Genomic DNA, 144179 nt, shown 5'->3' on the forward strand with positions numbered 1-144179 from the left:
ATAACAGGTAATGACCACATCATCAACCCAGCAGCAAACTTTAAGCACGTTACTGGATCATATCTAGAGAGAAGAATTCCAAATAATGAAGTGCCAGCTATCTGCAATTTTGGATGATAATGAATCTCTCATTCAGAAAATTTCTTCCATAACTTGACTGCTAATAACTGCAAGCTTATAAAATTCCCAGCATTTATTTAGGATTCATGCTCTATGTATTACAATTAAACAAAGAACCATGATGGCTTGAACCAACAAGATAACTCCATAGACCAATGTTTCCAAAATATATAAGATCTCAAGGTTATCAAATACCTCGCAGAGCAGGTCTATTCGATTGAGAACAGCATTAGCTTGTGCCAGTGCAATTGGTCTACTAATTCCAGCTAACTGCAAACACAAGAATTCTAGTTTAATCCACAGTCCACTTTCCTAGAGATGGATGATCAATATTTCCTGTGAAGAAAACAACCAAAATGCGCAGAATAGAGTAATACCAGCACAACCCAGTCACGCTCCATAGCAACCCCCAGTGCTACTCCAGATAGCCTCTCAATAGCTCCTGCTAAGACTAGCATAGCAAACCAAGGACGTAGAAGAATAGATGAGGCAGAAGTAGAAGAAACACTATGAGCATGAATTATCATTGCCGCTGACAACAATTGAGCAGAAGCCTGGAAGATGCCAATAAATTTAGAAAACTAATTAGGACTGTTGATTTTACATTGATCTTGAACCACAAAAAATGTTATTTGTAGTACCTGAACAACATTCAAAAAGATATATGAAGGTACTCTTGGAGAATGATCCATAAGTTTTCCAACCAAAGGGCCTCCAATGATGATAATAAACTATTAACATAAATTCTGTTAGAAAATATTCCATTATCCAGTCATGGTAGTGAACTTAAGCTGGTAGTCTCATCTATACCTTAGTGAAGAATCCCATGACGGCCACTGGTAGAAGGCTTGGATGAAGCAACGCAAGAGCAGAAGGCCAAGCAAAATTCCAAAGTTGTTCCACTACATTCCCAGCCAGACAGCTTGCATAAAATGCTGAAATATGAATGTCCTTAAAGTTAGCAGCTGATAATACCACAGCTTAGTAATATGAACGTCTTTAAGATTATTCTACTATGCATTGATAAATTAAAATAGAATGTCTTACCATATAATGCCAGTGGGTGTGCCGGAGTTGCATAAAGAGCCTTCTGCTCCTCCTCTGATAGTACCTAAACAAGAAAACGAATAGAAAAAAAGGAAAATGTTAGAGGATATAAAACCCGAGTCGAGAATAAACTGATATACAAAGTGGAACATACTGGGAGTGCTGTCAAGAGACTATCTACATAAGTATCCCCTGTTAGTATACTCAAAGATTCAGTCGGAAGAACATCAGATGTAAGCTGAAGTATTGGAGTTGTACAAAAACAATCACTATTTTTGGCTGATAAATCCTCATCATCGGTAGCCACATAGTTGAAGTGAACATCAGTATTTATTATCGAACATCTCGATTTAAAGCTGTCAAAACTATGACTAAACAGAAAAAATAAATTGTTAGCTGACTCATTCAGATATCTCCAATACTAAAATTAGTTTTTTCTTCAGAACAAATTGCATACTAATTCAACTTTGAATCACAAGTCCTTAATGCAATAAGACATTGCATATTTGCATTACCAAATTAAACTTAGAGAAACCAACTAAACAGTTACCTATGAGTAGTACTGGGAGGGGAGTTGAGATTCAACCGTCGGCTAGAAGAGAAGCGATGGCGAATTCCACAAGCAGCTTGTCTCGATATAGAGGCTTCTCTTCTGGTAACAGAGAAGTTAAACAAATTGAAAGATAGCTGAGAGTTTGAAACCGCGACCATTGCCATGCTAGCTTTGGCTGTTGCGTATTCAACTTCTTATCAGTCCAGAATTCGAAGCACCAATAATCACTTTTGATTTCTTCTAAACTCATGCAGATTTTAAGAATGCAAATTGAGAATCACAGCAAGTAGCAAATTGTACCACGCTTTTCAGTTAGATAGCAAATGCTATCTGGGTTAGCTTCAAACAAGTCAAAAGAAACAAAAATTGGAACTTTAGTAACTGTTTGAGATACAAAAATGCTATCTGGAATCTGGGTTTATCGCAAATTGTTTGTTTTCCTCAAAGAAAAATGTGGAAGCTTTCGTGTCTGGGATTTAACTGGTTCAGTTTCTAGATGATAAAAACAATCTGGTAATGGTATATAGCCTTCAATTCGAAGGAGTATAAGATGGATCTTTTTTTTCGTTTATTTGTGAGGCAAAAAGGAAGGGTTTGGAGAGGCTGAATTGTTGAACAAAGTGGAGGCTTATCCTATGAGGATATGAATTTGCAGCCGGTGAGCGGAGAGGTCTAAGGGAAGAGGGGGAACAAAGATTGTGTGGCCAATACATTTGATGGGTGGCGCCAAGGTTGTGAATGTGGGTCCATTTCAAAAGCCAAGTTGCCAATTAGCAAGCAAACCTTTTCAACTAGTATCAGTAAAACTCCATTAACTTGAAAAAATATTTTTTTATTAATATAATGATAAAAAAATTAATTTGAATTGGCTCGACTTATACGTCTATATATTTGATTCGATTTTAAAAAAATTAAATTTAAATCAATTTATAAAATATAATTCAAATAACTTAAATAATTTGAAACTATTAATAATTAGTTGATTAATTTTAAATTCGAGTTGAAACTCTCAACTTTGCATGATATATATATATATATATCCGATATGATTTTAAAAAAATCAATTAAATTGAAATCAATTAATATTATAATTTGAGCTTGACTTGTATTAGATAAAATTTTATTATCATGTACGATATGATCCTTCTAATAAACCATACAATATTTAATTTTATTTCAGGTTCTCAATGCTGCTTCGTTGTCTACCCAAAAACCATAGCTTTTCCTAATAAAATCATACAATATTTTATTTCTTTCAATACATTTCAAGAAAAAAAGTTTCATAGTTGGAAGCTGAAATATAATGAAAAGTGGAAGTATTACTTTTTACTAAAAATTTGAAAATTGAGAATCTTAGAGAAAAAAAGTATTATGGGAGCTCTAACAGTAAAACAACCGAAAAAATATATCATTTCTCAAGTTATTCGAAGTATAAATAAATTTATCTTTTAAATTTTAAGACAGTAATACGATAGTAAGGATGTATCTAATAATTTCTTCAAATAATGATATGATTTTTCAAAAGCTATCTAAGATTTAACGCATCAAACTAACAGTATAATACTTTGATAATTTTTAATCTATTCGGATAATGTTTAACTTTTTAAAACAATCGATTTTTCAATTTTATTCAAATAAAGAGGTATATTCTTGAAAATATATTTAAATATATTAAATTCGACAACGTTGATCCTTAGTTGAGCATACCTAAAAATACGAGATCTGTAACACCCTACATCGGTACGACACACAGTCACTGATTTAAGAGGCTACACGAAACCACCGAAATGACAAATCAACTTTAAACTTACTTTCTCATGCTTTAATAACGATTATAAAAAAAATTGAAATATATTAAAAAAATCTTTTCACTGAAGAGATCTAAAATAAAATATTTACACTTCAAAAATATTACAGACCAACTTGACTGGATCTACGACTCAACTGGACAATAATGTTTACAAATATACATGCCCAAATAAAAACGCTGAGACGTACATCCTATTTACACTGGACTGGTCTGAACATTGGTCTATCTACTGCTTCCCAACTGCTTGATCTATTAACCTGCCCATGAAAACATCCCAAGGCTGAGCTAACTAGCTCAGTGACGCACTAACAGCTAAAATATACTAATTGTAATTCATTGAAAGGCTTAAACATTCAAGTCTACTGCTTTTCTATCCGGTATATTGATCTATTTTGTATTGCTTTAGTGAGTATATTTGTATACCCACTCTCTACTCTATGGTAGACATCATGGTGCGGCTGAGGGTTATGCATCTCGGAGCTTACACACCCTCTAGTCTACTGAGAATGTAGCCTCCAGAATCTCTGCATCAGATACCACACTTTCAACTAGCATACTCCTTGAGTGTCGGGCTTTGCACCCAAACTAATCAACTTAAAGTACCTTGCGCACTCCCTAAGGATATATCCGGACTTAATATATACTTTCGACTCTGCTATTTTTTCTAAAGGAACTCGGGTGTCCTGATCGTTTTCCCGAACATCAAACAATGCTAGTTTTATTTGATCTTACTCTATTCTTGTTTATACATTTGAATTAAACTTTCTTATCGTTCTCACTTGTAGTCTTATTTGATGATAAAAGATGTATTGGGGTACCTCGAGTCTAATTCCCTTAAAAACTGTCATTTTGCCCAAAACAGACTGAAAGTATCGATATTAGCCCAAGAGTATCGATACTCCTGTAAAAGTTTCGATACTTTATATAATTACCAATACTTTTAAACATTATGTTCTTTCCAGTTTCGATAATCTTACGCATAAACTCGCGAATTTGCCCAAAACAAAGAACAAGTATCGATATTATCCTTATAGTATCGATACTCTACTTGCAGAAGTCATAAAACAAGTATGAAAAACTCTATTTCTCAATCCCAAAGACTTTAGTGAGGTCCCCAAACATGCTTAAAAGTTTTATTTGATCAACATGGGTCATAATAGAGGCTTATTAACATGGTTATAACATCAAACGAAACAATCTACTATGGAAATTGCTAAACATGCTTTAAATTTAACTTTCTAACACATCTTAACTTCCAATGATCTACACTTGGTATGAGAAAGCTATAAATGTGTTAACCTTATTGCCTTGGCTACTAAAACGCCTATTGAATCAACTAGGAGTCACTCTACCTTCAAGAAAAGCTCATTTTGAAAACAAAATCAAAAACTCACAAAATGGAGCTTGAAATAAAGCTTGAATGATGGAGAAAAACATTCTCACCTTAGCTTAACAACCACACACTTAAAACTCTTAATATATTTACAACTCTTAATATATCAACTTGGAAGGAAGAAGAAAGAAAGGAATTATGGAAGAAAAAAAGATGTATTTGGTGAGGAGGTAATGGGGGTTGTTCACGTATAAGATATAAAAATGAATGGGTTTTCAACTTTTAGTTTTAACTATGGGCAAACTACATTATTAATCCTCCAAATTCTAAATCATAAAACTCTTATCACTTAACCACAATTCCCTTGGGCCTCAACTCAAGTCCACTAACACTAAACTTGGTTCAACTAATTTATAAAGTCTTTTGGGCTCAATTTTGGATCTCGAGTTGACCCGAACTACTAACCCGGGATTCAAGATGTTACAACTCTCCCCTTCTAATAGGAAATTTAGTCCCCGATATTTCGACAAGGCACCTGCTACCAATTTCAACTGTTAAGACTTCTATTCTAAGGGTTGAACTATGGGTCAACTATAACAGTTACTGGAATAGGAATAGGGTAAGTTTACCTGAGATCTCATCAACTGCATCATCCTCTTCACTAGCTTTGATCGCACTGACAGGTTGTAACTCTGGGCTCCCCACTAGTTCTGGCCTGAACGACACCTCTACCAGTCTGACTAGAAGAACTCCCTCCTTTCTGAAACCATCTGCCTCTCTGAATTGGCGGAGCTGACTGCTGGATCAACACTGGAGCTACATCCTGAGCCTTTGAGTAATCTCGGAGAAAATGATCCAGAGACCCACAACGATAACAACCTCTGGGCCCAAATTTACAAACTCCTGAGTGCCTTCTACTAAAGATAGAACAAATAGGTTGAGAAGGCGCTATCCATGATCCTCCAGCACTAGCTACTGGTACGGTAAACAATGGTCTCCTACGCTGACTGGTCCTACTCTCTCCTCTGCTCGCATTCTGAGCTGGTCGGCTAAACTGACCTGTCGGGGCTCTCTCTGGCTCTTGAGATCCTCTCGGCCTTTTGAATGGCTGGGATAGTTCTGCTGACTTGACCACCTCTATATCCTGACATGAAGTGGCACTGGCACATTTCTACCCAAACACCAATATTAATTCATCACTGGACAAATCTTAAGACGCAAATTATGTGTTTAAGAACTAGATTTAGTAAAAACTTACTCTTTTCCAGGGAATCTTCAGGAATCCCACCCTTGAGGGATCACATTTGCGTTTATCATTGTGTCCTGGAATATCACTCTAGCGTAAGGTCCCCAGACTCTTCCTAGATACGCGCGCAGTGTACCGAAGATTACTCCGCCTTTGAATACGTAGCTGCTCGGATCTTCCGGTGATTTTCGGCCCTGTGCTGTTATGTACCCGTACCGAAGTGCCGAAGAAAATTCACCAGCAGTTACGTTGATCGAACAGTCCTATGGAAAAAAAAACATAACGAAACATGTTTTTGATTGCTTGTGTTGCAAATCAACGAGATGATCTTTGTTCTTTCTCATTGGTTACCTCGTAGAAAGGTTGGCCCATACCAAAGATAAAATCCGCTCCACCTTCGATGTAGCACTTGGAGAAGTAGTGGCGGCCTAGCGCGTCCCACAGTGTATCTTGCAACACAAGGAAATCGCACTCAAAAAATGCAGATTTGTCTCCTAAAATTCTTGCTGCAACCGGCGGTAACACGCCAGGAACTTGTCCGTAGCTCAGAGCACGTTTTATCAGCTATGGATGGTTGAAGGAGTTCTGCAATAGAAGCAACAGTTGGTAAACACAAACAGTTACACATATGTTGAATCTGATAACTTGGACATGAAACAAAAAAGGCTTGAAGCTTGACCTTGAAAGTGATACCACTTGCAACTAAATTATCTGCAACGGAGGTGAATGTTGCGCTTTTATCCGTTTGATCGCGTTCGTTAAAGCTATTCGTCGTGACAGAACGACCTTGTCCTTCAAGAACAACACAAGGCTTATCTTTTGGAATAGTTACCTTCTCCCTGAAAGAACCTTGTGTTACTGAACTGATGAAAGATGTACATAGACAAGTAGTATTTAAGAAAAGAAAATTACACATAGACACCAGGATTAATGTGAACTTTGATCCATCGATCATTGTTTGACGGAATCGAATCAATGGCAGATTTAACAGAGGTGAAGTTTCCACCACCGGACTTGTCTACGACTATGGTGTACGCAATTTGAGATCCACCACTTCTGGTGCACTCATCGGCATCGACTATGGAGATCCCCAAAGAAATGGTTAACAACATGAACATGAGTGGTGCTTTATACGGCATCGGAATAGTTTTCATTGTTGCTTACCATCCAAGAATTATTGGCAATAGATAAATAGATTTTACTTAAAAGTGTTACAAGGGTTGAAAAGACTTCAAAACCCAAGTGATAAAGTTTCTAAACTTCTGGATATTTAAATGCTTCTCCAAAGATGCGCTTTAAGTTAGCACTACGGTAGCTCAGTGAGCGACAGTGAATCATTGATTACAGGGTTATTCTGAAAACTTATAACGTACTTGTGTCACACAATTTCAATAATCTGTTAATGTGTTATACTTTTCATCAATTGTGTATCTCAATCAAAGAGTGGATTTGATCATTACAAAGATTATCACTTAATTGAAACATGCTCTGCCTTACAATATATGAATTGATTCCTGGAGTGACAAAGAAATAGAAATAGAGAGAACTCGAAACTACTGTCGATCTCATTGTCATTTTTGAGGGATCTTCCATTCTGAAAATTAAATCTTTACTGTTTATTTGATTCTCATTTCCAAATAATACTCATTTGATAAAGACTTTAATCATAAATCATGTAGCCTTTTACGAATAAGATGATTGTAGTTCAACTTTAATTGGATGTCTGGATTCATGAAAATGCTTAATCAACTGCATGAGCATGACTTTGTCGCATCAAGTTGGATTCAAGGTTTGGAAATAAAATAGCATTATTGTAATTGCGGTTACATGGTTGCAGTAAAATAACTAAATTTCTCATGTTGGTTATAAACAAGAAATGAAGCTAAATATTTTCCCTTTTTTCTCCCTTTCAAGGATCTTGATTATTTAGTGGAAGCAGCTCTTCTTTATTATGGTCAAAAAAGAAGTTGTTGGACAACAAACCACTTCCACTGAACCTGGAAAAGGACAATGATCCTCGCATGCTTACATCTCCTCTAAAGTTTCCCGGCAAACTGGCAATAGATATTCTTAACAACCGCCTCTTCATTTCAGATAGTAACCATAACCGCATAGTAAGTTTTCTCTCTCTCTGACTCACTGGTATTCAAATTGATATGTACTCAGGTTCCTGAAAAGTGTTCATTCACGTGCACACCCATTCACAAGACACCTGTGCACATTTCCGGAAGTAAGAGCCACCTATGAAAAAAGTTCTTGATGTTAGGAAGACTAATATTAGCTGATCTGTATGTTGCAAAGTTTTATTAGTTTCTTCTGACTTCTGTACTCGGTATTGCTAGAGAGAATGTTAGTTGCCGATAAAAATAGCATTATCAGGCTATCCAACTATTTAGAGCCTTTTCTTATCTTATCAAATGGTGGAATCCTAGGTGACACCGCAATGAAGTGACAGCATTTAGTAACACCTATAAACCGTGAGTTCAGGTGGTAACTGTTCTAGATGGTAACTTCATCGTCCAAATTGTAAGCACAGGAGAAGAGGGCATAAGTGATGGTTCCTTTGATGATGCTACATTTGATCGCCTTCAGATGATAAGTTAATATTTACTTCAACAGTTGTTGACAGCCTAGAGCATTGATTTCTTTTTCTTTTTCCTTTTCCTTGATGTTTTATTTCATTGTCTTTGTTAAAATCGTGGCATTGTATTTCTATAGGGCCTGGCTTACAATGCAAAGAAGAATCTTCTTTATGTTGCAGATACTGAAAATCATGCTTTAAGGTGTGTGGCAACTTGCTAAGTTTTAACTGTTTGAAAGCCTGACAAGTTCACATTTTCGTCCGTCGAGATAGTGAAAGAATGACAACTTTACTTTTTTCTAATTGCGTGTGTACAATGTGCATTATTTCATCAAGTCCAGGGCAATTGTGCACAACATATTTAAAAGATCTATTTCTTTACTTTTTCAGGCTTTCTCTTTCCCCAAGATTCCTATCTGTCCACTAATTCATTATTTCCTTTTAATGGATGTTATTGTAGGGAAATTGATTTTGTTAGTGAGAAGGTTCGAACTCTTGCTGGAAATGGAACGAAAGGTTCCGACTACACACGAGGTGGAACAGGAAACTCTCAGGCAAGACTACAATACCTTGACCTTCCGAACTTCAAACTTGATTAATATTTCATTGGCTACTCAATCAATGTCTTCCCTCAAGTTAGATGCATGAAATATTTTTTTATTGTATTATCTAAATAATGCTAATCTTTTCCCTGATGCATATATAAATATTTAACTTTACATTAAATTTCCTGGACTTTCTCCTTCCTTGCAAGTAAACTCTCCCTGGGATGTCTGCTTTGACCCTGTCCATGAGAAGGTCTACATTGAAATGGCTGGCCAGCACCAAATTTGGGAGCATAACATACAAGATGGATCTACTAGAGCATTTAGTGGTAATGGATATGAAAGAAACTTAAATGGATCGAGGTAATGCCAAAATACAAATACTAGGAGCAACTATTACTTCATTTTTCATGTTTTTAGTCTTTATGTATTTATCTACTTTCTTGAATTGCCTGGCTTATAATTAAATTTCGTTCATATTATACATATATGCATATCAAAATCAAATACATTGCAATATGCTACATCCATTTGTCATTGACATTTTTATTTCATGTCAATGAGGTAGCTCTACAACCACTTCTTTTGCACAACCTTCTGGAATATCGTTGTCTCCGGATAATATTTGGAAGAGAAAATAACTTCAGTGACCGAAAATGCCTTATAATATACGATTTTAACCAACTTTTTTTGGATTTGCGAAAATGACCAACAAATTCTCAACGCGAACTCCAATTTCGCAACACTGAATTTCAAATTCGCAACTCGATTTCTGAATTCGCAACTCGATTTTTGAATTCGGAACACGAATTTTAATTTCGCAACAGGTTTTATTTTCGCAACACAAATGTTTTGGGTATATAACTACGCAGCAGCAACAACTCATAACCTAAATCCCTAAATCGCAACTCATTCCATCTCCATCTATCACTCTCTTCGGCGATATCCGTTTCTATATCCAACAACATCCTTTCCCATCTCTAATTTTTTTTACATAATTTTATTTCTATATAATTTTCAATGATTTCTCTACCAAATTATCAACTATCAACTTAATAAAGGTATGTTTTTCTCTAAATTAGTGATGATATGTAGTTTATAGCTCGTTTGTTTAGTAAATTAATTCACAATTTGTAGAATGAAATCATCTAATGTTGATCATGTTTGGATAGATTTGTGTTTTGGAGGGTCATGGGAGAATGTTCATGGTGTTTTACAATATTTTCGCAACACAAATGTTTTGGGTATATAACTACGCAGTAGCAATAACTCATAACCTAAATCCCTAAATCGCAACTCATTCCATCTCCATCTATCACTCTCTCCGGCGATATCCGTTTCTATATCCAACAACATCCTTCCCTATCTCTATTTTTTTACATAATTTTATTTCTATATAATTTTCAATGATTTCTCTCCCAAATTATCAACTTAATAAAGGTATGTTTTTCTCTAAGTTAGTGATGATATGTAGTTTATAGCTCGTTTGTTTAGTAAATTAATTTACAATTTGTAGAATGAAATCATCTAATGTTGATCATGTTTGGATAGATTTGTGTTTTGGAGGGTCATGAGAGAATGTTCATGGTGTTTTACAATATATGCCTTTACCCATGAATCTTCAACTAAAATTGTCATTAAAAAAGTTAACTTATGAAACTCTAATATTACGTGTTGCAAAGAAATTAAATTTAGAGCCTCTAAGTGGATTTAGGCCATCTTATCAGAGAAAATGTAAAGTTTATTTGTTAACCGACAATGAAGATGTAGAACGATTCATTGCTTACATTAGTGTTTCGCAAGAAGATGATGTTACATTATATGTTGTTGAACCTATAATTAGTGAAGTTGGGTCAATAGCGGGTAGTAATCAACTAAGTTCTTCAACCCCAGTTTATGGTGCTCACAATGTACAACGTTGTTATCAACCTCAAAATTTAATGGTTCCACCACAATTTCATCACCAAGAAAAACAAATTTCACCACTTTTCCAATACCAAACACAATATCAAATGCAATCTCAAAACCCACAACATTTTCCTAATCCAAATCCCAATCAACTTTCAGCACCAAATTCTGATTTTCGTATTGACCAGTTAGATGATTATGAGCCAACAGAAAAAATTGTGAGTACTAGTCAGTATTCGAAATTTGATCTTAGTCAATACCCAGACTTTGATCTTGGTCAATACTCGGATTTTGATGATGTTTCAGAAGAAGAAACAGACCATGCGCGTAATGATTTTGATATTGGTCAATACCCGAATTTTGATGATGAAACAGCCGCTGCCGATGAAGATGTTGTTGATAATAATGAGGAGGAAGTTATGATTGTGAATGAACATGTTGAACATCTATTCTTTAATTCATATAACCCTGAAGAAGAAAAAGAAGAAGAAAAAGTCCCCAAAGAAAAGTCCCCGAAGAAAATGTCACGGGAGTATAACTGGAATATGCCATAATTACAACAGAAAAAATTGTGAGTACTAGTCAGTATTCGAAATTTGATCTTAGTCAATACCTGGACTTTGATCTTGGTCAATACTCGGATTTTGATGATGTTTCAGAAAAAAAAACAGACCCTGCACGTAATGATTTTGATATTGGTCAATACCCGAATTTTGATTATGAAATAGCCGCTGCCGAGGAAGATGTTGTTGATAATAATGAGAAGGAAGTTATGACTGTGAATGAACATGTTGAACATCTATTCTTTAATTCATATAACCCTGAAGAAGAAAAAGAAGAAGAAAAAGTCCCCAAAGAAAAGTCCCCGAAAAAAATGCCACGGGAGTATAACTGGAATATGCCAGAATTACTTCAGATATCGAAAGAATAGTTGGTAAAGATAGAAGTTGATTGTTACACAAAAGTTATTCGTATCAAGAAAGATGATTGTTTTGATACAAAGGAAGACTTGAAGATATCATTGTATACGAAATGTGTGGAAGATGGCTATCAACTAAAAGTTAATAAATCAAGCAAAGATCGTTTTGAAACAAAGTGTATGATTGACAAAATTTGTACATGGCGTATGATTGCAAAGAGGATAAAAGATTGTGAAATGTTTCAAGTTAGAACTTCTATTGATAAACATACATGTTCAAGAACCCAAGTTTTTCCTCACCATAGACAGGCAAACAAAAAGGTGTTGGGTGGTTTTCTGGCTGAGTTAATGTTTTTGAATGACAGGGTATATCGGGGACATGAAATTATGACTGACATGAATGCTCGGTTCAAGATTAGTATCTCATATTCTCAAGCTTGGAGAGCCAAATGTTATGCCTTGGAATTGTTGAGGGGGTCTCCAGAAGCATCGTTTGCCCAACTGCCGGCTTATTGTCACAATTTAAAGCTAAAAAATCCTGGGTCGGTAACTCATATCAAAACAGATAGAGATGGACGCTTTGAGTTGCTGCTTATCGCCATTGGTGCTGCGGTTAGTAAATCAATATAATTTTGTTGACTCATTTTTGTTAGTTACATGTATTTCACATTTAAATGATTATATGTATTGTGTATATTATTTTGTAGATTTGTTCGTTTATTACTTGCATGCGCCCAATTATTATAGTTGACGGAGCACATTTGAAAGGTCGATACCTTGGAGTAAACTTATTAGTAGTAGCCGTGGATGCTAACAATGGGATACTACCAATAGCTTACAGGGTTGGCAAATCTGAAACCTCTTATTCATGGACATGGTTTATGGGGCATCTTAGGGATTGCATAGGTCCTATTAGCAATCTGACAATCATATCTGATAGGGCAAACTCAATTGACAACGCTGTTAGAACGTGTTTCCCATATGTTTTTCATGGACTTTGTGGTGTTCATTTGTACAGAAATCTAAAATCAAGGTCTGCTGGTATAAAAAATCACAAATAAACATACTGGAAGGCTGTAAAATCTTATCGGGAAGTGGATTTTAATAAACGATAGGTTAGATGTTAATGCTGCCGCAAAAAGGTATTGCCGAGATATATTCTATTAGCTGAGTCAATAGGATCACTGTTTGGGCTTACGCCAATCGGTTTTGCCAGGGCATCTTTAGTCTGTCGAGTCCCTTACTAGAGATAGCATAGGGCACATCAGTAGACTCTGTCGGGCAGGGTAAGCAGAGAAGAAGCACCATTCAGACAAATAGACTTAAGTTTTCCTTGTGTCTCCCATCACTCATTTCCATTGCTGCTTGTCATGTGAGAAAGCTAAAGTCCTACATATATTAAATCTAGTATTTGTATTTTTATTTTGCCTTGACATTTCCATTTGTTTTCACGTATCACAATTTAATTTGCCACGACATATCCATCTGCTACCACACTATCACCATTCCATTTTGCCACTGCATTCTCATCTGTATATACCATAACTAACTTTACTTAGGTGACAAAGTAAAGTGCCTTGACAAACCTATTTGATTTCCCCAATTCCCTGTGGAGACGATACTCTACTTATCACTTTATTACTTGTTCGATTGTGTATACTTGCACACATATCCGCATCATATTTTAGTACTCACAAATAGCGGACACGATTCTTTCGTTGCGATAGTCAAATTCGTATTGCGATAGTCATTTTCTCATTGCGATAGTCATTTTCGCGTTGCGATTTTGTTGTTGCGATTTTCATTTCGCATTGCGATTCTCTCGTTGCGATAGTTATTTTCGCGTTGCGATAGTCATTTTTGCATTGCGATAGTAAACTATTCTTCTTCTGCAAATTGAAACTTGAATGGATTGCATTACTTCAACCAAAAGACAACCAAAAACAAATTCTAACTTCATAGGGTTAAAGAATAAACAGTTAAACAATATTGGCATCAACCGAATGAATTTACTAAGCAATCTAAGTGAAATTACGAGTAAATTTATCATCAAGTTAAATATGAAAAATATTAAACTTACCTCGTTGCGTAGTCGTTGCGTAGAGTATTAACCTCGTTCTGCAACGATGCTACAATCTCACGTAGAGCTGCTACCTCACCACGTAAAGTAGACACCTCAACACGCCATGCACCATTGTCATCGCGTAAAGTACTGACCTCCTCACACAATGTATTGACCTCATTACGTAACTCCCCTAACTCATCCCGTGGAGGTGGAGGTGGAGAACATGGAGATAAACGTCGTGACATCTTTACCGGTCGCCTATCATGAGGTGATGGTGGAGAAGAGGCTCGATGATGTGACAGAATAGGTGATGACTCTCATTGTGGAGGTGTATATTCGGGTCGATCAGGTGATGGCTCTGGGGTGATGGCTCTCAAAGTGGTGGCTGCTTATCATCCGTGCCATCAAAAAAACACTTACTAGCTTGCCACCAATCAGTGGCAAGCTTAGCTTCCGTGGCTGTCAGCCTCTGTAATGGAGTGTTGGCCTCCTAACAATATAAAAGCTCAAACAAAGTTAAACGTGTACTAGTAATAACTTGTTTATAAACATATGGTAGTATTTGTGTTAACTTACATTATTTATTGTAGTATACGATAGTAAATCTTTCCATTGCTGCAAGGATCGTTTCCTCTTCCAGGAAATAGCCCTAGGAATATCATTAGAAGTTTTTAATGCATATGTCTGCATGGCGGGAAAGGCCTCAAATATCCAAATCTACAAACAATATAATAACAAACATTAGTAATTGTTAAAGAATTAATTATAATTTTGGAAACATTATATAAAAATTATTAACTTAAAAGGCCTAAATAAAGCCTGACAAAGTGTATTTGGAACCATCGCCACGCAAACTTTTCCGATCATCAAAGGCAGACGACAACTTATTCCATGTAGCTCTCCATAGATACGAACCCCACGAAAATAGGTTCCATGCATTTAGGTCCTCTACCAATTTAATTAGATCATTAGGAATAGGTTGTCGGGTCTCTCTGCCTAAAAAGCTGGCTTGCAAAAGTATTAGAAGGCATACTCAGATAACATCGACGTCATCCATCCGAGTAAAACCATCTTTCTTATTCAATAATCTCGTCAAGTCTTCCACGTGTAAATTCGACTTCTCCGTTGACAGCTCAGGAAAAACCCAGGAAAACGATGATAGGCGGGTAATATGTCTAGTGTACCGATCTACATCATCGTGGCCGAAGCGTAGACCGGTGATTAAGCAAAACTCCTCCCGCCCAAAACACGTATACGCCGGTAGAAAATCAAACCATATCTCTTCATCACGACGTTGTATAGTTTCTGGTAGATTGCTAGTCATGGTTTGAAGAAACAGATGGGTCAACATAGCATCTCCACCCGGATGTTGTACTTTCAGCCATGGCCCGAAGCAAGTATCCTCAAATATTTTTCTTTATGCAGGTGAAAGCTTCGACGCAATTGTTTTGGCCAGGCTTACTTTATTTCTTAAGGTCAATTGAGCCGAATAAAAGTTCTGGAAAAACAATAAACATACCAATTTAGATATACCAAAAACTACACTGTGAAGATATAACAAGAACAATAAACATAAAGAGTAGTAGTTTATTCTTCAAACTTAAATTTGCAACACTGTGAATTTAGTATTTGTGTTTTTATTTTTTGGTTGAAGCAATGCAATTCATTCAAGTTTCAATTTGCAGAAGAAGAATAGTTTCTGAAACTTTAAATCGTAACATGAAAATGAAAATCGCAACACGAAAATTACTATCGCAACGCGAATTTGACTATCGCAACGCGAAATGAAAATCGCAACGACAGAATCGCATTGCGATAGTCATTCTCGGTTTCAAATATTAAAATTGAAAGAAACTTGAATGGATTGCATTACTTCAACCAAAAGACAAAACAAAGACAAATACTAACTTCACAGGGTTAAAGACTAAACAGTTTAGCAGTATTGGCAGCAATCGAATGAATATAATAAGCAATCTAAGTGAAATGGTTAATATATTATTGAAAACACCAGTAAACTTATCATCAATTTCAATATGAAAAACTAATAATAATGCAAAAATTTTAAAATAAAAATAATTAAAAAAACTAACCCTCGGTGGTTGATTTGGTTGATTTTCCATTTCTGACCGTGAATGATTTCGTCGGAGATGGAGACTGATATTGTCGGAGATGGGGACTGATTTCGTCGGAGATGGGGACGGATGTCGCCTTAGAGAGTGAGAGATGAAGATGAGACTGAGTTGTGATTTAGGGTTTTAGGTTATAAGTTGCGATTACGGGATATACTGTGGACGGTTCAGTGTTTCGATATATTAATATATTCGTGTTTGGAATTTGAAAAAAAAATACGCGTTGGATACGAATGGCGCTATGTAAATCGCATTGCGATAGTCAGATTCGCGTTGCGATTTACGTATTCGCATTGCGATTTACGTATTCGCATTGCGAATTAGGAAAATCGCAACGCGAATTTGGAAAATCGCAATGCGATAGTCAGAATCGCGTTGCGAATCTGAAAACTGATTTGCGATATCGGAGATCGCGTTGCGAATTATCGATCGCATTGCGATTTAGTTGGTCATTTTGGCAAATCCAAAAAAAAGTTGGTTAAAATCGTATATTATAAGGCATTTTTGGTCACTGAGGTTATTTTCTCTTATCTTAAATCAAACCCTCTAATCATATAATGTGAATTAGAATATTTTAGTTTAAGTTAATAGTTGGAAAATATTTTTTGAAAAATATTTTTTATATTTTTTTGGTGTTTAATAATTGAAAAATATTTTTTGAAAAATATTTTTTATAGTATTTGATATTTGTAATTGGTTTTATGAAAAACATTTTTTAGTATTTGATAGATATAATTGATTTTTCTAATGTAATTCATTTTTCTAGTTACTTTGTATTTTTTGTAAAATATTTTGCTATCTGATTTTTCATAAAACATTTTTCTAACTTTTTCACTTCAATGTATAACCACTCAAAAAATATTATTTTATTTTATTTTATATTATTTTAATATTTTAATATCACTTTAAAAAAATATTAATTATTAAAATGTTTAATATTATTATAATATAATTTTAATAATACTATATTTTTAATATTATATTGATATATGATCAGATATATTATAATAATATATGATATTATATTTTTAATTTACTAATATGTAATAAATTATTAATATAATTAATATTATTTATTATTTTATAAATATATTATTATTAAATTATTAATAATGAGTAATATTAATTTATACATTTAATATTAATATAATAATTTAATATTATATTATATTAATAAAATACTAATAATTAAAATTAAAGGTGTTCAAACTGTTAATTCGGTCACCTATCAAATTGAATTATCATTAATCGAATTAACTAATTTTTTTTCCTTTAATCGTTAATCAAATTAATTTTTTGAAAATATTAATTGAACCTAGCTTTATTCATTTTATGTAAATCATTTTTTATAAAATTAATTATAGTGTATCAAACCATTAGTGAAAATGATTTACACAATATCATCAAAATACTGTAAAATAGTTTCTGAAAAATATTTTCCAAAAATATAATTCATTTTACGTAAAATAATTTTAGTGTAATAATTTATTTATGTAAAATAACATTCAGATAATTCATTTTACGTAAATTATTTTTAAAAAAATAATTACAGTTTATCAAACTGAGTTCTGCATCCCAATTATTGTTGTTGTGCATTATGCATATGAATGCATGAAAAATCTTCACTGTGGCTTGCTCTTTATTTTGTTTTAATTTAACTCACGGTCTGAGGTTTCTCCACCATCCACTGTTATTAATTGTACAACATTTATTGATTTAATAAACCCAAAGCCCATGTTATGTTTAGGGATAAGGATTAAGCGACAAAACCTATCCTCGTGTTGCGTGTTGTCTTAATCACGGGTTTTAAATTAATTAATTTGTTAATGTGCTGGTGGACACTGAAATGTGGCCTAATTGCCTCGTCCCTCATAAATTAAGACGCGATAATGGATAAGGAAGAATCGACATGTGTCTCACTAATTGCAACAACCTTAATTAATCCCTTTCCTCAATTATTATCCAGAGATTAAGGTTTTCACTGTTTGGTTTTAAATTGGAGTAAAATGATTTTGGACTATATTGACCGACTCTACTTTTGCTTTTTATTCTTGAAATTGTTTCACGGTAGTCTGGCAAGTGCTGTAATGGTGGTGCTCCTCTTTCCATTCTATTCAAGGAGGTCAACTAGTTGAGCAGAGTTTGAATATTTTTTTAAGTTAGATTTAGTTCAAAAAATTTTAAATTAATCTCGATAAGAATTTAAAATTATCAAAATCAACTTTTATTTAAAATCAAGAATTGAAACTCGACTTAAACTCAAAGTATTCTCAGATTTAATTCGGTTCAAGTTTAAACTTAAACATAAACCTTAGTATTTGAAAAATTCATGTTGAATTTTATTATATTATATATATATAAATATTATTAATAATTTAATTTAAAAATTTAAAAATGCAATATATATATATATATATATATTTTAATTAACTTGATTTTTGTGTAAAATAAAAATTAAAAAATGCAAAAAATGAAAAGAAAGAAAACATAAACCACATGCCTTCTCTTTTTGTCTATCCTTTTATTTGTTAGTACTATTATATTGGTGCAGCAACCACTAATCATTGCCGGGAATAAAAACAGATTGCATTTGCCAAAAGCCTAAAGCTCAACACTTTGTTATCCGACAAACCATTTCTTTCTTAATTATATTTACCAAATAAAACAAGTATGGCAATTAAGAAGAAAATGTGGGTACTGAATGAATTTAGATGTTCTGCAGAGTTTGGTTATCTGATTAGACAAGAGGCTACCACCCATTTAATCTTCCTCTTAAGGTTTGAAAAGAAAGCTTTCAGCTGCCAATGGCAGTGATGGGTGGCGTACGATTTTATTCATTCAAACATAAATATATTCCAAATGAGATAATATTAAATAATAAACACAAACATAATATTAAAACTTTTAAAAATATATAAATCAAACATAAATATATTCAAAATCTGTCTTTTACTGTGTGAACTGGAAAATATTTTTAATTAAAGAAAATAATTTTAGTGACCGAAAATACCTTATAATATACGATTTTAATTAATTTTTTTTATTTACAAAAATAACTAACAAATTCACAACGCGAATTCCAATTTCGCAACACAATTTTTAAAATCGTAACACGAATCTAAAAATTGCGTTGCGAATATTAGACGAGGTGAAGATTCCAGATTCTATGACTTTGTTCGCAACGCGAATGTTACTGTTCCAACACTTTCGCAACACAATTGAAATACTCTATCTCCTTTCGCAACACAAAATGGAAGCTGATTTTATGTTAACGCGGTAACCAGAGAGAGAAAGATAGAGAAAGGGCCCAAGCTAGAGCCGGCAACAAAGGAAAAACCAAGGACGATGGTTTAATCCCTGAACAACGCCGTGAAGGTTTCCTTTTTCTTTCTTTATTTGGTATTTTATTTTATTGTTATTTCTGATCTTTGCAATCGTGCCTTTTTGGTTGAATGGACAGAGATGGAAAGGCCTTGCAAACTGGTACATAAGAAATCAGTTCCATTCTTTATAAATAAAAACTGGGAATGTAAGGATCAACATCAATGACAATTAAACAAACACATCAAGTGCATATCGTTAGCCTTAAACGAGATAAGCAAAGACACTGAAAACCAAACTGAAAGCACAAACATATGATTCCCCAATCAACCAATAACACTACCTTTACCGTCCACCCTAAATCATCTCCCCGTCGTCACATTATTTCTTGTTTTTACTTCCGGTACCGCCGCCCGAAGTGTTCCCTCCAACCGCCGCCTGCGCCGCCTTCTTTGCCGCCTTTTCTTGCAAGGCCTTTCACGGCGTTGTTCAGGGGTTAAACCATCGTCCTTGGTTTTTCCTTTGTTGTCGGCTCTAGCTTGGGCCCTTTCTTGATCTTTCTCTCTCTGGTTACCGCGTTAACATTAAATCAACTTCCATTTTGTGTTGCGAAAGTGTTGTGAAAGGAGATTAGAGAGAGTATTTTAATTGTGTTGCGAAAGTGTTGTAACAGTAACATTCGCGTTGCGAACAAAGTCATAGAATCTGGAATCTACACCTCGTCCAATATTTGCAACGCGATTTTTAGATTCGCGTTGCGATTTTAAAAATTTACCTTGCGATTTTTAAATTTGTATTGTGATTTTTATATTCGTGTTGCGATTTTAGAAACTGTGTTGCGAAATTGAAGTTCGCGTTGCATATTTGTTGATTATTTTCGTAAATCTAAAAAAAATTGATTAAAATTGTATATTATAAAGCATTTTCGGTTAATGAAGTTATTTTCTCTTTTAATTATAGAATTTATTCCGAGTAAATTATCAAAAAAAAGGTAAATTATTCCAATGGTCACTAATATTTGGATAAGTTTTTGTTTTCACCACTGATGTTTCAAAAGTCATAAATCGGTCACTAACGTTATCGTTTGTTACAAATTGGTTACTTCCCTTTAACATGCGTGACAGAAAACACACGTGGACTGTTAACAACCGTTAACAGCTTACCTGGATGGTATAATTACACAAATAGTCCATGTTATTTATATATTCTTTCAATTTAATACTAATTTTAATAAATTAAAATCACACAATCGAAACACCTTCGGCTAGCTTTCCATCAATCAACTTTAATTTTAGCAATGCACTTAATAGTCCTTGTCCCGTCGATTACCTCGCGTCTATCCACCGTTGTCTACCGTCAAACGACAACGAGTCGGAGTCGACGAGTGAGGATTCAAACTTACCCGTTGATGTATTTTCATGCCAACATTTTTGGATGTACGAGTTCAAGGTGAGAAGGTACGTGCTTAAAAGGTCACAGGATTGAACCGAGTGTCCGTACGCCCACCCTAGTGAGAAGACCCGAAGAAGGGACCCTAGTGAGGAAGGTCTATTACTCCGAAACTGCTTGCCCTGACTTTCGCAAAGGAAATTGTAAAAGAGGCGATTCCTATGAGTTTGCTCACGGCGTTTTCGAGTGTTGGCTCCACCCTGCTCATTATCGTACTCAGCCTTGCAAGGACGGAACCAGTTGTAAAAGAATGGTTTGCTTTTTTGCTCACACGCCGGAACAGCTTCGGGTGTTCCACAGCAGAACCCGATAGGAAATGGATTCAGTTCAGGTAATTTGGATCATGTTGGTTCTCCCATGCGCCACCGTCAGGAGTTTGGTTCTTCACCAACTTCCATTTTGGCTTTGCCTCCTTTATCCCCATCTTCTAAATCACCTGCTACGTCACCCAGTGGCTCATTTAATTCGGTGAATGAACTTGGTGCTTCTATGCGAAGTATGCAGCTTGGTAACATGTTCCCAGGAACTGCAAATGGGATCGGGATTCGGTTCTCCTCGTGGTTCCACACTTCCACCCGGCTTTTGCAGATCTCTTTCAACTCCAACCCGTACACCGACTTAGTCTAGCCTCAGCAAGTGTGACTTCTGGGAATGCAACGCTTTCGAAGAGGAACCTGCGATGGAGAGAGTGGAGTCTGGGAGACTCTTAAGGGCAAGGATGTATGCGATGCTGAGCAAGGAAAATTCTCTTGGACGTTTTCAACCAACATGGTCGGGTCCTGATGTTGGATGGGTATCTAAGTTGGTGAACTGAAGTTGGTTCTTCGGAAAGGATTGGCTACTTGCCATCTGTTTTTATTTTACTATTGAAAGCAAAATGGTAATATATAGCAAAGAGTATGGTGTTTAAAAATACCCTATTTGTTATAATTTGTTTTTATAACTAATTTTAAATTTTTGATTTTTTTTTAAAGTCGTTGGATTTAAACATTTAATTATTTTGTATAAAAATATATCATTATTTATAAGAATTAAAAATAAATATATTTTAATTTATTAAAATTAGGACCAAATTGAAAGAATATATAAATAACATGGATTATTTGTGTAATTATACCATCCAGGTAAGCATGTTAACAGATGTTAACAGTCCACGTGTGTTTTCCGTCACGCATGTTAACGGCGAGTGACCAATTTGTAACAAACGATAACATTAGTGATCGATTTATAACTTTTGAAACATCAGTAAAACTTACCTAAATATTAGTGACTATTGAAGTAGTTTACCCAAAAAAAAAAAAGAAACGGTTGAGGAGTGTTAAAATGAATAGTCACGAGTAAGATAATGTGTTAAATTAAATAATAAAAAAACAGCACAGCACATAACCTGGAACCCGCGTGTTTTTGTTGTTGGGTGAAGTCATTGCAAGCCCCTCCTCCTCTCTCTCAAACTCAAATCCCAAGCCATAACATCAACTTATACAAGTTACTTTTCTTCTTTATTTCCGACTCATTTCATTTCTTCCTGCAATTATTCCCTGCTTTCCATGGCTTCCTTCATACCCAATCTCGATGCCGCCCCCGACACGTGTCCCGCGTTCAAACAGAGGAAACGAAGGATAATCGACAAAAAGCCTGCTTCCTCCCATTCGCATCAACGTAACCAAAGAAATAAGCGATGGCGAACGCAACGCGACCAGCACATCTACTCCTCCAAGCTCATTCAGGCCCTCCGTCGTTCTCGGAGTACCTCTGCCCCCAAGGAAATCCACGACACTGCTGACAGAGTCCTCTCAGTTCTGGCCAGAGGAACCACGCGTTGGAGCAGAGCGATCCTCACCGCTCGCAAGATGTCGAAACATAAGAAGGCCAAGGTCGTCGCCAATACGAGGTTGAAGAAGCCGGCGATTAACAGGGAGAAGAGGAAAACGCCTCTCGTTCAGAAGAAGTTAAAGGTCTTGGGACGTCTCGTTCCCGGTTGCCGGAAACTATCCTTCACGAACCTTCTAGAGGAAACTAGCGATTACATAGCGGCTCTCGAGATGCAAGTTCGGGCCATGACGGCTATCACCGAGTTTCTCGCCGGCGGCTAATCGGTTTTCGTCTAATGTCAACTCTTGAACAGGTGTTTATTATGAAATTTTTTTGGAAACTGTTTTTTGAGTGAGATTTTTAAATTCCTGTAATTTTGTGTATACATGACTTTTTCCTCTTTCTTTTTGAGCTCCAGTCGTGATGTTTATTTTATTTATTATTATTTTGGTCTTTTAAGCTAAGCAAGGCATCATTTAATAATCATATTAATTAATTGATTAATAAAATATAACGTACTAATGCCAGCTAATTTTTGGTTTTGGTGGAATAATAAAGTTTTTGGTTTCTTTATTCCATGGTTTTTGTTTAGTAGTCGTATATTAATTTAATATTAAAAAGAAGGGTAAGATCAAATAACAAAATCGTCATTAAATTTTCAAAAACAAATTGTCACTAAAAAATAATTTTATGATTATGTTGATTAATTTTTTATTTTTTATAACTAGTATATGATTTATTGATCGATTAATCTGTATTAAGTATTGCAGAGGTGAGGATGACCTTACCAATATGTTTTGTTCTATTTGTAAAAGTTAAGATTCGAACATTTGACATTACTTAAAGGATCTAATAAGATTTGATCGATAATTTAATAAGAAACAAATAGTGGTGGTATTAAGAGTGCTATAACATTCTTATAAGATTTAAATATTCATATAAATTAAATATTTTTATTGATGATTTAATTTTATATCTTTAAAATTTTATAATTTTATCTTATTTAAATTTTTATTATAATTTATTAAATTTATATTCATCTATATGAAATCTTATGATTACCTCTAAATTTAACAAAATTTTAAACAATTTGTTATACATCATAATGTTTACAAGATATGAAATAAAAATGAAATAAACCATCCAACAAGCCTAACTAATCACTTGTTTGCCACTCATTTTGTTGGTTCAATTAGTTGGAGTGGAACCAAAGCCCCACCCCTCCAATGGCTTGCATGTGCCCTTCTTCACATTATCAAAATGAGAAAATTTTCAAAACCTTTAACATTATTTTACTATTTTTGAGAAATACCCAAAAGCTAGAAAGGAAGATTAAGCTTTTTTAATTGAAATTTCCAAAATGCCTATAAAACAAAGTTGAATGAAAATTATTTTTTTAATAAAAAATTACCTATTTAATATAATCATTATATGGATGGTTATTTTATTCATAGATTGTAATACCCCAAATTTTGACTACTGGCTAAATTGTAAGTTTTTAAAGTTTGATGGCAAAGTATAAACTTTGTAAAAGTTTAAGGACCAAAATATAATTTTGAAAAGTTATATATTTTAGCCCAAAAGAATAATTTGGCCTAAAACAATATTTTTCGTGGGAATCGGATTTTCGGTATGAGATTTGTGTAAAGCTATAAAGAGATAAAGTTCGGTATAGAAATCGGATAATCAAATCAAATCAAAATTTCACAAAAAATATAAGGATGATAAATAAGGGTTGGAAATATTATTTTCATATTTTAGATCAGATAAATTTAACACATATCAATGCAATTTTTTAGATTTGACTGAACAGTGGAAATTAGTAACCAAAATGCAATTTTTGGAAATTTGCAAGGGCAAAGATGGAAAGTGAATTTTTATTTGTTCATCTTTGACTTTGGAATGTTATAATGAATGATAATGCAATGACAAGTTGAAATTATCGTGTTTCGTTAAGGGTAAAATGCTAATTTCACATTAATTGAATTTTATATTCAATCATATTAATTTATGACATGTGTATTAGTTAATATAGATAGAAAACCTGAAAATTTCTCTCTTCTCCTCCAACAAAACTATGAGGACCATAGCAAAAAGAGGTAATAATTTGCAAGCTTATTTTTAAGCTCATTTGATTGATTTTTGGATTAAGCTATTAGATAGAGAATTAATCTACATGAAATTCTCTATCATTTGGTATAAATATTTCATGGTGATCATGTCTATTTGAAGAGATTGAAAATTAGGGTTTATGTAGGTTTTGTGATTTTGAGGGTTTGATAAAGGATTATTATGTTTTACGTTGTAGATTAATTCTAAAGTATGTGTGATGATTTAAATTATGTGTATAAGCCTAAATGATTTTTGACCTAATTAGGGTTTATGGAGAATTGTTGAATTTTGATGTAATTTGATGTTGTGATGATTAATTTAACATGATATTGAGGTAAGGAAGTTGAATTCATGCTTGAAATTGAATGGAAATCAAGTTCTAGTTGTATAGGTAGGCTTGACCATAAGGGAAAATGTTGAAAATTTTCTTATGGTTTATAATTGATATTAGAAGTGGTCTATGTGATTTGGAGATTAATTTGGAACATTGAGATAGTAAAAGAGCTAATTTACAAGTTTTGAGAATTGTGGGATATTATAGCAAGAATGTGATAATTGGGGTGTTCAATGTTGAATTTTAATTATGCAATGCTGGAATTTTAAGTTGGAAAGTTGTTTGGAACCAAATTGCAAATTTGGTAAATTTCAAGGTGGAATTTGAAAGGTTTTGACACTTTAAGGACTTAGTTGCAAGCTTATTAAATGTGAAAGTATCAATTGGGTAAAATATTACATAGCTGGAAATTTTATTAGTATGCTTATTTTTGAGTTTAAATATTGAGTTGTGACCAAATTGCAAGTTTATAAGGATGAATGATTAAATTTGAAAGTCTAAGAAAGTTTAGGATGAAATTGTAAGTTTTTGAAAGTTAAAGTATGTATTTGATTATTTCATTAAGGTGCTAGAAGTTTTATTAATTAATGTGCGACATTGTTTTGAAAACTGGACCGGACGGTTCAACCGGGAACCGTTGTCTAGTCCGGTTCAATCTAAACCGGTTGAACCGCTACTAATGAACCGGCCAAAACCATTGAACCGTTTGAACCGGACCGGATGAAAATCGGAAAAAACCAGAAATTTTGTTTTTTTTAAAAAAAAATTAAACCAAACATCATTTGTTAAACGAGCCAAGTCGAACTCGAGTATTGCTGAGCTCGACTCGAACTTGAAAACTTTAAAAGTAAGCTCAACTCCACTCAAACTTACAAGTTAAAAATTATCAAGTTCAACTCGAACTCGAAATATAATATTGAAACTTGAACTCAAAAAGGCTTGAACTAAAAAAAATTAGAAGCTCAATTGAAGCCTAAAATTCGAGCTAGATTGAAGTGAAAGAATAATTCACTCAATGCTCACCAAAAGGCTCCATGATTTTGAATGCTAAATTACCTCTATTATTTATAGAAGTTAGTTGTGATGCTCTTCTATGTTTCTTAGCAATGTGGGATTGTTTTGTTCTCATATTTTTACTCTTTAGACTTTTGGGATGATCTTCTATGTTTCTTAGCCATGTGAGATTGTTTTTAAAAAAAAAACTAAACCAAACAATATCATTTTGTTATGATTTTTTTAGCCCTAAATTTTTTTTATTATAGTTATATAATTATATTTATTATTTAATATGTTTTACCTTAAATATTATGTTGTAGTTAATTTGAATCATTTTGTTTCACTTGATTTTATGGTTTTTAATTTATATATGTTATGACTTGCTTTGAATATGACTTGTGATATAAAAAATTATTTTTTATTAAATAATTTTGGTATTTTTATTTAATTTTTTAAATAATTATGATGTCGTCCGGTTCTTCCGACCGGTTGAACCAATGAACATGTAGCATGGCCAGTTCGCTAACCGGTCTGGTTCTGAAAACCATGATGTGCGATGATCATAATGGTGAAGGATCATTATGAATTTAATGGAAAAGTTAAGATGAATTCTAGAAAGAATTCATAATTAGTGTATTGATTGTGTAATTGGCACAAGTTGAGGGGTCGATAGTGGAAATAAATATTTATATAATTTAGTGAATATTTTGAGAAGTTTGAAATTACAATGGAAGTATGATTTAGTTTTATATCAATTTAAGTATCGATTTTATTTCTATCGAATTTTATATTTAAGTTTGGATCATGTTAGTTCGATATTATCATGTAGTTGAATATGTTATGTTATTATGTTACATTGTCATACTACGATTAATCTAGCGTTCCTAATGACTCAAAAGGAAAGGAGAAAGCCCGTGAATAAGAAGTATCATATAAAGTTCGGTAGTATGACAAAGGTGAGTGATTTCATTTGTATTTATGTTATCGAATCAACATTGGCTTGCGATGAGCCAATGTCGGAGTTACTATGGTAAGATGTGACTCCTAATGTTATGTAAATTGTGATTCAAGTCTATATGTTCTTTTGGTATGTAATAGAATTATGGAATAAGTTAAGGATGCTAATTAAGTAAAGCTGTCTAGAAATTATTATTTGAATAGTAAGTTTAGAAAATCACAATAAATTATACAGAAATGATTATAGGATGATCTTTATACTGTTAGATTCGTATGTCAGTCTAGTTTTGTTTAAAATAAATGTCTACTGATTTTGAGTTGTATATAAAAAGATATGAATTTTTAATCGAGTATAGGTCAGAAAACAAGGCAACAGATTCTGCTCAAAACAGTTTTAGTGAGCCAGCTTTGAAAATTCGCTATAAATTTTACAAGATGAACTAGAAGAAATGCCTTATGTGGTTAGATTCATATTCGAGTCTAGTTTCCATTGGTATAAATAGAATAAATTTTAAGTATGTATATTAATACATAATGATACTTCTTTGAAGGTAGTGTAAACTACGAGAGTATGAAATTTCGATAGACTTTGTAGTAGAAACAATAAAAAGTAAAGGATTAAACCTAAAACTTAATGAATATTATATTTTGATTTATAAGTAAAGTGTTGAAATGAGTATATTTTATTTATTAATTTATTTTAAACGAGGACAATTTGTGATAAGCCAACCGCACTTTATTTTTCAAGTATGTTTTATACTTTAACTATGAATTATTTTCATAATGTTTAATGAATATTTTATGAATGATTTAGGGTATAAACTGCTCAAGTTTATGTTTTATGAAAATGACTTAAAAATATTTCTAATTCTGAAAGGTTGATTATTAAATGATAATGATATGATCTAAAAGATCATTGTATGTTGCATTGAGAGTCGTCGTTACATTTGGCATGCCATTAAGTTGAGTACTTTTCATTTCAATTATGATACGTTTGTGTACATTATGATATGCACCGTTAGTGCTCAATGTTATGATTGCACTTGAAATGCATTATATGTTTTAGTATGATTGACACCGTGATGTGCTTAGTGCGCACCTTATGTTCTACTCACGTACATTGTATTTTCTTATATATACATTGGGCTATACAAATAAATATGAAAGTTATTACAGGAATATGAAAGAAAAGAATGTGAAAATGAGATGAAAGTTCTGAAATATGTACGAATGAAAGGAATATGAATTGTTTATGATATTTGATGTTAATTTACATAATTTTTGATAAAATCATAATAGTATGGTTTTTAGGTTTTCAAAGGGAAATAAACTTGAATAGCTCGGTTTAAAAGTTTTAATGTTTTTATTTAAATTATTGTTTCATGTTATAATACTTTACGAAATTTATGTTTAAATGAAACAAAATTTTAAGCATTTATGTACATCAAATGTTTGCTAAGTTGATATGATTTCTTTAGGTCGTATTTCGAGATGTATATGGGTTGTGAGTGTTACATTTATGATGATTTGATTTAATTCGAATAGTTTTTATTTTAAAAAAATTAATTTAGATCGAGTTAGATTCGATTTTAGAGTGAAATAAATATGATTTAACCCGACGTAGCATAAAAATATTGAGATCTAGTTCGAGTGTAGATTTTAATCTAAAAAAATCAGATAAGGTGAAACCCTCCTAATTGTAAATCGAGTGTAGGTGAAAAAAATTATTTTTTGAGTCAGATTTAGGTGACTCAAATACCTTATCAAACCTAGGATCATCCTAATCATTTTTAATACACAAATTGTTTTAAAGTTTACACAATTTTGCCTATTTAAAATTTTAAAACCCTTTTTATTAATCTAAGATGATTACAAGTGGTAATATATGTTCTAAAGGTATTCAATCATTTGATAATGAACGCTCAAATCCCCTGAAGATACTCGAACCCATGACCTCTATGGATAACAATCATCCCTTTATATGCTAAAATAGTTTGATTCGTGCAAAATTTAAAATCATAAATCTAAATTTTACATAGAATATATTATATTAAAATACATTAATGTAAATTAAAGTAACATGTATTAGATTTAATTTTATTAAAAATATAAACCTATAAAGTGATTTGAGCGATTAAGAAAGTGTTATTCTTCTCTGAAATATGAATTCAAACAGTTATGCCAACGCAAATAAAGTATCTTTATTATTCATAATTAAGAAATATTATAAATAAATATTATTTTTATAATCGTCTCAAACCTGAAAAGGAATACTGAAAATATTATATGTTTTAGGGTAGAATTGAATTTGAATAAGATGAAGGTGTTACTATTTTTATATTTCTATGACTACCCCACCAATAGGATCAAAGGGGCAAATAATGATTCAAAGGAGAGGAATCTCTTTTTCACATTTAAGGGCTAACACGTGTGGTAACATGAAAGCCAAGCTGTCTGATTTTGGGATTGGGACATGTGGGATGCTGGTCAGGAGCTGTTTAGACGAAACCCCATTTTGCAAATTTTATAATATACCATTTTACCAATGAAAGGGCCACCACATGCCCCCCCCCTTTTTTGGGGGGTGGTTTTTTTGTATACTTCCTTTGTCCAACAATTCAAATTATTTATTATATTTCGTATGCTTTTCCCCCATAGGCTCATGCATTGTCTAACTCACCATATTTTCACATGCAAGCATGTGCCTTCAATAAACATGCAACCATGAACGCAATCAAACAAAAAAATGCCCCAATCTACTCTTTTTTTTGTACTCCAACCGACACGTGTCTTTGTCTCTTACACAATTTCCTCAAGTAATCGGCGTCCCTGTGACTCGAATCATTATTTATAACAACTCCTAATTTTGGAGGTTTCATTATATCTTCTTAAAATTTAAGAACAAATATGCATTTCGATAACATATTTAACACTAAATATTGTAATCAAACATTAATTATTAACATGCATGGGCTTAATCTTTATTTTAAGATTTAAAATTATCAGACGCTCAAAATTATCCGATTAGCGGTCACTATGACATAAGAACTATCTAAATTATTTCATTATCTGAGCAAATGAACAATTATGTCTATATATTGATATCTATAAACTAAGGTATATTCAAAGGAAAATTTTGATCATAAAAATTATGATACCAGGTGAAAAATTTGTTTATATAAAATCAATTGTGAGAGTAAGTAATTGTGGTAATCTTCGGTACTTGATTAATAAAATTGATAAAATTTGATAAATACTTTTGCCATACCTCTATGTTTATGTTTGATATGTACGCTTATGTTTATGACTTGTATTAAATATAGTAGTATACGGTGTTTACAAAATATTATTTGTTTAAATTTTTTTTAATTTATTGACAATGCATACATATATTGTAGATACAATTGTTCGAACCTAAGACTTAAAGAAATATCATTACTAAGATCACTTAATGAGTTATTACGAGCTTCTATTTTATTACTTTATTGGTGATCAAATTAAATACCAATATTATTTGCCCCATGGTACTATGTATATCGAAATTTAAACCCCATCTTACCGTATTTGACCTTTTAGGTCTCCCCCATCAATGGCCTCTTCCCCCATTGAATTCCAAAACTATTATGTTCCGGTTATTAATCTCGTCAAAACCCTAAATTTTAAACTTTAAATATATTTCTAAAAAGATAAAAAAATTAAAATTGATAATAAATCATTTCACTACTAAAAAATGCTAAGGTTTTGACTTGAATATATATGTTGTATTAGGGTATGCTGAATAATATATTTATGTATGTGTGCGTGTAGATATGGATGGATGGAGCTACAAAAGAAAAAACAAAGGGCAGAAGGAGGTCAAGTGGTGGGCGAAGAAATTTCACTATCATAACTTTGGTTTTCCTTTGATTTAAGTTTGTGACACGTATGTCCTTCCAACGTGGCATTCCACCCCACATTTCGCTATCTTGGTGTGGTACCTTGATGGTGACGTTATACATGTATAGTTGAGCCATGTGTCACCTACTGTCATGTCAGCAAACTGGCTACCTCTTTTCATTGGATCAACCAAAGTATATTCTCCTTCTCCCATTGCATTATTCTACATATCAATGGCTATGGCTGCATAACCACAGCTGCCCATCATAGTTTAAAGACATCTCATGCAATTACTAGCCTTTGAATATAACTTGGTTCATCAAATTTTGGAATCCCTTGCATATATCTTGAGTCTTCACTTAATAGCGGTGGAGGAATAAGGGGTACCTTTTGAGTTGTCAAAGAGGACAACCGCCATAAGGATTAGGGGAGGGGTCCTAAGAAGAGGACAAAATGTATGTGAAACAGGGGGGGGGGGTAACCTGACAGTTTGGGGGCACATGTGGAGTTAAAAGGGGCGGCGGTGCGCTGCGTTTGTTTGGTGCACTAAAAATGAAAATAGTGGTGGACTCATTTCAGGCACACAAACCATGACTCCTTATCTTGTGACAAAACAAAGTTTGACTGTCTCATTGGGGCACCCCATTGGGGACATTTTCCCACAAGTAGATCCTTGGTGGCTTCGATTGTGAACCTTAAACTTTTGCAAACCCTTTCTTCTCGCCTTGACTCTGCCATTTCTTTTTTAATTGCCTTTAGGATAAGAGCTGGCCGATGGGGAAAAAAGGGATTAAGAATGCACAAATTGTAGGCTCTTGTTGGGCCAAGCTTGCGAGTGTAGTCCTAACTTCGGTGGGTTTAGTATATTGGGATCGGAAAAGGCCCATCATATTATCTGGATCATTTAGTTAACTGCTTGAGTTGTATAAAACTTTATATGCAGTTCTGGGAGAGTTAAAATTTTACAGAAATTTAAATCATTGAGTTTTATATTGTTATATGCAGGAAAAGAGATGTGGAAAATATTAATTAGAATTAATTTTAATTAAATTTCGTTGATAGGAGAAATAAGATTGTGACGGTTATAGGTGATTTACCTTTTATGATTTATGATTTAGATTAAGAGTAGCAATTAATGATTTTGATAAGTTAAAGACAACTATATGCAGTATAGAGAAAGAGATTCGGAAAGAAAAAGAGAGTTTAAGTCTTCTCCTCCAATCATATATTGTGATTTATATATTAACCCTTAATGTTGGTATCATGTCTACGGTCATAATGGTTATTCATAGGTTGAGATGACAAATATATGACTTATAAGATAATATATTTGACTATGATAGATCACGTGAATCTGATAATGATTATGTAAAGAGATTGTGACTGGTCAGGATGTTGAAAGTATTAAAATGGTTTTCAAGTTTGGTAACAAACTTTGAAAAAATGATTTTCAAAGTTTGGTAAATGTTTCTTTGAAAATAGTTTTCAAAGTTTGGTAAATGTTTCTTTGAAAAATAGTTTTTCAAAGTTTGGTAGATGTTTGTTGAAAAATGATAATGGGATAATCACAATTAATCCCTAGGTTTTAGGGTATTTACAAGATTAAGTCCTTAAGTTTCAACTATAAATACCCTAGCTCATTTAGCTTCAAAACCATCTCAAAAATCATTTCTTTCTCCCAATACTAGAGAGCTTTCTTGTGAGTAGTGAGTGTTTTGTAAACACCTGTAATTTTTCTCTCTTAGTAAAAACTCTGCAGCAGTCCGGAGACGTAAGCACAATTGGCTGAACTCCGTTATCAATTTCGGGTATTATTTTTCCGCTTTTATTTCGTATTCCCACTAATCTGACTATAGGAAAATTACTTGTACTTGGTTTATTTCCCAACAACTGGTAATCAGAGTTTTTTGGTTGTGAATTTTGTCAATTTTTGCGAGGTTATTATTCACGTGAATAGTAAAATTTTGTCGGCGATACAAATTTATCGACGGAGGTGTTCTAATACATGGTGGTTCGCAAGAATTGTCAGAAACGATCCAAACGAAACCAGATTCGAGTGGGAGCGATGGCTGCAGACGAATGGAATGTGAAAATTGAAAAGTTCGATGGTGCGGACTTTGGATTTTGGAAGATGCAAATTGAAGATTTTCTATATCATAAAAATCTATATCAACCCCTCTCAGGAAAACAACCAGAGGGCATGAAGAATGAAGACTGGGCTCTTCTCGACAGACAAGCCCTCGGAGTTATCCGACTGACGTTATCCCGCAATGTTGCTTTCAACATAGCAAAGGAAAAGACCACGGCGGGTCTTATGACGGCTCTCTACAGTATGTATGAGAAGCCATCGGCCTCAAACAAAGTTCATTTGATGAGGCGATTATTCAATTTGCGGATGACGGAAGGGGCATCGGTGGCACAACACCTAAATGAACTCAACACAATCACAACCCAGTTGAGTTCAGTGGAAATTGAATTTGATGATGAAGTTCGAGCTTTAATTCTCTTATCATCTTTACCAGACAGTTGGAATGCTACTGTTACAGCAGTCAGCAGTTCGCCGGGAAACAACAAATTAAAATTCGACGATGTTCGGGATCTGGTACTGAGCGAAGAAATTCGACGGAGAGAATCGGGTGAAGCATCAACCTCCTCAGCCTTACACACGGAGTCCAGAGGGAGAACTTCAGAAAGAAATTCAAATCGTGGCAGATCGAAATCCAGAAGGGGAAAATCAAGAACAGGAAATAAAGATTTTACCTGTTATAATTGCGGAAAGAAGGGCCACTTCAAAAGAGATTGTCGAGCACCGAAAAAAAATACCGGCGCACAGGAATCTGCTAACATGACGGAGGAGACAGGTGATGCTATGATTTTAAGCTTCAACAGTCCGATTGAATCATGGATTTTGGATTCAGGGGCATCTTTCCACTCCACACCATGCCAAGAAATCATGGAGAACTATGTCAGTGGTGATTTTGGGAAGGTTCATCTTGTTGATGATGAAACCTTGAAGATCGTCGGAAAAGGAGACATCCGACTAAAGCTGCCAAACCAGACCACCTGGAAGCTGACAGGAGTGAGACATATTCATGGTCTCAAAAGAAATTTGATTTCTGTAGGACAGCTTGATGGAGAATGATACAGTACAACCTTTTCAGGCTGTGAATGGAAGATTACCAAAGGAGCACTCGTCATTGCTCGTGGTAAGAAGACTGGTACTCTCTATGTAACCTCAAATTTAGAGAATATCATTGCAGTAGCAGATGTTGATGGAAAATCAAGCCTATGGCACCAAAGGCTTGGCCATATGAGCGAGAAAGGAATGAAGATACTTCTGTCAAAAGGGAAGCTGCCGGATCTAAAGAATGTAGATGTCGGACTATGCGAGGATTGCATCTTTGGCAAACAAAAGAAAGTCAGTTTTGCAAAGATTGGCAGACACCTAAGGCAGAAAGGTTAGAATGGTTCATACTGATGTATGGGACCATCCCCAGTTCCATCTCTTGCAGGCTCACTATATTATGTCACCTTCATCGATGATTCAACAAGGAAGGTGTGGTTTATTTTCTGAAGAAGAAATCAGAAGTCTTCAATACCTTCAGAAAATGGAAGGCCATGGTGGAAAATGAACACCTAAGGCAGAAAGGTTAGAATTGGTTCATACTGATGTATGGGGACCATCCCCAGTTCCATCTCTTGCAGGCTCACTATATTATGTCACCTTCATCGATGATTCAACAAGGAAGGTGTGGGTTTATTTTCTGAAGAAGAAATCAGAAGTCTTCAATACCTTCAGAAAATGGAAGGCCATGGTGGAAAATGAGACTGGTTTAAAAGTCAAGCGGTTGAGGTCTGACAATGGAGGAGAGTACAGAGATAGTAGATTCAGATATTTCTGCGCAAACAATGGGATCAAGATGGAGACAACAATTCCCATAACACCGCAGCAGAATGGCGTATCAGAGCGCATGAACAGAACTCTGAATGAACGTGCCAGAAGCATGAGGATACATGTCGGATTACCCAAATTTCTATGGGCTGAAGCTATCAACACTGCAGCTTACCTGATCAACCGTGGGCCCTCAGTTCCTTTGGATGGCAGAATACCAGAGGAAGTTTGGAGCAAGAAAGAAATAAACCTTTCACACTTAAGAGTGTTTGGTTGTATTTCTTATGTACATATAGACTCTGCTGAAAGAAGTAAACTTGATGCTAAGTCCAACAAATGTGCCTTTGTTGGTTACGGTGGTGATGAGTTTGGTTACCGGTTTTGGGACTACGAAAATCGGAAGATCATTAGAAGCAGAGACGTCATTTTCAATGAAAATGTGATGTACAAAGACAGGTCAACCGCAGAATCAAGTAATGCCGAAGCTGAAACAAAGGAATTTTCTGAGTTCGAGGAGATTTCTGGAAATGATGTTCAGATCAGTCCTGAAGCAGTTCAAGAGGAAGAACCAGGCACACCAGAACTGAGACGCTCATCCAGAATTCCTAAACCAACTCAACGGTATTCTCCTTCTTTGCACTACTTGTTGCTGACTGACAATGGTGAACCAGAGTGCTATGATGAAGCAATGCAAGTGGAGGATTCAGTCAAGTGGGAGTCTTCCATGAAAGATGAGATGGACTCGCTTTTGTCAAATCAGACGTGGGAATTAGCTGAATTACCACCAGGCAAGAAAGCACTTCACAACAAGTAGATTTACAGGATCAAAAAAGAGCACGATGGGAGCAAAAGCTATAAAGCAAGATTGGTTGTCAAAGGTTTTCAGCAAAAAGAAGGTATTGACTACAATGAAATTTTCTCTCCAGTCGTGAAACTGTCTACAATCAGACTGGTGTTGAAAATTGTAGCTGCAGAGAATTTACATCTTGAGCAGTTAGATGTAAAGACAGCTTTCCTTCATGGTGATTTGGAGGAAGAAATCTATATGAGGCAGCCAGAAGGCTTCATAGAGGCAGACAAGAAAAATCTGGTATGCAGGTTGAAGAAGAGCTTGTATGGTTTAAAACAAGCTCCTAGACAGTGGTACAAGAAGTTCGATAGTTTCATGAGTAGTAGTGGTTTTACCAGATGCCAAGCAGATCATTGTTGCTACATTAAGAGGTTCGACAATAGCTTCATTATTTTATTGTTGTACGTTGATGACATGCTCGTTGCAGGCTCAGACATGCAAGAGATTATAAACTTGAAGCAAAAATTATCAAAGTAGTTTGCCATGAAGGATCTGGGCGCTGCAAAACAGATTCTTGGGATGAGGATCAAGAGAGACACAAAGTCAGGGACTTTGATATTATCACAGGCTGAGTACATCAACAAAGTACTCTCCAGGTTCAACATGCAAGATGCTAAACCAGTAAGTACACCTTTAGGTGTTCATTTTAGACTCTCCAAAGAACAGTCACCAAAGACGGAGGAAGAACGTGCACACATGGTGAAGGTGCCGTACGCCTCAACGATTGGAAGTCTGATGTATGCCATGGTTTGTACCAGACCAGATATTGCTCAAGCAGTGGGAGCTGTTAGCAGGTACATGAATAATCCGGGCAAGGTACACTGGGAAGCAGTCAAATGGATCCTCAGATATCTGCGGGGTACCACAAACAAAGCACTTTGTTTCAAAGGTGGAGATACGATACTGACAGGCTATGTAGATGCTGACTTAGCCGGAAATATTGACATCAGAAGGAGCACTACAGGGTATGTCTATACTCTAGGAGGAACCGCAGTGAGTTGGGTTTCTCAACTACAGAAGATAGTTGCTCTCCATACTGAAGCAGAATATGTCGCTGTTACGGAAGCTAGCAAGGAGATGGTTTGGCTCCAAAGTTTCTTGGAAGAGTTAGGCAAGAAACAAGAAAACAATGTCTTGTATTGCGACAGTCAAAGTGCTATACATCTAGCAAAGAATCCATATTTTCATTCCAGGACAAAGCACATACAATTGCGATATCATTTTATTCGGTCTCTTCTGGAAGATGAGATTTTGAAACTTGAAAAGATCAGTAGAGCTCAAAATCCGGCAGATATGTTGACAAAGACGTGTTCAACTTCAGTTGGCATGCTAGAGTAACAAGACTAGAAAAGCTGTTGCATAGATCGAGGTGTGAAGACAGATTAAAATCAGTCTTCAAGTGGGAGATTGTTGAAAGTATTAAAATGGTTTTCAAGTTTGGTAACCAACTTTGAAAAAATGATTTTCAAAGTTTGGTAAATGTTTCTTTGAAAATGGTTTTCAAAGTTTGGTAAATGTTTCTTTGAAAAATAGTTTTTCAAAGTTTGGTAGATGTTTGTTGAAAAATGATAATTAGATAATCACAATTAATCCCTAGGTTTTAGGGTATTTACAAGATTAAGTCCTTAAGTTTCAACTATAAATACCCTAGCTCATTTAGCTTCAAAACCATCCCAAAAATCATTTCTTTCTCCCAATACTAGAGAGCTTTCTTGTGAGTAGTGAGCGTTTTGTAAACACCTGTAATTTTTCTCTCTTAGTAAAAAATCTACAGCAGTCCGGAGACGTAAGCACAATTGGTTGAACTCCGTTATCAATTTCGGGTATTATTTTTCCGCTTTTATTTCGTATTCTCACTAATCTGACTATAGGGAAATTACTTGTACTTGGTTTATTTCCCAACACAGGATATAAAACTTCGGAGGTTTTTCAATGAAGAAATGTTTTTTGAAGAGTTGAATAGATTAAGGAGATATAATAGAAGTGCAGCTTGCGAAAAAAGATTTAAAAGAAATACAATAAATTTATCAATATTTTTTTTATGAATTCTCCCCTAAATGACAATCTGTTGTTGATATAGAATGCGAAGTTAAAGATGAATGATATTTATATATAATCCAACTATAAACTATTTTAGTATATATGCTGTTGAATAAATAAGCGGCCTAACATAATGTGCAACGTATCGTTGATAACTGATGTATGAAATTAAAGTATTGTACAACTCACGTCGGATTCCGGTAAAATCCGAGAGATCATTTGACATTTTTTCTAATATTGGTTGAAAACGTCGAGGGATCAGAGGAAGTTCAAAGAAGCCTCAAAAACCGCCGCTACAGCCCGGTAGCCGCGAAGCTGCTCTCAAATTGGTTAGAGAAGTTTCTCAGCTTTCACGGTTGAGGCATGCAAGGAACCAGAGAATCAATGCATTAAAGAAAAAGGGAGCCGAAAAGGCATCCTCATCACAAGCCAGTGTTTTTGCAATGGTCATCACTATTCTCTTCATCTATGTCGTAATCTTCCATGGTAACCAGGCTTAATTTACACCATTGATTTGCATGTCATAATTTACTTACACGGCATTCAATTAAACTGGTTGATTAGCATCTGTTTTTCTTATAAAACAAACCAGTTAATATACTAATTCACCCCTAAAACAAAAAGAAATTACTTGTCCATTAACCCCCCGAGTTACTTGTTTGATACACAACAAAAGCTTATTTATCCAAAAAAGTTCATATTAATGAACAGTTTGAAGAAGATAATTAACGCCCAGATCCAGTTGATGGAATGTTAGAAAAAGTTACCACACCATTAGTTCTTTCAATTTCACGTTTTGCTGATAGATTTTCTCTCTTAGGAATATTGGGTTCTAACGCATGGTGTGATTGGATTAAAGTTCTTCGAAATTGCACAAAATATGCTAAGGTTTCCAGGTTCCTCCATAACCATTTATGCCTACCAGGGATTGGTTCCAAAACCATTCCAAGAGTTTTTACTTTTCTTCCCACACTTAAGTTACTGGTGTGAGCGCAGTACCAGCTTCCCAGGTATGGTTCCTTGAAGGACTGATGAAGTTGGGTTTGCTTCAACCTCAATCTTGCAACATTTTAACTTGTTTTGTTTTTGCTCTGCTTGTGTAGTATTGTACTGCGACTGGAAGAATCAAATGAAAAAGCTACCGTACATGGTGCACTTTGCAGACGGCCATAGCTACTTCAGCCTAATTATTTGTATTGTTGAGGTATTTTTACTGCCATCGATCGCGACTTACAGTAACCATGCTGTCGATAATGACATTTTCGAAAATTTAGTTATGGAAGGATGAACATATTTGGCAATAGACATACTGGTCCTCGATACCAATATGATCAACTCCATAAAGTTTTCTAATGACAAATGTTGCATACTGCAATTACAGAATCATAAAATTGTTTAGAAATCTAGTTTTTAGTACTCAATATCAAGGCAAAAAAGGGAAAGAAACGGCTGTAACTGTAATATCTTAACACAGCAACCAAAGAATTAGACAGATTGATCAAGCCTTCACGGGTTCAGCCCTCGGCTTCCACAAACCCAACGTATATTTGTGCGTGTATTTCAATATCAGCTTTCTCTGCAAGAAATAAAAAAGCCGTCAGCAACTAACTCGATCCTAGTTGAATCTACAAATACATTTACTTAAATAGCAAATCTTTTTACACCCCAAAAAGCAGAACACTTCCATAGGCTAACAAGATTGTTGAGGCCTTGAGGCCATCAAATTTTGTTCAGCATCAAGGATAACACTACCAGAACACAACAGTTAAATAGCACATCAAGATAATTCACCTAGGTAGATATCAAGAATCTACGCCGGCATCCTACCATTTGTATAACGATAGGATAATTTAGTAATCATTGCTGCACGATCTAACCCATCAACCAGCACATTGCATGCCGTGCATCTAAAGCAAGAAGCATTTTGTCTACAACACAAAAAAATGATTTACCCCTTCGACACATGGACAGATAAGATAGAGAATACACTTTCATGCTTTGCATGGTATGAAGAACGAAAAATTTGCTAATCTAATGGTTAAGCTGCAAACCAGGAAAGTGATTACGAATCTTAACCATTTGATAAATGAATTCCCCCTCCTCACTCATTTCCTTCATACAAAAGCCTAAACTAAAATCATTCTATCAACAATTATAATTCCCATTCTATTCTATCCGGCTCATTCAAACTACTTGTAAGCTACCATACCCAGAAGCTTTAAGCTTTGAAAGATACTAGATGGCACAGGCTGTTGAACTACTCAAACTAGCTTACTATATTAAGCAACAAAACAAATAATAAACACACAGCTTTAGACTAAGGTCATAAAAGAACAGAATAGCGATAGTTTAGCCAGCTGCAATTCCAGTTTGATAAGCAACAAGCTAGGATTTTATATCAAAATTGGGACAACATCATGGGAGCATTAGAAGAAAGTAGCATGCACAAAAAGCATGCAGTTGCTCAACATAGTCATGCATATTAAACAAAATTTGTGTTTTAGAGTTGGGGGAGATTGTTACATGTTTGCAAGGAATTCCAAGTTTCTTGAGCTTAAGAGTGCAGGTGACGAGAAGTTTCTGAAAGTCACCAATCTCAGATTCCAGCTTTGCTACATGAGTTTCAACCCCATTTCCAACTCCATTCAGAAATTCCGGTATTCCAACCTTCGCTGCAAAAATAACAAGATCAATTCTCAAATTCATTTTTCACCTATTCGAGATTACAATTATCCAAAAGGTATGACATTTACAATATAATACCTTTGGGGCAATAAATTCTCCTAATGGTACTAACTTAGCTTGTAGACTGGAAAAAGGACCAACTTCATGTCAAGTCTATGTAGCTATTTTAAAAGATATTTCTCGAGAATCCTAATGATCTAAGAACATGAATAGAAAAGCCCACTCTTTCTTTTTCATCTCTTCATCCCACTTCAATGGATTTTAGGAAAAAAAGAACCAAACTTTTTCCTATAATCCTCATTATTCTGAGCAATACTAGAAGACTGAGAAATATAAACTTCATATGAACAGTTAACCAAATGGCCAACCAAAAAGAGTCTAAAAATCACAAGCAACAGAACTAACACAAATAATATTCTACAAATTTCCCAGAAACCAAAGAGAACTATGGGAATATTTCGTTTTTAATGTTCTTGCTATTGTTTAAGAAGGGCAGAGAAGGCCTTACTAATAAATGAACTTGACTTGGAGAAGAACCTCGAGAACACATATGGATTTGAGAAAGGAATTGCCTTTGTGCTGTTAAGAACTTGCATCAATGCCATGGTTAGATTTTCAGTTTAGCTTTGAACAAATTGTAGGTTTGTTAAGGGAAGATGAAGTTTTGGGTACTTAAAACTCCCCATTTTTACTTGAAAAACCCGGTCCGTTGGCCTTTTTCGAAAAGGAAGAAGAAAAAAAACTGACCCATTGACCATTCGCATTTAGTGAGTCTGCCAAAGTCTATTTACCCTGTAGATCATAAAAGAAAAGAAATAAAATAATAATAGAAACCCATTTATCATTTCATAATCTTACGGCTCATATATAAAATAAGTGTAAACCATACATATATTCATGAATAAATGCATACAATATTTTTTGATCGTGTCTAATATTATAAACGTTGTCAATTTAGGTGTTCAGGCCATCAATGATATTAATTCTCTCCTTAAGTAATATTTTCACAATTGAGTGATTTTGAAATTTTTTTTTAAAATATTGTTATATTTATAAAAAAAATTAATTTCTCTTAAATTATAAAATAACCTTAAATCCCTAATATCTTCAAATCATACCCTTAATCTGATGTCGACATAATTCATGTCATCCTCCTAGTTATATGTCGTCGTATTTATTATCAATTGGTCGTAGGAATCGCGTGGGATTGCGGTTTTCAACCTAGGATTTGAGGGGTATAAAATATTGATTCGTATTTGGTAGGTCATCGATCAATCACGATTTCATAGGAGTTTTGATCACTAGGGGACGTAAGGTCGGATGGAATTTCGTCGACAGGAATGGGTGGAGGCCGACGTGGATTTAAAGGTTGAATGAAGATTTTTAAAATTTTGGGTTTATTTCAAAAATTTTATTTTTTAATTTTAGAAAATATATAATTAAAAATTTTATACAAAAATTTTAAGATTCAGATTATAACATATATCATTTAATAAAAAAATTAATATTATTACAGACTCAAACTCATAAATAAATAAATAACGTTTATAATATTAAACACGTTAATATTATAGGTGAAAAGCTATTCTACACATATAGGTAGTTTGAGCACTTATTTCCTTAACACTGGTTTCTGCCCTCCACGGCTCCACCACTACCCGCCTTCGACGACATCCCTTTCATTTGTTTTACAGTGTCATTTCTACAAACAAAGGTACACAAAGGAAAGTATTCAAAAGAACAGAATGTCGCTTCGAGCAGGTACCCGAACTGAGGTGAGAAAGAAGAGTTACAAAACGGGTGTGGATGCAGAGGAGGCCAGGAGGAGGAGAGAGGACAATTTGGTTGAGATCCGGAAGAACAAGCGTGAAGACAATCTCCTTAAAAAGCGGAGAGAAGGCCTTCTTTTTCAGTCTCAACTGCCCTTGGGCGATACCACCCAAAATGCCGCCGCAATCGAAAAAAGGTACTTTTTTTAGGCTAAATTACTGATACCGTTTGCTTTTAATTTTATTTTTCTGACACCGTTTGACCAATATTTCCAGAAGTAGTACCTTTTCTGCTGAGTTGGCAAAGGCGCGTCCCCGGGGGCGCGCTTTACCCGTGTTTTTCGCTGAGTTGGATGTCACGTGTGGAAGACGCGTCCCGGGGACGCGCCTTTGCCAACTCAGCATTTTGTTTTATAATAAATAGTTTATTTTTATTATTATTATAAATTAATAATATATTATGTAAAATGTTTCGATTATAATGTAAGAATTATCAAGTTTCGAGATTTTTTATTTTGATTATCGATATTAATTTTATCAGTTAATTATTTAAATGTTATCAATCTAGTCATCTCATATCAATATTTAACGAAAATATTGATGCATAAGTTAATAAATTAGTATAATTACATATTTAATCTTCAAGACTTACATATTTTATAAAATTAGTCTTATTGAAAATTTAATTTAATAAATTTAATCCTCCAATCAGAACATGAAATGTGTCATCGTATACATAAATTTTTTAATAACTTTTAATTTGTTTAATTTAATATTTTTCTCTACTTAGAAGGTGAAATTATTATTATATTTTAAAAAAAAATTATAACAATAAATTAATTATTATATTAAATAAATATATTAAATATTTATGTATTTAAAGTTAAAAAAAATTATTTAGGTGTACATACATTGACAAATATATAAGCAATAAACATTAAATTATTAGAAAAAAACATTCATTTAAATACAATATTAATACATAAGAGTTAACGGTTATATGATGATAACAGAGCTGGACATTTTTTCTATTGTGCCCGATGTTTCTACAATGCCCACATCGTTTTGTTCTGTTGACTTCTCCCGAATATCCATATCACAATGTATTCTAATAGATTTTGGACGACCTGAGTCCCTCAATAGCAATGGATCTGGTACAATTGTAAGCCAAGTTTGAATCTCATTTGGGTCTCTTTCGTTTCCTATGGGCGGAAACTCAAATTCATATACCTTGAATACTTGTGAAAGTTGGTATACGGGATCAACATAATTTTTGTAGTCCAAATGCGAATGTGAGCAAGCAGCAATGACATGAGAGCATGGATATTTGAGTGCTTGAAAGAAACCACAATCGCACCACCTCTCTTGCAGAACTCTGAAAGAGTTAGCTTCAATCCCTTGCAGCGGACGTGGCATTTCGGTTACACGAAACAATTCACGGGTGCGAGAAAAATTTGTAACTAACATCCCATTTGATGCAACCACTTTTTTCTGTAATCGGCTACTAGTCTTGGGTGGTAAATATGTCCGTTTTGCATCCAAGTAAGAGCTTGTCCACCGAGTTTTGCAAAGAGTTGACCCAAACGAAAATAAGTCGTTTTGACCAACGCCGTGACTGGTAAATGACGCGCCCCTTTAAGGTTGAATTATTGCTTCAGCCAAGTTTGTTGTCATATGACCATAGCGATACCCCCCGTCATATGCATTTGTCCACATTCTTTGTTGATGTCCATAATGTACTCGCACCCCTCTTATTTTTGCCAAACAGCTCTTGTAGCATCGACTCAAACCTTTGAGGTAAGAGTTCGTAACCTAAGCCATTAGGAATATGTAATAGTTAATATGAAGTATAAATAAGTAATAAGAAATTGATAGAAAAATTGGGAAAAAGTAACATACCCATCCGCACGACTAACTGACGTTCATTTCTTGTTTTCCGTAATATTTGCAGCAATATGACGGACACAATAACGATGTTGAACATGTGGAGGTCTATACATTGTACCCAAAGAGTCCATTGTGCTTTTATCCCGGCTCCTCGGTCTGAAATAATGCATAGTCGTTCCCTGGTGACAACATGTAAACGTAAATTTTTAAGGAAAAAAGCCCAAGACTCAGTGTCTTCTCCTTGAACGGGGCAAACGCAACAGGAAGAATATTGCGGTTTCCATCTTGGACCACAGCCAATAATAAAACTTGCTTGTATTTCCCATACAAGAAAGTACCATCAATTTGGACAATTGGTTTACAGTACTTGACTGCATTAATACACTGAGGGTAAGTCCAAAAGACTCGGTAAAATTGGCAGCGATCGCGAACCATTCGATCATTCACGTAATGATGTTGAGTTTCGAACTCAACAATTGTCCCGGGATTAAGTCTTTGCACAAACATGAAACCAACTGGGCAGCGTTGTAAGAGGAATCTCATTCGCCATGAAGTTTGCAATTGGCATTCTGTTTTGCCAACCACGCTTTTTTTATATGAGACAGTGTACCCATATTGTGACTGTATAGCAGAAATCAACACTGCAACAGCTATATGAGAGCTTTGCTTCACAATGGGCATGATTGCTTGACAAATAATGTTGGAGTCCAAGTTGGGATGATCCTGGTTTATACCTGTTGCACAACATGTATGAGGACCGTTGTATCTGGTTAGTTCCCATAAGTTCTTCCTCTTCCTCTTTGATACACGGACCATCCATTGACATCCGTTGTCACGTTGGACGCAGTAGCAGACATATTTCTCCGTGTTAGATCGATCAACTCGGGACTAAAACTGAGTTACGAATATTGTAACTCTTTATTGCCATCATTGCTTCCTCCTTCGATGCGAACTCCATTCCAATATGTAAATTACCGTCATTGACTGATGATTGAAGTCCATAGTTGCCAACATCAGGAAGATCTGGAAATTCAGGCTCATACATTGCATCATAATCAGCCTCATACATATGTGCAGGAAGTTCGGCTGGTGTTGTATTTATCGGAACGTCATCCTCGTCATCATCAGAATGTACGTTAAACTGTGGTGAGTCAGGTTCAACGAATAATCCCGTTTCAGCACCATCTGCACCTGCTCCCGAAGAGGTTGGTGGAGATGAGGGTTCTCCGATAATCCAATGTTGAGGTCAAATAAGTTCCGCTTGCGTGTCCTCCCTTGAACTTGAGGCCATTGTATCATGTGGGATGTGAATAGACTGTCGTCTCGTTGGCATTTCCATATGTAAGTCGAAAACATTGGCAGATGAATGTCTGCCCCTTGAAGTAGAAGAGATGTTGCCATATGGATTATTGGTGAAGCCACGTGGGTTGAGATCATAAGCAGTTGCAGATGAATGCCTTCCTATTGAACTTGATGGCATGGTATATGGCATTGGATCCGCCATTAATGATGTGAAATCATTACAGATCAGTTGTTTCGGGCTATCAACTTGATCAGTTTGATATGCAATGCCAAAGTGAGAGGAATATGAGACCACGAGTTGCACGAACCTCAATAAGTGGCATACATTTCAATAAGAGATTGTGAACTCCCATATGAGCATTAACCATCATAGAAACATCATCATCGTTTGAAAGCTGAAATGATGTATACGTGAGCGGCAAAGTTCAGTAGGAAATCTGTACTGAAGTGAAGATAGTCTTCTCTGGCCTGCTACGAATCTTTAATGAATTTTTTGTGATTAACTCCTCAATTGTGATGTTTTCTTCAAGGTTAAGGGGATATAATGATCTGACTCAAAAACAACCCCCTCTTCAGCTTCCTTAATTTCTCCATCATACAAAACAACAGCAGAAAGACGACTCATTTTCAGAGAATTTGAGAATTTAGAGTTTGAGAATTTGAGAATTTGAAAGATTGTGAACTGAAGTTTGTTTTGAAAGTTTATAATACGTTGCATATAATAGTGTCTATAATCGGTTCACTATTCACATGAAGGCGCGTTCCCGAGGGCGCGCCTTCCATTATTTCGTCAGAGAATATGTTATCATTGCCCTATTATGTCATTCATGTCCCTCGGGGACATAGATATATCAGTACCTATTATTTCACTATTCACATGAAGGCGCGTTCCCGGGGGGCGCCTTCCATTATTTCGTCAGAGAATATGTTATCATTGCCCTATTATGTCATTCATGTCCCTCGGGGACACTAGATATATCAGTTTGAATAACTTAAATTTAACTTCTTTTGAAAGTTCAACAAGTTAAGAATAACTTAAATTAAAACGTTATGTGAAGTTTGAATAAATTAGATAAAATGTTATGGATAAATTGAATAAATGTGAAGTGATAAGTTGATTGTGACATTGAAATTGTATGGAATGAGCATTGAAATGTGACATTGAATAAATTGCCAATTCACCCCCCTCTTGGCTGATTCCGTCGATCGATGAACTCAACATAAGTTGATTTTAATGTATACGTTTTAATATATATGTTAATGATAAAATCATATGTATAGAATTTAATTTCAATTTAAGTATTGTGAACTATAATTGGAAATAACTTTTAATTTCGAATACAATTGGAATATTAAGTTGAAATTTAATGTTAAATTTCGAATACTATATTTTATTTAAATTTAAATTTGAATAATATTTTTTATTTTTATTTTAAATTTCGAATAATATAATTTGTATTTTAAAAACATTTATCAAACATTTAATGTTAAATGTGAATAAAAAATAACATTAAAAAATATGTATGTAACAACCATGAAACATTTAAATAACATAACCAAATTACATAAAATTCTGAAATTTAATTATTTAAATAACATTAAATATAACTGGATCACCGATGTCGTCTTCTCGAATGAGTTCCACATGGCGGTGGTTGCCTATTTCGTGGAGGATTTCTTCGTGCTTCTCGGCGCCTAGGAATGTTAACCCCTCGTGCTTCCGCCGAAAGTAGAAACGGCTTCCCATTTTCATTAAACCAGTCCATATAGTCCGTAACCATATGACCAGTTTCAGCGTAATATTGTCGAGGGGCCAACAGTGTATCGGTTCCCAAAGCGCAATCCAATCTCTGTGTCTCACCACCCAGTTAACATCTTTCTTTCCCCGTCTATCTATGTTATGCACGTCGTCTAAATTTCTAGGAGCTCCAGGAATATATTGCGTAACCATACTGACGGAGCAGCGATCAACTGGATGCCACTCAATAATAGCATAACATATAAGAGGTATAACCGATATCCATACCTCTAATGACCCACTAAGGTGGGGTGGGATGCAAGCTTTCACTTCATCGCTCGCATAAGGTATCCACTGAAACTGAAATATAAATATACAATTCAAATAAATAAAATATTCTAATTATATCTAACATTTAAATTAAAATATTAATAATTAAACAAATTTAAAAACATACCTCAGACCCAGCTTTCGTATCAATAAGTAAACGAATTTCCTCTAACCCAGTAGGTATACTTTTATGGTCCTTTCTTTTCATCGACCACCTATGAAAATAATATAAACTAAATATCACCCTATTTAATTGAAAATATTTAAATCAAAATTTAGTTCGAAAATTACCTCAACAATAAGGGGAATACGTATGGTTCATTCACGATCGGGCATAAGAAAGGCATGCGGAACCACGCCCATGATTGTAGAAGCAGAAGACATCCACCGATAGCAGTTTTCTTATAATTCGTCGCCCAACACATTTCTTTAAAGAGAAATGCCAAAACTGCAGCACCCCAACTATATCTTCCAGCTTCATCAAAATTGATCAGATGCCGCAACCACATACAATGCACCTGGTTGCGAGATTTGTCGGGCATCAATATTCCTCCAATTATTCGTAGAATATATGCCCGAGCATATGCCTTTGCTTGATCCTCTAAAGCATTTTCATTTAAAACCTCAAAATTAGCTTTCAACCAAGATAAAGCTATTCTACCTACATTAAACTCTGGCGGAGCAGCTCCAAGATAATCAATGCATTGATTGCCAATCACATCCGCCATACATCATATTTCCGTCGACGGGAAGCCTCAGATGCATAGAGACATCCTCCAATGTAATTGTTGCCTCTCCACATGGAAGGTGAAAAGTGTGTGTCTCGGGCCTCCACCTCTCAATCAGTGCAGAAATTAGGACATGTTCGAGTTTGTAACCGCCTATAATTGTTGCAATATACCGAACCCAGCAGAAGCCAAAATATGGCAAATACGTTCCGGTATCGGTATACGTGGATTTTTAATAAAAGTTTCTAAAATACGATCAGCATCCTAAATAATATATTATAAAAAATAAAAATTAATATAAATTCATAATAACTTTAAAATAAAAATAAATTTAAATATTAACATTAATTATAAAAAATATTACCATATCGCTAAAATGTCTGGAGATATGATCAATATCCAATCGCAACAACATTTCGTTTTCCATAACTGTAGACAAAAAAATATAATTAGTAAAAAAATTAATAATTCTAAATAATAATATATATAAATATTATTAATAAAAAATAATATTATATAAATATTAATATAAAAAAATAATAATATTTAAAAAAATACTAACATAAAAATAAATTTTTACCACTAATAACAAATTTAAAACTCAAATAGTTGGAGAATTTGAGTTATATAAGAGGGAGATGATTTTGGTGTGAAGAAGAATGAGTGAGGGTTGAGGGGGTTTATATAGGGGAGGAGGAGGGTAGTTAGGAAAAATGGATGGGGGCATTTATGACATTTAATGGAAGGCGCGTCCGGGGATGCGCTTTCCACACGTGTCTGCTGATATGGCAAAGGCGCGTCCCCGGGGGCGCCTTTCAACGGTGTCAGTTATGTAATTTAGCCTTTTTTTTACTGGTTATGGGTTTTAACTCTCTCGTTCTGATTTTTTTAGCTTTTGATTGATGGTGAAAGTTGAGATCTTGATTCAGCTGAGTGTATTGCAATGCTACTTTTTGTCAGATATTATTGCTGTTATTACTCGATTGTAGTTGTTGATTCTTAAGATCAGAAAGAAATGAATTGGCTCATGGAGATTTGAGTTATTAATTTTTATGCATACTTAAAAGCAGGGGGAAAGAGGGTGCTCGAGATTATGGATTTAGGATGGAAGTATTCTCATATTCTCTGATCTAGTACCTTTTCGGTGAAGTATGTGTAGGATTGTTTTCTATTTGGTTTTGTTGCTGATAAAAATGGATGTAGTTAAGGAAAGGATTTAGCATTTTAGATCCCATCTCTTTCATCATGCAGGGGATGGAAAAGGTCAAATGTCATTCGTATACTGTTTTTGAAGTTAGGATATCCGAACTTCAATCCTGCCTGAATGTTCAGAAAGTGTAGGGCTGGATTTTGTTGTGGTTCTGGTCTTCTGAAGTTTAGGCTTTTCATTATTTGGATCTGAACTTGGTATTCTTGATGATTTCTAATAGTTGGAAAGTATTCCTTTGATGGTCCGACGATCCTGCTTCACAGTTGGAAGCCACAACGCAGTTTAGGAAGCTGTTATCGATAGGTTAGTTCTACTTCTATATCCTAATTTCTATACTTAAAGCAGTTTTTTTTTGTTAAGGAATATGTCCTTTTACATTATTAACTTTCATCCGCTTACTTGTAGAACGCAGTCCTCCAATTGATGAAGTAATTAAAGCTGGAGTTGTTCCTCAATTTGTAGAGTTTCTTGGAAGGCAGGATTTGTCTCAATTGCAAGTACAACAATGTTTTGTTTAAATTGCAATAATTTACATGAGAAATATTATTTTTTATATAGGAATGGAAGGCCTCGTTAAAAACCCCCTTCTTGATTAATGGAACTAAGAAGTAAGCTCCTTAATTAGTGGAAGGAGGAAATGAGTGCCTTAGAAATTTTATTAATAATAAAGAATTACATAAGATTTAACCACTACATCACATAAAACTTAAGGATTTATTCCCAATAAACCTTCTCGCTAGACCATAAATTCCATTGATAAAACCTTACATTCAACCTATCCCTTTCTTTGCTAAGTTGTCTGCCTCCCCATTACTCGCCCTAGGAACACCTCACTGAATGTACCTTACCAAAGAGAAGAGTCAAAATCTGATAAACAATAGGCGAGTAAAAATCAGGAGCCAAAGTCGGGGATTGAACCCATTCCACTGCCGACTTACAATCACTCTCAACAATCAACCTCCCAACAGATTCCCATCGTGATGACAAAAAGATTTCAATGTCTCTTTTTATAGCCTTTGATTCTACTAATGGAGGAGTTCCTTGCCCTACCTTATCTGAAAAAGTCAAAAGGGTGCAACAATCTCAATCTCTCAAAATACCTCCAATACCTCCACCCGAGCCATCAAGCCTAGCAGCTCCATCAACATTCATCTTTAGAAAATCAACTGGGGGGGGGGAATCCACCGAAAGACAGGACAATCTTTAGCTTTGGATAGAGAAAACCCATATGCGAGGGAAGGATTACCAATCAGCAGATCCTCCTGTATATAAACCATAGGAAACTTTTCTAAAAACCATTTTGAAAGCCTGAATCTAACAGTAAAGAACAAAGACAGACTGTCAAGAGTAGATCCTTCAAACACCATTGCATTCCTAGCTTTCCAAATTGACCAGAAGATAACTCCTGGAATAAACTTCCAAATCGTCGATTTCCCCCTCAACTCACCCCAGGAACCAAACAGAGCAGGAGGGTCTTGAGGAAGAACTAACGAAAGATCCCAAAAACTAGCTATTTTATTCCACAATTCCCAAACAACATAGCAAGAGATAAATAAGTGCTGAACAGTTTCCTCCTGATTCTTGCAAAAGGGACACTTAATATCTTCCCCTAATGATACACCTCTCTTAACCAACTCTGTCTTAACTGCCAGTTTCTGGTGAGCTAACTGCCAAAGGAAAGCTTCCACTCTAGGTGGAGCAAAACCCATCCAGACTCCTTTAAGCCACAAATCACAACTCCCAACCACATTACCAAAAGAATTTCTGCAGGATTTAACTGAAAACATTCCATCTCCACTAGCAGACCAAAATAGGAAGTCTTCCACCAAGTCTGACAGTTTGATATCCTTAAGTTTTTTCATCAAAGCCAACCATTGATCCAATTCCCAATCACTCAAGTTCCTTCTAGTTTGTACATTCCACTCCCAACCACTCGATCCATAGCTGCCAAACTCTACAACCATCCCCCATTTATTAATGGAAAGCACATATATTCTAGGAAAAATGATTTTTAAAGGAACCACATCTGCCCATACATCATTCCAAAAAGAAATTGATTTCCCATTTCCTACTTGCAACTTCGCATTCGATCTAAGATATTCCCCTACCGAATCATTTTTTGTGAAATTATTTGCAATGCCTCTCAAGATCCAAGAAGATTGAGTGGAAGTAACCTTTCCAATAGACATAGTATTACAACTAACCCTTTGCTTGCTACACAACACAGATTTCCAAAGAGAATTTTTATCATTGGCAAATTTCCACACCCACTTACCTAATAAAGCCCGATTAGTGAGATTCAAATCTAGGACACCAAGTCCACCACAATTCAAAGGCCTACAGACCATATTCCAATTCACCCAATGAATCCTTCGCTTATCCTCCTTATCACCCCAAAGAAAGTTAGCCAATAAAGAATTTAGCTTCTTGCCAATTTTGCAAGGCATTTTAAAAAGAGATAAAAAGAAAATGGGTAGAGATGTTAGCACCGATTTTAAAAGTACTGTCCTACCAGCCAATGACAAACAAGAAGCTTTCCACCCAGCAAGTTTGGCACTAAAATTCTTGAAGACAGGATCTCATAGAGCCTCTGAGTTTTTATTAGCTCCCAGTGGAAGACCCAAGTATTCTGCCGGTAAAGAACCAACTGAACAACCCACTTGTTATGCCCAATCTGATAAAATTTCATCTTCCAAATTGATTCCAAACAGCTTACTCTTCACTAAATTAAGATGCAAACCTGCCATAATGCTAAAAATCCTCAACACCCTTTTAACATTCTTGATCTGATTAATAGAGGCTTGGCAAAAGATGATTAGGTCATCAGCGAACTGTAGATGAGACAACCTAGTAGAATTTTCAGAATTCCCAATAACAAAACCATGAAATAAACCCCTTTCAACTGCTTTAGATAACATCAAGTGTAGCATATCGCCTACAATGTTAAACAGTAAAGGAGATAGACTGCAGCCTTGTCTTAGACCTTTGTGCATAGGAAACTCCTTAGAAGGAGACCCATTGAAAAGTATCGAAATTGAGGCTGTAGACAGACATTGAGTAATCCACGAGGACCATCTATATCCAAAACCCATCTCTGACATTGCTCTAAATAAAATAGGCCATTCCACAGAGTCGTATGCTCTACGAAATTCAACTTTTAGAACAACCCTTGCAACCCCTGTTTTCTCCAATAATCAATTCCTTCGTTCGCAATGAAGGAGCAATCCAATAACTGTTTCCCCGGAATAAAAGCAAATTGGGATTGACTGATGATATCCCCAACACAACAACTCAACCTCTTAGATAACACTTTTGATAGAATCTTGTATAGGCTACCTACAAGGTTGATTGGTCTGAAATCCTCCACACTTTCCGAATTAATCTTCTTCGGTATAAGCGTAATAAACGCATGATTAACCCCGTGTTCTCATTTTCTACCAAAGTAAAAATCCTGGAAAAACTTCATGACATGCTCCTTTAAACTAGGCTAACATTTCTTGAAAAAACCCATGGTGAAGCCATCCGGGCCTGGTGCTTTAGAACTATCCGATGAAGCTATCGCTTGCCATATTTCTTGTTCTGAAAACTGCTCCTCAAGATTTGAGGATTGAACCCCTGATAACTTAGCAAAATTCATAGATAAGTCCTCGACTTCCAATGTTGTCTTAGAACTATAAGATTCCTTAAAATAATCCGCAATATGCATCTTAATTAATTGCGGATCTAAGACTTCTGAACCATTAATCTTCAAGCTAGAAATCTCGTTTCTTCTACTTTTGTTTAGTGCAGAAAGATGAAAAAATCGTGTATTTCTGTCCCCATCTTTCATCCATCTCACCCTTGATTTCTGAAACCATATGCTTTCTTCAATCCTATAAAGCTTCCAAAGATTCGATTTGAACTGCAGAGGCTGTTCACAGTCCTGTTGAGAAAGATCATCAGCTTGAGCCTTGAATTCAAGATCATTAATCTTCAATTCCAGATCTGCAATAGACCCAGAAATCCCATTGAACTTTCTGCCCGACTAGCTTCTGATCGATTTTTTTGTTCCTTGCAGAAAACTGAATATACCCCTTCTCTTTCTACTCCCCCTCAAATTATCCAAGGACGATTTAACCAATTTCTCAAAACATTTTTCCCCTAAAAGATAATTGAAAAATCTGAATGGTTTGGGCCCCCAGTCTACAGTTTTTTCCTCCAACGAAACGGGATTATGGTCAGATAGAGACCTGGGTAATAGGCTTTGCACAACATTAGGAAAACTAATCAGAAAATTCCCAGAAATTAAAAACCTATCCAATCTGACCCAAGTAGAGGCTTCTCTATTATTACACTAGGTAAACCTTTCCCCGACCATAGGTAGATCGATTAAGTTTGTTTGACTTAGGAAATTTCTAAGTATATCTATAGAGAACCAGTTCTGAGACTTTCCCAACTTCTCTGCCGGATCAAGGTACATATTAAAATCACCCCCAATGCAAACTGATACGGTTTGAGCAGCTACAAAATTCAGTAGCTCCCTGAAGAAATCCTCCTTTTCAGAGTCAATACAAGGACCATAAACATTAATAATCACACATTCATCATTTGAATTCTTAAATTTTCCAAATATGGCTATAAATTTTCCACTTAAATGTCTGTTTGTAACTTCAAAATCCTTCTCATTCCACAACACCATTAATCCACCTGCAGACCCCACTGCTGGAACAAAAATCCAACCGTTAAGAAGATTACCACCTATTTTTCTCCTAAGAGCCTGAGAACAATTTTCTAGCTTTGTTTCTTGAATTAGTAGAATGCCTGGTTTATACTGCTTGGCCATATTAACTATGGCTCTTGATTTTTCCTTTTTACGAATACCCCTAATGTTCCATGAAATAATCTTAATCTGTACCATGAAGACAAGTATGAAACCAAAACCTTAAAGCAAAGCTTCCAAAAGATCCATATTCCCCCGGATCCACCCCTTCCCTACATTCAGCCAATCCCTCTTCCAGATTAATTATTTTTTCCAGGAAGGCCTTATTCCCCTCTTTGAATGAGATACCCAACATTTTACTAACTTCCCATGTAGCTAGAGCCTCTTCCAAAAATAGTGAGAATTTTGAAGAATACACAGTAGGGAGACTAGCCACATCCAGTGCTTCCCTAATCAAAAGCCTTCTCATTCTTCTATTGCCATTCCTTGCCACTGATCCAGATTGATTACCTGTTACAACTCCTTCAGCACCCCGAGAATGCTGTGACTGGTCTACTTCTGAATTGTGACTAGAACCACCTTCATCCTGATTCCCATTTGGTCTTCTCTCCAGGGTATTAGGAATAGGTAGATTACTCGTAATAGGATTGATTCTAGTCCTGTTGTGGTCATTCGACTCCTTAAGTTGCAATGTCCCATTTTCTCTGCTCGGATTAAACCACACCTTTCTTTCTCTAGATCTTCTATACACTCTAGAAATGGAACCTCTATTCCACCTTCCTATATACAAACTTCTAGACAAGTGATTAAAAGGACTCCAACTCCTTAAACCAATTGCAAGAGACTCCTTATTACATTCTTTCCCCTGGATTCTGCCCATATGAAGCGGCAAAGCTTCCCGACCCTCCTCTGTTTCTTCTTCATTGCTAGCTTCTTTGTTCAGGACTGCCACATCGTCTGTAATTTCCTCATTTAACTTTTTGGAAGCTCCTCTACACATAGGCTGAATTCTGTCAATAACCCCACCAAGATTCGAAACATACCCCAATTTGATTATATTAACACCAGGCCCAGAAGGTGAAAATTTAGAGTTGTTTGTGGTGGGCTCACTCAAGTCCATGGACTGGGCTTCATCATTTTCATTTAGAAAATCATTTCTTAACCCAAGACCCCGAAAATTCCCTTTAAATTTCAAAATTTCATCTGGTGAGTCTGACATCTTAGCACCACTAGTTTGACCTTCTACTTCCTGCAACAATAAATGCTCTCCCCCTTTGCCGCCTGACATAGTTGTACAGTTATCCCCTACCAACCATCTGTCTATTGTGTCCCTAGAATCCGCAGCTATCAAATCTGGATTACCAACTCTGTCTGAATGCCTGTCTTCTTCCTCCTCTGATAATGCTTCGATACTGGGCACACCATCTCTGGCCATCATAGAATTATTTGCTGCAAAACTTTCCTGTTTGATACTAGCCGACCCCACATTAATTTTCACCTTAAAAGATCTCCCATACGAACCCAAAGTAACAGTTTCCTGTATGTCAAACGGGCTGGCCACCTTCAGCAGAGCCCTTGCCACCGTTAAATCCTCCCTATTGACTGTCGACTCATGAATATACACCAACTTCCCCCACCTTGAAATTAACTTTTCCAAAAAAGAAACATTCCAGCATAATAAGGGGATTTCAACCAATTCAACTGAGCAAAATGCCATTGGAACACCTTCTTCGTTCATAAGTGGATCAAGCCAATCAAACCAAAAAGCCATTTCCTCCCCTCTACTCGACCTTGCTTTCTCTAATTCTTCCACCGAACCAAAAGTTAAGATACAAGAATTCCATGTATAACCCCATTTAGCTCCCTTGACCATGATTCCATCACTAGCCAACCCCTTCACCACTAACTCCAAATCAAATTGGGTTTTGATAATTCCAGTCAATGATCTTTTAACCCAATCATACTCATCTAATGGGATATGCATCTCCCACAAATTCCTCAGCCCTGCTTCCTTTCCTGGATGACCCTCCTTAATCTCTTTACTCGCCTGGACTTCCCTTCGCTCATCATAAGAGACTAGTGCATCCTTATACGATCTCTCTTCCCTCAATCTACTGAACGACTCTGATCCGACTCCTCTTCTCGAAGTCACTCCCTTATTCAACTTATCTTCTTCCCTTCTGACATTACTATTATCAGCTTGCCTGAACCTCTTCTTCTGGTACATAGCTACTCCAACTGAGACTTTCTTTCCATCTATCCAAATACCATTCACATTTGCTACCGCCTTCTTCAACCCATCCTCCTTCGCAAACTGAACGAAAGCAAACGTATGGTTTCTATAGTTCTGCTTCCTGGAGCTACTCGGAATGTAAACTCGTATAACTCTACCTTGTTGTTGAAAGATTTCCTTCACTGTTCTCCAAGTTACCCTATTACTCAGATAGTTGACAAACACCGTCCAATCTTCACCGGAGGACTGACCGCCTATAACACCCTCTCTCTCTCTCGCTTTCTCTCTGACACTCTCTCTCATTTCTTTCATTTCCCACCAACTATCTTTTGATTTTAGTTTGAGGCTGCCTGGGCTTTGATCAATGTTGCCTCTGGCACATCTGAACACACACGAGTTGTTATTGAACATGGTGCCGTCCCAATGTTTGTGCAACTGCTTAGTTCTTCTAGTGATGATGTTAGAGAGCAGGTCAGTTCTTGTTTCAATAACTTATCTTTATCTCCTGTATTTGTTACTGAAAAATGACAAAAAATTCTTACTTTCCATGAATCTCTGACCATTACTATTTTTAGTTCTACATTTTCTAGGTTTATTTTATCAGTCACTTCATATATTTATATCCTGTCCTAAGTTGCTTTGTTTGCTCCCACTTAGAGTTATCTATGCTGGAATTAATTTCCATACTACATTTACTTTACTTGTACAATAATGCCTTTTTTTTTGTCAATCCTCATTTTATCCGTGTTCATTGCTTGTAATTACTGTTGTCACCCTATTTTCTGTTTAGGCTGTATGGGCTTTAGGTAATGTCGCGGGTGATTCACCAAGTTGTAGAGATCTAGTTCTTGGTAATGGTGCATTTATGCCATTGTTAGCTCAGTTAAATGAGCGATCAAAATTATCAATGATGAGGAATGCTAGATGGACATTATCTAATTTTTGCCGTGCAAGCCACCGACTCCATTTGAACAGGTTGAGACTTTGAGAGGCTCATCTTTAATTTTGTATAAGAGAAGTATTCACAGTCAGAGTTAGGTTTATTATTTTATTTTGGCGCAATGCTCTTTTATAATCTGTGGAGTTCATAATAGAAACTTTGTTTTCTTTTCAGGTGAAGCCTGCTTTAGCAATTCTAAGGGAACTTATCTACTTGAATGATGAAGAAGTTCTGACAGATGCTTGCTGGGCTCTGTCTTATCTTTCCGATGGTCCAAATGACAAAATTCAGGTTGTGCTTGAAGCTGGGGTCTGCCCACGGCTTGTGGAACTTCTAGGGTAAGCTTATGCATTCTCTACAGAATACTTGAAAGCTAATTACCCTTAGATTTTTTTCCTCGGGAATTTTTTAGCATTGATATCGTGCACCTTCTCCTTAGCTACAGCCTATTGTTTTTGCTTCTGTCACAGGGTTTTTATGTCTGTATACTTTGTCAGTTTTATACTTGTTGCAATATTTTGACTACTGGTGCTGACTAAAATTCATTCATGCCAGTCATCCATCACCTACAGTTCTTATACCTGCTCTTCGGACTGTGGGAAACATTGCCACTGGTGATGATAATCAGACTCAGGTATGAAGTACATTTATGCATGTTCACAGCCTTCTTCACATCAGTAATGTTTTTCTTAGATGCTGATTGATCTTCTTTACTGCACTGAATTTATTTGCTTCGTTTGGACTTTGGATTGTTCATGAAGCATAATCTGATTTTAATGATATAGTAAACAAACCCGTTCCTTTAAATAGAAACAGTACTTTAAAGCCCTATTGTTGTTGATTGCACAAAGATAAACAATTATTAGGAAGTTTTTTCTTTGTTTCCTTTAAAAGCTGCGAAATTACTCTGGGTATATTTTTCAGTTTGTGATTGACAACAGGGTGCTTCCTCATCTCTATCAACTTCTCATACAAAATCACAAAAAAAGCATAAAGAAAGAAGCTTGTTGGACAATCTCCAATATAACAGCTGGGAATGGAGCTCAAATACAGGTATAATTTTCCCTTCCCCTAATACTTTGAAGATTCTATTGCCTCAATGTATTCAGCAACGTAAAGGTACAACAATTTAATCACCTTGTTTGATTGCCTTAAAAGTGCCAATATGGCTTTTGCTTTTAGTGATGATTTCAAAGGTGTTGATATCATGTTGCTAACTTTTGTTCATTGTAATTGAAGCATTGATTTGCTTACCTAAGTGTGACTTCAACTAGTACTAGTTCTTGGGCTCTATATATCACATGAAAGGCACTCATGTTGTTATTATTTGTTTGATTTCCTGTGTTACAGGCAGTTATCGAGGCAAATATTATTCTTCCTCTTGTACACCTTCTCCAACATGCAGAGTTTGATATTAAGAAAGAGGCTGCATGGGCCATCTCAAATGCAACCTCTGGAGGATCTCAAGAGCAGATTAAGTATCCCCTGCTAGTCTTTTGCTTGCATTGCAGTTTTTCCTTTATTGGACTGCACATCCATGCATGTTTACAAAAAGACACATGAACACCGACAAACCTCCATACATTGATTCATGGGAGAATATATTATGATATTATCGTCCAAATGCAAGATTAAATCATGGTGCATACATGTATACTTGGATAGCAATGTGTCCTAAGTTGTTGGCATACACTCCACCTGGTGGCTTCAAATTTGGTTGAAGTATTTAGTTTTGAAAAATTGCCTTTAGTTTTGTAGGTCTTACTACTTTGCTTGCAGTGAAATTTTTAGATTTGTGTTTGCATTTTCATTGCTGTCAATGAGTCGGGGCTTTTATTTTGGTGCATGGACGCGAGGTCTGTTGCTTTTTTTTGGAGCAGGGTGTATTTCTCGAGCTTGAAAGGGCTTTAAATTTTATTTATATTTCTATATTTCATCCTACGTTCCATTGGAAAATTTTGCATGTAATAGTTATGAAGTTTGAAATTAGCATTAATGGTTTTCTTGCACTGCTATAGCTATAGGCATTGAGAGGGGCATGTCCTGTTGGAAACAGAGGCGTTGGCCAGGCCGGTGGTAGTAGTGTCATCTTATGGTGCAATGAGATGAAATTTATTAGTCTGTTTATCATTTATTTTCATATTTTATGTTTGTCTGTATAGACTATTGTTTCTTGTCTGCTCTCTATGCCACCACCAATTTGGTCTTCCAGAGTTGTGAAGTCATGTGTTTCCTAAATGGCATCCCTTTCGGTATCGTATGATATGTTGGTTGGTTGTTGGGTATCGGAAGACTTGAATTCTTACCTTTATCAATGTAATATCTTTGTTGCATTTCTCGAACCACTTCTGTTTTTGTCTCTCAAGTTTGCTTGTTGGCCTAGGTTGTTTAGCCTAGTCAACAATTCTGGTTTTCCCTATATGTTTTCGTCGATGTTGTACGGACTTTAGTCCCACTCGCAATCTTGTATAATCTCTTAAACAAAAGGGGAAAAGTGATGAAATATTATGGGACTGAAGGGCAATGTTCTACTCGTATAGCAGCCATGCTTGATGATGCCCAACAGCTTACACAAATGAAGGGAATTTCGCGTTGACGTTTCTAAACAAAATTATGAAGGGGCATTTCTTATCAGACATTCGACTCACAATCGATTCAAATATAATCCCTGGTAATCGGAAAAACCTTCATCTTCATTTTACGGTTGCCATATAAACCATAAAAATGACATTAAGTCTGCTTTACCTTTGAGTTCTCAAAGTGCGAAATTAACACAGGAAGGGATCAAATTGGTCGTTGGCGATGGAAAAGGCACAATAGGATGGTGAAGGACGAAAAGGGTTTTGTCAAAGACAGAAATAGTTAAATTATTATTAGTAGGAGGATTCAATTGCTATCTTATCAAAAATTTAAAATAAAAATGAACTCTATTAGTAATAGACCCTAATACCATTTGAAAAGAAACAGATAGTAGAATTAAAAAAAAAAAAGCAGTCAAGTGACGGAACCCAGCCAAAGATCAAGGCTCAAGGGTGTTCTTACTTATTAGGGTTTAGGGCTCAAAGTTCACACCAGAACAACCAAAAATTACTCTAACCGAAGAAAATGTCAAATGATAAATATGGAGTACTTCTCTATTACAAATTCGCTTCCATCCCAGATCTCAATTCTCTCTTCTCCTTCTACAATTCCAACTGCAATTCTCTGGGTCTTGTCGGCCGAGTCCGTCTCTCTCCTAATGGCGTTAATGTCACCGTATGTTCTGCTTGCCATTTCCAACCTTTTTTTGTGTAAAGTTGCATTCTTTGTAGTCCAAGGATGCTTGGGTATTTTTCATTTTTTCTGATATGCAGGTCGGTGGTTTGCTGTCAGCATTGGAGAAGCACATAGAAGCTGTGAAATCGAATAGTTTGTTCGAAGGAACTGACTTCAAACTTGCTTCTTCGCATCATCCTTTGAACGACAAGGTTGCTGCTGAATGTGGCTTTACTTCTCTTTCCATTCGTGTTGTCAAGGTTTGTTCCTTGCTCCAACCCTTTCAGGACCTGTTTTATAATAATTTTCAGCTTCCAAACTTGTCTTGTTACTTTAGACGCTCACTTTTAAAACCTCCTGAGGTTTTTAATGCTGGGAGGCATCTCTCTGCTTCCATTCGTGTTGTCTTGCTTCTATAAACTTCGAATGAGAGAGAGTTTTACTGAATGTGTATGCAATGGAGTTTAAGTCTGGCTTTGTACTGATGCTATCTAAGATATTTACATGTCCTATGTTGAAGTTTCCCGCCTGTGTAATATTTTGTTTTATATGTTCTTAGGAATTGGTTACTTTCAGTTCTCATCCCCTTTTAAAACCTCCTGAGGTTTTTAATGCTGGGAGGCATCTCTCTGCTTCCGAATTCCATTCTGTTCTTCAAAGTGCTGGTATGGACTTTGGTCTCTCCTTTTCAAAGGCTTCTTAATTACTTTTGATACTTCTCATCAGATATGTTTTTTTCTTGGCTAATGCTCGTGATTTTTGTGTTTATTAATGGTTGTTTTAATGCTTCTCAGGGCAACTTATGAATAATGGAAGTTCTACCGATGATAAGCATCTGGTTCTATTGGATGCGAGAAATTTATATGAGACAAGAATTGGCAAGTTTCATGCTCCAAGTGTGGAAACACTAGACCCAGGTATCAGGCAATATAGTGATCTGCCCTCTTGGATAGATGATAACTCAGAACAATTGCGCGGAAAGCATGTCCTCATGTAAGCATTCTGAATCCCGATAATGTTCTGTGGATTTGTATTCCAGTTCTTCAATGCCTGTGAATCATTGTCTGGATCCAAATTTATCAAACAACTATTCACTTGCACTTTTTGATCCCTTTGTTATTAGATGATATTCTTTTTGGTTGAAAGTCTGGTTACAGAATGTGGCAATAACTCACCCTCTCTAAACAATGGAATCTGTGATTAATGTTAATTATGTTCTTCCACCTTTTTGAAGATATTTTTTAACAGGATTGCATTACAGGTATTGTACTGGAGGAATCCGTTGTGAGATGGCGTCAGCCTATATTAGGTCAAAAGGTGCTGGGTTTGAGAATGTTTTTCAGGTTAGCTTCTGAAACCAAATAGAAAATTACCATCTTTAGCTTCTTGTTTATCTGTGGAATAATTTATAAGTTGATGTTTACTTATTCTGAAAATATCACCTGAAGTAAGTAAGCTCAACCCATTATGATGAGGGTAACCATGATAGTCTTGACTGTGTTGACATTATTTGCAGTTATATGGGGGAATACAACGCTATTTAGAACAATTCCCTGATGGTGGTTTCTTCAGAGGAAAGAACTTTGTGTTTGATCACCGGTATGGTTTCTTAGCTTGTAAACATGCCATTGTTGGCATATAACCCATATCCATATAGTATTAGTTTGTCATGTTCGGCAGAAAATAGAAATTGCATACTAGCATTATAGTCTAGTTCATGAATTGCGAGAACCAGTGATTTTCCTTATATTTCTCTGTATTGCTGATAGGATTTCAGTTGGGAGCTCGGATACTGGTATTATGGGTGCCTGCCTCATTTGTGGCTCTTCTTACGACAATTATTCTTCACGCTGCCGTTGCACTCACTGCAGAATGCTTGTTTTGATATGTGATAGTTGTCAGGTATGTTCTAGAATTATCTCTTTAGTCATCTTTTCCCACAAGATTCTGTTACATAATTACATTGAGGCTTATTCTTGTAAACCTTTTATTTTCTATATTTCATCATTGTTGTATCTGAGTTTTGTCATTTGGGGTGGCAGATAAAGAGTAATGCATATGTTTGTGAGCTGTGCCAGAAACATCGTTTGGATATCGGATCAATTTCATCTGTGGAAGATAGTGAGCTTCCAATAGTATTGGACGAAAATGACCTGAAATCTGTTTGTTCAGATTCCATAATCTCATCTCAGCTGCCTTCAAGAAATGGTAAGGTCTGTGATCTTGTATATAAGAGCAAATCTTAGGCTAAGCAAGAAATGCTAAGTAATTCATTGATTAACCTAATGACGTTAGGGATACTCTCGACTGTTTTTCATTATTATTAATATCTCGTCCTTGATATTTTTTTGTTTTTCTTTGTTATATTCTTTGGTTTGACACTTGTTGTTTCTATTTACAAAATCATACATATTGCATATTACGAATAGATTTGGAAATTATGTGTAAAGCTCATTTGCTAGAGAATTTTTCTTGAAACTTGCATTTTAAATACCGACTACTAGATCACCTAGATATCCCTAGTGCTTGTGAAGTTGAATGTTAGAATTGATTTCAATTTCCTTTTTGCTGGTCCTAACGTTGCTATAACTTCTATTGACAGGCTTTGCGCCTCCTAGGAAACTAAGAATTTTATGCTTGCATGGTTTTCGGCAAAATGCCTCCAGTTTTAAAGGAAGAAGTGCATCATTAGCCAAGAAACTTAAAAGCGTTGCAGAACTTGTTTTCATTGATGCACCCCACGAGTTGCCATTCATTTACCAATCTTGTACAGAAGTAAACAATAGTTGTGCTCCATCTTCTAGACAGCATGCTCCTCCACCAGAGAACTGCAAGAGGAAGTATGCATGGTTGGTTGCCCCCGATTTTGGTGGAGAGGTGGAAGCTGATTGGAAAATAGCAAATCAGCCTTTCGATCCTCTTCAATACCAGGGACAAACTGATGGCTTTGATGTATCACTAACCTATTTGAAAAAACTGTTCTCAGAGCAAGGACCCTTTGATGGAATCTTGGGGTTTTCACAAGGAGCAGCGATGGCTGCTTTACTTGGTGCACAAAGAGACAAGCTAAAGGGTGAAATTGATTTCAGATTTGTGATATTGTGCTCTGGATTTGCTCTTCCATTAGCAGATTTTGGGCGAAATCCCATTAACTGCCCTTCACTTCATATATTTGGTAGTTATCCAGGCAAAGACAAGCAGATCACAAGCCATACCAGCAAATACCTAGCATCAAGATTTGAAGATGGTTGCTCTGTTGTTATCGAACATGAATTTGGTCATATCATACCTACTCGGTCTCCATACATCGACAATATAAAGGACTTTCTTAAACGTTTTCTTTGATGTTTTATATATGTAATTGACTAGTTTTTTGGTTCAACATTTCCCGCCTTAGAATTGGGGTCTAGCTCTGGAATTGAAGAGACTGATTCTATCAAAACAAGCTGATTGTTCGATCACATTCTAGAAAGCTTGCACATTTTTAATTGAGAAACTCTTATCAACTCTTTAATGTTTAAATGATGTAATGATCCATATTAAATGAAAGAAAGAGAAAAGAGTGGTGACAAGCTTGCATTCTTGCTGGTTTAAATGTTCGGGGAAAAATGTTATTGTTGCCAACTATCTACTTACATCTGGCAGCTATAAGCACGATATTGCCATGTTGTGTACTTCCTATTCTATTGCAACCGAGGTGATTTAGAGCCAGAAAACGTTCTTGTTCAGTTTGAGCTTGCAGGTACAAAGTACTTCGATTTATATTGCTTATAAACTAAAAGTAGGGGAAAAATCCCAAATAATGGGAAAGAAGAATTAGACTTCAAAAGACTCCCAAATAAGGGGAAAGAAGAATTAGACTTCTTTCGATTAGTTGGGTGACCGAGTGTGTGCGGGAACTCCTTTCAAGTCCTAAAACCCTAAACTGGAATATACTTTTGACTTCCCAAAACCTCTTACAAATCATACCCCGAACACAACTTCTTTATATTTTTACTGAACAAACATTGGAACCAGAGCATACCTGTTTACCCAGCTGAGGAATCAAACAAAAACATAACGATGAGGATTCTGAGTAGGAGACTGCTGCACCAATTGTCCTTCAAACAAGTACCTTTCTTCTTCCTCGTCTACCTCGTAACTTCATTTTTTTGGCAGTAAACAGTACTCATGGTTGGTTTTATGCTTATTGGAACGAATGATCAAGTGGGTACTTTTCAAATTATAGATGCTCAGCGTCTTTTGCTTCAATTAACCATATTTATATCATCTTCCTTCTTTTTGGGACTTCAATATATGATTGTTAATTGAATTTTCAAATGGGATACTTCCCGGTTGGTTCATTCAGTTGGTTGTGAATTTTGAAGGTTTGCTTTACCAGCTTCGTATCAAAACTATGCTTATTTTAATCAAATTCGCTTTCTTTTGGTTTTAATTATTGTTTTGAAGGCTTTTTTATGAACGAATTTTAAACATGGGACGTCTTCTAGTTTAAAATTTTTTACATTTTTTACTTATCCTTTTTCTTTGAATGAAAATCGAAGGGTAAGGTTGTAACTATTATATGTTCAGTTCATACTATCAACTATTCAATTAGACAGTTTTGTGCTTGGATGGTATAAAAGAGATTTTCTGTTACTGGAAAACTATGATTATTCTATGACTGTTAACCATTTTAAAGATAATTACTTCATAGGCTATCCGTCTCCGTACGTATTCGACTGGGAAAGTTTCTGATTTTGGACAACCAACTCCTGCATCTCATCCTCAGGTGCGTTTCTTGATGCGTCCTCAAAACTCTGATGTTAGAAAATAAGATAGAGATTTGAGAAGTTATTTTTTAAAATGCTTTGGATGATTGGTCTGCAATTAATTTAAGGTTTTGGTAAAATAGCAATTTGATGCGTTCAGCTCCTTGGACAATGAGAAAAAGGTTTTACGTATGCTTTATGTTTAGTTTAGTATTTGTAAGTTTTTATTTTTACTTCATGCTTGCCTCGCAGTTGATGAAGGAAGGAGAACTTACCCCCGGTATAACTACTGAGGAATACATCTCTAGACGGAAAAGATTGTTGGAACTTCTCCCTGAAAAGAGCTTGGCTGTCATTGCCGCTGCCCCTGTAAAGATGATGACTGATGTTGTGCCGTATACATTTCGACAAGATGCAGATTATTTGTATCTTACTGGTTGTCAACAACCTGGTGGTGTTGCAATATTAAGTCACGAGTCTGGGTTATGCATGTTCATGCCAGAAGCAAAACCTCATGTATGTTGCTGTTGTCTGACTGAGTATTTTGATACTAAATGCTTCCCCCCCCCCCAATTTTTGCAATAAAAAGGATTTAACTTTTCCCCTTTTTTCCATTTTAAAATTATAAGATAGACAGTTTCATTTGTACTTTTCCACTGGGCGTGAACCAGGGTGACATGAAAACATCATGATATCTGTAATTCTTTAGTTTTGTAGAGAGGCTGAAATGATCTAATTCCTTCATGTCCTTCTTATATGCATGGCATGTTTTGACTTTTAAGTTCATTCAAAATTTTATGAAGTTATGGGGCGTGTAGGATGTTGTTTGGCAAGGACAAATAGCAGGAGTTGATGCAGCACTGGAGTTGTTTAAAGCTGAAGAAGCATATCCAATGAGCAAATTAGATAAGGTAATATGATAATCTGTTATATAGATATGATATCTCAAATGGCTTGCTTTGGATCATATGATATGATAAGGAAAAGGTAACATCTTTGTTTTTTTTTTTTAAATATTTTTAATAATGCCTGGCAGATACTTCCAAATATGATAAAAAGATCTTCCAAGTTGTTCCACAATAAGCTGACTGCTACACCAAGCTACACAGATCTGGAGACCTTTCAAAACGCAGCTCATGTTGGGAAAGTGAGCGACCTTTCCATTTTCACCCATGAGCTACGATGGGCCAAATCTCCTGCTGAACTTAAGTTAATGAGAGAATCTGCAGCAATCGCTTGTCAGGTGGTAATCAACTTTACTTTATAGTATTACTGAAATTTCACTTCATATAGATGCCCCTTTTGCTTATGAAATATTTGTAGTCTTGAGAAGGTAATTACTTCTCTGGTATTCATAATATTATATAGCTTTTCTTGGACAGGCTCTTTTGCAGACAATGTTTCATTCCAGAGCATATCCTCATGAGGGCATACTATCAGCTAAGGTTGAATACGAATGCAGAATGAGAGGTGCTCAGAGAATGGCGTAAGTTTTTGCCATTGTAAAAGACTTGAAAGCATGCTTTTCTTTTGCTAAATATTTTTGTTGGAGAAAAAAATATCATTAGTATCATTGTGAACTTATCTACCAGATATTTTTAACTCAGTAGTATCGTTGTCCTTCGCCAGATTTAACCCAGTGGTTGGTGGTGGGCCTAGTGCTTGTGTAATACATTATTCTCGAAATGATCAGAAAGTAAGTATGATTAATATGAGATGTTATCTTTTTTCAGATCACCAACAGAATGCAAATAAGATTTTCATGTCATGTTTATGTAAGGACGACCGATGGTAGATTTGACTTTGCTATTTGTCTTTCAGATTAAAGACGGGGATCTCGTTTTGATGGATGTTGGATGTGAGCTGCATGGTTATTGCAGTGATCTTACTCGTACTTGGCCACCCTGTGGAAGCTTTTCTTCCATACAAGTATGCTTTTGTATTATCAATTTGTTTCATGTGAATTTGCTTCCTTCATTTACAGAAAACTAATATTGAAACTGTTCTCTTTCTTTATCATGCAATGGTGTTATTTTCATTTTAATTGGTGTGATGGGGTTGATTAGCAGCATGTCTTCATCAATCAGATAGTTACAGCTTATCTTTATTGATGTCTTATGGACGATTCACTAAGTTATTCTGGGATGAGTACATGCTTGTTTAAGTTCCTTATCTTACTTGATAAAATTTTTGGTTCTACTTCTGTTCGTTTTTACTTGTCATATGACCTGAGTAGAGAAGCTTATAGCTTTGATTTTGAATTTTGCAGGAGGAGATTTATGATCTCATACTACAAACAAACAAGGAATGCATAAGGCTTTGCAAACCTAGTGCTACAATCCGTCAAATACACAACTACTCGGTATGGTATTAAGAGTTCAAAATCACAGATTTTTCAGTTTTCTTTGCTTATTTCTTTTTTCATTTATCCGTTGTTTTTGGGTGCTGATGTTTTCCACAAGAAAGGACAATGTACTGGTTCTTTCATGAACAACAAACTGTAGTACCTCCTAAAGTTTGGAAACAAATGCTTCATTTGTTACCAGTACATCTTGAACTATACATTCAATTTAAGATAAAACAATAAGTTTATAAAAGGAATTTAGTGTGCACATACACCCATGCAATCTAGTTTTCATCCTTTAGTTTGTTAAAGTTCATGGGAGCTATACTCTCTTCTGAATGTGAACAAATTAGGTATTTACCTTGTGGTACTGGATCCGTATTATTTCCACTTTTTTCTTTCTCAAGTTTCAGTTTTTTTTAAAAATGGCCAATATCACTTATTTTGATACACAGGGGTGTGCTTCAAATGAGCCATTGATCATATTAATTATTTAATTGTTGATTATTTATGGCATCGGCACATGTGCATGTTGTAGTAAGTTCGTTGCATATTTGGGCTATTTAATGTATTGGGAAGTGGGAGTGATCTAGATGATCTCCCTTCCCCATTGACTGAGCATATTTTACCCGTTTTTTATTTATTTTCTTTTGGAATAAGCATTTCTTTTGATATCTACCCGACTGCTACTTGAAGCATAAGCTGTGTTGGGTTGCAATGGAAATATTCTGATCATGTAATGTTGTGTCCTGTTGCAGGTTGAATTGCTATGCAAAGGATTGAAGGAAATTGGGATTTTGAAAAGGGATGAATATAGAACTTATCACCAGCTGAACCCAACTTCTATAGGTTAGACTAAGCTTCCATTGACTAGCTTTTTCGTCGACCTGACTTTGTTATGACATCAAAACATTATCATCTATTGTTTTGGTTTTCAAAATTGCAAATCAAATGATTATCGTGCCTGGTAAATTTCTTGTCCAGGTCACTATCTAGGAATGGATGTCCATGATAGTTCCATGATCATATATGACCGTCCTTTGAAGCCAGGAGTTGTAAGTTATCTCTTCCAGCGAAGTCCTTTGTCGGTATCTGCAACCAACTCCCCATTTTGCACTACCTGTCAATATAAGTTTTTTGCACTTCCATGAAATCCACACAAAGTACACAATAGGAGTAGTTGTTTCCTTTGTAGTTTCACTCGTAATATGAGTATATCCTCCTTGAAGTTTATCTACTGGAATGTTGATGTGAATTTACTGTCCATGGCAGGTTATAACCATTGAGCCAGGAATCTATATCCCATCTACTTTTGATGTTCCAGAGAGGTATTTATGGAGTAGCTAAACAGAAATCATTTTTAAATTCAAAACCTAACCTGGAGCTTCCTATGAACCATGCCCTAATGCCACTTATTATGCTTCCTTAAATACGTATCACTACAACTCAAAGTCTGAAAAACCACACTCATGAAAAATACTATTTCAGTCCGATATCTGATTAAGGATTGTTATATACCTTTATATGGGTTTGCTATGGTTATGCCATCATTTGTTGAACTGCAATAGTGGTGTCATAAGCAAGATGAACCTACGGCTTGTTGAGTGCATATACTTGGTTTAAGAAGCCAACTTTCATCTACCAGAATAAAATATACTTCTGAATGTATAAGGACGTCTAACTGAAAACGTCAGTGTTTGCATTTGAAGTCATTGTCATGGTAAAGAGTCCTTACTAAGATTGTCCGACATGGATTTGAAGGATGATACTTCTGGTGAAAGTTAATGAGGACGTGTTGTAGGTACCAAGACACAGGAATAAGGATTGAGGATGAAGTTTTGATTACCAAAACAGGTTGTGAGGTAACGACTCGAACTACATTCACACAATTATTATTACTTTTTCGATTTCATTCTTAAGGGGTTTGTCTGTATTTGATGTGATTTGTTGCTGATATTAATCAAGTGATATGGATGCTGTGTTTTTTTTTTTCTGATTGTGTAAATATGGAAACAGGTTCTTACTGGATCAATGCCGAAGGAGATCAAACACATTGAATCCTTGCTAAATAATTACAGCCATACAATGGGGTTGGAAGCCATAAGAGTATAATAGCTGCAAACCATTTTACGCAAAGATCACCACCTGCGGGCAATGGAGGTCATTCTTAAGACTCTATGCCAGTTTTCCAGCAGAAATGGCCTGTCCTGTGTGCATCTATTTGTACCCAAACATTTTCGGTGAGAGAATGCTCCATGTTCTTCTTTCTGTCCTATATTTTCAGCAAACAAGTGCTATCAACCAATTCTTTTGATCTTTGATCTGCAACTTTGTCAACGGCTAATAATTGTTTTATATTGATAGTCCATGAAATTACTGCAAAGTGGTATTACTTGTTACAAAGTGATCATCAATGACCTGCTTGTACAAAGCTGAGACAGCCACAGTGCCCCCCTCCCCCATGTCTGGTTTAACATTGTTATATCTCTCAAATCTCTTTTGCATTTTAGGACCTCCTAAGAATTCGAGTATTTTCAGATTTAGACAAATCTTACGAGATTTGTTAGAATCAAAATTAATTGGCAATTGACCATATCAACTTTATCTTGTTCATTTACAATTTACGAATATTCATAATGGTTTTAGACATGACATCTACATTAAGATATACTATAAAATCTTTTGATAAGATTAAGAGAAATATTTAAAAATCTTTCTTTTACACTTATTATTCTTCTTCCTCGTAAAGAAAAAAAGATTTGACACGAATTAATTACCGTCTAATCACTGATTGTGATTTTTCATTCAAACCAAACAGATGAATCATCCATCAATATTTGCTCTCATCAACATCAACAAAGTGGTAAAATATGTATTAGCATTGAACCCTTTGAATGTTAGGTCTCAGGATCTCCCACACGTTTCTGGTTCATCTTTATGACATGATATGTTACTTGAAAAAACCGGAATCCCATTCCCACGTAAAATAACAGTTGGCGTACGGGTTTAGGCAAATCCTTTTTCTCTCTTTTAATGTCTGTTGCAAGTTGCCAACTGTTATCAGAAATTCATTAATAACCAAACAGCAACAAGGTAGGCAAAATTTAGTGCCCCTTTCTGTTCACCTAAATTACTCGGCTATACCAGTTAGCTCACCTAAGCCACTGCACCTGAACCAGAAATGGGAAGCAGCCAGAATGGACCAGGAATCATCATTTATGGCTAAAACCCAAGTCCGAAAGCCATGCATGCCTGCCACTTGTCATAATGGCATTTTAGAAATATTTTGGTGCCCACAAGGGTGAATACATAGCTTTAGAACTATATCAATCGCCATCGTCTTTTTCACTTTCGTCGGCCATTAAGCTGTTTTTCTTTCCCCCACTAGTTCTCAGGTTACGGAGAAGATGTCCCTGGTGACAGAAGAGATCAAAGCCAGTGCTTCAGAAGTATATCATGGAGATGAGATTTGCCAAGAGAAATCCAAGGCTTTGCTGGAGGAGATGGGCATGCCAGGAGGGCTTTTGCCCTTGAAAGACATAGAAGAATGTGGGTATGTGAAGGACACAGGATTCGTTTGGCTTAAACAGAAGAAGAGCATAACCCACAAGTTTGAGAAGATTGGGAAGCCTGTTTCCTATGCAACTGAGGTCACAGCTTTTATTGAGAAGAGCAAGATAAAGAAGCTAACTGGTGTTAAAAGCAAGGAGCTTTTGATTTGGGTCACACTGAGTGACATCTCTGTTGATGATCCACCCACTGGAAAAATCACATTCAGGACCCCTGCAGGGCTGTCCAGATCTTACCCTGAATCAGCTTTTGAGATTGAAGGTACTAAGTAAAGCAAAAAGGAGCCTCAAATTTCCTTTAGGAGAAGGCCTCATCTGTGTGTTTCAGTATAATGTAATCAATAAATTAACAATAAAAATGAAGTACTTTACTGATGTTGAATTGCATTGAATGTTAGTATTACAGAATATGTTATGCATTGCTGTTTCTTCAACCTATTGGAAGAAGCAATCAAATGACTATTCTTTATTCGTTGTTTTCTTTAAATATTCGTTTATTCGTGTAAGGATCAAAGAGAGTACATAATTTTGCCTGCTGCTGCTCAAATAATTCTTCACATAGACCTCTTCCTGTCCATAACATAACCTATTAGATGTCCCTATCCAGATCTTGCTCTATATTATCTTTGTATGTTTGAGTCCCATTCCCGTTTATAGCCATCGCATCATAAAATCTTAAGAGAAACAAAGGGAAAATTGTGGAGAAAGTGATGTAAATATATCATTCCTTCATTAGTGACGAATCCATAAATATTTTTTTAGAATAAGCATACATATATATTAATCGCATAAAATTTTAATAGAAGATGAATACAACTACAATTTCAGGATAGATATACTCTTCACTACTCTGATAACAATAATAAATTTTATCTTATATTTATAGATTTTAGTGTTTATTTCACTCTAATAATAATGATAAATCTCATCTCATATTTATAGATTTAAGTGTTCATTAAATTGTTAATACATTTCAACATTTGTGGGACATTTGTGAGGCTAGAGTGTTGATATGAGAACATCCGTATAGTCTGCTTAAATTGAAACCATCCTAGTTATAACAAGGGAAGGTCAAAATTTATTTGTCTTAACATGCCAATTTGAATCTATTAAAGTACTTCATCTTTAGGTACTAAAATTTATTTTTATTTGTACTTATTTTTTTATTAAATATTTTTTTTCGAACCACCAGAACTGATAGGTTTGCCAATGATAGTGGTATGCAAACGTTACTTAAAGCATGTGAAGTGCATGATAACACGAGAAATCCATATATTATATCTAATGACATCACAAATCTATTCGATGTATTGGTTTTAGAAGTGGTAAAGAGGCCCCAATTATAAAGGAAAAGAAAGTAGAGACAAGATTGAAGATATTATCAAATTGGTATGCCAAGGAAGAAGATCCGGAGAACCTATGTAGTTTTTGCATTTTAAATTCTTGTAACTACGTCCCTTTTGATATTTCCTTTTCAGTTTTCTTACATGATTCCACTTTTGCAAGTAGAGACAAAATGGGAAGGGAGAAAATGTGGAAATCAGTCTTATTGCATTTATTGATCATTTATTGATCAATTCTAATTCATGTTAAAGTTTTATCATGATTTTCAGAACCGGATCGATCAGCAAACCGGCTGTACTATCGGTCGAATCGGTTAGACCGGTCGGAAGAACCGGACGATATCATAATTAATTATTATTTAAAAAATTAAATAAAAATATAAAAAAAACATTTAATAAAACACAGTTTTTTATATCACACGTCATATTCAAAGCAAGTTATAACATATATAAGTTAAAAACCATAAAATCAAGTGAAACAAAATGATTCAAATAAACTACAACATAATATTTAAGGTAAAATATATTAAATAATAAATATAATTATATAACTATAATCAAAAAATAAATTTGGGGCTAAAACAATCATAACAAACGATGTCGTTTGGTTTAATTTTTAAAAAAAAATCCCACATGGCTAAGAAATATGGAAGAGCATCACAAAAGTCTAAAGAGTAAAAATATGAAAACAAAACAATATCACATGACTAAAAAACATAGAAGAGCATCCCAACTGACTTCTATAAATAATAGAGGTAATTTGCCATTTAAAATCATGGAGTCTTTTCGTGAGCACAGAGCAAATTATTCTTTCGCTTCAATCGAGCTCGAATTTCAGGCTTCAATCGAGCTTCTAATTTTTTTTTTGAGTTCAAGCCTTTTTGAGTTCAAGTTTCAATATTATATTTTAAGTTCGAGTTGAATTTGATAATTTTTAGCTTGTGAGTTTTTGAGTTGAGTTAAGCTTATTTTTAAAGTTTTCGAGTTCGGCTCGGCTCGTTTAACAAACGACGTCGTTTGATTTAATTTTTTTAGAAAAAAAATAGAATCGATTTTTAACCGGTTCATGGTTCGGTCCGGTTCAACGGTTCCTTCCGATTCACTAGTAGCGGTTTAACCGGTGTAGAATGAACCGGATCAGACAGCGATTCCCAGTTGAACCGGCCGATCCGGTCCGATTTTCAAAATACTGATTTTAGCAAATATTTGTGACAGTATAGATTGATAGATATGTAGACTTTTATTAAATAAACATTAATCATATTGTATGCCGTTGGATTTGCCTCCTTTATCATTCATTTATATCATCTCTATCAGTAGCGGATCTAAAAATATTTTTTAGGATAGATATACATATAATTAATTATACTCTTCACTACTCTAGTAACAATGACAAATCTCATCTCATATTTATAGATTTTAGTGTTTATTGGTTTGTTGATACATGTCAACATTTTAGCTATTAATTTTATAAATGTTGAGAATCTTTTATAGACAATTCTAGATGTAATATCAAATATTACAAATATTTAGATTATTTTACGAATATTTTTAGATATATATTATTTTAGAATATTCTTAATATATATCTCGTAAATAATAATTATATATTTATAAAATAACATTGGTAATTTTTTAATGATTACTAGAGAATCTTTTATTTTAAAATAAATAAATAAAAATTAATTAATTTATACAAATTACTTTTAATTTGATACTATTAATTCTTATTCATCATTGCCTACAACAACATGCCGATAAAGTTTTTGTTTTCATATTCGTTATATATCCGATATGACTTGACAGATATATCCTGGTGCAATTCCTTTATCTTAGCTTGAGTTTTTTCTCTTGCTTCCCTAATCGAATGAGGCAACCATGTTGACCCTGTAATGTATTTAGAACTGGCTGGAGATGGATAGTACAAACAAGTTGCCTATAACGGAAAGTTCTGTTGTGAGGCGCTTAAAATAAGGTTAATAAACGGCGTGACCAGTAAAAAAAGTAATAGGTTAAAGAGGAACACAAAATGTTATAAATCAGGAAAAAAAGTTATCAGCTAGAATAACATAATAATTTGCACTAAAATATTATATAGAGTAAGAAAATGAGTTATAATTGATAATTGTTATAGATACTATTAATATTTTAGGTTTCGCCTAAAATATTACCAAAGTTTAACCTGATGAGACCTTAGGTATTCTCACGATAAGAAAATACGTTAAAAGCTGAAAATGTTATGAATATATTTAAGAAATATAACTGCGCCAAGAATGTCATGATTCACTAAGAAATATGTTGTGATATGTAATATTAATAATTTTAGTAATTATTCAAAATTATTTATAGATTTTAATCCTTTTATTGATTCAAATATATTATTTTAATTTTTGTAATGTATTTATTAATTAATGTTATCAAAGATAGATTCGATTTAGTGATTTGATTATATGTTGATTTAGTATTTTTAAATTTTAATTATTTGATTTAGTATGCATAAAATTTTCTTTGATTTCATATATATATATATATATATATATATATATATATATATATATATATATATATATATATATATATATATATTTTTAATATTACACTTGATATTTATAAATTTATGTTTGGTATATATTAATTAATTTAAATATAATATTTTGATTTTTGGAAAGTTACTCACTGTCGTTTGATCCATGTGATCTCAGAGAATTTTTATCCACTCACTGTCCTGAAATTGCTAACTGTACGGATTCATGGTCGAAGATGTTCGTCGTCATCGGAAAATCTCAATAAAGATTTGATATTACCTTTAAATTTTCTCTATTTATTTTAGTTTCTTTTGTTAGTTATTTGTTTTTTCCAGGTGTGTAGACTACTTTTTGCATATATTTTTTGTTGTGTTACAATTTTTTTTATAAATTATAGTCGTATCATGTTATTGGAGTTTTTCAAGATTAATTTCACTGAAATTTAAGAATAGGTAAAGATTTTGTCCCTTTTTGATATTAGGTGAAAAGTGAATTTAGATAGAGTTAGGGGTTGAGTTGATCGATTATTGGTTGTTATTAGGGTTAAACGTATTGGATATGAATTGTATATTAAATTTGAGTTTTAACTACATATATTTTTTGTTTTATTTTAATTCAAATTTAATGAATAATTTTTTAAACCCAAATAAAAATAATATTTATAATAGGTATTTTTAATTATCTTTATGACATAATTAAATGCAGAACTGCTAAGCGTGAATTTCAACACTTGGCCCATCATCAACGCTTCTCTCCCAAGCCTGGTACTTCTGCTTCTGCTTCTGCTTCTTCCACAGGATCTAAAATTTTGCAAACAACACACCGACACAGGTAAATTTTCTTTGTTTGTCATAGATTTTGTTGGATTTCGCTCATTTCTTTCGTTCGTTACTTTCAAGGCACTGTTTTGACTAGATCCGGCTGCTTCCGACTGTATTTTTGAAATATCTAGTTTCATGCTTCGTTGCGTAGTTTCTGCATACTGCTGTTCTTTATTAATCTTTTAGACCTTATTTTGGCGTTTTTTTAAATGATTCATTATATTTCCGTTGAAATATAATTCTGATTCTTCTTTTGTCTTTAAGTTTCTTCTAGTCTTGAGATCCGTTTAATAGCCTTAAGGTAAATTCCAAAACTCCTTTTGTGATCTGTGTTCTTGTTTGTTTCCTGAGAAAGTGAAAGGAAATAAGCATTGTTTGTTCTTTCAAATTTAGATGTTCGTTGTTACTTCTCTTTATTCCATTTTTAATGCTTTCACTACAATAATAAAAAGAGCACTGCTTTGAGCTGATCCTTGTTACATTAAAAGAAAACAGATCTTAAATTACTCTTAAATTTATTTATATTCTCTTCGCCATTGATGTCCTTAATAGTTTCGGTATTTTTACTGATTAGTTCTGTGAGCTGATCGAGTGTTTTAAAACAAACTCTTTCTTGATTTTTTTTCCTTTTGTCTGTGTTTTTAAATAATAAAATATTAATCTATTAAATTATAATTATTACTTTATAATTTTATGACTGGTAATTTTGTGTGGTGGTAGTAAAATTCTATTAAGTAAGATAGTGTTATTTGTCTTAAAATTCTATTAAGTAACCAACTAGGCTTCTTAGTACCCTCAATTCTCGAGCGTTTTATTAGTGCATCTCTAGTCTTCTTTGGATTTCTTTCTCATAGTTCCTCATAGCTTCGACTATAGATGATTAATTGAGGTTATGTCATTCTTTTAGATCCCAGAGGGCGTATAGGGGGAGGGTTCGACAAAGTGGTGTCAAGGAGACTAGACTTAGAGTTTGTTCGTTGAATGTAGGCACATTAAATGCTAGGCTGCTAGAGCTGACCGACGTACTTAGTAATAGGAAAATAGATTTTGCATGTATTCAAGAGACTAAGTGGAAAGGAGCTCATGCCAGAGAGTGTAATGGGTACAAGTTGTGGTATTCAGGCGTAGATAATGCTAGAAATGGGGTGAGTATCTTGGTATCCTCTAGGCTCAAGGAAAATGTAGTTGAAGTTTGTAGATATTGGGATATGATCATGATGATTAAGGTTATTATAGAAGCAGAAGTGGTGAATGTCCTTTTAGTGTACGCCCCACACGTTGGCCTAGGGGAGGGGGAGAAACGATGCTTCTGGGATCAGTTAGATGATGTACTTAGGAGCATTCCGGAAGACGAACGAGTTTTTATAGGGGGAGACTTCAATGGCCATATAGGTAGTGCAACCGACGGGTATGACGGTGTTCATGGGGGTTTCGGTTTTGGTAGTATGAACGAGGAGGGGCGTACATTGCTTGAATTTGCTACTGCACACGATTTGGTGGTCACTAACTCATTCTTTAACAAGAGAGATGTGAACTTGATTACGTTCCATAGCGGGGGACATTGTACCCAAATCGACTACATCCTGGTTCGAAATCGGGATCGATGGGCTTGCATTGACTGTAAGGTGTTCCCTGAAGAGGCATGTACATCACAACACAGATTGTTGGTTTTGGTGTTCCGCGTACGCCACGGGAGGAGCACTCATGGGACGTCTAAACTTGGTAAACCTAGGATCCTTTAGAAGAACTTGCATGGAGCGACAGCTGATGACTTTAGGAGTAAGGTTTTGTCTAATACAGGTTTTGGAACTACAAACGCAAATAATCCAGATATGTTATGGAAAAATATGGCAAATTCCATTAGAGAGGTGGGCAAAAACACCCTTGGGTTGTCGACAGGGAAGGTCAAGGAACATAAAGAATCGTGGTGGTGGAACGACGAAGTCCAAACTAAGGTGAAGAAAAAGCCGACGAAGAAAGATCGAGAGCTAAACAAAGATACAAGGAAGCAAAGCGGGAAGCCAAGAAAACAGTGGCTAAAGCAAAGGATATAGCATACGAGGAAATGTACAAGAGATTATACACCAAGGAAGGACAAAACGATATCTTCAAGCTTGCAAAAATCAGGGAAAATAGGAAAAAGGATCTAGGTAGCATTAGGTTTATTAAGGACAACAATGGTGTTCTTTTAGTTAAAAATCATGATATTAAGAGGGTTTGGGGTAGTTACTTTTATGGCTTATTAAATGACAGTGCCTCTCCCTGTAGAGATAGTACCGTTGATGGGTCTGCCGACCATCATACTACAGCTAATGACTGTCCTACAAGTAAGATTGAGTTTGAGGAAGTCAAAATGACCCTTAGAAAGATGGGGAGGGACAAAGCTGTCGGACACGATCAAATTCCTATCATTGTGTGGTTGGGCCTAGGAGAAGAGGGAGTAAAGTGGTTGACCAATATCTTTAATATTATTTTAGAGACTGTCAAGATGCCAGAGGAGTGGAGAGAGTCTACGGTAATACCAATCTATAAGAATAAAGGAGATCCTCAACGTTGTGGCAACTACAGAGGTATTAAACTACTCAGTCATACCATGAAGTTATGGGAAGGGTGATAGAGACTAGGTTGAGACAGGTTACTAGGGTCTCGGAAAACCAATTTGGCTTTATGCCAGACAGGTCTACTACGGAGGCGATTCATCTACTTCGACGGCTTATGAAGAAATATAGGGAAAAAATAGAGATCTCCACATGGCGTTCATTGGCCTTGAGAAGGCGTATGATAGAGTTCCCCGCGATGCGATCTGGAAGACCTTGGAAACGAAACGGATCCCGACTGCTTATATCCGGGCGATTCGTGATATGTATTGTAGATCTACTACTTACGTCAGGACTACAGTTGGCGACACCGAGACATTCCCGGTGGAAATCGAACTCCACCAGGGGTCGGCTCTTAGCCCTTACATCTTCGCCTTGATTATGGACGACATCTTTTGTGCGACACCAGACGGTGTTCCATGGTGTATGCTTTTCGCTGCGACATTGTCCTAGTTGCTGAAACAAAAACTGAGCTGAATAGTAAACTGACTACCTAAAAGACTGCTTTGGAAGAAAAAGATCTAAGGATCAATATTGAAAAGACAGAGTATTTATGTTCAAACCTTAGTGGGAACCAAAACGATGAAGATGTAGAAGTATGCATAGAAGGACACGTTCTCCCCTTAAAGGATTGTTTCAAGTACCTAAGGTCTATGATACATAAAGATAGGGGTGTAGATGATGACGTTACACACCGTATAAAGGCAGGATGGCTAAAGTGGAGGGCTGCTACTGGAGTTTTGTGTGACAAGAAGGTGCCTCTAAAAATTAAGGAAAATTTTTATAGAATGGCAATAAGACCAGCGCTGCTGTATGTATCAGAATATTGGGCAATCAAGAATGATCACGTTAGGAGGATGGAGGCCGCAGAAATGAGAATGCTACGATGGGCATGTGGTAGGACTCTGTGGGACATGACACCAAACTCTGCTATTAGGATGTCCTTGGGGGTAGTGCATGTATCTGAAAAATTGAGGGAGGGAAGACTTCGGTGGTTTGGACATGTCCTTAGGCGACAACCGTCGGATGCGGTCAGGAGGGTAGAGTCGATTACAGTTGACGGTGCCAGAAAGAGATGACGACCATGGAGGAAGTGGGAAGAATGCTTGAGATATGATTTTAAAGATTTAGCCCTTACCGAGGACATGACGTCTGATAGGAAAGTATGGAGACTTAAGACCAGGGTAGCCGAGTAGTGTGGTTCACAGCCATAGGGTGTAACATCTCTGTCTTTTTTTTAATGCCTTTGTAGTAATTTACATGACTTCTCTTTATATACGTTTCTGACATTGGAATTTTTGAAGGCTTAGAACTATGGTAGCGTACTAATATTGTCTTAGTTTAGGTGTTAACCCATTTGACTTTATTCCTTCTAGTAGCTTGCTATCGTTGACTTCTGTGTATCATTCGCTTCAGGTTTCCTCTTTTTAAAATTAGACGGATCTTACGTTTCTCTCTATATGCAGAGATTTTTCGCAGGGATTTATTTGCAGGAATTACTTCCCATTACAGACGCGCATATGTAGACTGCATATGAAGTTCTGTCAACTATGTATTTATTTATTTATTTATTTATACATGCATTGCATTTTATCTTTATTTTTAATTTTCTGACTGCCGGAAGTCTTCCACGGAAGCTGCTCTCAACTTGGTGTTGGGGGCAGCCTACTACCCTACCTTCCCTTACCCCATTTCATATGGGAATAGGATTTTATTGTTGTTGTTGTTTTGGACATAATTAAATTTAGGGTGGAAACAAAAAAATTTAGGATAAACACAAATTAATTTTAGATGAGTACATATATATAAAAATTGAATATTTAATAAACTAATTTCAAATTTTAAGATAGACACGTACTCACTCTGAAAAGTTTATAACTCCGCTAGTGTCCCTCATAGAGAAGGCTAGGCATGTCAATATACTTGGAAAAAGAGGCCCAATATTCTCATGATTACAGTTGAAATTGCTTTTAAAAAGATTACAATTTACAGAGGCATGCCCTTAATTGTTGATCTATATTTCTAATCGTTCCGATTCAAAACTTCAAAACTTTTTAATTACTGATAAAAGTTACTTTTAACTATTTATACCATTTAATGGATTCAATTAAACTTTGTCACTTAAACTGATATGACATATTAAAGTAATTAAATAAATAGTATTTATCTCCGCTAACTTATCTTGAACTGTCCTTTTTTACTCTTATCTCCCAATTTTCCTTCTTCACTATAAAGAGACTTTAAAAGTTTCAACCTATTTCAAAACCTCAAAATCTAAATAAGAGAAATCCAACAACAAAAATGGAACTCTCTTGATCACTATAAATGTCACCATCATATTTAAAAGCTTTCAGCTACATTCTATCATCTATGTCTACCACCATTCAATCGGTATCTCCCATCACGAGCAACTATGACCACCTTCAACAACTAATCATCAAAATCTCATCATCTTTGTTTTTAAATTAACACACAAAATTTAACCCTTAACCTCTACCATCATTTGATGTTATTGAGTAATCAAACAAGTTTCAAGAATTTATTCAAACACTTAACTATCATTAATAGATGATCACAAGCCTTACATATTCTGCTCCTTATATACAAGCTTACCAAGCTAAAACTGCTTAACAGAATTTCATAACAACAATCTGTTATGATAACTAACTTCTAGATCGTTTCTAGAACCATCTCAGCTGTAACATGCACAAGCATACATGTAACTCTCAACATTCCCCCTGCTTCTTCTTCTCATCTTCATCAATCAAAAAAACATTAAGTCTATTACGAAAGTTGATAAAAGCTGATTTCGATAGTGGCTTAGTTAAACCATCTGCAGCTTGATGAGCTGCTGGAACTGATTTGCAACAATTTTTTCCCTTACAAAATGTACATCTAAGTCCACATGCTTGGACTGCGAGTGATATACTGGATTTGCACTTAAGAAAATTGCACTTGTGTTGTCACACCATATGGTTGGTTGTTTACCTTGTGAAACCTTCAAGTCAACAAGTAATGCAGTGACCCATGCTACCTCTGCTGCTGCATCTGCGAGGCTCCTGTACTCAGCCTCCATAGTTTACCGTGACACTACCTTTTGCTTCTTTGCACTCCATGATACAAGACTGTCACCAACAAAGACACAGTGGCCTGACATCGAACGCCTATCATCAGCACAACCTCCCCAGTTAGCATCGGAGAAGGCTGACACTTGCACTTGTTCTGGTATAAAACCAAGTCCATAGTTTAGTGTTCCTGCCAGATAGCGCAGAATACGTTTGGCAGCTAGCAAATGTTTCTCTCTAGGGAAATGCATATACTGGGCGACCTTGTTCACGCTAAGTGCAATATCAGGCCTCATGTGACACACATAGAGCAGCCCTCCCACTAGACTGCGAAACTCACGAGCATCAGCAAGTAACTGCCCTTCATCCTTATTCATTTTGAAGGAAGCAACCATCGGTGTGGCAGTAAACGAAGCCTTAGTCATTCGTGCCTTCTCGAGCAGTTCCAAAATGTACTGCTTCTGACTAATTACCATCACTTGATCACAGCGTTTTACTTCGATTCCTAAGAAATAGTGTAACTCACTTAGGTCCTTTAAGGAAAAATGATTCTTCAACATCATCACCACACTCTCAATTTCCACCGATGACTGCCCTGTGACTATTATGTCATCTACGTAGACCAAAACATAGGTCATTATACCATCATCGTTTGTTAGAACAAACAGCGAAGTATCAGCTCTAGATTCTTTGAAACCCAGATGAAGCAGACTTACTTTCAACTTGGCATGCCAGTTCCGTGGTGCCTGGCGCAGACCGTATAGGGATTTTTGTAGTTTGCAAACAAGCCTTTCACCCTCAGGAGTATACTGCTCAAAGCCAGGTGGTTGTTGTATGTATACATCTTCATTCAAGTCACCATGAAGAAACGCATTGTTAACATCCACCTGCCTCAACGACAATCCTCCAGACACAGCAAGTGAAAGTATCACATTCAATGTTGAAAAACGCACAACAGGACTGAAGGTTTCCTTGAAATCCTTACCTGGTACCTGAGAGTACCCTTTAGCAACAAGGTGTGCCTTGTATCTTTGTACTGAACCGTCTGAATTGTGCTTTATTTTAAACAACCATTTACAACCAACCGTGGTTCGACCCTCAGGTAATTTTACAAGTGACCATGTGCCATTATTTTGCAGTGCAGTAAGTTCAGCATAAACAGTTGGGATCCACTCTTTTGATCTCATAGCTTCACCAATCGTCGTACGAATAGAATCATGCAAGGTGCTGAAAAAGACCTTGGGCTTAAAGACCCCACATTTGCTTCTTGTTAGCATATGATGCCGATTCACAACTGATGTATTTTGCTCAGGAGCAAGCTGCACAGACTCACTAGGCACAGCTTCAGATTCTGTAGGTCCAGTAGCACTAGATTCAGCTGTTGTGCCTTGCACAGTTGTGTCACCAGTATCGCTTTGAACACTGGAATTCGCACCATCTGGAGTACTAGGACTTGGACCTCCTTGAGCATTGGAAGCCGCATCAACATGACAAGTAGAGTTACCATGCGTTTGGGACGTTGTACGACAACACAGCGAAGTATCAATCACAACCCTTGTGTTCACACAATTAGACACAACCTGTAAGGGTGCTGATCGCCATGCACGAGTGTTAGACAAACCTGCAACTTCTCGTTTTTCTGCAAAAGGAAAAACACTTTCATCAAATTTTACATGCCTTGAAATATACACTCGACCATCCTGAGCGAGACATTGGAAGCCCTTATGTTGTGAACTGTAACCCAAAAATACACAAGGTGCAGAACGAAACATTAATTTGTGCTGTTGAAAGGGCCTTAAGTGTGGGAAACAGCGACACCCAAACACGCGTAGTGACTGATAATCCGGTTTTGAACCAAACCATTTCTCGAATGGAGAAATGTTACCTAGAACCCTTGTAGGCAACCGATTTATCAAATGTGCTGCAGTAGCCACAACATAGGACCAAAAACGAAATGGAAGAGCTGCCTGAGCAAGCAACACAAGGGCTAGCTCGATTAAATGGCGATGCTTTCGTTCAATAACGCCGTTCTGTTCAGAAGTGTGAGGGCATGTAACCCGATGAGTAATGCCTGTACGAGTCAGCTCACGAGACAATTATCTATACTCATCACCCCAATCGCTTTGGACTGACTTAACAGATGAAGAAAATTGAGTTGAGACCAGGGCTTGAAATAACCGAAACGCATCAAGAGCCTGAGATTTAGTTTTCAGCATATAAACCCAGGTATGACGTGTGCAAGCATCTACAAAAGATACGTAATATCGATATCCACACGAAGGAACATGTGCAGCACCCCATAGATCAGTAAAAACTAACTGAAAAGGAACATTGTAAACTGTGGTAGAAGAATCAAATGGAAGCTTGTGACTCTTTCCCATACAACAAGCAACACAAGTTGTATTAAGATTGTTGGAAACACTAATATTGATCGAATTACACACATTCTTTAGTGTATGGAAGGTTGGATGCCCTAACCTCCTATGCCAAAGCTCAAATACGCTAGAAGCAACAATATTAGTCACTTCAGCTTTATTACATGAAGTAAACATGTGTTCTAAAGCAAATGTATAGAGTCCTTCACACTGCTGCCCTTGAAGCACCACTGCACCAGTCAGCTCATCTCGAACAAAACACTCATCAGCATGAAATTCTAAGAAAACCTTGTTATTCCTAGCAAGCTTGGACACCGAAACCAAGTGCTTTGTTATTCTTGGTACATGCAAAAGATCACTTAAAATTAATGCCTTAGAAGAAGTATGTAAAACAGATGTTCCAACCGAGTTTACCCTCAGAGATATACCATTTCCCACTAAAAGATTACCTGGTCCAGTAAACTCGGAAGATTTCATCAGCTTGGAAGCATCTGGGGTTACATGGTGGGTTGCCCTTGAATCAACCACCCACTGCTCATCTGAAGCCATATGCGCCTGAGGTTGATTAGAGGCAATTTTACTACTGTAGCAAGCACAGCCCGTCGAATCAAGAAATATACAATTAGCACTGGACTCATTTCTGGATTGCGATGAACTAGAAGATGCATTGACACCAAGGAAGTCTCGAACAAATCTGTACCAGCATCTTTCCACAGAGTGTCCATTCTTGCCACAGAGCTGACATTGAAGACGGGCACGGCCTCGACCACGTCCACCAGACCGACCCCCTCGAACTGACTCAGTCGAACCAGTCGTAGCTCTCCCTTGAACCACATTAGCACTCATCGGGAAATTCTCAGGCTGAGAATCAAACCGAGCTATCTGTGTTTAAGCATCGACAATCATAGAACACACCTGATCTAAAGAAAGTGACTCACGAGTGGTTGTAATGACCGCCATGAACGGTTGATACTCCCGTGGCAAGCCTTTAAGAATGCTGACAATGTGCTCAACTGAAGACACGGGGCTCCCACAAGAAGCAAGGGGTCGCAAATTTCTTTTACTCGAGTTAGATAAACCCGAATCGAATCATCTCCTTTCTTCATAGACTGGAGTTTGTAATGTAGATTCATGACTGTAGTCGTGGATCGATTTGCAAAGAATTGCATAACCGTATTCCACACGGCGGCAGCGGATTCAGAGCCAACGAACTGCGGGAGTAATGGAGTATTGATCGTCGAGAGAAGCCAAGACGCAAGCGCACTGTCTTGCACTATAAACTCTTCATAAGCTTCATTCTCCACTGTCTCGCCAAGATGATTGACAACCGTCTCTGATGGAATCGGGAAGGTGCCGTTTAGGAACCGTTCAAGACGGTGGCTGCGAACAGTAAGCAGAACCTGTTGTTTCCATAAAAGGAAGTTCGTCTCGTCGAGCACCACATTCACTCGTTTGTTGGTGAATGATTGAGCTTGCGAAGAGGAAGACTCAGCAACAAGTACCATCGTAGTTCAGCAGACTGCTCCAGAATCACAAGCGAATGATACCATATTGAGTAATCAAACAAGTTTCTAGAACTATCATTAATAGATGATCACAAGCCTTACATATTCTGCTCCTTATATACAAGCTTACCAAGATAAAACTGCTTAACAAAATTTCATAAAAACAATCTGTTATGATAACTAACTAACTTCTAGATCGTTTCTAGAACCATCTCAGCTGTAACATGCACAAGCATACATGTAACTCTCAACAGATGTAAAACATCATTAATTTGATCAAACCATTACTACACTCAAACCCTAATTATCACACTCAGACTTTCGTGATCTGGTAACGGAGGTTAACGTTTGAACGGTCGTTTTGTTTTAAATAAAAAATACTAGTGACCATTAGTTTTTTTCTAATTTCAGTGGTGAAAAGGAAATTTATCCAAACTTGAGTCACTCTTTGTGTAGTTTACCCATTTGTTGTGTAGGCTGAACTTGCAAGATGAATATTGCTTACCAACTCTTAACACTTTACCCTAAGCTTGTGGCTGTACAGCAATGAATGGTGTTGAATTACACGCGTATCTGAGATTTAGCAATTTCAAGAGAACATATTTTGAGGCCACATATCGTAAGAGCACAAACACAATTCTCCCAGAACAACAAGGAAGCCATCTCTGGATTCTCCAGCATCAATCTATAGCAATGTCCCATGTTTGATAAAGTCGACTTTGTTTGTTTTCCAATAAACTTCCCACTTGGGGTATCATAGTATTCGGCCTAACGCTTAACTCAAATCCAAACCAACTGCTTTCTGATTCCTGAGGCTATGAAGATGGTCATATAATTCTTCTGTAATGTCTGTCTCTAATCTCTGGTATAAAATTGTATGCCTTGTTTGTGAAGAAGGTAAATGATTAAAATAGTGGCAGATCTAGAAATTAAAAAATAAGAGTCTAAAATTTTAATACTCTATTTTAAAAGATTTGGGTATGCAAAATTTCTTATTTTTTATATTTTCATTAACAAATTAAACTAAATTTAACAATTTTCTCAAAAATAATGGGTGTACAATTACATACATCCGGGTTAAAACCATTTACACCAGCCTGAGATGATAAATAAGATAGTGAATGGTTATCACTAGTATATACCAAATTCAAGTCAACAGGATGTTGCTCAGATGGCAGAGCGCTCCCTTAGCATTTAAGAGGTGTGGCGATCGATACCCCGAATCTCCATTTATCTTTTTTCTTCTTTTTTTTTTCTAATCTATTTCGCAACTCTACGATCCGAACGACAAAGGCAAAGTTCGTGAGATGGAGAAATACTGTATTTTATTTAACTCGCTTCCTGGAATTCAGTTATGGCGATTTACATACGAATCCCTTATCTTCTCTTTCTTCTTCATTGTCTCTGCTGAAGTGTTCTTTGAAGAAGCTTCAATGGTATAATTTTTTTACGCATTTTCCTCCGTTTTCTACATGCATTGCTTTTAACAAATGAAATAGGGGCTGCTTATGCTTTTTGTTCTTCTTTTTGAATGATTTTGCATGTTGTTCTGAAACTGAAGATGGATGGGAAAGTTGGAGGATAAAATCTGAGTGGAAGAAAGACGACAACTTCTCCGGTGGAAAATGGAATGGAGATCTTAACGACAAAGGTAACCCTTCAACAATACTCAGAGCTTGGTATTGATGATTTACTTGTACTATGCTTCATGTTTTGTACATGTATTCAAACTGGTGAAGATTATTTGTGCTATGCATGATGGCAGCCTGAAGATTGGGATGACAAGCAATACATTCCTGATCCTAAAGACAAGATACCAGAAATAATAATTACCTTTTGTCCTTTTATTCTATTATATACTACATGTATAGCCAAGGTAATCACTTATGTTTGATTTACTATGGGGTTTTGATAACATTCCAATTTCCAAAAGAGATCGTTGATCCTCATGCCAAGAAGATAGGCATCTCAATTTTATAATTTCTATATTTGTTTTGCAGCTCTATGATCATTGACACCAACTAAAAACCCCTTCGGTTTTACGTTTTGATCTTATATAATTATATTTATCAAACTTTGGCAGAGACGAATCAAAGTTATAGCCATGGAGAAGAAAAGCACTGTAATGCCGTGCCTCGTCTTTCTCCCCGTCTTATCAATCTACTCATCTTGATGCATCCCAAAGTGAACTGAGAGAGTAATACAACATTCAGAGAGACGATTATTCTACAATTAATGCATGTAAAAGTGCAAATGTTCAACCAAGCATATCTTAGAGCACTTCGTGTTTAAAACAAATCCAAGTTTACCTGCCAGAGAAGTTCTGGCCAAGATCCACCATTATGATAGGATCATAGGACCAAGTGCTGTATTGCACAGGTCCATTAAGCACACTAGTGTCGGTAGTTAATACATAGGACCATATATATATATATATATATATATATATATATATTATATGGTGTGTGTGTATATACAATTATGTAGATAATATGTAATCACACTATCACTCTGCATTTCTACTTTCACGCTTCCTGGATAGAGGTGCACAAAAAATTCGAATATCCGATTTTGCGCAAAAAATATTCGAAACCGAATTTGGGAAAAACTGGTTTTTTTAAACCGGATCGGATATTTTAAAACCGGATAGTATAACCGGTTTGGGAAAAAATTGGACGATCGGATTTTTTACTTGATTAAAAACCGGTTTGAAAAAAATCGGATAAAAAATTGGTTTTTTATCCGGAAAAAAATCCGGTCTGGGGTTTAAAAATCCGGTCTGAGGTTTAAAAAATTAGATGACCGGATTTTTTACCGGATTAAAAACCGGTTTTTTTAAAACCGAAACCGATTACACCGGTTACATCATCCGACCCTCTAAACCGGTTATGATCCGAACCGATTTTTTTATAAAACGATTTTGGCTTAGGAAAAAACGGAGATCGGTTGGTCTGAGGTTTAAAAAATTAGATGACCGGATTTTTTACCGGATTAAAAACCGGTTTTTTTAAAACCGAAACCGATTACACCGGTTACATCATCCGACCCTCTAAACCGGTTATGATCCGAACCGATTTTTTTATAAACCGATTTTTGGCTTAGTGAAAAAACCGGATCGGTTTTTATCCGATCTGGATCGGATTTAAATCCGGCTATGTGCATCTCTATTCCTGGATATGGCAATTTACATACGAATACCTTATCTTACCCTCTCTCAATCTCGTTTCTTTCTTCTTCATTGCCTCTGCTGAAGTGTTCTTTGAAGGACGCTACGATGGTATACTTTTCTTTACACATTTCCCTCCGTCTTGTACACGAATTCCTTTAACAAATGAAATAGGGGCCGCTTAAGCTTTTTGTTCTTTTTGGCTGATTTTGCAATATGTTGTTTTGAAACCAAAGATGCTTGTTGTTCAACCACTCATATTTATTATTTTAATTTTTAATTAATCAAGTTGTGACATATATCACCGTATAATGATTTTGCATCTTATTAATATAGATCAACTCTTGACGAGTAAAGTGAAAGCATAAATTAATGTTGGCGAATAAAATAAAAATTTTGGAAGCTTAATGACCAAAATAAGTTTTTTAAAGAATAGTGAACATTGATCTAATTTACCCTTAAAAATTATCTCATAGATTCGGTCGGTTAGTACTTCAAATAAAGAACATTATCCCATTAACCTAATATATTGAAAACGTTTCACCATCTTACAGCAATTGTGGGACTAAAAGCTTTGCAAATTAAAGAAATTTATATATAAATGTAAGAAAGGAGAGATGTTTCTTATCGGACAGTTGATCGAACAAGAAAGCTCAGGTGTCCATCACCGACTTCTAAATATGGTGACGACACATGGCAGCAGAAAAATACCATATCAATTGATACATACACCGACCACATATTCTTTAGGGACATATACAGGCCCATTCCTACAATTTACAACCTGGTGATGGCCATGCTATGGCGCCACCCGGAGAAAATCAAGCTGGTAAAGAGTACGGTCGTTTACTACTGTGCGGCTGGTTCCAAGCCCTGGAGGTATACATGCAAAGAAGAGAACATGAACAGGGAAGACATTAAATGCTGATGGCTAAATGGTGGGATATTTACAATGATGAATCCCTTGACTGTAAAAATGTTGTGGCTTCTAGTGAAGTAGAAGCTGATGCCTGCGACAAATTTTCGCTGCGTTGCCACTTGCAAGAAGCTTGATGGCTAGTTCTTTTTAGTAGATTTTCCAAATACATACTTTTTTTTATATAAATAATCAATTCTCTGAAAGTCCGGTAATCAAATCTATAAAATGTAAATCATGAAAATACAAACCATAAAATATAAGTGTAAAGTACACAAATAATCCTCCGCCTATAGATGTTATGTTGAGCACCTCCAACTATTAAAAATTATAAAATAATCACTGGCTATATGATGTTATTTGTTGAGTCAATTAACTATTAAAAGTTAGAAAATGGTCACCCAATTATTCATTTTGTTCCAAATTCGTCCTTTTCCATTAAAAAATCGACAGTCGTTTGAGCTGGACATTAACATGTTGATTGAGATATGATAGTCATTTGAGATTTTGAGATCATATTATATCATATCTTAGTTAGCAGGTTAACATCTAGCTCAAATCGCCTTCAATTTCTAACGAAAAAATGATGTGTTTAGAACATAATGAATAGTCGAGTGATCATTTTGTAAAATTTTAATAGTCGATTAACTCAATAAAACAACATCTTCATATAATTTGAACTCATTTATGTACCTTACCCGAATATATATTATATCAATGAATTACATAATAAAAATGTAAATGTATGTAACATACAAACTAAAATAAAATTATATTAAGAACTCATCATTGATGTTATTCGCTGTATTAAAACCTTACATGTTGCTTAATTTGGTAGGTGATATAGATTATTAAAACACTAAGTTACACAAAGGGTGTTAAATATTTTTAATAATTTGAATGATTATAAGATAATATTTGTTAGGAAAAAATTTAGTTAATGGTGACGTATATATTTTGCAAAACACAATTATTTAAAGGATAAGTTGCGTCATTTATTACTGAACTTTATTGTCTCTTATTCACTCATTATACTTTTAATTTTTTCAATTTACTCACAAAACATTATAAATTAAATTCTTTTATCACTCAAAGATGACATAGATTATTTTATTATTTTTGTATATCATGTCATATTTTTATTAATATTTTAATGTTATATATGATTATGACAAAAAGAATCCAAAAATGTCTAAATTATACCTCAAATACTAAACCCCACATTAAAATCCTCCTCCCTTATTTCTTCTTCTTCTTCTTCTTCCCCTCTCATTTTCTCTATTTGTCTCATCAACCTCAAAACACCAGGTTTTGAGAACAAATAATTGGTGTCTGGCCCTCTCCGATTGGAGTTGTAACAAGCTGGTATGACCCCATAAAAGATTGATTATCTGATTGGAAGGTTTGAAGCATGCATGGAATATCAGGGCTCGGTCTTTAATCCTTGAAATCAATAACGGGGAAGTCTTTAAGGCGCTGCACACTTCGAATCGTAATGGAGCGTCTCTGGCTATTTTATTTCATATACATGAGCTTTTAAATAGAAACTGGCCCATCTCCTTTTACAGGCGAGGCGCGAAGCGAATCGTAGTGAGTTGCTAATTTACAAGTTACAAGCAACCCAAAGTCTAACCTTGCCCCACCAAACAATAAATGTGGACAAGCTTGACCCTTAAATCTTTTTCGTCCTTTAACAATCCCTTCTATATTTGAATTAATCAAACGCAATATTAAAATATCATTTCGTATATTTGCGGTAAACTTGGCTTTCAACAAACCATATTAATTCATTGTCTTGTATATATATAATTAAAATTATATAATGATAAATTAACATCATTTATGAAATTAAGAAAAATCAAAAATCAATATATTAGATAACAATCAAAATTAAAAATAAAGAAGCCTGGTCAAATTTTGAATGCAAAACATGGGATGGGAGTTGGAAGTTGATAGTCAAAACGATTTGTCTTCCAAAAAATTATCCTAGAAATTTGGTCGGTTAGCCCCTTATATAAAGAGCATTGTCCCATAAAACCTAAATATTGGAACTTTCGTTGTATTAATGTAATTGTGGGTCATAAAACTAACTTAACGATAAAGAGGGAAAAAACAAAACAAATAAATAAAGATGGTTTTGTCTAACCGTAGATTCAAACAACTAACGACCAAAATCACCGACCTCTATATGTGATGCTGACACATGGCGTCTGACAGTCCCCACAGTAAATTAGTAGACACTACGACGACGTTTGGCCACTTGAACTAAACTATGAATAACCGACAGCCTACAAGGAAACTACCCGACTCTCAATGGAGTACGTGGCGATATCACAGTAAGGTATGTTTGGTTATATCAATTAGTGGGTTGTAGATGTATTTAATGTTTTAGTTAAGATTGTAATGTCAAGGTAATTATAAAAATATTATATAATATTTTGAATTAAATATTTAATTAATTCACAATATTATTTCTTTTTCCTTTCTCTTTGAGGTGGGCCAACGCGTTGTTTACATGCCTATATAAACAGCCGCAGCACTCGCATCCCTCCCCACCAACAATTGAGCTTTCTCTTGCATGATACAATTACCAGTTTACCATTTAAGCAAAACATGGCCTCTACCATCACCAGTACCAGAGCTGCCACTCTCACCGCCACCAAGGCTCCAATCCCTCCCACAAGGGCTTACGTTACGTTTTTGGCAGGGAACGGAGACTACGTGAAGGGCGTGTTGGGTTTAGCCAAGGGACTCAGGAAGGTTAAGAGCAAGTATCCACTTGTGGTGGCACATTTGCCGGACGTGCCCGAAGATCACAGGAAGATACTTGTGGATCAGGGCTGTATACTCATGGAGATCGAGCCCGTCTACCCACCTGAGTACCAGACCCAGTTTGCCATGGCTTACTATGTCATCAACTACTCCAAGCTACGTATCTGGGAGGTATAAATATTAATATTAACATCTTTGCATGTTCTGTTTAGGAATTTCAGTTTAAAAACTGGTTTCAAAATGAACAAGTTGTGTACTTTTATGTACTTAAAAATTGCATACAGTTTGTGGAGTATTCCAAGATGATATACTTGGATGGAGATATCCAAGTGTTTGATAACATAGACCACTTGTTCGACATGGAGAATGGTTACTTTTATGCTGTTATGGATTGCTTCTGTGAGAAAACCTGGAGCCATACCCCACAGTACAAGATTGGATACTGCCAGCAATGCCCCAATAAGGTCCAGTGGCCTACTTGGGTCGGTCCTAAGCCTCCTCTTTACTTCAACGCCGGCATGTTCGTTTATGAACCCAGCCTATCTGTCTACGAGGACCTGTTGACCACTCTCAAAGTCACCCCTCCTACCCCTTTTGCCGAGCAGGATTACTTGAACATGTTCTTTAGGGACATATACAGGCCCATTCCACCGATTTACAACCTGGTCCTGGCCATGCTATGGCGCCACCCGGAGAACGTTGAGCTGGAAAAGGCCAAGGTCGTTCACTACTGTGCGGCTGGCTCCAAACCATGGAGGTATACCGGCAAAGAACAAAACATGGACAGGGAAGACATTAAGATGCTGGTGGCAAAATGGTGGGACATTTACAATGACAAGTCCCTTGACTACAAAACTGTTGTGTCTTCTGGCGAAGTAGAAGCTGATATGGATGAGCAAGTTGGCCTGCAACAAAATTTTGCAGCGTCGCCAGAGGCTGGCGCTGTTCGTTATATTAACGCCCCATCCGCTGCTTAATGTTTGTGGCCTTAATTGATTATTAATGCTATACATAACAATACAATTAAGTTGTGTATAGGGAGTGTACTAGTTGTGTATATGTGTTATTTTCTTCTTTGTACTAGTATTTGATCTGTCCTTACAGTTTTTAAAAAGGACAGATGTTTTTTCATGAAATCACAAGGACTATTATGTTGTCCTTATGGATGTTGTCTTTGGTTTGATTATATACAGTTTTATTTGTTAAAGTGAACATCTTTAGCACACATGCATCTTATGGATGCTGTCTTTGGTTTGACTATTTACAGTTTTAAGGACCAAGACCCTAACAGCCTCCTAGTTCGGCCTCTTATTCAAGCCAGCGAGAAAATTACTGAACTATATGATAAGGCATGCATTTCCCTAAACCAAAACAAACATAAGATTTTATGTCACGATATGCAAAAATAAGAAATTATATTAAAAATTTTAAAGCTATGCAATTAAATATTTTTAAGGATGTTAAATTATATAAAAAGTACAATCACATCCTAACATCCTTCAATCTATCTATGATAGAGAGAATGTCATGCCTATGCAAGTTCCGACGGTTAAAAAAACAAAGAAATTACCAAGAATTTCTCAATGTCATCGACTAATGCCTGCCTGCCGTTTAGCTCTAAATTCCTAACAAATAACAAGGCTGTTTTTTTTTATTTAGATTGTTTTATTAATATCTGTGTGAGCTAGGATCCAATTGCATGACGTAAAATTAAAAAGTTTTGTATCTTTTAAGATCATAGGAGAAAAAAAAAATTAAATGTTGAGATTAACAGTAAGAAATGAGAAGATATTCACTAAAAAGATGATTTAATCACATCATTTGATTTCCCTCATCCAACGATCCTAAAATGATGTAAAACTTTTAGTTATGATCCACTTACATGATGTAAACCATAAATCGTAAACCCTAAATAAATTTAGTTAAAATTTATAACACATAAATAATATTTTTAATCCCACAATAAAACAATATATTTTCCTTTTTAGGGTTAGAGTTTAGGATTTATAATTTAAGAATTAAATTTTAAGGTTTAAGATTTTGTGTTTAAGGTTTGATGTAGGGGTCTTAAGGTTTGGGGTTTAAATTTTGAGGTTGGGATAAAAAGAGATATTGTGTTATCGTGAGTTAAAAATTTATGACTCATAAGAAAATATTTATTTAACTCACAGTAAAACAATATTTTTTTGGGTTAGGATTTAGGATTTATGGTTTAAGATTTAAATTTTAAGGTTTAAGGTTTAGGTTTAGATTTTAAGGTTTACCGTAGAGTTTTTAGAGTTTGAGATTTTAGGGTTTAGGGTTTAGGTTTTGGGAGTGTGGTAAAAAGAGATATTATTTTTCTGTGAGTTAAATAAATATTTACTAACGTGTTATAAATTTTAATTAAATCTAATCCATTTATTTATTTAAATCTAAAGGCTATAAATTAGTGAAAAATTTATTAGTTTTACATAGTGTATTTGGATCCTATCCCACATGTATATAGTTCACTTACACCTAGTATAAAACTAAAAATTTTACACATTGGTGTAAAATTAAGGAGTTTTGCATTGTGTAAGTGGATCCAAATGTTGTATTAAAATATATAATTATGGGCACATATTTATAATGTATATTGTTATCGTAAAATATGACATAAATTAAGTGACTAACTATGTTATAAAGTCATAAGGTATTATAAGTGTCATGGAAATAAAGGTGTAGATAGTATTAAAGTTGTATTTTTAATTTTATGAAAGGCAGAGTTATAAGTACAAACAATAATTGATTCTTAAATTAGCTATATAAAGGGTTATGATCCCCAAAAAATAGATAATCTCGTATTTACTGGTATCCCCGTTAGAGAGTTTATACTTAAGGAACTTTATCTTCTTAGAATATCACAACCAAAAAAAGATTTAATGATTTTAACCTTTCAATTAATTTAGGTACACTTTTGCATCTAGTGTTTTTTATTCTTGATGATTTGACATGATTAGATCATGGTTGTTTTCATATTTATTATGATTTGGTTCTAACAAGTGGTACCATCGCCTTGTCATGTTGAATCATTGAGAATTGTTTTTTTAAATGATTTATTGGTACGATTTTATGAGTTTGGTATTTGAATCTTTAAGTTTTGGTTTAATTATGGTTTAATTTATTCATTAAAAAAGATTAAATATACTTTTTTTTTGGGTTTACGATGAACCCTAGACTTATCTCTTTTGTTTTGATTTGATAATCCTATTATTTAATATGTATTAAATAGTATTTGGGTGTTTCTTGAATGTGTCGTGCACAACATTTTTCTATTGTAAAGCAAATATATGGTTGCATATTAATTTGCGTAAATTTCAATAAAACAATAGAAGTAGATGTTGTAAACGAAAAGAAAGATTATAATTGTAAGTTATGATCGATGTAATCGGATGAATAAATGATTAAGAAAATTTTGAAGAATAGTCAAAATGTTTAGGTTTTTAGTTTCTAAAAGTGTCGTAGGATAATTAGAAAATCATGACGTGATTAGAAAAATTCAGTTTCGTTTTTTTTACTGTTATGATTTATAGAATATATATATATGACATTGATATATTAGATCCAGTTTGATTAAAAAATTATTTTTAATCTTTAAAAAAGTTTTAATTCACTGGTATGTATTTTGTTGACTTTTGGTTAAATAATGATTATTTTGAATTCAATTTATTTTTCATGATTTATGTAGTTATGACCTAAATTCATGTTTAAGGAATTTTTTAGAAACAATCAAAGACTTGAGTTTTCGATTTCTGATAGCACCATTTATGTAACCTTATTTTGGGTTATTTGGGATATTGTAGTGCAACAATACAGTTTTAACCTTTGATTATTATAGAACTATTAAATTTGAATATTAATATTTATTTTGAGATAACTTAATTAAAGTAATAAGTCGTTAAAGTGGTATCCGTTATGGAAAATATTTTTTAAATATAAAGGTTATATACATGTACCTTAAGATATGTTAGTATTGATCGGCCCAAAGGAAGATTAATAATTTACATAATTGCATGTACAACTTTGGTAATAAGCATGTGAAAATTATTTGGTTTGATATGTGAATAATAAATCAGCTCAAAGGAAGATTTTTGTTTGACATGTTCTTATTATCGATGTTTGGTTAGAGTATTAGATATCACTTAAGGTGAATATTTTGTCTAAAAATGAAATATTAATGGAGTATTCGATATCTTGAGATAATGATTAATTGTATTCAAATTTATTATTATTTTGGTTATCTTTTAATTTAATTTAAAGATAAACTCATAGAAATTGAGTGGTTGACAATATTTTTATGATTTTAATTATATTGTTAATGTAATATATGTATATATTCAATTCGGTTTTTCAGTTTTAATTGTTGGTTAATAGAATATATATATATATATTCTAAAACAAATTAATCCATATTATGGTTATGTCTGACATTTTAATGATTACTTGAAATATAATATCGCCAAAGTGACCTCTTTTGTGTAGACTAATTTATTTGGAATATCAAGATGATTTTGTGTTTCTTGTGATTCATGCATTTATTAATGATTTCAAAGGAAAGTTAATATTTGGTCGAATTTCAAGCAACACATGTGGTAATAATATGTAACAATTATAAGGTACTTTATATGAGCATTACATTATTCCAAAGATTAGTCTATTGTTCGACGTAGCTTGTTGTCAATGTTTGATTACTACAACAAGAGTACCTCTTAATGTTAATATTATTGTCCAAGGACTTGATATTGATGTAGTGTTTGATATCTTGAGATATGAATTAACCATAATTTTGAATTTATTTGTTTACTTAAGATCTTAGCTTCAATTCTATATATGTTTTGTTTTGCATTCAACTAATTATTTATTTATTGCTATGACATAAGGTTTTGATTGTATGAACATAGACATTGCAATAAGGAAAGAACAATTTCCACCTCTCATGGGGATAATATTCTTAATTGGTATAAGGGATTTTGAAAGGTGAAATTTGTTCAAATTGCATAAGTTTAATGGTCATTAAGCACAATATTTTAAAAGCCTTTAGGGACAGCCTAATGGTTTCCTTAACAAAATTGAGAAATATTTTTCCCCCAAAAAATAAGGTTTAAATGACATCACTTCTGACTTATTTGATTTCTATAAAGAATAAGGGTTAAGGAAATGTGAGAGAGTACATTATGGATATGTTTCATACGGCTTCAAAAATTAAGACACTTAAGATCGATTTTTTTGGAAAAATTATTTTTTCTTCTGATTTTCAGTATCACTTCCTATAAAGTGTAATTAATTAAAAGGGATAAATGAACTTGTAATATCCCAAAATCAGGGTTAGTAACTAAAATAGAAATTTTGAAGTATGATTTTGAAAGATTTAAAAGTTTAGTGATTAAATTGGAATACTTAGTGGATGTTTGTTGGTAATTATTAAAGGAAATAAAGGGTAAAATGGTCATTTGACCAGAAAGATTTTTATCTTTCTTTTGAGCTTATAAAACACGTGGGAAGAGTGAGAAAGGAAAAAAGAAAAGTCTAGAGCTTGAGTTGTCTCCTTCCTCTTCTCTTCCCGTAAGCTCCATGGCAAAGGTAAGCTTAATTTCAGTTGGTTAATTCTTGAGTTTTAAGCTTAGTTTTGATTCTTGGGGTGCTAAGAAAGATTATTTAGAGATTAAAGTATATTGAAACTTCAAAATGTATGAGTTATGAAGGATTAAATATGAAGAGTTTTTAAGTGAATTAATGAAATAGAAGGAGTTAATAGATTTTAAAGTTGAATTTGACTTGTCAAGGGTTAAATTAAGATATATGAAGTGATAAAATAAGTTTTAAAACATGTTGAAAATCTGGTATGATTCTTGAAGTTAATAAAGAGGAGAGGATATTAAGGTTCAAGACGAGATAAATGAATCTAAATGAGTTTAAACATGTATATGTAAGTTAGGAATTTGAAAGGGGATGAAATATGAAGCATTTGAGTTAAATTAAATGAATTTTTGTGCCTAAAGAGACATTTCTGGGCGGTGCACATTCAATATGTACTGATGCATTCTTAAAAGAAGAAACGTCGAATGCCAGGAATGTCTCGATGCACTATGAGTATGCACCAATGCACCAAAACAAATTTTGAAGGTGCATCGATGCTTAAGGGTGCATCGATGCATGAATATTTCGAAGCTATTTTGGGTACCGATGCACTATAGGTTCATCGGTACACCCCTAAAGGAAAAAAAATATTAGTTTATTAAGTTCATTTAAGTTGTTAGTATCGGATTACAAGGTGTAGGTATCTGATAATTGCCTTAAATGTATAATTAGTATACAGAGCCTAAACAAGTTCCAGAATCATTGACAAGTAAGATCGATCAAGGGGAAAGTTTAGAGATCAGTATTGACTAGTGAGGCCAGGTGAGTGCATGCTAGTTATATGATGTGTAATGGAAATATGACTTGCGACGAGTCTATTTCCTATATTAGAATGCATAAATTAATGAATATAAGCATATTTTGATATGAGTATATGTTGTATGTTGATATGTTTTGTATATACATGATGTAAGTAAAATATATTATAAGATAATAGGAGATCATAAAATAGATGTGTAAGATATTATTGTAAGAGACAAGCCATGTAAGTATAGGTTACTGATAGAATAATTAAGCCAAGGTTTTTGTGATATATATATATATAGATACAATGTAATTACATAAGTGATAAGTCATGAAGCTATATGTGACTATGAGAATATTTAAGAGAATAAAATAAAATAAATAATAAGTTAGACTCTTTGAAAATGGTATATAAATTAGGGGACATGAACATAACGATATAAACCTATAGGATAAGCACTATAAGAAAGAGTAATATATTTTAAAAGGAAACTACGTTTAATGGAGTTTAACACGAAGAACTATAAAACTCTATGAGGAGGTTATAGGAGTTATGTAGAACTAAATTAAATGGATAGAATAACTCTAATTAAATAAGGTGAGATAAGTGATAAGGGTTATATGTTATTGTATAGATTAGTATAATAAATCATGTAAGCTGGTACAAAGGGAAAATGAGATAAAGATAAATAGCTTTTACCTATAGGTTTATATAAGATTATGTCGTTGTGATAACATGAAAAAGTGAACTGAGTTCTATGATATTGATCCATGTGAGTATAAGTAATGTGATTGCATAAGATATATATATATATATATATATATATATATATATATATATATATATTCATATGATTTGGTATATGCCATTTGATTCATGTGTACACATGTAGATAAGATATGTGAATAAGAGTTATGCGCTTATAAGTGATATGATCACATGATGTGAAAAGAACTATGAGATATGTCGTAAGTGATCTGATGTGAAATAAAAGATAATGCCATGTTATGTATTGAGCTAGTAGTTGGCATGCCAAGAGTCGAGGATCTACGCGGTCCTTCGGGACATATATGTATTCTTTGGAACATGTGTGAGGTCTTTTGAGACACATACTTGATCTTTGGCATATGTATATGATTCTTAATGAATTTCTACGTGGTCCTTAGGGACATATTATATGGAACTTCGGTGCATTTATACGAGCTGTGGTGACAGCATTAGTGCACAACCTCTATAGACTCACATATCTATAGTTCTCATATGTGTACATGGGCTACTAAAGAAATACAAACAAATACATGATATGTAATGTACCTGCTTTGCTATGTGAAATGTAAAATATGTTAGATGTAATGTCGAATATATTAATTGTTAAATGAATGATATGATTGTTAAGAAGTTTGTATAAGAATAGATAACTAAAAGACATAAATGGATGGAATATTGATTATGAAATGAGGTTATTGATAATTAAGATAAGATTTATATATTTGTATGCATGTGATTATATGAAATGTTATATTGATTTGTGATATTATTGTATGATATGCTCATGCATTTTTAGGAATTAGAGTTTCAATTATGAGTTTTATATGCCTCACTAAGTCTTCGGCTTAGCGTGTGAGTGTTTCACACGTAGGTTTCAGAAAGCGCGAAGAGAAGTTAAGAGGAGCAAGACAGGTCATCATCTTCCTTACAAAGTTCATATCAGAAAAGAAATGTTTGATAAGTATTTTATTCTTTTAGATGTAGTTGGCATGTAATATAAACGATTTGAATTGTATATGCTCTGATAAGTGTGAAAACTTTTATCTTGAAATAACATGAAGTTTTATTTAACGGGGATTTTTCATTATTTTGAACAAGTAAAGGTTTAAAAGTTGATATGACACTTTGGACTTGGATTCAGGTTGGGGGTGTTACATTTAATGGTATCAGAGCTAAGGTTTAGCCGAGTCTAGGCTTAAACCAAAGTCAAATGAGTTTTAAAAATGTGTACATGCCAACATAAAGTGAAAATTTCTAATATGATAGTGTAAGGAGTGTGTTGTCTTGCTAATAGAATTAGATTGCTAAGTTATAATAGAAGTATGATTATGATAATTTTGAAATAAAGTGAAAGGTGATATTCCTGATTGTTGTAGTTATTCACCTGCTCTGGCCAGGTAGGATGAAGAGCAGACACCTCAGGAAGTGCCTCATAAAATCAAAGGTTGATTTTAGAAGTCGAAATCATATTAGAATAATGATAGAAGATTTTCCTAGTTTTGAAAAGTGATGTGAAGTACTCTTATTATTCCTTAGATAAGATAGAATAAGGTGAACAAGTGTCACCATAAGAACGTTAAAAGATTAAATGATGCAGTTAGAATTGGTAGAAGAGTTCAAGAACAAGTGTATTAGTGACAAGCATATAAGATGTATAAAGTCAGAGCTTATGGGTTTGAAACGAATGGATAATATTGTGTATAAGCAAGAGTGTGTATATGATAAGGATTTGCAGTTAAGATGGAAAGAGTTAGCGATTAGCTAACCAGAGTATGTGATAAAAATGTACCGGAATTATAAGATTATAAGATATTGTCAGGTTAAGATAAAAGATATGAAGTGAATCTGGATACAAGTTAAGGATTGATCAGAAGAGTTTAAGAATGTGTATATCGATGATCAGCTTATAAGACAAAGGAAGTCAGAATGTTGAGTTTGAACAACGGAAATTACCGGATGTATGAGGATAGAGGTGAAACTGATAAGTTAAGTAAACTAATTTTTAAATAATTTCGATTGGAAATGATGTATATGATTGGTTGACTAGGGCTTGTGCCTAGATTGGACAGATGTTATTGACTAGCTGTCAGAGTAAAGGTGATAGAGTTATAAGATTGGAAGAAATGATAAAGTTGAATTAATTAATTATGATATTGATCCGAATATAGTTGTGTATTCTGATCGGATAACTATGATGTAGACAAGGAGAAAAGTAATTGTATGGAGCCTTAAAGAAGGAAAATACAAGTATAAGAGATGGTAAAGAATGAAGTTATGTATAAGTAAATTGGGTTATCAAGGTTACAAGGATGCAATGAAGATTGGTATACAAAGATGAGTATAGGTGATAGGACAAGAGTATATGAATATGAAATGAAAAATATGATTTATGTATAAGGAGATTTCAATTTGGAATGAATAAAGGAATAATGGAATAAAGAAATGAAAATGATTGAGTTTAAGGGATTAGATATGATAAAGGTTACGATAAGTTTGTTATAGAAGTAAGAAAAGTGTGCAAGGTGATGTGAAAAGATTGTTTGATCCTGTAAAATGTATGTTTAATCAAATTTGAAGAAGAGTTAAGGTTGTATTTTTGGTCAAATGATGATGGAATAAGAGTTTGGGTTATTGTTATAAGGTAATTAGAGGTTAAGGAAGAAATAGATTAATTTATGATATAAAGTGATGAGAATGGAGGCAAAAGTAAGTCATTGGTTGGAAATTGATTTTCAACGGTCAAAAGTAAGTGTATAATCAAATAAGAGAAAAGATCGAAATGGATTGAGTTATTTGGAAATTGAAGGCAAATAATTAGTTGCAATTGCGTAAGGAATAAAGTGGAGAAAGCAACATGAGAACATTAAAAAATATGTTTTTATTGGTGTGTGCAATGAAAATTTGAGGACGAATTTTCTTAAAGGAGAGGAGATTTGTAATATCCCAAAATCAGGGTTAGTGACTAAAATAGAAATTTTGAAGTCTGATTTTGAAAGACTTAAAAGTTTAGTGATTAAATTGGAATACTTAGTGGATGTTTGTTGGTAATTATTAAAGGAAATAAAGGGTAAAATGGTCATTTGACCAGAAAGATTTTTATCTTTCTTTTGAGCTTATAAAACACGTGGAAAGAGTGAGAAAGGAAAAAGAAAAATCTAGAGCTTGGGTTGTCTCCTTCCTCTTCTCTTCCCGTAAGCTCCATGGCAAAGGTAAGCTTAATTTCAGTTGGTTAATTCTTGAGTTTTAAGCTTAGTTTTGATTCTTGGAGTGCTAAGAAAGATTATTTAAAGATTAAAGTATGTTGAAACTTCAAAATGGATGAGTTATGAAGGATTAAATATGAAGAGTTTTTAAGTGAAATAGTGAAATAGAAGGAGTTAATAGATTTTGAAGTTGAATTTGACTTGTCAAGGGTTAAATTAAGAGATATGAAGTGATAAAATGAGTTTTAAAACATGTTGAAAATATGGTATGATTCTTAAAGTTAATAAAGAGGATAGGATATTAAGGTTTAAGACGAGATAAATGAATATAAATGAGTATAAACATGTATATGTAAGTTAGGAATTTGAAAGGGGATGAAATATGAAGCATTTGAGTTAAATTAAATGAATTTTCGTGCCTAAAGAGACATTTCTGGGCGGTGCACATTCAATATGTACTGATGCATTCTTAAAAGAAGAAACGTCGAATGCCAGGAATGTCTCGATGCACTATGAGTATGCACCAATGCACCAAAACAAATTTTGAAGGTGCATCGATGCATTAAGGGGTGCATCGATGCATGAATATTTCGAAGCTATTTTGGGTACCGATGCACTATAGGTGCATCGGTACACCCCTAAAGGAAAAAATGAATATTAGTTTATTAAGTTCATTTAAGTTGTTAGTATCAGATTACAAGGTGTATGTATCTGATAATTGCCTTGAAATGTATAATTATATAGATACAGAGCCTAAACAAGTTCCAGAATCATTGACAAGTAAGATCGATCAAGGGGAAAGTTTAGAGATCGATATTAACTAGTGAGGCCAGGGGAGTTCATGCTAGTTATATGATATGTAATGGAAATATGACTTGCGACAAGTCTATTTCCTATATTAGAATGAATAAATTAATGAATATAAGCATGTTTTGATATGAGTATATGTGTTGTATGTTGATATGTTTTGTATATGATACATGATGTAAGTAAAATATTATTATAAGATAATAGGAGATCATAAAATAAGATGTGTAAAGATATTATTGTAAGAGACAAGCCATGTAAGTATAGGTTACTGATAGAATAATTAAGCCAAGGTTTATTGTGATACATATATATAAGAATGCAATGTAAATTACATAAGTGATAAGCCATGAAGCTATACGTGACTATGAGAATATTTAAGAGAATAAAATATAAATCAGAAGATAATAAGTTAAGAGACTCTTTGAAAATGGTATATAAATTAGGGGACATGAACATAACGATGATACGAACCTATAGGATAAGCACTATAAGAAAGAGTAATATATTTTAAAAGGAAACTACGTTAATGGAGTTATAACACGAAGAACTATAAAACTCTATGAGGAGGTTATAGGAGTTATGTAGAACTAAATTAAATGGATAGAATAACTCTAATTAAATAAGGTGAGATAAGTGATAAGGGTTATATATTATTGTATAGATTAGTATAATAAATCTTGTAAGCTGGTACAAAGGGAAAATGAGATAAAGATAAATAGCTTTTACCTATAGGATTTATATAAGATTATATGTCGGTGTGATAACATGAAAAAGTGAACTGAGTTCTATGATATTGATCCGTGTGAGTATAAGTAATGTGATTGCATAAGATAGATAGATAGATATATATATATATATATATTCATATGATTTGGTATATGCCATTTGATTCATGTGTACACATGTAGATAAGATATGTGAATATGAGCTATGCGCTTATAAGTGATATGATCACATGATGTGATAAGAAACTATGAGAATATGTCGTTAAGTGATCTGATTATGTGAAATAAGATAAAAGATAATGCCCTTGTTATGTAATTGAGAGCTAGAGGTATAGTTGGCATGCCAATAGTCGAGGGTCTACGCGGTCCTTCGGGACATATATGTATTCTTTGGAACATGTGTGAGGTCTTTTGAGACACACACTTGATCCTTGGCATATGCATATGATTCTTAATGAATTTCTACGTGGTCCTTAGGGACATATTATATGGCACTTCTGTGCATTTATACGAGCTGTGGTGACAACATTAGTGAACAACCTCTATAGACTCACATATCTATAGTTCTCATAGGTGTACATGGACTACTAAAGAAATACAAACAAATACATGATGTGTAATGTACATGCTTTGCTATGTGAAATGTAAAATATGTTATATGTAATGTCGAATATATTAATTGTTAAATGAATGATATGATTGTTAAGAAGTTTGTATAAGAATATATAACTAAAAGACATAAATGGATGGAATATTGATTATGAAATGAGGTTATTGATAATAAAGATAAGATTTATATATTTGTATGCATGTGATTATATGAAATGTTATATTGATTTGTATGATATTATTGTATGATATGCTCATGCATTTTTAGGAATTAGAGTTTCAATTATGAGTTTTATATGCCTCACCAAGTCTTTGACTTAGCGTGTGAGTGTTTCACACGTAGGTTTCAGAAAGCGCGAACAGAAGTTAAGAGGAGCACGACAGGTCATCATCTTCCTTACAAAGTTCATATCAGAAAAGAAATGTTTGATAAGTATTTTATTCTTTTAGATGTAGTTGGCATGTAATATAAACGATTTGAATTGTATATTCTCTTATAAGTGTGAAAACTTTTATCTTGAAATAATATGAAGTTTTATTTAATGGGGATTTTTCATTATTTTGAACAAGTAATGGTTTAAAAGTTGATATGACACTTTGGACTCGGATCTAGGTTGGGGGTGTTACATTTAATGGTATCAGAGCTAAGGTTTAGCCGAGTCTAGGATTAAACCAAAGTCAAATGAGTTTTAAAAATGTGTACATGCCAACATAAAGTGAAAATTTCTAATATGATAGTGTAAGGAGTGTGTTGTCTTGCTAATAGAATTAGATTTCTAAGTTATAATAGAAGTATGATTATGATAGTTTTGAAATAAAGTGAAAGGTGATATTCCTGATTGTTGTAGTTATTCACCTACCCTGGCCAGGTAGGATGAAGAGCAGACACCTCAGGAAGTGCCTCATAAAATCAAAGGTTGATTTTAGAAGTTGAAATCATATTAGAATAATGATAGAAGATTTTCCTAGTTTTGAATCAGAAAAGTGATGTGAAGTACTCTTATTATTCCTTGGATGAGATAGAATAAGGTGAACAAGTGTCACCATAAGAGCGTTAAAAGATTAAATGATGCACTGAGAATTGGTAGAAGAGTTCAAGAATAAGTGTATTAGTGACAAGCATATAAGATGTATAAAGTCAGAGCTTATGGGTTTGAAACGAATGGATAATATTGTGTATAAGCAAGAGTGTGTATATGATAAGGATTTGCAGTTAAGATGGAAAGGGTTAGCGATTGGCTAACCAGAGTATGTGATAAAAATGTACCGGAATTATAAGATTATAAGATATTGTCAGGTTAAGATAAAAGATATGAAGTGAATCTGGACACAAGTTAAGGATTGATCAGAAAAGTTTAAGAATGCATATATCGATGATCAGCTTATAAGACAAAGGAAGTTAGAATGTTGAGTTTGAACAACGGAAATTACCGGATGTTTGAGGATAGAGGTGAAACTGATAAGTTAAGTAAACTAATTTTTAAATAATTTCGATTGGAAATGATGTATATGATTGGTTGACTAGGGCTTGTGCCTAGATTGGACAGATGTTATTGACTAGCTGTCAGAGTACATGTGATAGAGTTATAAGATTGGAAGAAATGATAAAGTTGAATTAATTAATTATGATATGGATCTGAATATAGTTGTGTATTCTGATCGGATAACTATGATGTAGACAAGGAGAAAAGTAATTGTATGGAGCCTTAAAGAAGGAAAATACAAGTATAAGAGATGGTAAAGAATGAAGTTCTGTATAAGTAAATTGGGTTATCAAGGTTACAAGGATGCAATGAAGATTGGTACACAAAGATGAGTATAGGTGATAGGACAAGAGTATATGAATATGAAATGAAAAATATGATTTATGTATAAGGAGATTTCAATTTGGAATGAATAAAGGAATAATGGAATAAAGAAATGAAAATGATTGAGTTTAAGGGATTAGATATGATAAAGGTTATATGGAAGGGTAAACGATAAGTTTGTTATAGAAGTAAGAAAAGTGTGCAAGGTGATGTGAAAAGATTGTTTGATTCTGTAAAATGTATGTTTAATCAAATTTGAAGAAGAGTTAAGGTTGTATTTTTGGTCAAATGATGATGGAATAAGAGTTTGGGTTATTGTTATAAGGTAATTAGAGGTTAAGGAAGAAATAGATTAATTTATGATATAAAGTGATGAGAATGGAGGCAAAAGTAAGTCATTGGTTGGAAATTGATTTTCAACGGTCAAAAGTAAGTGTATAATCAAATAAGAGAAAAGATCGAAATGGATTGAGTTATTTGGAAATTGAAGGCAAATAATTAGTTACAATTGCGTAAGGAATAAAGTGGAGAAAACAACATGAGAACATTAAAAGATATGTTTTTATTGGTGTGTGCAATGAAAATTCGAGGACGAATTTTCTTAAAGGAGAGGAGATTTGTAATATCCTAAAATCAGGGTTAGTGATTAAAATAGAAATTTTGAAATTTTGAAGTCTGATTTTGAAAGACTTAAAAGTTTAGTGATTAAATTGGAATACTTAGTGGATGTTTGTTGGTAATTATTAAAGGAAATAAAGGGTAAAATGATCATTTGACCAGAAAGATTTTTATCTTTCTTTTGAGCTTATAAAACACGTGAAAAGAGTGAGAAAGGAAAAAGAGTGAGAAAGATTAAAGTATGTTGAAACTTCAAAATGGATGAGTTATGAAGGATTAAATATGAAGAGTTTTTAAGTGAAATAGTAAAATAGAATGAGTTAATAGATTTTGAAGTTGGATTTGACTTGTCAAGGGTTAAATTAAGAGATATGAAGTGATAAAATGAGTTTTAAAACATGTTGAAAATATGGTATGATTCTTAAAGTTAATAAAGAGGATAGGATATTAAGGTTTAAGACGAGATAAATGAATATAAATGAGTTTAAACATGTATATGTAAGTTAGGAATTTGAAAGGGGATGAAATATGAAGCATTTGAGTTAAATTAAATGAATTTTCGTGCCTAAAGAGACATTTCTGGGCGGTGCACATTCAATATGTACTGATGCATTCTTAAAAGAAGAAACGTCGAATGCCAGGAATGTCTCGATGCACTATGAGTATGCACCAATGCACCAAAACAAATTTTGAAGGTGCATCGATGCATTAAGGGGTGCATCGATGCATGAATATTTCGAAGCTATTTTGGGTACCGATGCACTATAGGTGCATCGGTACACCCCTAAAGGAAAAAATGAATATTAGTTTATTAAGTTCATTTAAGTTGTTAGTATCAGATTACAAGGTGTAGGTATCTGATAATTGCCTTGAAATGTATAATTATATAGATACAGAGCCTAAACAAGTTCCAGAATCATTGACAAGTAAGATCGATCAAGGGGAAAGTTTAGAGATCGATATTAACTAGTGAGGCCAGGTGAGTTCATGCTAGTTATATGATATGTAATGGAAATATGACTTGCGACGAGTCTATTTCCTATATTAGAATGAATAAATTAATGAATATAAGCATGTTTTGATATGAGTATATGTGTTGTATGTTGATATGTTTTGTATATGATACATGATGTAAGTAAAATATTATTATAAGATAATAGGAGATCATAAAATAAGATGTGTAAAGATATTATTGTAAGAGACAAGCCATGTAAGTATAGGTTACTGATAGAATAATTAAGCCAAGGTTTATTGTGATATATATATATATAAGAATGCAATGTAAATTACATACGTGATAAGTCATGAAGCTATATGTGACTATGAGAATATTTAAGAGAATAAAATATAAATCAGAAGATAATAAGTTAAGAGACTCTTTGAAAATGGTATATAAATTAGGGGACATGAACATAACGATGATACGAACCTATAGGATAAGCACTATAAGAAAGAGTAATATATTTTAAAAGGAAACTACGTTAATGGAGTTATAACACGAAGAACTATAAAACTCTATGAGGAGGTTATAGGAGTTATGTAGAACTAAATTAAATGGATAGAATAACTCTAATTAAATAAGGTGAGATAAATGATAAGGGTTATATGTTATTGTATAGATTAGTATAATAAATCATGTAAGACGGTACAAAGGGAAATTGAGATAAAGATAAATAGCTTTTACCTATAGGATTTATATAAGATTATATGTCGGTGTGATAACATGAAAAAGTGAACTAAGTTCTATGATGTTGATCCATGTGAGTATAAGTAATTTGATTGCATAAGCTATATATATATTCATATGATTTGGTATATGCCATTTGATTCATGTGTACACTTGTAGATAAGATATGTGAATATGAGCTATGCGCTTATAAGTGATATGATCACATGATGTGATAAGAAACTATGAGAATATGTCGTTAAGTGATCTGATTATGTGAAATAGATAATGCCCATGTTATGTAATTGAGAGCTAGAGGTATAGTTGGCATGCCAAGAGTCGAGGGTCTACGCGGTCCTTCGGGACATATATGTATTCTTTGGAATATGTGTGAGGTTTTTTGAGACACATACTTGATCTTTGGCATATGTATATGATTCTTAAGGAATTTCTACGTGGTCCTTAGGGACATATTATATGGCACTTCGGTGCATTTCTACGCGGCTCTATGGTGTAATTCTACGTGGCACTTCGGTGCATTTATACGATTTGTGATGACAAAATTAGTGCACAACCTCTATAGACTCACATATTTATAGTTCTCATATGTGTACATGGGCTAATAAAGAAATAAAACAAATACATGATATGTAATGTGCATGCTTTGCTATGTGAAATGTAAAATATATTATATGTAATGTTGAATATATTAATTGTTAAATGAATGATATAATTGTTAAGAAGTTTGTATAAGAATAGATAACTAAAAGACATAAATGGATGGAATATTGATTATGAAATGAGGTTATTGATAATTAAGATAAGATTTATATATTTATATGCATGTGATTATATGAAATGTTATATTGATTTGTATGATAATATTGTATGATATGCTCATGCATTTTTAGGAATTAGTGTTTCAATTATGAGTTTTATATGCCTCACTAAGTCTTCGACTTAGCGTGTGAGTGTTTCACACGTAGGTTTCGGAAAGCGCGAAGAGAAGTTAAGAGGAGCAAGACCGGTCAACATATTCCTTACAAAGTTCAGATTAGAAAAGAAATGTTTGATATGTATTTTATTCTTTTATATGTAGTTGGCATGTAATATAAACGATTTGAATTGTATATGCTCTGATAAGTGTGAAAACTTTTATCTTGAAATAATATGAAGTTTTATTTAACGAGGATTTTAATTATTTTGAACAAGTAAAGGTTTAAAGTTGATGTGACATCTCGGACTCGGATTCGGGTTGGGGGTGTTACAGAACTCTAAATAAGCTCATTTTTCATTGTGTACAAGAGGAAGAAAGGTTGAAGCATGATAAGTTTGAAAGTACTCACTTAAAAATACATATAAAGATAATGGCAAAAATAAAACAATAATGTAGTTGTTAAGGGTCCAACTCAAAATAGACAATAATATGTTATAAACGGTTGTTCTCTTTTGTAATAAAGATAATGGTTGTTATGTATGCTTTAGGGGTTACAAGTTTTATGATCTCATAATTTGGAATATTTTAAAGATGAGATCTATAATATTATTTTAGTATGTTGAGTTTGGAGGGAGAAATAAGGTTTGAGAAATTAATTTTGAGGAGGAATTGGATTATAACTCAATTCATATTTTCACTTTTGATGATATCCATGTGTTCATACATGTCATTAATCAAGAAGTGAATCTAAAACCTCAATAAGGTTATTTTGAACAACTCTCCATTTAAGATGAGAAATTATTTCAGAAGAACAAACTCATCAACCTCATAGAACATGTGCCATTAAAAAGATCCACGAGATGAGAGAGATAATATTTAGTTTATTATGTTGTATTTCTCCAAGAAATAAGGATGATATTAGAATAATGGAGGTTGATCTAATCAACTTTCGTCATGTCATAAAAGTTATAACTCTCATAAGTGGATTAATGTCATGAAATAAGAGTATACGTTCTATACATGATAATAAAGTTTAAAAACTTGTCTCATTACATGAAGGTGCAAAACTAATTGGTTGCAAATGAGTATTTAAAACCAAAATGGATGTAAATGGTGATGTTGATATGTAACACCCTTAGCCTGTATATGTCTCGTAATACGAGTTAAAGTTGTCATATCAACTCAACTGGTATTTATTGAACTTAAATGCTTAAAAATTTTGTTTCGTTTAATAATTTCCTTTTTAACTTTAATTTTTTCCTTAATCATATAAATTTATAAAATATTGTTTGATCATTGAAAACAAATACAATTTCAGTCAATAATTAGCCAGTTCAATGTCGTTTCATATCCATATTCTACTGCATAATACCGCTTGATTTTAAACCATTTAAAATATAACATTTATACTATTCACTCATAAATACGATTAACACTAAAATTAGACAAAACTAAAGAAAATAACCCTAATTACTATTACAAACCCTTTTAAAATAAATCCGATAAAGCAACCCAACATATATAATGTGCATGCCACTAATAAGTCATCATGCATGAAAATCATCACGCACTAATTAAAACTCACTGAGTCAGAAGTATAGCTAAAACATAAAATCCATAAAATATAAACAATAAACTGAAAATTTAAATAAAAACAATTAAAACTTCAAATCGGGCTAGTCAGGTTATTTTCCTTCTAAAAACCTGAAAATCATCTCCTCATGATTTTCCATAAGATGCTGGCAAGCTCCTCACTTCACGTCCACTACTTTATTCGAACCTACGCATGAAAATCATCACGCACTAATTAAAACTCACTGAGTCAGAAGTATAGCTAAAACATAAAATCCATAAAATATAAACAATAAACTGAAAATTTAAATAAAAACAATTAAAACTTCAAATCGGGCTAGTCAGGTTGTTTTCCTTCTAAAAACCTGAAAATCATCTCCTCATGATTTTATCAAAAATCATGTAAGTCATCATCAACTATCATAAATAACTTTTGTTCTTTTCATTCGAACATATTTCATAACTTTTTTTTCAATTCTATGTTCTTTTCTTTTATATATTGTACTAACTTTTTCACTTACTGTTATAGCCCAATGTATATGTAAGAGAATACAAGGTACATGAGTATAAGGTGCGCACTAAGCACAATACGGAGCCGAATCATAACTGAAACTACGATATTATGCACTTCAGTGCAATCATAACCTGAGCACCAAAGGTGCTGAACATTGGTACACGAATGTACCAAAGCTAAATTGATAACTGATAAGCACTTACTTAATGTCATGCCAAATGTACCTACGACTCTCAATGCAACATACAATGGGCTTATATTTATCATCATATAATCATTTATTAATATATGTCTGATAATTGTAAAACATCTTATAACTGTAAATATATGATAATTAAAAATCATCTGATAATTGTAAATATCTGATAACCGTGAAATGTCTGATAATTGTAAAAATTTAGAATTTATCATTATAAATATCATACTTGGACAGTTCATACCCAAAATCATTCATAAAACTTGATGAAAAATATTATAGAAATATTACATACTGAAAATTTATAGATCATACTGGAAAATAAAATGAGGCTGACTTATTACAAGTCGTAATCGATCATAGTAACTAAATAAATAAATTAAAATCATTTGAACAATTTACTTATAAATCAAATATAAGCCTCACTAAGCTTTGAAAAAATTGCTTCCACTACATAATTTATTGAAATTTCACATTCTGGAAGTTTGCACTATCTTCAAAAAAATATTATTATGTATTAATATATATATTTAAAAATTATTCCATTTGAATCACTGAAAACTAGACCTGAATACCAATCTAACCATATAAGGCATTCCAACTAGTTCCACTTGTAAATTTTATAGCGAATTTTCAAAATTGTTTGACAGAAGTTGTTTTCGACAGAATCTGTTGTCATGTTTTCTAACTTATCACTGATTAAAAATTCATATATTTTTGTATAATCCTCGAAATCTGTTTATGTTTGTTCTAAACGAAACCATACTGATAAAATAATCCAATGGTATTAGAATCATCCTTCAATTATTTTTGTAAAGTTTCTGATGATTTTCTAAACTTACTATTCATAACATAATTTCTTGGCAGATTTAATCAACTTGCATCCTTAACTTATTTACTAATTCTATTAATTTACCAAATGAACGTATAGGCTTGAATCACACTTCACATAACATTAGGAGTCGCTTATTAATGTAACTCCAACACTGGCTCATCGCAAGCCAATGTTTATTCGATAATGTAAATACAAATTAAATGCACTTATCTTTGTCTCGCTATCAAATCTTCTCCACAATAATCTTCTCGATCCCACACTTTTTCATTCCCTTTCAAGCTACTTGAATCACTAAATTTATCGTGGACTGACGACGTCATATAATAACATAGAATATTCAAATTATTCGTTAGTATCGAACTAACATAATCTAAACTTAAATATAAAATTCCATAAAAATAAATATGATACTTAAATTGATATAAAACTAAATCGTACTTCCATCGTAATTTCAAACTTCTCAAAATATTCCTTAAATTATATGAATATTTCGTTTCACTATCAACTCTTCAACTTTTACTAATTTCATAATCCATCCACTAATTATGATTTTTTTTAAATTCGGATCAACTTTCCTATTTAATCCATAATGGCCCTTCATCATTATGATCATTTCACATTAATCATACAAAATTTCCAGCATCTCAATAAAATATTCAAATCAACACTTAAACATTCAAAAGCTTGCAATTTCATCCCAAATTTTCTTAGACTTTTCAAATTCAACCACACAACTTGATAAACTTGAAATTAAATCTCAACTTAAGAATTAAACCCAAAAATCAGCATATTAAATAAATTTCCAGAATTATAATAATTTACTCAAATAATATTTCCACATTAAATAAACTTAAAATCAAGTCCCCATAATATTGAGACTTTTCAAATTACACTCTCAAATTTTACCAAATTTGCAATTTTGTTCCCATCAACTTTCTAACTTAAAATTCCAGCATTTCCAATGTTAAAAATTCAACATTAACGCTCCTTCTATCACATTTATGCAATAATGTCCCACAACTCTCAAAACTTGTATATTAGCCCTATTACTAACTCATGCTTCTAAATGGATCCAATTGATTTTCAAAATACGAAGAACACTTCCTAATATCATTTCTGGACCATAGGAAAATTTTCAATATTTTCCCCTAATTTCCTCTTATGGCCGAATATAACAAGTCTCTTAGGACTTGATTTTCATTTCATTTCAAGCATGAATTCAACTTCCTTATATTAAATTCATGCTATTATAACCATAACAACATCATATTTAATCAAAATCCCAACATTTCCAAAAACCCTAATTAGGCCAAATAGTAAACAAACATTTACACATCAAATTAATCATCATACATGTCTTAGAATTAACCTCCAACCTTAAAAACATCAAAATTCTTCTTCAATTCTTCAAACTCCAAAAATCCTACATAAACCCTAATTCTCAATCTCAACACACAAGCATCTTCACTATGAAATATTGGTACCAAATGCTAGAGAATTTCATGTAGATTAATTCTCTATCTAATAGCTTAATCCAAAAATCAAGTGTATAACTTCAAAATTCAAAAAAAAAATTCTTACCTTGAGCTAGGTGGTTCGGCCAAGAGAAGAACAACAAGCTGAAATGACTAATTTCTTGAGTATTCTAACATTAAATTAGCCTTTAAAATTATCTTTAAAATATTATAATTGAATTTTTTATTCAATTATGAGAAATTCCAAAAATACCATTAATGAATCTTAAAAACTACCAATTGACATTGCCATTTCCTCCATTAAAATATTCCTTGGTCAAAGATGAATCAATTTGACTTTGACTTTCTACTTTTCCATGTAAATTTAAAAAATTGCATTTTAGTCACTAATTTTCCACTATTCAGCCAAATATAAAAAACTACATTGTTCTAAGACAAATTTATTTAAAATAAAATATAAAAATATTATTTCCAACTATTTTCTTACAACCTTCAAATTTTCGTAAAATTTCAGCTCGATCCGATTATCCCATTTCAAAGCAAACTTTATCGCTTTAAAACTTTTAGCACAAATCTCGTACAAAAAATTTGATTCCCACGAAAATCCATGTTTTAGGCCAGTATGTTCATTTATTGGCTAAAATATATAACTTTTCAAAATTAATTTTTAGTCCCTATACTTTTACAAATTTTATACTTTAGCCCTTAAACTTTCAAAACTTATATTTTAGTCACTAGTCAAATTTTGGAGTATTACAATTACTTCCCCCTTAAAGAAAATTTTTCCTCAAATTTTCTACGAGTATCTACATAACTGAAGTAAAGGGATAAGGAAACTATCTTTTCGTGTTTTTTCTCGTTCCCATGTCGCTTCTCTAACTTTATGATTTTATTAAAGAACTTTAACCAGTGGAATCGTCTTATTTCTTAGTTCTTTGTTTCTATATACTAAAATTTCTACTAGTTTCTCTCCATATAAAAAATCTGACTGAATCTCAATTTCCTCTATGTAATCACATGTAAAGTATCAATCTATACTTTCAAAACATCGATACATGAAACACATTATAAATTTTATTATCGAGAGATAATGCCAATTGGTAAATTACTGAATCAACTCTCTTTAAAATCTTATATAGTTGAAAATTCTCAAACTTAACTTTCTTTTATATTCAATTCTCATAATCTTTTCTAAGGTAAAACTTTAAGAAATAATTTACTATTTCCTTTGCCTTAGATCCAATTCTTTCTAAGTAAGTAAAACTTCAAACTTTTATGATCTATGTAAATATAACATCACTCACCATATAGATAGTGGTGCCATAATTTCAAAACAAACACCACAACTGCTAACTCTAATTCCTGAATCAGATAATTACGTTCATGCATCTTTAGCTATCTCGATGTATAAACTACTACTTTACCTTCTTGCATCAAAACACATTTCAAACCATTAAGGGACGTATAATTGCAAATCACATAATCTTTACCTGATTCTGGTTGCACTGGAACTGGTGCTTATGTCAAAATCTTCTTAAGTGTATCAAAATTTTCTTGTCATTTTTTAGTCCTAACAATTAGTACATCTTTTCTAAACAGCGTTGCAAGCGGAGAAGCAATCATCAAGAAATTCCTCACGAATATCCGTCAGTTAATCCCAAGAAATTACAAACTTCAAATATATTTTTTGAGATTTTCTATTCTACTATAACTTGTACTTTTTTGGAGTCTACTCGGATTCCCTCTACTGAAATCACGTGGCCCAGGGAAAGCAACTTCTAATAACCAGAATTCGCATTTTGACAACTTAACATACAAAATTTTATTCCATAACGTCTGAAGCACAAAGTGAAAGTGTGCATTGTCTTATTCTTTAATCTTGGAATAAACCAAAATATCATCAATGAACACTATTACGAATTAATCCAAGTATGGTTGAAACACTTGATTCATCAAATTCATAAATATTGTGGAAACATTAGTCAATCCAAATAGCATCAGTACAAACTCACAATATCTTTATCGGGTTCTGAAAGGCATCTTCAAAATATCTTACTCTTTAATATTTAACTAGTGATACTCTGATTGAAGATCAATGTTCGAAAATACTGATGTGTCTTTGAGCTAATCAAATGGATCATCGATCCTTGAAAAGGTGTACTTGTTCTTTATTATCACTTTATTCAATTGACGGTAATCTATATATAACTACATATATTCATTTTTCTTTTACTAAAGAGTACCAGTATACTAGAAAGAAATACTTTTGGTCTGATAAAATCACTGTCAAATAGCTCCTGTAGTTGTACCTTTAACTCTTTGAATTCTATCAGAGCTATCCGATATGGGACCATCAAAATTGGCACTGTACTTGGAAAATATAAAGTTTAAAGTTCACTTCTTGATCATGAGGTAATCCAAATAATTCATCAGGGTTACATCTAGAATTTCCCAAACTATCAGAATATCCTCTAATCTAACTTCAGTTGTGCAGTTGTCAATTGCAGTTACCATGATGATCTCAAATTAAGCAAATGGCAATTCCATTAGATTTGCTGGAAATATAATTCCTTGAATTTTATCAGGAAATTCCTACTTATCTGTTTTATTCTAACGCTAAGACCCAGTGGTTTCGTTACTATAAATAAATTCTAATAGAATGTCTATTTAAGACAATTCTTTTATTAACACAACTTATTCCTACGAAAATTCTGAACTTTATCGCTTTATAACTTTTAGCACAAATCTCGTACTGAAAATATGATTCCCGCAAAAATCCTTGTTTTAGGCCAATCTGTTCATTTACTGGCTAAGATATATAACTTTTCAAAATTATATTTTTAGTCTCTAAACTTTTACAAAGTTTATACTTTAGCCCTCAAACTTTCAAATCTTATATTTTTCACTAGTCAAAATTTGGGGTATTACATGATAGGTATAAGCATGTCTTTTATCTAAAGGATATACTCATAAAGAATGCATTAATTTTATAGAGAGTTTCTCTTTGGTTTCATTGAAAGACTCTTTTAGGATAATCATGATACTTGTTGCTAATATTTAATCTTGAGTTAAATAAGTTGAATTTCAAAATGATAACATTAATGAGATGTTTTATAAGGTGCAATTAGAAAATTGTGTCTGATAATACAAAATTAATGATATGCAAATTAGGGAAATTCATTTATGAGTTTAAGTATGACTCTCGTTAATTGTATAACAAATTTCATCAAGTGATTATCTCGTTTGGTTTTGAGATGAATTTGGTTGAAAATTTTATATAATATAAGTTCAGTGAGAGTAAACCAAATAATACCCCTTATTACTAAAGGAAAGAAGTTTAGTCTTGATCGGTGCGCTAAAGATAATTTTGTAACTAACAAAATGCAAAAGGATTCTTTATACTTTAGAATAAATAAAGAATTTAATGTATACTCAGGTTTATATGCATAAAGACAAGAGTATGATTTTAGGATTTAAGCATATATTTAAGCAATTTCGGTATGGATTGTTGGATAGCATCCAAATTGATTCATACAACACATTTAAGAACAAAATGCTTCATGCTCACATATCGGAGGCCTAATAAGTAAAAGATCATTAGGTTTGTGCACTTTGATTTATTAGAATATGGATGCAAAATTTTGTCACGTGAACTACTAATTATGAATTGATAAGAAAGACCTCTTGAGTTATTTTGTGACAACTAAGTTGTTGTCCTTTATTCTATATACAACAAAAACACCTTAAGTCTAAACACATACACATTATGTTTATAGTTGTTAAAGAAAATTCAGAGTGGTTATATGTTTATAGAGCGTATTGGTACAAACTCATAATTGTGCACTTACTAAGGAACTGTCACCCAAGGTCTTTCATGAATACACTACTCATGTGGGTGTAATATCATTTAGAGATATTTGTTTTTAGTGGGAGTTTGTAATTTTAATGTTCTTTTGTTATAGACACAATTTCAATTACTTTAGTTTAAGGATATTTATTTTAAGGTTATTTTCTATAGAAATAAAGTTTGTTTTGGTTTATTCACACTCTGGTTTTGGTAAAATTTGATCTCACTAATGTTTAAAGAGAACCAGTTGGAAATAAATATGTGCGGTTCACATTGCATGTAATTTTCATGATACACTCCATGATTGATCTATGTCATTTGATTGTGTTTGTATATGTGACCACTGATGGGTCTAGTCGCGATAGATATGGAAAAGGTCATTTTGATCCAATATAGATATAGTTGATGGACGAGATTGTTATAGAATACTTATTACATGATAACAAATTTTGAGCTCATAAGGTTATACATTTATCAAGAAACATATATTGTCCAAGTGGGAGATTGTTGGATTAAAATCCATAATTATGAGCACATATTTATAATATATATTGTTATCATAAAATATGACATAAATTAAGTGATCAATTATGTTATAAAGTCGTAAGGTATTAGAAGTTTAATGGAAATAAAGGTGTAGATATTATTAAAGTTGTATTTATAATTTTATGAGGAGTATAGTTATAAGTACAAACAATAATTGATTCTTAAATCAACTATATAAAGGATTATGGTCCCCAGGAAATAGATAATATCATATTTACTCTTATTCTCGTTAGAGAGTTTTTACTTAAGGGAACTCTATCTTATTGGAATATCACAACTGAAGAACGATTCAAGGATTTCAACCTATCAATCAATTCAGGTACGCTTCTATTATTTTTTATTCTTGATAATTTGACATGATTAGGTACCGGTTGTTTTCATATTTATTATGGTTTGGTTTATCACCTAACCCTATATATATATATATATATATATATATATATATATTATTTCAATTTGACTTTTTTTTTTAAAAAAATCAATATTTTATGTTTTTTTATTAAAAAAAGGTACATGGGCCGCCTAGCTTCCCGTTTTATCCACTAGCAACATATCCTATGCTTCTTTAGGGCATTCTTCCATAAAATTAGAATCTTCATGGTGTTTTCACATCTGCTTGGCGACGAAATCGGCGACTCGATTGGCCTCTCTAGGTACGTGATTCAGTTCTACAATCCAGTTCTTCTTAAGCATTTTCTCAATGTGTTGCAGAATGGTAAATTTCCTATGTGTGCTCATTCTGTTCTTTATAAGATTGATAGCTTCACTGTTGTCTGTTTCCTGTGTGGCCTCTCTAGGTACGTGATTCAATATTTTAGGTTGTGTGAGGTATTTTGATATTTTATATTTTATACACGAAATGGGTTAATAAACGTGGACATATAAAGCTGTGACAGTTCGTTAGTTTACATGTTACCAGCAACCCCAAAGTCTAATATAATGGTGATGTGATCTACCCCACCAAAGAAAAGTAAACTTAGAACTCCAACCATTAAATTTCAAAGACATTTATTTTCTGATTAATAAACAATAACCCTTGATCTATGCTAAAAGTGGTGACCGATTCAAAGAATAATTCCCATAAATCTGGGCAAGCTTCAACCTTCAATCTTTTCCATACTCTAATAATCCCTCAACGGATCAAAAGCAATATTTAAAAGTTATAATTGTGGAGAAAATTATTTCAAGGGTAGTATTTTTGACAATATTAAATACTTTTAAGTAAAATATAAAATATATAAAAAATTATTATTTAACAAACTATCATTGAAAAATATTTTTATGATATTATTTTTTATTAATACAAACAATAATTCATTTTAAAAATAATGGAATAAGACAAAATCACGAAAAACAATTCCGACAGTTTTGAATGCAAAACGTGGGATGAGAGTAAAAGTTAGTAATTCAAAGATTATGTTAAAAGGAAACTATCCTATAATTTTGGTCGGTCGGTCGGTCCATTAAATAAAGAACATTATCCCATTAACCTACTTAATGCAACTGTGGGTCCTAAATAATCATGGTTATCAAAATTGGACCGGACCGGCCGGTTAATCAGTGGTCTGTCCGGTCCGATTACCTCACAAAACCGATATGACAATAAACCGGCTGAAAATCGGTAAAATCGGAGTGAACCGGCTAAAAACCGGCAAAACCGGTTTGAACCGCCGGTTCACTTTTTTCTTTTAAAAAAATTAAACCAAACGACGTCGTTTGTTCAACGAGCCAAGTCAAATTCGAGTATTGCTGAGCTCGACTCGAACTCGAAAACTTTAAAAGTAAGCTCAACTCGACTCAAAAACTCACGAGCTAAAAATTATCAAGTTCAACTCGAACTCGAAATATAATATTAAAACTTGAACTCGAAAAGGCTCGAACTCAAAAAAAATTTAGAAGTTCGATTGAAGCCTAAAATTTGAGCTCAATTGAAGCGAAAGAATAGTTCGCTCTGTGCTCACCAAAAGGCTCCATGATTTTGAATGTCAAATTACCTCTATTATTTTTAGAAGTAAGTTGGGATGTTCTTCTATATTTCTTAGCCATGTGAGATTGTTTTGTTCTCATATTTTTACTATTTAAACTTTTGGGATCTTCTTCTATGTTTCTTAGCCATGTGAGATTGTTTTTTTTTTAAAAAAATTAAATCAAATGACATCATTTGTTATGATTTTTTAAGCCCCGATTTTATTTTTTGATTATAGTTATATAATTATATTTATTATTTAATATGTTTTACCTTAAATATTATGTTGTAGTTGATTTGAATCATTTTGTTTCACTTGATTTTATTGTTTTTAATTTATATATGTTATGACTTGTGATATTTTTATACCTTTTAATATTGTAAACTTAAAAAAAATGTTACATATATATTAATATTGCTTTGAATATTATGTAAAATTTTAAAAAAATATTATTTTATATAAAATCCGGTTCAACCGCGGTTGAACCAATGAACCAGTACCTTCACCGGTTCAATGCCCGGTTCGATTTTAAAAATATTGTAAATAATAGAGATGAATGATATTGGAGGCTTGATTTCAGACAAGTAAAATCACCAACTTCTAAATGTGACAATGACACATGTCATTCGAATGGTTCGACTGCTACGGACACGCAATAGATTTAATGGACCCTACGATGACGTTTTGCCACTAACCGAGGTGATTTTCCCCAAAAATTACCCTACACCTATATATTTCCTAATCAGGCACTATTCAGGCTAAATTTTCTGATCTAACACCCTTTGTAAAAAAGCGGGCCCCCTACAGTAGGGGTGTTCATTCGGTTAAAACGGTGGTCGATCGAACCGAATTAATCATAACCGAATTAACGGATTTTTTTCTTTAACCGTTAACCGAACCGGACTTTTTTATGAAAGTATTAACCGAACCGAATAAATTTCGGTTAATTTTCGAATTAACTAAAATTTTTTAGAATTTTCGAATTTAATATTTTTTTTAATTAAAAACAGTTTACAATATCTAATTAATTTGATTCAAACATTATATTAAAACAAGATATTTGTATCTATCAATTTAGTTAAAAAAACCAACAATATTGCACTTCTACAAAATAAATCAGAACAAAGTGCAGAATGCAAAACTGGAAGCATAATTCAGTATACAAACCAAGCATAATTAAGCATACAAACAGTTTACACTTTAAGTGTTGGTGCATGAAGAAGGTTGTGCTAACTACTAAGTTGTTTGTTGCAGCTGCCATACCAACCAAGATGTTCTCTATCAAGTGCAGAACAATTCATATCTTAAGAGAACATATTACCTGCACAGTGCACAACATAGAAATAAAGAGATGCAAAATTCAATTCGAACCATCAAAAACAATCCAAGGTATAAATATCAAATATATCTATTAAGTATCAACCAATGCTAAAATTATAAGTGCTAAGCTAACTCAATCTAATGTAATACAATCTTATTCAGTAAACATCATCACTTCATCAGATCTGTGCTAACTAATAACTAATATGGCTAATGAAATTAAAATGAATGTAAGGGAAGAAATTACCACAAAAAACAGTATTCAAAATACTCCTTTTGCACCAATTGAATCCTCCCAAAAAGTTTCCATTTGCACCAAAAGTTTCCTTTTGCACCAAGCATTACCCTTTGGCAGTTTTATATATTTTACATCACCATTCACCACATAACATAAAAAATGCATTTCTTCAAAAATTTCAAAGGGGAATATTGACAAGTCTTTCAAATATCATATGACTTCTTTCTGGTTTGCTTCAGCATTCTTACTTGATAGCCTAAAATATGGCATGCACCCATGTTCTACTTCAGGGGAAGAAATGACAAGCCTATTTTATCTAGCACACCCTTAATCATATATTTACCACAGCGTTAACTTACAAATGAATTGCAATAATAGTTGTCAGTCTTATATACCTGTGAATCTCCTTGAGCCACTTGTCTATACAAGTTCTGTGGAATTCATGATTACAAGGTAATATCCGCATGCTATCCCCCTCCTCATACTCCACAACGCATATGTTACATTTGATTACCAAGAAGCTAAAACAAAACCTAACATCTCTCACACCCAGGAAAATCTAAATACTTGAAATTAATAGAACAAGGAAATCGCAATCATGAAATACTGAATACCTTAAAAACCCAGAACAAGAAGGCCACCAAACAGAATCGAAACATGGAACCGAAACATTAAACAAATGAAATAAAAGAGCAAAAATCTCAAAAGCAAAAATGATATCAAATCACAAACCCTAAATCAAATAAGCGATTAAAATTTTTAAGGGAGAAGTAAACTAATCATAGAGAAAATCTAGAATTTTTAAGTTAGAAAGCTAACCTAAATCGAGATTCGAGAGAGCAGTCAGATTAGAGAGACTGAGAGTGTAACACCCCAACCCGTACCCGACCCGGATACGAGCCCGAGATGTCACATTGATATTTCAAAACCTTTATTCTTGTAAAATAACTGAACATTTGAACTTATATTAAGAAAATACGATCATATATTGTTCAATTGTGTTTGGTATAAAATTTTGAGATAAAAACGTATTTATGAACAGTGAAATATGGCATGAAGAGTATCATGAACAGTAAAACGTTCATAAAACTCGTAAAAATTTAACTGTTCATTACTATACAATTGTCATTTACATAAACACGTTTAAAACATTACAAAACGGATTAAAACATATCGAATTCAAATCTTTATTTACATGCTAACCGTTATTCTTATTACAAAATACATACTATACATTTCTTTTCTGATATGATCTTTTGAAAGGAGGAACTGACCTGTCTTGCATAACATTTTATCAATCTTCCTCTTCTCGGAACCTACGAGTGAAACAATCGCACACTATTGACTTAGTGAGGCATATAAAACATATAATAAAAATCATAATACATTTCATATATTAAATTACATACATGCCCATATACTATCATATTTCTATTCATAAAGAAATACCCTTAACATCATATACTTCATGTAATACAGTTCATATAACTAAAACATATATCATTTCCTATAACCAATACATGAATCCTGTAATTTATTCCATATAATAAATCACATATGCATATCACCTTCAGTATATTTGTTTAATCTCTTTATTAGCCCATGTACACTAGTGAGAACTTAAGGTATGTGAGTACATTGAGGTTGTGCACTATTATGCTGTCACCATAGCTCGTATAATTGTCCCTAAGGACCTATCCAGAGGTCATAAAGAACCTCGGCAACTGTCCATAGGTCCCGAATAACCTAAGTAACTGTCTATATGTTCCTTAGAACATAGGTATACTATCCATATGTCCCGAAAGTCATAGGTAATTATGTCCATATATTCCGTAGAACATAGGTAAACCCTCAACTCTTGGCATGCCAACTATACCTATAGCTCTCGTATCATATACCATGGGCATTATTTTTGTGTTTCATATGTTCATGTACTCATGTCATTTCTCTTGTGATCACATATACCTTTTCTTCTGTCACATACCACATATATGTGTAAATATCTATGTCATTTCATATAACATGTAATACATATTGCATATTCATGTAAGCATGTAGATCATGTAATATTTTCATATAGTCACATAGCTTATCTCATTTCATATTGGTCATGTCTCATTGCATATATCACATATGCATATAGGCTCACGGTTTTATCAATTATCATGTTATTTCACATATGCACTTTTATATCATATAAACCCATATCTTCTTATCACATAGCTTATTTCACATAGTTCATATCGTATAACATGTATCAAATATATATTTTCACTTATGATCATATAACTTATCATCACACATAGCTCATAGTCATATAATTGATCACACATACATACATTCACCTAGATCACATATACATAACTTATATCATATTTTTATGTATTCATGCACATATAATAATCACATAATATTTTAGAAGTTACTTCTTACCACAGTAACTCCGTCACTGGCTTATCGCAAGCCAATGTTCATTCTATAAATTAAGCACAAATTAAATTGCACTCATCTTAGCCTTACTTTGATTCGATCCTAATTCTTTGATTGTTCCAAAACTTGTTTAGGCTCAATATCTACATAAACATAAATTCTTATACGATTATCAAAAGCCTAAACCTTATAACTTGATAGTAATAACTCAAACTAGTTTAATGAACCAAAATTATATTTTTCCTTTATGGGCAAAATAGCTTCGAAATTTTCATGCATCGATGCACATTAAAAAATTGTCTTAGTGCATCGGTACACACTCATGGTGCATCGATGCACCTGCCCAGAAAATCATTGTTCATGCACGAAAATTCACTATATCAACTTAAATTCTTCATGTTTCATTCCCTTTCATATTCTTAACTCAAATATACATACTTAAACTAATTTATATCCATTTATTTCATCTTAAACCTCAAAATTTTATTCTCCATATAGAAATCAATAATCATACCAAATTTTCCATGTTATCCAAACTTAATTCTAACACTTCTAACTTCTTATTCTCATAGATGACAAGTCAAATTCATCCTCCAAATTCATTTAAACCTTCTTATTCAAAATTTCACTTCAAAATCCATTTTCTTTAATCTGTCATAACTCCTTTATCTTTTGATTTTAAGATAACTTAAGCTTTTCTTAAGCTTAGTTGTCATCTAATGATCAAAACCCAACCTTTAATTCAACAAATAATCAACAAAAGGGAAAACTCACCTTTGCCTAGCTTGGGCACGTTGGAGAAGAAGAAAGCAAATGAAGAAGAAGAGAGTTTTCATCTTACTCTCCCCCACGTGTTAATCTCTTAATAAAGGGGAGAAAATATCTTTTCTTGTCAATTGATCATTTTTCCCTTTAATTCATTGAATAATTACAAATAACTTTCCAGAAATATTCCCAAATAAATCATTGAACTATTCAACTATTCTACTTTAATCACCAAATTCTAAAATTTTACAATTTGGTCACTAACCCGTAGTTTGGGATGTTAGAGGGAGAGAGAAGGGGGAATGAGAGTTTGATGAAAGACGAAAGCTTGAGTGGTGAGAAACTGAGAATCGTGAGATGAGATAGTTTACATTTAGTTTTTAGGTTATTTTATTTAATTAAAATTGATTTGGACATTTGGGTTTTAAAATTTAAATGGGTTTTAACTTTCAAATGGATTGGGGGGTAGGTTGTCTGATGGGCTAGTTATATATATATTTAATTTGGTTAATTAACCGATTTCGAATCGAATTAACCGTTAACCGAATTCTAAAAATTTTCTTAATCGTTAACCGACCGAACTAATTCGGTGGTCGACCGAATTAACCGAACTAATTTGGTTCGGTCGGTTAACCAAATTAGTTCGAACATTTGAATACCCCTACCCTACAACGCTCTTTATGCTGATCTGGTGTCACGTGGGGTAAAGTGCGTCTCCTGCAGCGCGCCTTGTTAAACGTGTAAAAAATCCAGGTGCTAATTTTGTAAATATTTTTAAACTGTTACCTAATATGTAATTAATTTCTGTTAGAGTGATATATATGTAAAAACGCCAACTTTATCTATTTATTTTTTTTGTGATATTATTTTTAACAACAGTTAATAATGTTTATTGACTTTTAAAATTAATTGTTTAAAAATATTAAAATAAATTTTTAATTACAATTGAGAGATCAAATTAATTATTATTCACTTTTTTTAAAAAATAAATAAAAATGCAATAAAAATGAATTGAAAATGAATAAAATTCAATAAAAATATAATGTAAAGCTAAAAAATATCACTTCTTTATTTAAAATATTCTTTCTAATATTAATTTTAAAAAATATAAAATAAATATTAAATTTTAATTTTAATTTTATTAAAAATGAATAAACATTATTAACTTTTTTTTAAAAATAATAATTAATAAATAAATAATAATTCATTTGATCCCTCAATTATAATTAAAAGTTTATTTTAGTCAAGTTTATGATTATTAAACAGTCGTAGGTGTGGAAAGTTACAGGAATCGAATGAAAATCCGATCGTACAAAGTCAATAACTTAAAATTGTCTAATTGTTGTCTAAATATCAACTCAATTGTACCACGAATAAACATCCGATCAAAAAGTTGATATTTTATACTCAATCTTCACAAAACCTGTTTTGTCTCGTCATTAATTATTATTTTTTAACAACAGTTAGTAATATTTATTCATTTTTAATAAAATTAAAATTAAAATTTAATATTTAATATTTATTTTATATTTTATATTTTTTAAAAATTAATATTAGAAAGAATATTTTAAATAAAGATGTGATATTTTTAGCTTTACATTATATTTTTATTGAATTTTATTTATTTTTAATTCATTTTTATTGCATTTTTATTTATTTTTTTAAAAAAGTGAATAATAATTCATTTGATCTATCAATTGTAATTAAAAATTTATTTTAATATTTTTAAACAATTAATTTTAAAAGTCAATAAACATTATTAAATGTTGTTAAAAATAATATCAAAAAATAAATAGATAAAAAATTGGTGTTTTTACACAAATATCACCCTAACAGAAATTAATTACATATTAAGCATCACTTTTAAAATATTTACAACATTAACACTCGAATTTTTTACATGTTTAATTAGGCGCGCTGCAGGGGGCGCGTCTTACCTCACGTGGCGTAAAGCACTGTATAGAGGTGTATCTCTTTCTACAAATGATGTTAGATCAAAAAATATATCTTGAACGGTATCTGACATGAAAATATATAGGTTTAGGGTAATTTTTGAGGAAAATAGCCAATATCAGACAGTCTTCTTTAATGAATTACGTGGCGACATCGCAGTGCGTCAGGTGTGTCTGGTGCTGTTTGTCGGTTGGAGTTAGTTAAACTGTAAACAACATGAAGCGAAATCTTATTTTATTTTCGTTTGATATGATGCCACTATGATTTGGTTTTGATTTTGTTGATCAAAATAAGTTAGCATGAGGAAGTCACGTATCGTGTTAAATTATGAGATTATGTTATAAAATATACTATAATTTATTTAGTTTAATATTTTTCCTAGGCAACATAGGATTTACATATTTTCGATTTATGTACTATTTAAATTTATAGAGGATGCTTCTAAAAAATGAAAGAATATCGGTTATCATAATTTGTAAACATAAAATAAATAATTATTACTTCGGATCTAAAAATATTATGTTAGAAATTTATCGCTTGTTAATTTAGTTTCATAACTACTAACGAGAGGAAAATGCTAGAATCAAACTATAATAAATATAAAAAAAAATTAATCAGAATCTAATCATGTCAAAATATCAAGAATAAAATATTAGATGTAGAAGCATACATGAATCAATTAATAAGTTAAAATCTTTAAATCTTTTTTGTTGTTGTGATCTTCCATAAATATAGAGTTTCCTTAACTATAAATACTCTGACGAGATAAAAGTAAATATGAGATTGTCTATTTCTTAAGGACTATAACCCCTTTATATAGTTGATTTAAGAATAAATTATTTTCTATATTTATAACTCTGCACCTCGTCAAGTTATAAATACAACTTTAATAGTATTTATACTTTTATTTCCATGACACTTCTAATACCTTATAACTTTATAACATAATTGTCCACTTAATTTATGTCATATTTTATGATAACGATATATATTATAAATATGTGTCCATAATTATATATTCTAATCCAACATAAAAATGAAACAATTTATACAAAAACGACGAAAAAAATAACAAAATGAAATAGAACGATTTTGAATTAAAAAAATAACAACTTTTGGTAACTGAATAAAGTGATTTCTAACTATCTCTATCTCTATAGTTAGAAATCAATCTCATTACTTTTATTAAAAAAAATAACCTGAAATTTATCATTAATCGATGAATAGATCTTAAAATGATTTGTGGGAATATTGTATGTTACATTTTGAATAAATTAAAAATAATTATTTATTTATTAAATACAAAAGCATAAATTAGTAAATTACACATATATTAAATTTTTAATTTTAATATTTATTCATAATTTTCTTAGTCATTGATAGTGTACACACATATTAGTGTAATTGCTCGAACTCTAGTCCTCTATGAAGAATAATATTTTTTACCATTGAGACCACTCAATAAATTTATCTGTACGACAACTTTTCATTTGACATGTTTTTCGGTCATTTGATTGTTTTTTACTTATTTTTTAATGATTGATTTGACATCGCCATGATTAATAAAGATGACGTCTTTCTGTTATATTGTTGATCTTCCCTGCCTTTGACCCTTAAATTGGATTTGGATACCTGTTATGTGTTCGTGGATAGCTTTTCAAGCCGTTCAAGTATGATTTGAGGTTTGTTCGTAGTCTTTCAGTAGCTTGATTATATTTTGTGGTTCATTTGCCAATGTAATCAAATATGTTTGTATTTGTCATTGTTCGAGTTTCTTAGTTAGATTTTGATCTTTCTTTATCTAATTTTTATGTGATCTTAAATTGTTAGTTTTGTTTCAACGATTATAAAAAATTACAACAATTATATGCTTAATTTACGATTATGATTATAAATCTTTGAGATATTTTTTATTTTGAATAAAATAAGTGTATTTTCTTCCTTGCATTCGATATTTGCAATAAAAGATTGATCGGTACAGCTAAATATTTATTTCTTATATTAACAAATATAAAAATTAGTAACAGTCTCACATATGAAATTAGTGTTGAGACACATACAAATAAGACGCAATTAATTTTATATATTTAATGCTATAAGTCAATTTCATATATACAATGCGATTGTAGTGTATGATTTTATTCCTTAATAAATTTAATTAATTGTTTAAATTGTCAATGATAATGTGATTTGTTGAATTTCTTAAAATAAAGCAAAAATAAAAACCAAACTTAATTGTCGCAACCGTCTTTCGGTTGTGCCCCGGAATGGGCTTCGACTTGAAATAATTGGGTTGGAGTCGCCACCGACCACTTTAAAACGAATTTAGGTGGGTCGGACACCATCTTACCTGATCTGCGTTGTACCAGAAACGTGTCGGGTTCGGGAGTCGATTACGGTCAAGGAAGGATTAGCACCCTTGAACCGTCCTTTCGGTACCAATTAATTTACCGGTTGTCTTTATTTGCGAAAATTTAAATTTAAATTTAAATTTAAAAAAACTCAATTCAAATTACTTACCTTTGATTTGGTTGGAATTCTTCTAAAAAAATGTTAGATTAAAAACAATACATAAATATTAAATAAATCAAAGAAAAAAACATAAAATAATAATAACAATAAATCAAAAGGAAAAAAAATAAAAATAAAAATAAATTAATAAATGAATCAAAGGAAAAAAATGAATAATTAAAAATTTAAGGGACCAAAATAAAATGAAAAAAATGTGAAGGAATAATATGAAATAAAAACAAATTGATGAATCAAAATGTTACCAAAGATTGCACCTTTCACATGTAATTATCCCATATTTACCAAATTGGACTTTTCCACTTTTAAAGCCGAAGTTATTCCATGCGTATAGGTTTAATAAAAACCAAATTACATTCAGGCCTTGTTCCTTGCGCCGTTTATCTACTTTCCCATCTCCCTCTTTCTTTGCTTAGATATTTAGGAAACTAATCAGGAAAACCGAGGCCACCATGCACGACCAGCTCTTGATCCGAACTTTCGATTCCTTCTCGGGTCTGCTCCTGTTTGTCATCGGGTTCTTGTTGTTCATGGTCTCTTTCATTGAGGACATGGATTCCCAATCGTTCTTCGCCAAAGGTTGCACCTTTATGCATGTTTTCATGGCCGTGTGGCGGTTCTGGTTCGAGAGAAGAGTGGAGGATTTGGCTTCTGACGCGGTTAGGCAAACAATTGGTGATAATTTATTGGCTCTTTTCGGGGTTTTCTCCACTGTAAGTTTTTCCCTGAATCACCCTAGTTATTTTTCTTTTTTCGTTTCCATTTCGAATCTGCTGCCCCTGGTCCCCCTGAGTGTTTGATTACATGTATTTATAGTGCGAATAGATCCTATTTTTATGAATCCTATCTACACTGAACTTGTTTGTTTGTTGTGGTTGCGTGACGTTGGCGTGCTCTCCTTGTGCCGAAGGATTCGGAGTTGGCAGCGTGTGGCCGTGAAAAACGGAGGTTGGCTTGGGATGAAGGCATGCGGCGTTGGGGCAGCTTAGGTTCAACGTTGGGAAGCTAATTTCAGGTCCCATGTGGACCAGTAGCTTTGTAATAATCTTGGGCCGAATATTCAAGCCTGCAACATGTAATGAAAAACAAATTAATAGTAATAAACATATGCCATATAGTTATAATATATAGTATGTGTATATTATGTAATATAATACACATAGCATATACTATAAATAATAACGCATAAATCATGTAGATGCCACATGGACGAAAATAAGTGTCTACATTAATAACATTAAAAATTGATTTTGAGAAAGGTGTATTTTTATATTTTTAAAAGTAATACCATAAAATATTTAATTAATTGTATTTTATTAATGAAGAGTTCACAATTAGAACACAAAATAATAAAATAATTTTTCTTTTTTTTCTTTTTGGTGGGCCAACGCGTTTTATAGATTGCTATATAAACACCACCTCGCCACCTCCGTCTCCCACATCAAGCAACAACTGATCTCACTTTTCCAACAACACTCATTTTCCTTCAAACCAAACACTCAACTAAAAACACCCATAGCTTACCCTTTTACCATTTAAGCAAAACATGGCTCCTAACATCACCAGTACCAAAGCTGCCACTCTCACCGTCACCAAGGCTCCAGTCCCTCCCAAAAGGGCTTACGTTACGTTCTTGGCAGGGAACGGAGACTACGTGAAGGGCGTGATGGGTTTAGCCAAGGGACTCAGGAAGGTTAAGAGCAAGTATCCACTTGTGGTGGCACATTTGCCCGACGTCCCAGAGGATCACAGGAAGATACTTGTGGATCAGGGTTGTATACTTAAGGAGATCAAGCCTGTGTATCCACCTGAGAACCAGACCCAGTTTGCCATGGCCTACTATGTAATCAACTACTCCAAGCTACGTATCTGGGAGGTATAAATAAATATCAATATCTTTGCATGTTCTATTTGAGAATTTCAGTTTAAATGAATCATTTTCATACTAATTTTATCTACTTGTACAATCCGTAGTTTGTGGAGTATTCCAAGATGATTTACTTGGATGGAGATATCCAAGTGTTTGATAACATTGATCACTTGTTCGACATGGAGGATGGTTACTTTTATGCTGTTATGGATTGCTTCTGTGAGAAAACCTGGAGCCACACCCCACAGTACAAGATTGGCTACTGCCAGCAGTGCCCCGATAAGGTCCACTGGCCTTCCAAGCTCGGTCCTAAGCCTCCACTTTACTTCAACGCTGGCATGTTTGTATATGAACCCAGCCTATCTGTGTACGAGGACCTCTTGACCACTCTCAAAGTCACCCCTCCTACCCCTTTTGCGGAGCAGGATTACCTGAACATGTTCTTTAGGGATATTTATAGGCCCATTCCGCCCATTTACAACCTGGTCCTGGCCATGCTATGGCGCCACCCGGATAACATTGAGATAGAAAAGGCCAAGGTCGTTCACTACTGTGCGGCTGGCTCCAAACCATGGAGGTATAACGGCAAAGAACAAAACATGGACATGGAACATATTAAGATGCTGGTGGCAAAATGGTGGGATATATACAATGATGAATCGCTTGACTACAAAAATGTTGTGGCCACTGGCGAAGCAGAAGCTGATGAGGATGAGCATGCAGGCCTGCAACAACTTTTCGCAGCGTTGCCAAAAGCTGGTGTTGTTCGTTATATTAACGCCCCATCAGCCGCTTAATGTTTGTGGCCTTGATTTGGTGGGGATATTTATTATCAATACTATAGTACAATATACAATTGAGGGAGTGTAATTGGGTAAATGTGATAGTTTCTTCTTTCTAGTTTGTATTTGATCTGTCCTTACATTTTTTAAAGGGACAGACATGTACATAAGGACTATTATATGCTGGCCTTATGGATTCTTTATTTAGTTGTATTTATAAACGTCTTGAATTTTATATAAAAGTGGATGTTTTCTATAACGTTGTTTAGCATCATACAAACAGTCTTAGTATTTGCAAGGAGAGAAGAAACGTTATATTTTTCAATAAAAAAACATGAAAACAAACACACCGATTTAGCTTACTTAAAATAGACAAACGAAGGAACGATATAAGCAACAGAGGCTTAAAGCTAACAAAACCAACAAAATGGGCCGACACCATTGACACCATCAGCAGGATGAGGGCAATAACGCAAACATTATTAATCCACTCTTTACGCTAGAGAAAAAAGACAACTGATGCGAGACAGAAGCGGGGCCGACGAGTGGTTGTGGTGACCAACTACCCAACGGCCTCCATGTGCACTTCAAAGAAGCTTTAAGAACTTCAAGAAACACAATCTGCAGAAACTGGTTTAGTTAGTTGCCGGTGTTCGTTTCAAAATCCCAACAGTTGATGAAGAGATATGTAGATGATAAGAGTGTCGGGTGAACTGTTCCTGAACTATTCGTATAATGTTCGTTTATTTATTAAGTTAAACAAATGAGTATGAACAAAATTTTTATATTCAATTAATAAATTAACGAACACAAATAGATGTATATTCAGTTCGTTTATGTTCACGAACAAGCTTGTTTATAAGCTCATTGTCTATTTTTTTTTTATATTTTGAATATTAGTGAAATTACATACTAAATTGAATATATGACGAAATTCAAAGTTTAAACTATGAATCCTAAGAAGTATAAACATTAGTTGTGTAGTTTTATCATTTTCTTTATTGGAACAAAAAAAAACTTTTCCCATCGCTCTCTTTTCTCTTTTATTCTAAACGAACATGTTCGCGAAAGATAAACTAACGTTAAACGAAATGTTTGCGAACAATAAACGAACATGTTCACGAACACTAAACAAACATATTCGCGAACATTTAAATGAATTCGCAAACATTAAATAAACTAAAACGAACACCTTCGAAAAAAATAACCAAATACGAACACGATACTAAAAAAATTAAACTAATATGAATACCTTCAAAAAATAAATAAACGAACATGAACAACCTTATTTATTCGTTTAATCTCGTTTCATTTACCCCATACAGAGAAGGCTACATAACATAAGAGATGCTTAAAAGGAATGGTTCTTACAACTTAGAAATGAAACAAATGAATCGCCTGACAATTTTAACTTACAGGGTAAATAATCACCGAACTAACTATTACCTCCTTTTTACTTTAATCACCAAATTATATCTTTTTTTTCACAAAATTCTCACTGATACTATTTTTTTTTCTATTTTAATCAACTAGCATTAAAAACTTAACGTCGCCTATCCAAGAATTGAATCACAATCAATCCTAAAAAAGGATCTTCCACAGAAAGTGAAAAATTCCATACATGACATGTCACTCTCTGATTCATGTGATTTTCCATACCTTGTACATCATATTGGAAACGAATTTTAGTTGTGATGTGTTCTATATCTACGTGACTAATCTCACACTTATGCATGATGAAAGTAGAACATTTGCATTTCGTTTAACTAAACAAATGAAACGGAAGATCGAGAATGAAAGTTGCAACAATTGAAAGCCAGAACAGACAGCGCACTTGCAGCTTTCTGAGCTAGCGACCATAATTGGGAATTCATAAAATGTTACTAAGAAACGTCAGACAAACTCTGAGAACAATGGATTCCATCTACAAAGCAGGCAGACAGGCAGGCAGTCAAAATGCCCGTTTCTAACACAATCTCGGTACATTTCTTGTAAAAGAAAAACCCAATACCCGAACATCTCATTATAAAAAATAAAAAATATACATATTCAAATTCAAAATCCACAAAGATTGATGCCCCAGATGTGCATGTCACTGATCCATCTCAAGCCTGTAAAAAATAGAATGAACAGAAGCATGAATTAGACAAGAACCATATCAACAACGGGCTCACAAATCAGACTGAACCTACCTTGCTAGCTATGTTGTTGGAGAGCCAGTCCAATCCCTCATACAGCCCTTCACCAGAGGTAGCACATGTACTCTGGATATACCTGTGGTTCCCAAAGATAATAAATCATCAAATTCTTTCAAAAAATAGAAGAGATTCTTCAGAACAAAACGGATCAATCTGGAAATAAACAAAAAGGGAACAAGTTGATTATAAAGTACCAGTGGCGCTGACGGAGGGAATGAAGGCCAAGCTTATCAGTGATCTCAGCAGCATTCATAGCATTTGGTAAATCTTGCTTGTTTGCAAATACAAGCAGCACAGCATCCCTCAGCTCATCCTACACATTATAAGAAACAAAACCAATAGAGCCATATAGTTTCTCTTCTCTTCTCTCATTAATGGAAGTTTCACCTAAATAGAGCAAACAAAACCAATAAAGTGCAAAGAAGCAAAATGGCACCTCATTTAGCATACGGTGAAGCTCATCCCTGGCCTCAACCACACGATCACGATCATTGCTATCAACAACAAAGATCAGCCCCTGGGTATTTTGGAAGTAGTGCCTCCACAATGGTCGGATCTGGAAGTGCCCATAAAAGCGATCAGAATATGACGAGCTATCAAACTTCAGATATTTCACTCTTAATTTGAAGAATGGGTAAATGCAACAACCAGAGAAAAGCAGGCAGCAATTTTCAGGAAATAAAAAAAACTGTACATGATTACAATGAAGAAATATTGTTGGTTGCACTATATATTGAATATAGAATTGTTCCTGAAGACAGATTTAGCTTGGCATTAATCACAATTTGCACAGTTCGGCAAATCATCAACACGATTCATATAGGTAATTAAAAAGAAGCACTTTCATAAACATTGTAGTTAGAACTAAACAAGTTTGAATGAATAGAGGTAACAATATATAGATAAACAAATACATAAGCATTGTTATATATATGCCATGATGCAGATAGCCTCCATCTTATAGCCAAAGGAAAAACTTGGAATACAAGATAGCACAAGTAAATATAGCACAAGACCGTCCATATGCACTCAAAATCATCTGCAATCATAATGCATTGGATAAAATAAAACAACATACTCATGCAGTAAAAAAATCAAAGCCTTCTATTAATATTCACAAATAAATCAATATATCAAACAGTTTTCTACTGTGTTGATGTAGGAATATAAAATCCCAGCAAACAAATGAAAATTAAACAAAATTGCAAGTAAAATACACAAATAAGCATGTTATGTTTCTCATGAAATAAATAGCCTTCCTCATCCAGTGAAGAGGATATCAATAAGGCAGAAGCAATTCATATAGCTTATGAATATGTTTTGTGCTGACGAATGGCAATCTAACCAGAACAGGACCGTCCATAAGCACACCAGATAGAAAATACAATAAAGGCAAGAAGCCAAATAATGTGTCAGCCACAACACATATAGGCTGTCCTCATAACACCAAAGGATAAACTAGAGAGACAAGGTGGCAGTAGTAGATGTAGCTCATGATTATCTTATATGCTGGTGATGGATTATGCCATTAGCATAAGACTGTCCATTAGCACATCAAACAGTTGAAACAGCAAGATTATTATACAGTTGAATAAATGGCAAAATGACATGTTCCATCAAGCAGTAAGACCCGAGAAAACAATGAATGGTAAAATATTGGTATTTATGGTTAAATCCGCAACATTTTTTGAGTTCCTGTTGTATTACCTTGTCCTGACCACCAACATCCCAAACAGTAAAGCTAATGTTCTTATATTCCACAGTCTCCACATTAAACCCTGGGTGAGTTAGCAATAAGTATTGATATCTATAAACAGAAAAAAAAACATAGTACTTGAAGAAAATTCAACACTAAGAACACACCGATTGTGGGAATGGTGGTGACAATCTCTCCGAGCTTCAGCTTGTACAATATGGTAGTCTTACCAGCAGCATCAAGACCCACCATAAGAATTCGCATCTCTTTCTTGGCAAACAGGCGACTGAACAACTTAGCAAAAGAAAGCCCCATCCTTGTATTATGGCTGAGGGGGAAAAGAACATAAGAGAAGATCCATCCCAGCTTATTTGACCAATAAACAAAATGGAAAATGGAACAAAATAATATTTGACATATAATAGAAACCATCCCGCAATTTTCATATAAGACAGATGCATGTCATTTCCTAAATCGAAGTGACGGATAACATTAACAACAATTTATTTGACGGGATAAGAACAAGTAAAACACAGGCTATGAATCAGCTAGAACACCGTATCATATCGAATGAAATGATAAAATTATAACTCTAGGCAAACAAAACAAGTAGATATTGTAGAAATCTAATACTAGTAGCATATAATATTTCAAGGAAATCAAGATCCGAGCCAAAATAAAAGCAGATCTAACAAAACCCAGATCCAGATCTGGATCCGGGATCAAATAGCAGAAGACCCATCAGCAGAAATCAACGAAAAAAAGACTTTTATTAAATAGATACACAGAAATGGAATCTAAACAACAGAAAAAGAAAATGAAACGTGAACACATAAAAAAGAGAGTGGAGATAAATTAGAAATATGATGTATAATAAGAAGGCAAGGAAGAGAGAGACTTGTACAGTACATGGCGAGAGATTGAAAGAGCTGAGAGGGTGACCAGAAAGAGAATCTAAAGACGAAAGGAAACTGAACCTTGCAATCAAATGAATGAAGAGAGTAACATACATCAATGAGATTTGATTTTATTATGAAGATTTCAGACGGCCTTCTTCACGGCTTTGGGTTTTGTTTGGGCTTAAAATTACAAGTTAGGAATGGTTACAGACAATATCCTAATCTAAGCTATGTCGAGGCTCCGGCCCAAAGCCTTCTTACCACTACTATTTTTCTCTTTTTAAATTTATTTTATCTTTAATTATTTATATTTATATAATAATTATTTTATATATTATTAGTATATATTTAATTAGTGTGAATTTTATAATATTTAATTACTTAAATATTAATTTAATTGATTTCATTGAAATGATATAAATTTGAATAGAGAAAATAACCTCAGTGACCAAAAATCTCAGATAATATACGATTTTGACCAACTTTTTTTGAATTTACGAAAATGACCAACAAAATCGCAATGCGATCTCTAATTCGCATTGCGATCTCCACTATCGCAAATTCGCGTTGCATTTCGCGTTGCGATAGTTGAAAATCGCGTTGCGATTTTCCATTTCGCGTTGCGATAGTCAACAGTTGTCGTTGCGATTTTCTAAATTCGTTGCGATTTTTCAAATTCATTGCGATAGTCTACAGTTGTTGTTGCGATAGTCTACAGTTGTCATTGTGATAGTTAAAAAAAAGATTTTGTTTCTTAAGAATTTTCTCTAAAAAGATAGTATCCGCGCGGACGTGTCGAAGACACGTATGACCACGACCACGACCACGACCACGACCACGACCACGACCACGACCACGACCCGAGACGAGACGGCGGCGGCGGCGGCGCGCGAGAGTCCCCCTTGTTCTCTATCACTCAACAAGGAAGTGGGAAAGCCAAGCCTTAAATACCATTCCTAATAGTGTTTCCAATACTATGTGGGATTTGAGCATTACCAACACTTGTTCCCAATACTATGTGGGATTGAGCCTTAAATAATGATATTATTTTTGAATGTTTTGCTTAAAATTGCAATAATCGCGATTGATTGTAGATTGACTTTTAATTATGACATATTTAATCGTATAATACTAATGCAATTGGTTGCTGATTCAGTTGTTTTAAGGTGCATGATTGTTAATTGTTTCCTGAATAATCACATTGTATTGGAAACAAGTGTTGGTAATGCTCAATCCCACATAGTATTGGAAACACTATTGGGAATGGTATTTAAGGCTTGGCTTTCCCACTTCCTTGTTGAGTGATAGAGAACAAGGGGGACTCTCGCGCGCCGCCGCTGCCGCCGTCCGTCTCGTGTCGGGTCGGGTCGTGGTCGTGGTTGTGGTCGTGGTAATACGTGTCTTCGACACGTCCGCGCGGATACTATCTTTTTAGAGAAAATTCTTAAGAAACAAAATCTTTTTTTTTAACTATCGCGACGAATTTTCGCAACGAATTTGGTAGACTATCGCAACAATAACTGTATACTATCGCAACGAATTTGGAAAATCGCAACGAATTTGGAAAATCGCAACGACAACTGTAGACTATCGCAACGCGATTTTCAACTATCGCAACGCGAAATGGAAAATCGCAACGCGATTTTCAACTATCGCAACGCGAAATGCAACGCGAATTTGCGATAGTGGAGATCGCAATGCGAATTAGAGATCGCATTGCGATTTTATTAGTCATTTTCGCAAATCCAAAAAAAGTTGGTCAAAATCGTATATTATCTGGGATTTTTGGTCACTGAGGTTATTTTCTCATTTGAATATGCTTAAATTTGAACTCATTAAATAGTTACAGTGGTAAAAAGATAGGTTGATCTCTGTCGTAATTTGAACAGTTGTGTATGCATATTATATGTGTGTGTCAATAATTAAGAAATATTTAAATTGATATTACCTTATAATAACTCTAAATTATTAAAAAAGACACTATCGAATTAACAATCTAATGATATAAATAAAATAATTAAAAATCTAATAATATAAACGATAAAATGCTTAAAAATAAATTTTTTTATATAATTTACCTTAAGATAAAGTAAGAGTGAATATTTTCGTGACACAAAAACTCAAGCCTATGATCTACTGCTCATTTTTTCCAATTTATTACAATGTCCTAACAATTTTACTTAAAAATCATTCAAATATTTTAAATAGTATCATTTGGTTAATATTTACTGAAATGTCACTCTTTCAGATTAAGCATATTTGCAATTATGTTGTTTAGCAGCACATGTGGAAGACACTTTATGTAAAACACATTTTTGCCTTCAATAATACCACTTTGTTTCGGGGTTAGAGTTTTTTAAATATTTTAAATTATTTTAAGTTCAAATATAAGATATAATGTTGCATGTGTAATTGTACTATGCTATGGCACGTAAAAATGTGCAAATATACACAACGAACAAGTAATATAGTAGTGGGTGAGTATTATCTCCACAGTGATTAGAGGGATTTCGAGTTAAGTTTATGCACTGAATTATAAACAACTAAAATGTAAGATGGTATGAACAATTGGATGAGAATGTTGTGGCAAAGTATTGATGTGGGTGAAAAGTTATGACAAACAATAAAGTAAAGAATGCTATGAAAAAATTGATTTGAGAACTAGATGTACAAGATAAGACAATGATACGACCTAACAAAACTCTTAAGAATGATAAACGGATGAGTTTATCTTGGAATCCTATGTCTTATCCTTAAAGAACGTCTAACAATTTCCAATTAATACGATGCTCAACAAAGTTTACTAACTGTTTTTAGGCTATCTCTAGTAATAAACCTAATAGTGAAAATGATAAAACAATACCTCTCAACGTGAACCCTAGCATGGTACTATCGATTAAGCTCTACTCCTTTTAGTCATTAAAACCCTATTTTTATCTCTAAGGCGAGTTAGGGTTTTGATTCCCAGCTCAACCCATTGTTCACAAAGATCTAGGCTTAACTCTCTCGATATCAAGCATTAAACTTAGATAAAAGCTATCTCTTGAAAGCTCTTACAAATCTAAGAAATAAAACAGTGAACAAAGCATGTATATAAACTAGAAATACTGCAGCATTCATTCAAACACAAAATAGATTCATTAAAGATAAATACAAGTCAACTTAAGTTAGTTCATGGTTGGGTAATTAACATCCATAATCATCCATTTAGTACAACCCATATCCAGCAAAAGATGAAGAAAATAAAGAACAACTAGAGGAAGAAAACTTCTAACCCAAGAGCCGCCATGGATTATCGTGAACCACCCAAGCGTCGTTATTTCTCTTAAAGGCCAACAAGCTTCATTCCGTTGGAGATTCAGCAATGGAGGTCGCCACGAAGAATAAATGAAAAGTGAGAGTGCCTCTCACTCTTTTATCTCTTATCTCATAAACTCCTCTTCCTTTAATTTGTGGGTATCCTTAACTATTTACAGTATGTGCTCATATGGTTTTGTGCCACAATTTATTTTCTACCATAAGGGAATATTCCTTTCACATATGTGGACTGGACAGTTGGATGAAGGAATTCATGTGTGATAATTGGCAACAACAATAAAATATCTTCGTCGTTTTGTCTTTTTCTGTGCCCAAGAATGCTATCCAGCATGTTGCAACAATTTCAGCCCAATAATGTTATCCAGAATGTTGCGGCATTTTCCCTTTCTCCTTTAGCTTCCTTCACCTGCACAATTCACCACTTTTCCCTTTAAGCAACATCAATTACATGAATGAATTGCTTGTAACCTCCCAGACCGATACGGAGGATTCGATCCGGGGTGTCACATTAGGGCCACCGGAGCGACCCATTGTAAAAATAGCGGAAAATTTAAAACTTTTATCAGAACATGTAAACTTATAAAATTAGTTTTCACTATTTAAAAATAAAATAGATTTCCAAACACGTATATAAATCAAAATACAATTACATGCCCCCTAATCACATGTACCATACTCTGCAACAATGCCGAAAGAACTCCCTTACTGAAGTCGATAGATGCACTGGTACAATTCTTTTTCCTTCCAGGGTATTTACTCTTTAATACCACAAATTCTTGTTCATATATCATTTTCGAAATTAACGTTGAATAAATCTTCCAATGTCTTTATTTCATGTTCACGCTTTCACCATATTATGAAATACTGACGTACTTGATTTTGTAATTCATAATCCATAAGAACATTACATCATATATGTTCATTAACATTTCCAGATTCATCCAACTCACTTATTCAATCCCCATTCCTTGTAGTTACTTAATTTATTTAGCATTCAAGTCCATTCCAGATACTTTGGGATTTTCCAGAGTAATTCAAGCGTTCCTGATTTTCAGACACATGCTGCACTTCCGTTCTATTCAATTTAGTTTGTGGTTGATTTGTCGAGCAAACGTCCAATTCTTAGTACTGAATGTGATCCAGAGTTGAACTAAGTTGAATACTTCCAAAATTTATCATCGAGTCAAACTTAAGAAGACGAACACGCATTCCAGTAATATCTATGCCATTCAGGTATTGACATAGCTTTAGGGTTACTTTTAAAGGTAGGCCAATACCTATGCTTATTTGGATTCCTTAATTAATCCAAGGCATTTACTTGGTATAGGTCATGAGGGTATTTTGGTAATTTTGGTGTTCAGTTTTATTCCATTCATTTCAGAGCTCGAGGATATCCAATCATTCATGAGCTTGGTGATATTCTTGGGTCATTTCCATTACAGGGGTATTTTGGTCATTTTATAGATCTACGGTATTTCAATCTTTTCCTGTCATCCGATCTTATTATTTAATTCATTCTTATCATTTACTTCAGTCCTTTCGAACAATTCTAATAGCAGAATACCCCCGATAAATTACTCTTCAAGTATTTACTCATTATTCGAATATTTTCGGGTCAAGTGTCTTCTCAGATTTTACAAACGGAATATCATAAATTTTTCTGTACAAAGACAGGATCTTAACAATTAAATTCGTACTTAATCGAGTTAAGTACAAATCCTCAAAGTATTTTCTCATTCAGGGTCAATTCAAACTATTTTATCTCTCAAGGGCATTTTCGTAATTTCTTAACCAGATAATTTCGATATTAGCTCTTAACGAAAATAATATAATATAGAGATCCTATGATTAATTGCTTCCTCGAACATTCTTTGATCTTGAAATGATTCCTTAAAAGACTTCTAGTATCTAGCATAAACCTTCTTGGGGTTAAAAATCGGTTATCCATAATTTCCAAGTAAAACTAACATTTCTTACGTACATCAATAGTTTTAGCAGATCAATAATTCTTTTCATATTTATTAATCCACTTCCAGAGACAATTCTTGTCATTTTCCAACTTAAGGATATTTTTCGTAATTTTACCCTACCGGAGTATTATCATAATTTCCCATCCAAGTACCTTTAACATTTAACCTTTGATGAAATAAACTATAAGTTACAAACCCATGTTGATTTCTTTATCACTAAGCACAGAACTTGTAATTTAATTCTAACAATCCCTCAATTTCTTATAAAAATCATCTGAACCATAATCAATTACTGAACCCTTTTACCGTATTCAGATCGAGTGTAGAAACTAATTAACTACACAAATGAGACCAACATTATCTTAATCATGCATTTACCAATATTCACATGTTCCATAAAGCATAAAGAGGTAGTAAAGTATTACCTCAATTTTTGTGCAATACTGATCGACCATAAAAATTCCATTCGAATGCCTTTGATCTTCAATTCAACTTCCAATAATTCCTCAGATACATATCAACATAAATTATATCAGAAACGGAGCTTAATTACGATAAACGAATCGAATCGGGTAATAAATCAGTGAAAGATGGCTTACCGGGTTCGAATTTGGCAAAACGGACTTCGGATTCAGATTCAGGACGTCGAAAGCATAAAATATGACTTTTCGGAAATTTGGAATTTTCGGTCAAAATCAAAGTCAACGGGTTTGACCGGTAATTTCGAGGTCTTCGGGTTCAAATTTCAAAAGACGGACAGCAGAATCGGATTTGGAACGTCGAAAAATGTCAGGATAGGTATACTCGGTCAAAGTCAAAGGTCGTTTAATACTCGGTCAAAGCCAATCAAAGTTTTGGTCAACAGTGGTCAACGCCGGTCAACGGTCAATGGGTCAACGGGTCAACGGGTCGGGTCGGGTTGTGACTGGTCAAACCGGACACTTTTTCCTTCCCCACGCGTAGTGGCGGCGCGTGGGGGCGCGTGAACAGTGCTAAAATCCTGGAAAAATTTCTAAAAATTATTTTGAGCGATTTCGAGATACTTACAAAGCTTGGTTCACAATTTTGAACGGCGGAGAGCTCGATTTCAACAAATCGAAAACTTTGACCGCTTCACCTCCTTACGCGCCGCCGTCGAAGGAGACCAAGGATGACACCGGCGAACTCGGAACAATGCAACGAACACGATGGTGCGGGAGGTGTCGTAAACGGATGACCCGATCGTCGTGAATCGATGAAAAACCAATGAAAACTGAGTTATTACCGACGATACTTCCGACTGAAATTAGCGA

At 33.8% G+C, this 144179-nt stretch overlaps 10 protein-coding genes, 1 long non-coding RNA gene and 1 pseudogene across 17 annotated transcripts in view; 8 read left to right on the forward strand and 4 right to left on the reverse strand.

Annotated features, from left to right (window-relative positions):
• The window catches only part of LOC120128960 (solute carrier family 40 member 3, chloroplastic-like), a 4491-nt gene extending 2070 nt beyond the window's left edge, over positions 1–2421 (reverse strand). Inside the window, exons 1-8 of the mRNA XM_039146563.1 lie at positions 1718–2421; positions 1322–1538; positions 1168–1231; positions 931–1055; positions 762–851; positions 498–674; positions 316–390; positions 1–101 (exon numbers count right to left, since the gene is read on the reverse strand). The exon at positions 1–101 is cut by the window's left edge and continues 1 nt beyond it. Coding sequence (XP_039002494.1) covers positions 1–101; positions 316–390; positions 498–674; positions 762–851; positions 931–1055; positions 1168–1231; positions 1322–1538; positions 1718–1884 — 1016 coding nt within the window. The 5' untranslated portion in view covers positions 1885–2421. The remainder of the gene's footprint in view (positions 102–315; positions 391–497; positions 675–761; positions 852–930; positions 1056–1167; positions 1232–1321; positions 1539–1717) is intronic.
• Positions 2422–6117: 3696 nt separating this feature from the next.
• On the reverse strand, positions 6118–7248 carry LOC120128999 (annotated as a pseudogene).
• Positions 7249–7902: 654 nt separating this feature from the next.
• LOC120128700 (protein SUPPRESSOR OF QUENCHING 1, chloroplastic-like) lies at positions 7903–9869 on the forward strand. 2 transcript variants are annotated; one of them, XM_039146327.1, is made up of 6 exons: positions 7903–8223; positions 8597–8701; positions 8828–8892; positions 9151–9244; positions 9430–9598; positions 9804–9869. In XM_039146327.1, the coding sequence occupies exons 1-5, from the start codon at positions 8131–8133 to the stop codon at positions 9445–9447; spliced, it is 375 nt and encodes a 124-aa protein (XP_039002258.1). In that variant the 5' UTR covers positions 7903–8130; the 3' UTR covers positions 9448–9598; positions 9804–9869. The 2 variants fall into 2 exon arrangements, with proteins under 2 accessions (XP_039002258.1, XP_039002259.1); XM_039146328.1 differs by having other exon boundaries at positions 7910–8223; positions 9433–9598.
• A 12642-nt stretch (positions 9870–22511) lies between these two features.
• On the forward strand, positions 22512–23247 carry LOC120128808 (transcription factor bHLH149-like). Its single transcript, XM_039146436.1, has one exon. It carries the CDS (start codon positions 22574–22576, stop codon positions 23117–23119), a length of 546 nt encoding a protein of 181 aa, XP_039002367.1. The 5' UTR covers positions 22512–22573; the 3' UTR covers positions 23120–23247.
• A 15954-nt stretch (positions 23248–39201) lies between these two features.
• On the reverse strand, positions 39202–41247 carry LOC120128706. The gene is made up of 3 exons (XM_039146336.1): positions 41089–41247; positions 40419–40567; positions 39202–39471 (listed from the first exon to the last, which is right to left on the reverse strand). The coding sequence occupies exons 1-3, from the start codon at positions 41183–41185 to the stop codon at positions 39394–39396; spliced, it is 324 nt and encodes a 107-aa protein (XP_039002267.1). The 5' UTR covers positions 41186–41247; the 3' UTR covers positions 39202–39393.
• Positions 41248–42215: 968 nt separating this feature from the next.
• LOC120128969 lies at positions 42216–50079 on the forward strand. The gene is made up of 3 exons (XR_005516680.1): positions 42216–42546; positions 49765–49847; positions 49950–50079. It is a non-coding gene; the product is annotated as an uncharacterized LOC120128969 (long non-coding RNA).
• A 1895-nt stretch (positions 50080–51974) lies between these two features.
• LOC120128968 lies at positions 51975–87754 on the forward strand. Of its 3 annotated transcripts, none has more exons than XM_039146576.1 (4): positions 51975–52009; positions 71171–71598; positions 83292–83296; positions 87669–87754. In XM_039146576.1, exons 2-4 carry the CDS (start codon positions 71174–71176, stop codon positions 87737–87739), a joined length of 501 nt encoding a protein of 166 aa, XP_039002507.1. In that variant the 5' UTR covers positions 51975–52009; positions 71171–71173; the 3' UTR covers positions 87740–87754. The 3 variants fall into 3 exon arrangements, with proteins under 3 accessions (XP_039002507.1, XP_039002506.1, XP_039002508.1); XM_039146575.1 differs by lacking the exon at positions 51975–52009 and adding an exon at positions 57452–57509; XM_039146577.1 differs by lacking the exons at positions 51975–52009; positions 83292–83296; positions 87669–87754 and adding an exon at positions 57452–57509 and having other exon boundaries at positions 71171–71616.
• LOC120128966 (rhodanese-like domain-containing protein 6) lies at positions 60406–64152 on the forward strand. Of its 2 annotated transcripts, XM_039146571.1 has the most exons (10): positions 60406–60671; positions 60770–60931; positions 61231–61336; positions 61466–61664; positions 61933–62014; positions 62188–62270; positions 62441–62573; positions 62714–62879; positions 63274–63555; positions 63610–64152. In XM_039146571.1, the coding sequence occupies exons 1-10, from the start codon at positions 60522–60524 to the stop codon at positions 64014–64016; spliced, it is 1770 nt and encodes a 589-aa protein (XP_039002502.1). In that variant the 5' UTR covers positions 60406–60521; the 3' UTR covers positions 64017–64152. The 2 variants fall into 2 exon arrangements, with proteins under 2 accessions (XP_039002502.1, XP_039002501.1); XM_039146570.1 differs by having other exon boundaries at positions 63274–64150.
• On the forward strand, positions 64519–70012 carry LOC120128967 (intermediate cleaving peptidase 55, mitochondrial). Of its 3 annotated transcripts, XM_039146572.1 has the most exons (14): positions 64522–64781; positions 65368–65442; positions 65675–65938; positions 66241–66333; positions 66459–66665; positions 66805–66908; positions 67052–67118; positions 67244–67351; positions 67692–67784; positions 68525–68615; positions 68751–68821; positions 69039–69094; positions 69568–69628; positions 69783–70012. In XM_039146572.1, the coding sequence occupies exons 1-14, from the start codon at positions 64734–64736 to the stop codon at positions 69876–69878; spliced, it is 1434 nt and encodes a 477-aa protein (XP_039002503.1). In that variant the 5' UTR covers positions 64522–64733; the 3' UTR covers positions 69879–70012. The 3 variants fall into 3 exon arrangements, with proteins under 3 accessions (XP_039002505.1, XP_039002504.1, XP_039002503.1); XM_039146573.1 differs by lacking the exons at positions 69568–69628; positions 69783–70012 and adding an exon at positions 69335–69561 and having other exon boundaries at positions 64520–64781; XM_039146574.1 differs by lacking the exons at positions 69568–69628; positions 69783–70012 and having other exon boundaries at positions 64519–64781; positions 68751–68850; positions 69039–69082.
• A 4492-nt stretch (positions 87755–92246) lies between the features above and the next one.
• Positions 92247–93417, forward strand: LOC120128709 (galactinol synthase 2-like). Its single transcript, XM_039146340.1, has 2 exons — positions 92247–92591; positions 92705–93417. The coding sequence occupies exons 1-2, from the start codon at positions 92262–92264 to the stop codon at positions 93395–93397; spliced, it is 1023 nt and encodes a 340-aa protein (XP_039002271.1). The 5' UTR covers positions 92247–92261; the 3' UTR covers positions 93398–93417.
• A 38188-nt stretch (positions 93418–131605) lies between these two features.
• On the forward strand, positions 131606–132906 carry LOC120129046 (galactinol synthase 2-like). The gene is made up of 2 exons (XM_039146652.1): positions 131606–132030; positions 132129–132906. Exons 1-2 carry the CDS (start codon positions 131701–131703, stop codon positions 132819–132821), a joined length of 1023 nt encoding a protein of 340 aa, XP_039002583.1. The 5' UTR covers positions 131606–131700; the 3' UTR covers positions 132822–132906.
• Positions 132907–134705: 1799 nt separating this feature from the next.
• LOC120129047 (ADP-ribosylation factor 2-B) lies at positions 134706–137709 on the reverse strand. The gene is made up of 7 exons (XM_039146653.1): positions 137610–137709; positions 136868–137028; positions 136712–136782; positions 135441–135560; positions 135199–135317; positions 134999–135080; positions 134706–134917 (listed from the first exon to the last, which is right to left on the reverse strand). Exons 2-7 carry the CDS (start codon positions 137013–137015, stop codon positions 134912–134914), a joined length of 546 nt encoding a protein of 181 aa, XP_039002584.1. The 5' UTR covers positions 137016–137028; positions 137610–137709; the 3' UTR covers positions 134706–134911.
• Positions 137710–144179: the final 6470 nt, after the last annotated feature.

The sequence above is a fragment of the Hibiscus syriacus genome, unplaced genomic scaffold, assembly GCF_006381635.1.
Source record: "Hibiscus syriacus cultivar Baekdansim isolate YM2019G1 unplaced genomic scaffold, ASM638163v2 tig00110482_pilon, whole genome shotgun sequence".
Taxonomy (NCBI): domain Eukaryota; kingdom Viridiplantae; phylum Streptophyta; class Magnoliopsida; order Malvales; family Malvaceae; genus Hibiscus; species Hibiscus syriacus.

Coding starts and splice junctions, on each gene's coding strand:
- LOC120128709 (XM_039146340.1), top strand. CDS start 92,262: ATGGCCTCTACCATCACCAGTACCAGAGCTGCCACTCTCACCGCCACC. Junction 92,592..92,704: donor CCAAGCTACGTATCTGGGAG/GTATAAATATTA, acceptor AATTGCATACAG/TTTGTGGAGTATTCCAAGAT.
- LOC120128968 (XM_039146576.1), top strand. CDS start 71,174: ATGTCCCTGGTGACAGAAGAGATCAAAGCCAGTGCTTCAGAAGTATAT.
- LOC120128700 (XM_039146327.1), top strand. CDS start 8,131: ATGCTTACATCTCCTCTAAAGTTTCCCGGCAAACTGGCAATAGATATT. Junction 8,224..8,596: donor ATAGTAACCATAACCGCATA/GTAAGTTTTCTC, acceptor CCGTGAGTTCAG/GTGGTAACTGTTCTAGATGG. Junction 8,893..9,150: donor ACTGAAAATCATGCTTTAAG/GTGTGTGGCAAC, acceptor ATGTTATTGTAG/GGAAATTGATTTTGTTAGTG.
- LOC120128706 (XM_039146336.1), bottom strand. CDS start 41,185: ATGGCATTGATGCAAGTTCTTAACAGCACAAAGGCAATTCCTTTCTCA. Junction 40,568..41,088: donor CAAGTCAAGTTCATTTATTA/GTAAGGCCTTCT, acceptor TTATTTTTGCAG/CGAAGGTTGGAATACCGGAA. Junction 39,472..40,418: donor TTGGAATTCCTTGCAAACAT/GTAACAATCTCC, acceptor TATTTCTTGCAG/AGAAAGCTGATATTGAAATA.
- LOC120129046 (XM_039146652.1), top strand. CDS start 131,701: ATGGCTCCTAACATCACCAGTACCAAAGCTGCCACTCTCACCGTCACC. Junction 132,031..132,128: donor CCAAGCTACGTATCTGGGAG/GTATAAATAAAT, acceptor TACAATCCGTAG/TTTGTGGAGTATTCCAAGAT.
- LOC120129047 (XM_039146653.1), bottom strand. CDS start 137,015: ATGGGGCTTTCTTTTGCTAAGTTGTTCAGTCGCCTGTTTGCCAAGAAA. Junction 136,783..136,867: donor CACCACCATTCCCACAATCG/GTGTGTTCTTAG, acceptor TAACTCACCCAG/GGTTTAATGTGGAGACTGTG. Junction 135,561..136,711: donor ATGTTGGTGGTCAGGACAAG/GTAATACAACAG, acceptor GGGCACTTCCAG/ATCCGACCATTGTGGAGGCA.
- LOC120128967 (XM_039146572.1), top strand. CDS start 64,734: ATGAGGATTCTGAGTAGGAGACTGCTGCACCAATTGTCCTTCAAACAA. Junction 64,782..65,367: donor ACCAATTGTCCTTCAAACAA/GTACCTTTCTTC, acceptor ATTACTTCATAG/GCTATCCGTCTCCGTACGTA. Junction 66,334..66,458: donor CAATGAGCAAATTAGATAAG/GTAATATGATAA, acceptor AATGCCTGGCAG/ATACTTCCAAATATGATAAA.
- LOC120128966 (XM_039146570.1), top strand. CDS start 60,522: ATGTCAAATGATAAATATGGAGTACTTCTCTATTACAAATTCGCTTCC. Junction 60,932..61,230: donor TTTCCATTCGTGTTGTCAAG/GTTTGTTCCTTG, acceptor ATATGTTCTTAG/GAATTGGTTACTTTCAGTTC. Junction 62,015..62,187: donor GGTTTGAGAATGTTTTTCAG/GTTAGCTTCTGA, acceptor CATTATTTGCAG/TTATATGGGGGAATACAACG.
- LOC120128808 (XM_039146436.1), top strand. CDS start 22,574: ATGGCTTCCTTCATACCCAATCTCGATGCCGCCCCCGACACGTGTCCC.